The sequence below is a fragment of the Maniola jurtina genome, chromosome 1 (assembly GCF_905333055.1).
Source record: "Maniola jurtina chromosome 1, ilManJurt1.1, whole genome shotgun sequence".
Lineage (NCBI taxonomy): Eukaryota > Metazoa > Arthropoda > Insecta > Lepidoptera > Nymphalidae > Maniola > Maniola jurtina.
In genome coordinates, this window is record NC_060029.1 from 8,157,489 (window position 1) to 8,279,724 (window position 122,236).

The 122,236-nt window shown below is 36.8% G+C and overlaps 8 protein-coding genes and 1 non-coding gene across 14 annotated transcripts; 5 read left to right on the forward strand and 4 right to left on the reverse strand.

Moving 5' to 3' along the window:
* The first annotated feature begins 69,598 nt into the window (after positions 1-69,598).
* LOC123868374 (mediator of RNA polymerase II transcription subunit 11) lies at positions 69,599-92,223 on the forward strand. Its single transcript, XM_045910868.1, has 3 exons — positions 69,599-69,627; positions 91,644-91,725; positions 91,816-92,223. The coding sequence occupies exons 2-3, from the start codon at positions 91,650-91,652 to the stop codon at positions 92,142-92,144; spliced, it is 405 nt and encodes a 134-aa protein (XP_045766824.1). The 5' UTR covers positions 69,599-69,627; positions 91,644-91,649; the 3' UTR covers positions 92,145-92,223.
* LOC123867232 lies at positions 71,102-81,807 on the reverse strand. The gene is made up of 8 exons (XM_045909207.1): positions 81,511-81,807; positions 80,870-80,961; positions 80,327-80,405; positions 79,570-79,674; positions 72,685-72,978; positions 72,415-72,607; positions 72,110-72,329; positions 71,102-71,447 (listed from the first exon to the last, which is right to left on the reverse strand). Exons 1-8 carry the CDS (start codon positions 81,529-81,531, stop codon positions 71,360-71,362), a joined length of 1,092 nt encoding a protein of 363 aa, XP_045765163.1. The 5' UTR covers positions 81,532-81,807; the 3' UTR covers positions 71,102-71,359.
* LOC123868353 (probable RNA methyltransferase CG11342) lies at positions 76,900-78,196 on the forward strand. Its single transcript, XM_045910847.1, has one exon. It carries the CDS (start codon positions 77,182-77,184, stop codon positions 77,902-77,904), a length of 723 nt encoding a protein of 240 aa, XP_045766803.1. The 5' UTR covers positions 76,900-77,181; the 3' UTR covers positions 77,905-78,196.
* On the forward strand, positions 81,982-97,604 carry LOC123868324 (nuclear fragile X mental retardation-interacting protein 1). Of its 2 annotated transcripts, XM_045910809.1 has the most exons (4): positions 81,982-82,301; positions 83,573-83,834; positions 84,375-85,260; positions 97,591-97,604. In XM_045910809.1, exons 1-3 carry the CDS (start codon positions 82,101-82,103, stop codon positions 85,250-85,252), a joined length of 1,341 nt encoding a protein of 446 aa, XP_045766765.1. In that variant the 5' UTR covers positions 81,982-82,100; the 3' UTR covers positions 85,253-85,260; positions 97,591-97,604. The 2 variants fall into 2 exon arrangements, with proteins under 2 accessions (XP_045766765.1, XP_045766760.1); XM_045910804.1 differs by lacking the exon at positions 97,591-97,604 and having other exon boundaries at positions 84,375-85,302.
* On the reverse strand, positions 87,135-90,886 carry LOC123868339 (60S ribosomal protein L3). The gene is made up of 7 exons (XM_045910821.1): positions 90,760-90,886; positions 90,280-90,472; positions 89,361-89,529; positions 88,500-88,822; positions 87,833-88,012; positions 87,470-87,648; positions 87,135-87,362 (listed from the first exon to the last, which is right to left on the reverse strand). Exons 1-7 carry the CDS (start codon positions 90,760-90,762, stop codon positions 87,171-87,173), a joined length of 1,239 nt encoding a protein of 412 aa, XP_045766777.1. The 5' UTR covers positions 90,763-90,886; the 3' UTR covers positions 87,135-87,170.
* On the reverse strand, positions 90,540-90,618 carry LOC123869497. Its single transcript, XR_006796906.1, has one exon. It is a non-coding gene; the product is annotated as a small nucleolar RNA U43 (small nucleolar RNA).
* Positions 92,675-95,870, reverse strand: LOC123868365 (protein slowmo). The gene is made up of 4 exons (XM_045910856.1): positions 95,665-95,870; positions 95,419-95,584; positions 95,097-95,291; positions 92,675-94,550 (listed from the first exon to the last, which is right to left on the reverse strand). Exons 1-4 carry the CDS (start codon positions 95,694-95,696, stop codon positions 94,257-94,259), a joined length of 687 nt encoding a protein of 228 aa, XP_045766812.1. The 5' UTR covers positions 95,697-95,870; the 3' UTR covers positions 92,675-94,256.
* Positions 97,605-98,618: 1,014 nt separating the features above from the next.
* On the forward strand, positions 98,619-108,030 carry LOC123868298 (diacylglycerol O-acyltransferase 1). 5 transcript variants are annotated; one of them, XM_045910766.1, is made up of 12 exons: positions 98,619-98,691; positions 98,933-99,085; positions 99,390-99,518; positions 100,238-100,335; positions 100,910-100,962; positions 101,400-101,508; positions 102,835-102,984; positions 103,450-103,476; positions 104,499-104,634; positions 105,231-105,396; positions 105,764-106,036; positions 106,795-108,030. In XM_045910766.1, exons 2-12 carry the CDS (start codon positions 98,970-98,972, stop codon positions 107,005-107,007), a joined length of 1,470 nt encoding a protein of 489 aa, XP_045766722.1. In that variant the 5' UTR covers positions 98,619-98,691; positions 98,933-98,969; the 3' UTR covers positions 107,008-108,030. The 5 variants fall into 5 exon arrangements, with proteins under 5 accessions (XP_045766722.1, XP_045766713.1, XP_045766748.1 ...); XM_045910757.1 differs by having other exon boundaries at positions 98,629-98,777; XM_045910775.1 differs by having other exon boundaries at positions 98,641-98,685; positions 98,930-99,085.
* Positions 108,031-114,316: 6,286 nt separating this feature from the next.
* On the forward strand, positions 114,317-115,775 carry LOC123868346 (neural retina-specific leucine zipper protein-like). Its single transcript, XM_045910836.1, has one exon. The coding sequence runs from the start codon at positions 114,428-114,430 to the stop codon at positions 115,337-115,339; it is 912 nt and encodes a 303-aa protein (XP_045766792.1). The 5' UTR covers positions 114,317-114,427; the 3' UTR covers positions 115,340-115,775.
* Positions 115,776-122,236: the final 6,461 nt, after the last annotated feature.

Sequence of the window (122,236 nt, forward strand, 5' to 3'; positions counted from 1 at the left end):
GTCAGGGACACGTTAGTGTTACAATTTCGTTAAATCGGCGACGCGATAACTCGGCAAACAAGGATGCGCAAACAAAATAGCGAATGATATTCTCTCCCCTTACTTGATTTCATCTACGCAGTTGTTTTAAGGTATGAATATACAACGCACTCTGCCATCAATGCGTGAGGAAACGTATCCAACACAGCTCCTAATAGTTATACCTAAAACGGCACGGGCAAAGATATTATAAAACTCTGTAGTATAATCAAATATCAAACATTTTTTCTGGTTAATGAAATCATACCCTGTATTTTTAGGTTTAGGTATTTGATGTTATTTCTTGAAAACTACAGCTAAATACTTTGTTGTTAAATAAAATAGGTGACTTCAAAGTTTTTCAAATTTTTACTATAGTAGGTAATTAAGGACTTAGACTAGACTTCAAATAAGATCATAAAATAAGAAAAATCCGTAAAAAATCTTAACCGTTTGCTTTGACTTAGTATCGCATGGTTCCGATTGTTCGATAAGGTCAAATTGACATTGTTACCAAAATTCGGCAGTTCGCAAAACCCAAGTTGGTTCATTGCTATTCGGTTTGACTATAGACCGGCCTATTTAATTATGTGCCCCGGCCAGACCAACAAGACAGGCTCCAATATTTGAGTACGTCTTAAATCACATTACCCCCATGTAACAAGGTATGTTTGTCAACTGATAAAATTTAGTTTGGTCTGATCACATTCAAGTCATGTGTCTCCTACGAACAACGGCAACCACAACGGATCATACATTATATTGTCTATACTAGTTGCTAATCCACGTGAAATAGTAACAAATCCAAATTGAGCATATTGTAGGTAATAGGGGTTTTCTGTTTAAGAGTTTAATAATTGAATCAGTTTCTCTAGCGGGTAGTAAACTGAAAAATTTACTTATTAAAATTTAATAATGTAATGGAAAACAAATAACTAAGTCAAGTAAATAAAACATAGCATTAGAATGCTATGCTTTATTACATTTGGTTCCGAAAGAGAGATTCATAAATGACTTAGTATACTTAACAATAGGTAGAGTCGTGACAGCTTAGTAGTCAAGACGTCCGCCTTCTATTTGGGAGTTCGATCCCGGAAGTAGGTGAATACTTAGATCATGCATAAGCAAAACATTAACTCAGGTGACATAATACATATAATACCTATAATATTTTATGTTTACAAAACAATAGTATAGGTAGGTGTATCTTATACTGCTATGGAAATTGTAATTATTAATACATAAATAACTTCCAAACCGCAAGCATCTTAATGATAAACTGGAAGCTAAGGTCTCAATCTGCAAACACAAATATAAAGCTAATTAAAAAGTTTCAAACTGAGTTATGAGAGGGGCTTCGATGGACTTCGTACCAAGATTGTAGCGAAAATTTAATCACAGTGGGTGTCATCGCCAACCCCGGAATGTTATACCGGCAAGCTAAGCGAAGTGACTCCCTCGGCTACGAGTAAGCGTTAGTATAACGTGACAAAGTTTCGTGGTACGATGGCAAATGTTTGCTTGAGACAGTTGCGACAAACATTGCCCGCACTTGGAGAATTCTAAATTTAGATTACATATTCATAACAGGCGCCAAGGATCTGCTCATTTCGTAAATCCCAGCGGAGACCGTTATTTGGTAAGAGAATGTAGAGATGTTGTGTCAACTTAATGCTCATTTTGAGTTTAAATTTTAAAGACCGATGACTGTTATTAATTCCCACCTGTATTCACGTGGTTAGTCGAAGTAAGCCCGGCTAGTTGCGAACCTATCCGGGGTCCTTTTTCATAGGGACTCGACTTGCGACGCGGCGTGGTCGAGACTACGCGCTGTTCGGATTTTTAATGGAAATCACTCACGATAGTTTAAACGCTAAAATAACTGACTCATTTCATGTTGAAGTTACTTTCAATTGAAAAACCCCTTGAAGAACAAGTTGTGTGGAAGCAACCAGCTGTGTTTTTAGTTGCCCACAAGATATAATAGTAAATTGTTACATTGATAAAGTTACTATCGTACCTATATTGTGACTTGTGATGATTTGAAAAGAGAAATTGCTGAGTTTTACTAGCTCATCTCAGTAGAATCTCCTTTCCGGACCAGTTATAAAGTTCCAGGCGTAAACGAAGTTCTGCTCAATGAAATAAATAAATTTTAATTTCGAATTTTATTTTTTGCTTAATAAATAATTTATTTCCATTACATTGGTTAGGTAAATAGACAAATAAATTTTTATTGTTTAAAAACATAGGCATAAGTAACTAAAACTGTACATCTCATAACATACTTAGGTAGGTATACCGAAATCAACCGTCCTTAAGCTAAGTAAAACTTTGTAATAAATGACAGCGCCCTCTTTAACTATATGGCTCATTTTATATAAAACAAAAGAGGAGAAAACTAAGGTAGGTAGATAATAAGCCATCAACCTCAAGAAAATATAAGTTTTCGATACTAAAACTTATTTACAGGATACTGATTTTGAAACATAATATACCTTCGCTTCCCATGGGACTATTAATCCAAGTCAAAGCTTAGGCGACAAAGGCGAGTCAGCTCATAAAATTTATAGGCGATCGAATGAGATAATATGGTCGACGTTAAGAGCAGCTTAGACAGTTTGAAAATTTAAATGTGAAGTAAGTTTTGCGAGATTGTGCGGTATAAATCAGTGGAAGACGCGGATGGCGGCACGGTGCGGCGCGGGCGCGGCCTCTGCGTCAGCTGACGCCCATAAATCCGAGACTCCCTCGGGCTTCTTCACCTCGCTCCGTCTTCATGTACACGCCTCTCTCTACTCAACTTCAGTTTTGAGCCTCCATCCTTGACTTCTAGTTATTGCACACTCGCATTAATATTTCCCACATGGCACTATTAATGTCAAAGTTATCATAATCGACACCTGGTCCCGACTCACGACAGATTTCCAAATTATTTGCACTGTATGCATGGACGTATAAAAACTAATCTGTATGTTAAACATTTTTTTACTATGTAATCAAAAGACATTAAAATTACATAAAAATTAAAAATGATAAATTTTTAAATCGTTTTCGTCCATCTGTCAACTTGTAGCGTTCGAGGTATTTCCCGCTCACTCCGCCCAATTCTTTTTCACGCTACATTTCAAGAATCTTATTTTTGTAATTACAAAAATGTCTAGTACGCCGACGTTATCCTTAATTGCTGGACATAAAAATTCCATTTAAATTTCCCTTTTAACGATCAAGGAGTCTGTCTAATTGTTATAATACACTCGTTTACGTATTTTTATTGCCGGTACAATAATTAGAACATAACGGTACGTCGCCTTTTTAAGTAAGGCCGTAATTAAACTTTTCTTGCAGAAAGTAAAACAATATTGCAGGATGCGAGGGTGTCCGTCGGTGGGGGGGTAGGGTGTGAGTCGGTTATTTAAGAAATGGAAAGAAAAGCAATTTACTGCTTATCAGGAAAAGTAGCGAGCCGTTGCCTGGGGTCACTACGTATAAAAAAGTTAATAAAAAGCGAACGAGCCACTCGAACAACTTTGGCTATGGGACCCATCTTTTTAAATTTTTATTTACTCCATTGAAGTGACATCTTTTGAGTAATGAATAACATATCTGATTAAATAAATTGTTTCATTTATAAACATTGTCTTAGTCAGTTTTTGTAGTTAATAGGTTGTTGAATTCCTAGAGTGTGGACCCACATCTCTATAGATAATAAAATTAACAAGTCAAAATCGAACTTTATTTACCTATTTCATGTAGGACAATTTAGTGTCTCTTATGCTACGTCTGTAACTCTACAACCGCGCGTTTCGAAATGCAAATGCTTAGTACTATGGAGGAAAACCGGTAAGAAACTATACTAAAAACTAATTAGAGACTAAATTCGAAAAGTTTGAAATGAGAATCAGAACAGTTCTATAAATATCAGAATGTCAGTAAAATTGTTTCAAAACAAAATCTCAGAGTACCCACTTTAAGTTTCGAGATGTTGCTTATTTGAGGTTTTCAACCCAAAAATAGATTAATCTGCAAAGTTACTCTATTATAAGTTGTTAGGCGAGTTAAAGTGAAATTGGTTTAAGTCGACAAATTCCGCCGTAGTTCGACGACGCGAGCTTCAGCTAACTTCAGTAAAGACAGTTTTCCATGACAGCTGCGAGACTGGTCGTAAATAATATATTAGGTTTATGTTCGTATACTAGCGTAAATGAAGCACTATTAACATTAATTACCTTCACTACTACAACCTAGCTAAAGCTTCTATTGCAGGTTTTGAAATTATAAACTTTAAGGATGCATTATGTTGTCCAAATAATTTAAAAGCAATTATATATATGCTCAACAAAAATAATGGTGACTTTTTATTTTCAGTCTCGTAAATATCTATGGTATTAGTACGACACGCCAGGTATTTACGAAATTAAGTCGAGTATTTACGAATGTTCTAGCGAGTCAGTCAGTTATTTCCATTAAGTCCATTAAGTGAAAATTAAAGTTTTTAACTTTAATAAAAAAAAGCTAGTCTAATTTAAAAGTGACGTGAACTCCACAATAGTAAGTATCTCACGTAGCACAAAAGAGCATATGAGCTTATTAGCTTCACACATAATTCCACACTTGTATTGACGTCGACGATAAACTGCGTGGCGAAAAATTGCAATGATGAGATGGGGTGCATTCTGTCACAGCTGGGGCGATAGGGTCGCGACCCGGGGTCAAATATTTGGGTGTAAGCCCTACTATCTATGTATAACAATAGTATGTATTAACTGCATTTATGCGTTTCGTTAAATTTCTTAAGTGAATATATCTCTTTTATCTTCTTCACTTAATAAAACTCTCACAATGCATCTCTTGCATTCCATTAAGTGATTTAGATTGTAATTAATTAGGTCACGATGGGGCTAAAAAAAGTTCTATAAAAATTAAAATTATCATGGATGAGATCTATTATAATTATAGATCTCATCCATGATAATTTTAATTTTTAAAATCAATTTATTAATAAATATTGATATCAATAAATTGAAGATATTAGATTGAATAGTAATATAATCTATATTAAATATTTTCACTACACAATCTACACATACTGGCTAGCTATAATCCATCCGCCTACGAATAATCCACGGATCGAAGCTTAATGTTTATGAATTGTATAAATTACCGCCCAAAATTTACGCTCAATCATTTGTAGCTAATAAAAATTCCACCAGTGTTCCTCGTAACGCTGCGTCAACCTATCAATCAGTTTAAAAATTCCCTGTTGATCCCCTTAATTTAATCAAAAGATCGCTTTAGCTGGTCATGGGTAAGAAAAACCGGATGACGTCACTGACGGTAATATAAAATTTTCAACGGCAGGGCGGGCGGCCGGAGGGCGGATCGCACCGTAATATCCTAGTCGAGCTAGTAGCCAATAGATTAGATATTAACATAAAAACCCAATGCGTGCTGTGTTATATCATATAAAATATAGTATATCCGTTATACAGTGCGTGCTCTAAAAATATAAAAATATGTTTGCGTGTAATTTTTTTTTTCAGAGATGTAATTTTCATCAGCACCGGAATAAAAATACATGGCAAATATCTATCACACCTCAGATTTGCGGATGATATTGTGCTGCTCTCCGAAACTGCGGATGATCTACAGAATATGCTGATAACACTCAATTCACAAAGTGTTAAAGTGGGACTCCGAATAAACCGTGAAAAAACAAAAGTGATGACCAACTCAGAAAGAAAATGCATACAGATAGAGAAGGTCGAAATAGAGTATGTCGACGAGTACATATATCTTGGACAACTTATTTCTCTCGAAAACTCCTCCATCGATAGAGAGATCGAAAGACGTGTCACAAATACGTGGAAGAAATATTGGAGTATGAGGGAGATTTTCAAGGGAAACCTTCCAACAAAAATTAAAACTAAAGCTTTAGAGACTTGTTTACTTCCATGTCTTACTTACGCATGCCAGTCTTGGCCTCTCTCCATCAAAACGATTAAAAAAATAAGAACATGTCAGAGAGGATTAGAGCGAAGCTTAGTTGGGTTAAAACTGAAGGACCGTGTGAAATGCTCTGAAATAAGGCGACAAACTAGAGCAAGAGATGCCATCAAACAAATTCTAAGACTTAAATGGAGATGGGCAGGCCATATTCAAAGGTGCAAGGATGAAAGGTGGACGAAAACCGTGACTAACTGGTATTCTTTGAATTGGAAACGAAGGCCTGGAAGGCCAATAAAAAGATGGGATGATGACATCGCAAAAATTGCGGGAAGGACATGGAGTACTTTAGCTAGAGTAGAGATAGATGCACATGGAAAGAAATGGAGGAGGCTTACACCGCTACAGGCGGTCCTTACATGTAAACATATAATATATAATAAAGAGCAAGCATGTTTATTAATAGAAATAAATGTAAATATCATACGATTAGTTAGGTTTAGAAAAATAAATGTAAGAAAAAATAATACTTTTTTAAGCATAGTTATAATAGTTTTATAGAGTTAAGAAATAATTAATGTAAGGAATCAAATAAAGCTTTTATTATTATTATTATTATTATATAATTTTCATAATTACAAATGCCTATAAAACATCTGCTCTATCTTCGAATGTGCGTGATAGATTACAAATTGAGCAAAGATTAAAATATATTTCACAGGTAAAGAAGCAGGGATGTTGTAAAATGCCAACGACATTAATTGTAAGTATAGGTAAGACGAAATTCTACAACTTAGCTCCTAGTGCATGGATCTACTGAAAAAAAAATCAGATATAATAATATGTGCGCTACGTCACGCACAGCTCTTATATAGTCATAAAGCCTTACAATACTGCTGAAAGTAGGTATATCTTGTCCAAATATTAATTACTAGCTGATGCCCGCGACTTCGTTCGCGTGGATGTAGGTTTTTTTAAATTCTCGTGGGAACTCTTTGATTTTCCGGGATAAAAAGTAGCCTATGTGCTAATCCAGGGTATAATCTATCTCCATTTTAAATTTCAGCCCAATCCGTCCAGTAGTTTTTGCGTGAAGGAGTAACAAACATACACACACACACACACACACATACAAACTTTCTCCTTTATAATATTATAGTGTGATTGCCAATCTGCATAAAACACGAACTATCTCATCAAGATCGCAGATTGATAATGCTAAATTGAACATCTTAATGTTCAATTTACCATTATCCTGCTTACATACATAGCTTGGCAGTACGTCGTTATAAACTCTTCTCTTACAAAATTGTTCTCGTTTACAACGAATGTGTAGAATAAGTAAAGATTGATACTAATTACATTACAGATACGAGTTCAATTGACCCCAATCGGGTGTACGTATCCCCCTAGGTCCGCTCCCCGTGGGATGTAATAAAATTTGCATACTTTTAATCAAGGGCCGTGTCGCGGAGAAGTTTGCCAATAACGGACCGCCGTGATCGATCTCGTGCCGGCTTGTCCTCGCATTACAATGCTGTTTGTTGTGCAAACGCCGCACCGGCCTGATAATGTCCTATCATAAAAACAACGGACGCTTTCCGTGAAAATATACTGGGACCAGGCTGGGGCGTCTTATATTGCAAATAAATTATCTTTTATCTTTTACTATCACTATATTGTAAATGCGAAAGTGTGTTTGTCTATCTATCTGTCTGTCTGCTAGCTGTTCACGGCCCATCCATTTGACCAATTTTGAATAAAGGACATCATTCACGTTTCATACATGTTTGGACCAAAAAATGAAAGTGCCGGCCAGAAAAAAAAAGTACGATATTCGGATAGAATACATAATTTCTATCATTTTTTACTATGACGTCCAATCTGTGCGCACAATGGTTACGTCGCAATAACATAAAAAATAAAATATTTTTTTTTAATTCTTAGGTGATAAAAAAGGTTGGAGTGTCATTATAATATAAAAAATATTGTATTAAAAGTAACTTACATGACCGCAAAATACTCAAGGTCAAATCCTAGTGGTCAAAATAATATAAAAACGTACTATTTAACACATTCATTTTCTTTATCATAAAGAATGTTGTCTTTTTAGAGTCAATCATTACTGGTTACTCTCTCTCTCTCAAAACTTCAAATGGAATTCCGAGAAATAATGAAAAGGGACGGCTACCTGGTTGCGTGAACGCATTGTTATTGGTTGCCGACCGCCCGCGCCACGCCAGCGTCACCAGCCTGCAGCCAGTCAGTTCTCCATGCGACTTTGGTTACATCGGACGGCTATCGTGACATTACTCTCTTGTTCTTAAAGTGATACAATATCAAGTGTATTTAGCGAAGCTTTTACGCAGCTCTGTGGCTTATTAACTGACATTATGAACGTACAATTGTGTATTTCGTGTCGTGTGCCTATTGGTGATCGCCGAAGTTATAGTTGGACATCCCGTGAATCACAACACATCGAAATCGCACAGTTTGTTATTGAAGATCTACTGGATCATCAGGTAAGGATTGTATTATCACTATATCGAATGAATATGCCTAAGATATTTACTACGAACAAACATCATAATAAATATAGTAGTAAATATCTTAGGCATATTCGTTCGATATAGTGATAATACAATCCTTACCTGATGATCCAGTAGATCTTCAATAACAAACTGTGCGATTTCGATGTGTTGTGATTCACGGGATGTCCAACTATAACTTCGGCGATCACCAATAGGCACACGACACGAAATACACAATTGTACGTTCATAATGTCAGTTAATAAGCCACAGAGCTGCGTAAAAGCTTCGCTAAATACACTTGATATTGTATCACTTTAAGAACAAGAGAGTAATGTCACGATAGCCGTCCGATGTAACCAAAGTCGCATGGAGAACTGACTGGCTGCAGGCTGGTGACGCTGGCGTGGCGCGGGCGGTCGGCAACCAATAACAATGCGTTCACGCAACCAGGTAGCCGTCCCTTTTCATTATTTCTCGGAATTCCATTTGAAGTTTTGAGAGAGAGAGAGTAACCAGTAATGATTGACTCTAAAAAGACAACATTCTTTATGATAAAGAAAATGAATGTGTTAAATAGTACGTTTTTATATTATTTTGACCACTAGGATTTGACCTTGAGTATTTTGCGGTCATGTAAGTTACTTTTAATACAATATTTTTTATATTATAATGACACTCCAACCTTTTTTATCACCTAAGAATTAAAAAAAAATATTTTATTTTTTATGTTATTGCGACGTAACCATTGTGCGCACAGATTGGACGTCATAGTAAAAAATGATAGAAATTATGTATTCTATCCGAATATCGTACTTTTTTTTTCTGGCCGGCACTTTCATTTTTTGGTCCAAAATGAATGATGTCCGATACACAGTATAGCTTGCATCCCAAGGAAGGATATATAGGCTGGAATATGAATGAGTTATTTAGACGGACATAGACTAGTTTTTATCTCGGAAGAGTTCTCACAAGATTTTTAAAAATCTAAATTAACGCGAACAAAGTCGCACAGCTGATAAAGTACGAGTATGTGTTTCATGTAGGTATGTACTCGTATCTATACCTAATAAAAAATTATAATAGATATTAGTTTGCTCCTGTATCCTCCTTAAAACTGCTAGAAGAACTTAAAGAGTGTAACATAATGGAGTAGTAAAGTAGCTTTAAAGGTGCGGTGTATGTACTGAAATTCCTTCCAAACCACGAAATAGAGGCAGACCAATGAGAGAGGTCCAATGACTAAAGTTGAGAAGGACGTGAAACGCCAACCTCTTGCCAGTGACAGGATAGACAAAGATACTGTGCCTGGTACCTTTGTATAGGTACAAGGATACCCAATATTGCTTGAAATCACAATAGGTGAAGAAGAAGAAAAATTTCTTTTAAACAACTTGACACGTGTATCTGGTAGCACCCACAATTCATTCAGTCTAATCTATGTATAATAATAAGTTTATGTAGGTAGTTACAGTAAAGTAGCAGAAAAGAAAAACATAAATATTGCAGAAGGAATCCTGCGGTGCTATAAATTAGCTGGCATCTAATATAAAACGACAAAACGGCTAGAGAGCAGCATCACGGCCCCGCCCGCCCGCCCTCGCCCGCCTGTCCATCTCCGCTCCGCATTAATCGTGTTTAGTTAGCGGATATTGGCGGCGGAAATTCAAATGCAATCAAATGAAAATAGAATTTATAAAAAAGCAAAGACAACAAACCGACAGGCGTCAGTCTAGCGAGTAGCGAGCGAGCGCTTCCCGCCGGCCCTCCGCGCCGCACGCTGACCGTACTTACACGATTTTAAATTGTACATATCTGAAATTCCGATCTGTCGCGCACCCACCCTGCGCTATGAAATGAAACGAAATAAAACTAGGACGACACGGCGCGCTCGGAAAAAATCAAAATCGAAATTAAAAATAAAAGGATTTCCCGACGCGAGTGAGGGAGGCGGATGTTGCAATGTTTGCGGCCGTCATTCAATACAGTCCGCAATAAAAACATGCACTGAGCGTCTACATATAAATATGTGCGGCGGGATTGATTGGAATTGAATATGTGGGGTGGGGGTGGTGCAGGAATCGAAGGTGAACGCTAAGACTGTAATCGGTTTTGCCCGGGGCCGGCCGCACCGCACCGCTCACAATTAAACTTTGTTTGTACATGTGTCGCTGGAGATTAGCCACAATGCTCTTTTTAAGTGGACCGGCTACCGGTCCCACATGCAATTTAAGAATCTGGAACACAATTTTAACTATAAACTGAACGTTGTTTTAAAGATTTTACATAGCTGCTTTTGTTATTAGAAAATGTTCCTTATTTATACTTAAAAACTATAGTAAGTACTTATAAACTATATCACGTATAACTATACTATAAAATTTAAAACTTTATTAAGTACTTATAAGTAAAATCATTCTAATTCCATATTAATTATGACACTTATCCATACTTCCATACTCGTAGCTCAACTACTGAGTTGATCTTAGTTTGAGCGGAATACAGCACTAAGAAACATCCAATTTTTTTTTCGGTATAGCTATCAGTATCTATGGATTTTTTATGAATAAATACCCGAGTGAAGTCGCAGGCAAAAGCTGGGAATATAAAATTTACTTAGCATGTCAAAGAAAAGCTAAGGCTAAAGAAGCTAAAGAAGCTAAAGAAGAACGAAGATACTAAATAACTCATGAGTCATGACGAGCATATAACTTGAGTGCAGCACATAATCTCTCCATAAATAAAATGAATAATCCCTAAAATCCGCAAATCTGTACAGATAGCGATGGGAGGCACGGTTAAAGATGTAAATGTAGGCAGCCGGGTAACGGCGCACGTCCATAAATCATCGGGAGGGGGCGCTGATTGCCTGCAATTATGGCATTAGCTTCCATGCCTAATTTTATATAATTGCAGTTACTTCCCCTAAGTGATCCAGTGTGTGGTCAAGCGAACAACTAACTTTGTGTCAGATGTGCAAAGAATTGTCATATTAGAAGAACTGACAGAGATGCAAGACTGTTATATCCTGATTAATGTACAAAAATTGTGAGCAAAGGGACCAGTCATGTTTTGGCAATTAATGTCGCTTAGACAGTTTTATTCCCGAAAATCAAAGAATTGCCACGGGATTTTTAAAAACCTAAATCAATGCAAACGAAGTCGCGGGCATCACCCAGCAGGTATGTAGGTATAGATACCTAATGCTGAATATTTCAAAAACCCGCGCCATGGCGCTCTAAAATTACATCTATGAAAAAACGATACTCATTTGTTCAAATCACTAAAGTGTACTTTTATTTTTCTACGAACGAACCAATTTTCAGTAGCCGTATACCTTACGCACGTTAACCAATCCATCACCCCTGGCATAACAACTACAAGCATGAAATCTTCGAGGGCAAAGGAACAAAGATAAGTCCCGTTTAACTTCCGTTTCCAACTTATCGAATAATTTAACTGAACATTTATTTTTGCGCGCTCATCAATCAAGCGAACTCGCTCCACCGATAAGCCTCGCCTCGACGCCGAGAAATGACTAGGCATTACATAAATCCCCTCGGATGATGAAAAGTGAAGTCTAACAGATAAGAACCGACAAAAAGTTACGATGAGAAATGAATCGCGATTTATATTCGCGGGTAAGGCGCTCTCGACGCTCGCTCCTCAGCGAACCCAGCCGTCGCAACTACCTCGATAGCAAATCGTTGTTGCTGAAATAAAAGCAAAAGTATTTTTAGAAAACATTATAAAACAATAACTAATTCCTTAATTGCTTTTCAAATATCTACAAAAATAATAATTTATGATTAATATCACACAAAAAAATTAAATGCAGCGACAAAAAAATTATCTCCAAAATTAAAACAACAGCGTATACGGCATCCGTACTATTATTAAAAATACGAATTGTGTCTGTCTGTTTGTCTGTCTATCTATTGCCTTTTCGCGGTCCATCCGCTTAGTCAATTTAGACGAGCTTGTATCCCGAAGACGGGTCTTGGACATAGGCCACTTTGGGCGGAAAACTAAAGAGTTCCTTTTTATTCCAAGTAACGAGTGTAGAAAAATATTAAGCATTTAAATTGATAAATATAATGCTTAAATACGATAAAAACTTATTTCATATAATTTCTGGACAGCTTTATTAAGTGATAATTTTATCTGTGAGATCCCACGCAATAAACATAAGCGTTACTTACATGCCTACTAAAGTTGTTTCGTATTTTTGTTAAAAAGCGTAACAAAAACGGTGTTTAATCGAAACTTTTCTCCCGGCAGCCATTATTAAGATAAAGAGTACAATACATAAGCCTATCTCGACATTTATTTTATCACGGGTTCACATCACGCGCCTCTATTCCCTGTTATGATACGGCCCGTACCTGAAGCTGAAAGAAAAGCTATAAACCTGTTCGAAGCGTTTCTTCCGGCGCGCCGGAGCGTCGCGTACGCGCGCCGACTGGCAAGCAGCCGCTCGCCCCGCGCACCCCCCGCCCGCCCTTCCCCTCGGGCACCCCCACATCTGCCGACCATATTTTCCACTTTATGTGTGACAGTTGAGGTAATATCGAGACTCTCTCCGCTCTCTGATTGGACGAAAAATACACATTAAAGGAACCTGCCGGTCGTGTGCGAGCGATTCGAAACTGTATTCCCGTGGAAAATGTCGGAAAATATTGTATTATGGGGGTGGAAAATTGCCACCCTCCCGCCCGCTCGCTCGACTCGGCAAAAACTGTCGAGTATTTGTTTTTGATGAAAACGATTTATTATTCTACGTGGGTTGGAGGCAATAAAGATAAGCCAGCGAGGTGGCGGAGCCTTATTACGGCTAACCCTCGCCTTTGTTTCCTTATAAAGAATAATAAATGAGGCCGCCATGCTTATATACCAGTTTCTTAATTATTTATTTATGTGAAAGCACTGTTAATATTTGTTACACGAGTAAAGGTTTCGCTAAATTGATTTTCTAAATTATACAGAGAGCTGACTTGACGAGCATCCTTAGTTACGAGTACCTATTTGTTTTATTCAATTTCTTGTTTTGATAAACGAGCACATGCTTTAAAGGTATACCTAGTACCAACCTACCAACACACATTTTATTCTTGTGGAGCCGGTAGTAATCCAATATGAAATAAGAATAGCACTTTATTTACCGTAGCGGTGTTTACAATGGCAATATAATATTGCCTTATAAATGAGTCGTATAGTATCAAAAACGGCAATCTCCACATTTCGAAAAAAAAAAGTTATCTATGCCAAAATATTGTCTATTATCTTATCCTCTATCTTGACTATTAGGAGTTTTACAGAAACGGCATTCTCCCTATCAAAACCCACGTGGAAATTTATAGTTACTTTCAACACCGGCATTCTCCTAGAGTGGTCATTTTAAACTTGGCAGTCTCCACTTCAACCAATCAGAGCGCAGTATTTAGTATGGAATTGGCGTCGACTCACAGCAAAGCTGCTCGTGGTTTTTTAAAGATTTTATTGAGTTAATCTAAGTAAATAAAGTAAAACTTGTGTTTATTTTAAACTATGGAGCATAGGGTAACACCTTGTCTACCTAGACAGTCAAGAAAACGGCAGAGGGATCCAGATAATTGGACTGTAAACATGAAGAAACGGGCAAGGTTTGTATGCAGCGTTCACACACTTTTGATACTTGTAATTAATAATTTTAAGTTTGAATATCAAAGTAACATAGTTATACTGGTTGGCATTTGTTTTTTTTTAAAGTGTACGTAAATTTGATTTATTTAGTCACTTTATTTTCATATACAAAATAAATAAATATGTTGCTAGGAGAAGTTAATTGACTTAAAACATTCAATGTTTTAAGGCGTCATAATTCTTCCTTACTTTTCACTTTTCACTCAAAAGACTTATTATTGAGTTGCAATTTTTAGTATTTGAAATATAACTATCTTTTTTTGTATGTTTTATCAAATTTTGTTATTTTGTAGGTATTCTTCCAAGGGTTTACCAGAGCGTCCAGTCTGTGGACACAATACAAATGCTTTCAAATGCGGTTCGTTATCTATGGGGGACATAAAATATTTTCACGAGATATTTTATGAAAAAGCCAACAAAAGGAGTCAAGATGCATTTATTTTAAAATACTGTAAGCCAAAAAAAATAAAAAGACGCAGAGGGCAACCGAACTCGAATAAAAGAAAATTGCTACAAACTAAATTTAAGATATTTAGTTTAAGTCAAAAGTGTATTGTTCCTGTTTGTCAAATAGCATTTCTAAATATATTGCAAATAACAAAGCATAGAGTGCAGACAATAATGAAACATTTTTTTAAAACTGGTTCTTTAATGACTGAACGGCGCGGTGGTAATCGCAAAGAATTGCTGTTTAGAGAAAAGCTTGCTGCTATAAGGACATTTATAAGTAGCTTCAATTGCGATGAACCTCATTATTGTCGCGGTAAGACAAAAAGATTTTATCTACCAGCGGAACTCAACATTAACAAAATGTGGCGTATGTATGACGCTCAAACACAGAATAATAATTTAAAAGTGAAGAAGGCATATTTCCGAAAAATATTTAATACTCATTTTAATTTGGGCTTCGGCTCTCCTCGAACAGACGTCTGCTCGACGTGTTTGCAGCATGATGAGTTATTAAAAGTTGAGAAAGATACATCTATACGAAACCGAATTATGACAGAAAGAAGAGTTCACAAATTGCGAGCCAAGGCATTTTTTGATTTAGTTCGCGAAGAAAAAGATGACATGATTTCATTTTGTTTTGATTGTCAAAAAAATTGTCCAATGCCTAAACTTCCTGATCAAACAACTTATTATTCTAGGCAGATATATCTTTATAACTGTACTGTTATCCAAGGTAGTTCCAAGACCAAACTTTCAAAGGAAAATACCTTTGCCTACTGCTGGACTGAAGACACTTTCGCAAAGGGCTCCAATGAAATAGCTTCAATTGTATTTCACCGACTTTGCTCAACTGATTTTACGGGGATCAAAACAGTACGTTTAATAGCGGATGGTTGCGGTGGGCAAAACAAAAACTCGTCAATGATAACAATGGTAGCTAAGTGGCTTACAAATTATGCCCCGGAAACAGTAAAAATCGTTGAAATAGTGTTCCCTGTGGTAGGACACTCATTTATACCGCCAGATCGCGTGTTTGGAATGATTGAAAAAGACTTACGAAAACAAGAGATAATCAAAAATCCCAAAGAATATTTGAACATAATAAAAAATTACAGTACTGTTATTAAATTAGGAGTAGACTTCAAAGTTTATGATTGGAAAAGCGCTATGAAAACTTGTGTTAGAGACGTCGGTCAGTGGCATTTTCAATTTCAAAAATGTAAAAGGTTTTATATAAAGAGAACTAAGAGTAGAGTCGATATTGTGTTGAAGGGAGATATGTTTTATAAAGTGAGTGAGGGAATTTATAAAGGGATAACAAAAAAAAATAAAAACTTTCATTCGATGACTGTTGAAGAAATTAGTTCGTCTGGGCTTGTAAATACAAATAAAATAAAAGATGTAAAACATTTATTAATAAAACATTACGGCGAAAATTGGTCTGAAGATGAGGAACTGGGATTCTACAAATCTTTAATTGTTGCGACTGCAAATATAGAAGATGGAACTTTAGATTCTAATGAAACTCATGAAAATGTAAATGAGGTTTTATGTGAATTTCAGAACGAGGAGCCAATTTTACGAGTTTGATAATTTTAGTTATTAAAGGTACGAAATTAATCTTGTTGTTTTAATATAAAATTACCTAGCTCTGCGGCTTCATCCGGATGTTTTTAAATGCCTACTTCCCCACAGTTATAAAGTTGCTGCTTGAAAAAAGGACAAACTAACAAACTGTATTTCGAATCCATAAAATTGGTAACTTTGTCGGGATAAAAAGTATCCTGTGATTCCAAGTTAAGTAAGTTATTTATGCAAGTATTCCAAGATAAGGTCTTAGACTACTTGTTATTTCACAAAATACGTTTATAGTTCATCAAAATCATTTAGCTATTTTCGCATGAAAAGGTAATAAATAACTAATAACAGATTACACTTTCGGTCTTTACCGTAGCAACCATGCAATTTTCTGGGTTAAAAAGTAGCCGATGTCACTTTTCAGCTCATAACTAGTTACAAATCATGCCAATCCACTGCTCGTTTGCTGCTTGAAATAACAGACAATCTTTGGCATTTATAATTTTTATATAAGTAGCCACTATACGTACTATTTCATGCATTTCCTTAATATTCCTAGATATTATTCTAGTTTCTTTCTAAAGTATCAAGATTAAACTTGCTCATTCATTGCTTGGTTTCAAGATGGCGTTAACTGTATTAAAACGGGCAGTCTCCAACATAGTTATTTTCAAACCAGGCAGTTTCCAAAAGTGCGTAACATAATGAGCTTTCTCCTTTTGATTTTTAGCGTTATCTATAAATATTTCCACTGTACCTCTATTTAAACTGCTTCAAACCAGTCATAAATGTAGCTATGAAGTATATTCTACTAAATGTTCAGTATTTTGCCTAAATAATAATTCAAAAAAAGTTTTTCATGTTTTTTTCAAATGTTAGTAAAATGGAGAATGCCATTTTTGATATTATATGACTCAAATATAACAGTTATTTGTATAATTACAGACCCCATGAGGCGTTATATTCGGGGCCCCCTGCGGAGCGCACGCGTCGCTTATTTCGCCTCATAATATTTAAGATGCGGACATTGTTGGCAGGTTTTTTGGATGTTTTCATCATCTGCCGCGGTTGATTAACGGTTTGTTGCGCGAATAAAAACCAATTATAAGTAATCAATCATTTTTTTGTATAGAAAAAAATTAAATAATACTGCGTGACAGTGTGCGTGTTCTTGTACCACAGCGAGGTACTTAAGTACGTAAAATACTGCGTACTTGAAAAACGAGGATTCCGTTTGCTACGAACTAATAATTTATTATTGCGAAAGTATGTTTGTTTGTTGGTGTGTCATTCAATCACGTCGCGATGAACGGATCGGCTCATTTTTTGTGAAGATATAGTTACAGACCTAGAGAGTGACATTTAATTTATTCCGGAATATCAAAGTTTCCACAGGATTTTAAAAACTTACTTGTGTGATGTCGCGGACCTCTTTAAAATTGCTAGTTGCATACATTCACAAAAAAAAAAAAAACAGCTAAGCCTAAGGAGTATCATTAGATGGCAATCACAATATTAAGAACCAACGGTAAATGTAACGGTAGTGGCTCTTCGATTCACGAAAAGATAAATTAGGCGTTGAAGGGCTATCTCTAAATAACACATTAATCATTGCTAATAGTACGTTTATGCATCAAACATTAATGTCTGCATAAATATAGGTACGAGTATCATTAACATTAATAATTCACAGTGAATAAATAGGCGTCGCAATCAATTGCAACTTACAGTTTTGTCTGACAAATTTGTACAAACAAATTGGTTGCAGCGCTCCCGTCTCCCTGTCTGGGCGACGTTTAAAAATTTAAATATCGACAGTCAACCCCTACTAAATTAAAACGAGTGCGCATCTGAAAAATGTTCACGCGGCTTTCTACACGAAATTACTTTTTTCAAAAATCACTTGCTACTTAGTTAAGACAACTTCTGTTGTAATTTAAAACAACAATCGGAACAAGTGTAAATTAATAACACCCCCGACAAGTGAAGGTTACAATAACTAGAAAAGAGCTGATAACTTTCAAACGGCTGAACCAATTTTCTTGGATTATAGCTAAGAACACTCTTGATAAAGTTACCTTTCAAACAAAAAGAAACTAAATTAAAATCGGTTCATTAGTTTAGGAGCTACGATGCCACAGACAGATACACAGATACACACGTCAAACTCATAACACCCCTCTTTTTGGGTCGGGGGTTAAAAATGACACCACCACTTTGAAAGCTATAGTTTAAGAGGCCTGATCCAAGACAAAAATGTAAGAAGGATAGATTGATTGACTGTAGCGTACCGTGAAAGAGTTGGCAATATAGCAATGTCAGCCACCAAGGAAAATTTGACTTTGATTTCAAAATTATAAAAATACATTGTAAAAAAATGATTTAAAAAAGATCTCTTGACCAGATTTACGAGTATGCGAGGTGCTCTAGTGCAGCTTTGAATATAATATTTAGATTTATTTTACCCAATTTTTTGTTTTAATTTAGATTTAATGTTGTTGTTAGATTTCCTTATGTTGATGTCAATAAAATTAAAACATATTCGTTTTACCCAACAGTTTTTCACATAACAATAGTCAAGAAATAAAGATATTTCACACCTAACCTTACTCAGGGCGTCCTAATCTGGATATGTAGCAAATATTGGTCTACAAAGTTCGGACCAAGGATGCACAGCTGATGGGGTATAAGTTAACTCATACTATTTAATCAACCGTTCGTGCACCCGCGAGGAAACAACACCCTCGCTATACCAATCTGAGAGAGACACCCAACCACCAACAATACAGAGCAAAAGGGTGGCAAGATACTCAACAGGGCATAACTCATAAATAAAATACAATATGGTGAGCAAAACATTGAATTATGCCGGTATTATGTCACATTTGGCCTTTGTGAATTAGTCAAAGCATATCGAGGGGAGATAATATTCGGGTGTTTGTCGCTGGTAGTTAGAGAGCGATACGGAACACTGATTTATTACTGATATATTAGTTGCAATAAATGTTTGCATGAATATTCGCGTTTATTTGTTTTATTTAAAAAATATAGTTAACCACTTCTTTAAGAAGCTTCTATATTGTATATACAGTATATATTAAAGATTAAATATTATTAAAGATTTGTGCGACTTTTGGTAGGTAGCCAATTATAAATTATTTAAATTATACTAGATAATGGCCGCGACTTCATTCGCGTGGGTTTAGGTTTTTTTTAAATCCCGTGGGAACTCTATGCTTTTCCGGGATAAAAAGTTGCTCAAGTCAATTTCCGGTGCGTAAGCTACCTGCACCAAATTTCATATAAATCGGTTAAGCGGATAGATCCTTAAGAATCCTGTAGGAACTCTTTGATTTTCCGGGATAAAAAGTAACCTATGTCCGTCCCCGAGACGTACCTAAACTAACGCTGTACCCATTAAAATCGGTTCAGCGGTTGAGCGGTAAAAACGTAGCAGACAGACAGACAGACAGATAGACAGACACACTTTTGCGTTTATAATATAAGTATGGATAGTGTGGATTTATTCATGCCCAGCTCATATTTCTTTAGGAAATTAATTCTTTCCCATTCAATTTTATTCGCGCTTCCCATCCGTAAATGTGTCGGTGGCGATAATTTTATTCCGAGAGTATATCTCCTTACTGCTGATATATTCAACAGAATATTCCCATATGTGCGTAATTCTGCGGAATGGCAAAAAAGGTCTGTTTGAGGGGTGAAATATGTAAATTTATTGTCTTGGGCGGCTCCGGCGGCGGCAGCGAGCGCCCCCGTCATACGCCGACACGTAGGATAAAGGAAATGTTAATGCGCGCCAATTTATGTGCTTTTCTATGATTTCGCTGAATCGGGCTCGTCGATTTCCCCTTTACGGCAAACCAGCGTGAGCGTTTTGTTTATAAACTGAAATGTTTTCAATATAATCGACGTTCGAGTAAGATACTAATGCACGTAGATATAAGGTATCGTGTATCGGGTTACTCTCTATCTAGTGATTTGAAATTCGCAATTCTGAACATACTTATTTTTTGTCACTGAAACAATTGCAAAACAACCAATTGTTCGTAAAGCAAAGGGTGTCAGGTAGTCTAGTGCTAATGGGTCTGATCTGTACCAGAGTGTAGGTCTATACTACATAGGAACAGTTTTTCTGTTCACTGGGACTCATATTATCTTTTGATTTTTTTCGAGGAATGAAATTTATTTTTCGCAAAAATATGACATGAATAGATTTATTCACTTTAGAGTTTTGAGAAAAAACATTATAACGTTTTAAAAGTAAACTATTAAAATAAACAAACAATACGATATTATGTAAATTGTATTTATAAATATTAAACTAAACGTTTCCAATTAAACCTAAAAAAATGTTATTTTTGGAACGATTTTTTGGAATTCTTTTTCCAATCGTGTTTCTAGTTCATAGTGTAAGTCTTGAAACTTAAAACACATAAGTACCTAAATTTCAATATCTTTGAAGTTTTTAAATTACTCTGCCTACACAGAATGGCAGTGTTACTTTCTAACTAACCTCTTAAGTTTTATACAAGCTGTGTACCTTCTGGTTCTGTAAAACGTAAACATTCATAAAACAGTAAATACCAATAGAATTTTAGATTGAAAGATTAAATTAATTATGAAGTAAGAGACACTTTGTAATTAGTATTCTATTCATATAATATACATGAGCAAATATACAGATGGAAATGTAATTTTGCGGTAGAAGCGAGGGTGCTTCAAAGGGTCAAATCAAAATCATTTTCACAGCCCAGTGGAGCGGTGTACCTACGTACAGTCAGACGCACAGTACCTTATGTCGGATGAATACCGTGGTCGCCTCTCTGATCGTTTGAAAAACAAAGGTACTTTATAACTGGAAAATATAAGACCTATATGTTATACCTAAACTAGATGATTCCCACGACTTCGTCCGTGTGAATATACGTTTTTGAAACTCCCGTGGGGCTCTGATCTTCTGGGATAAAATAACATTCACTAATCGCAGTAAAGTAAGTTCGTGGATCCCCAATGCTACTGGATAAGTTGAATAAAAGATTGTCTTGACAGACAGAAAGACAGACAGACAACAAAGTGCAAGACAAATAAAGATATGGTTTTTTTCTTTTGGGATAGGTAAAGGTGTTGAACGGACTGTTTAATGTCTATTCTCTCCAAGACGAATAAAACAGTGTCCTCTTATAATTCGAGTAATATATCAATGAAACATATTCTCATTTGAAACAGAATAGGTGAACAGAATCAGCAGCACTAGAGAGCTGAACGGACACTAATACTCATTAGAATTACAAGCCGAAACGAAGCGGTTTCAGTCCACAGTCCACCATACCATGCGTCCTGCACGTACTATGGATTTACTAGAATTCTAATACAACGACTGTGCATTTTCGTCTCAAAATTTTGCACTACTGCTATGTCTAGATTGTTTGTCTGTTGGTTTATTTTAACTATACCTAACGTTACATTTATATAAACGGACGAATATTTCAATGTAATAAAAATTGCCCATGTAAGCGCACCATTATGCATTAAAAGTCTGTTTTGAATAATTATCGTCAGTCCCAATGAAGTAGGTACATCAAAACTAGGTACCTACAAGCTTTTCACGGCCCATCTTTTTAACCAAATTCGATGAAATTATTTCGCGGTTTCAGATTTATTCCTGTACTTGTGCTATAAGACCTACCTACCTGCCAAATTTCATGATTCTAGGTCAACGGGAAGTAACCTATAGGTTTCTTGACAGACACGACGGACGGACGGCCGGACAGACAGACAGACAGACAGACAACGAAGTGATCCTATAAGGGTTCCGTTTTTCCTTTTGAGGTACGGACCCTAAAAAACAATAATATGAAAGCAAACCAGTGCACAAAACAAAGCGTATGCATTTTATATTGTAAAGTGCACTTCAAAAGCGCCTGATGCCAGCTCAATGGCTGCGGTCGGAGGCGATGTAGATGAGTTTACGCTAGGCGCTCGCTACCATGTCGCTAATCTTTCACCGGCCCGATATAGCTGTTCGTTTCAAATTCTCTTCTTGCTACGAGTACATTTTCCAAATCGGGAAACTTACGACAAAAAATACATCATATTTTACATTTCCATGTTACAATTTTGGCAGATTTAAAATGCTTCAAAATATAACATTCAGGACTACTTATAAAATGTTTTTTTAAAATTTCATAAGCTCTTTCATATTTTTTTATAAAAGGACCTACAGCTCAAACCGTTGATTGCCTACATAATTTCTTTTCAATGATGTAACGTAGATCCTTTCGTTTAGACGATTTTTAAAAATATAATTTGTAATTTTTAAATAAATTATTGCATCTGATTTGATTTGAAAAAACTGTTAAGTTTCTTTTTCGCTCTTCTCATGGTCACGTAGCATATTATGAGACACTAGTTGAGTATGAGATTTTTGAGCAGTATTAGTAACAGAATCCACGTGGACGACGAAGCCGCGGATAAAAACGAATTCTGAAATAAATTCTTTACTAAGAAAATTCATTTACTAAGAAACTGTTTCTGTGGTTTTTCTTATCCCTACGATAGAACGTCTGAACATAAAGCGAAAAGTATGTCCAATAATATTATTTTCTCCGATTGTATCTTGGCGTGTAGCGAATGCTGGGAAATATCGCATTCTCTGCACGAATTCCACCACAATCGATAAGAGAGATGACCACTAGCCGCGGGAGCGAGGGGGGGCAGCGGACGATGGGGAGACTGTTATTTGATTAGTCTTACTGAGAATGAGCTCGCCTTCACTTAATAGGGTGAGGGCTTGTAACCGGACCATGTATAATTTTCCAAATACACTAAACATACACCCGGAAACAAAAGAATAGAATTATCCTTTAGCGGTACTAACTTCTAGCATACGCAAAGCTTTAATTTTATCTCAGGTAGTTACCTATTTTGGTTAATGGCTCGAAAGCCCTCGCAAAAATAATAATGAAGAGAGACTTTGGAGGTCTGGTTTACTAACATCGGGCAACGTACTTGATTATTGTTCTCTTTCGGTACTGCAGTTTTTATCAATTCACACATCGTCGCTTCAAGCAATAGACTTCTTACATCTAAAGCACTCCGTTCAGAACCTCCGGGAGTTTGTGGCTTCGCGCTTCACAAAACACTCTAGAGGTAGAACAGACAAGGCTGTGTGACAATTTCGTTTTGGGCTTCAATAGATAGATATATCCTTACCTTGTACTTAACTTATAAAATGTTATATGGGTACGCTACAGTTTTCATGTAGCTATTGTGGGCCAAATCGACAATCGTTGAAAATAACAATATGCCCATTGTTGCCCAATAGAGTTGGCCGTATCATGGAGTCAATGAAATGTTCGACTACTTAATGATAATATCAATAATTCTATGATCTAGCCACGACATCGATATCGCGTATCGATTTTCAGCGCACTTATTTATTTAGATCCAATGGAAGAAAGTAAGAAGGCCTATATTTAATTCATACGTAGAAGCAATAAGGACGATCACCATCACTTAAGAACGCGCATTCGCATTCCTATATAAATGAAGATGAGTTTCGTTTTCAAATTAATTAGTTGCACGTTTTCCATTATAAGGACAAATGTAAAAGCGACCGCTTAATAGTGCGGTGGAGAACTCGCTAGTTTTAGCTCGCGAGAACAGGGCCGACGAGAAATTGCGGATAGACATAATCAGTCTTCTGGCTTTGAGGCCGCCGCCCTAATGTGCCACACGCCTCTTCACCTGATGAATACACACACATTACGATCCGCTGATAGAATTCAATATCAACGTTTCATTTACGCGTAATTGAAATGTTCAATTTTCCGCGTTTGTTTTCCTCCTGTAGCTAAAACTTTTTGTATTGTAGGAGAAAATCTTGAAATTCGCCTTTAAATATTGACTAACGATGATAGCTGAATGTTTGTAGGTAAGCACATACTTGTCCTTTCTTTATGAAAAACGTGAAAAGATCTTTAAAAATAGTCATTTAGATCTGCTTTTGATAAGTTATACACGGTTTTTGTAGATCATTTATAATAGGGTTTAAAACTTCATATTACCACTTTTCAAAATGTGAAATGTCCATTTCTGCTTCCATTTAGAATACAGATGAAAATTTCAGTATAATAAAAGGTCAGGGCTCGAGGGTGGCCCGTAATGACTTCGCTCCGATCTTACAAAAGGCAATTACAATAAAGTTCCATTCGCACACGCTCGTTAACTAGACAATATATCTCGAAGTCCTCAGGTTGCTTGCTTCGTGGGCCTCGGACCGTCTCGCCGCATGAAATCATGTTGTATTTATGTTAGAAAAAAAAATCCGCCGTCTGTATGAATTTCCCGGGAAAATGTATGAATTAGATATGTAAAAGTTTTCATCAGTATTAAATGCAGACCGATGAAAAGAATTATTATTTTTAAAGTGGAGTAGGTTCTCAATAACGTTCAAAATCGGTTAAACGAATGAGCGGTGGAAAGCTAGCAGACAGACGGACACATTTTTACATTTATAATAGTAATTATGGATTAACCTGAGCAAATACGTTCATTTAATGATTTATGTACTAACTTAATTAAGAAGAAATATCTACTCTCGTATGCTCGTAGTCATTAGATTGGTGCGAGCAAAATGTTATATAGGATATAACACATTAACTGGAGTTTGATTCGTTTTCTCCTACTGAACTTGGTGGTTTTTCTCTAATAATATTATGGTGAGATTTCAATTACAAATACCATAATGAATCATGTGTGAAAACAAAGCATCTCGCGAGTAGGTAGACGTGTGGCGGGGACCACCCCGCGCACCTTAACTACCTCCAAGCGCACGCTTTACGACCGGGGGATTAACCCATGTAACGAGATTCATTAATTCTTGTCGTTAAAATTTGTCGTTCTCGATTAATAAGGAAGTCCGGGGCGGTACAACGTTATTATCACTCGACCGCAGCGAGCGTCGCCGGCGGAGTCCTGGGACTAAGAAACTTCCCACTCCGGCTGCTTTATTTACACTATCGAGTAAATTAAACTCGCGCTCGAGTGTCGGAGAAAACTTTAACAGAACTTTGTGTGTAATAAGTGGTACAACAACACGAGTAGAAGAGCAAACGTTGGACGCGGTTTACGCTTCGCACTTCTCTCCCACTTAACTCTTTGGGACATATTTATTCGACCCTCCGGCGACCGCTGCGACGCTCGCCCCGTGCCTCTACAGAATTAACCTAACGAATCAAAGGCGATATTAAATGTTCCGTACCGCATTTACGTAATAACATAGCTACACCGTAGGTCTATTGATTGACAATTCCATACATTTTTTATTTGTCTCGGAAACGAATGAAACAAAGAAAGCACGTACTTCGTTTGGAAATCCACCTTTCCTCTATCTATTTGTATGTAATTTTTAATGTGGGGTCAATCAGGGAGCTATACCGTATATCTCCGTCGGCCGTGGCCGTAACGATAATGAATCGTCGGTGTAAGTGCGCCGGACCGCACTCACGAATTATTAACCGATGTGCTTCCGTAATAACAGCCCTCTTGCTTAGGTACTGAACTCTATGTCTATTAATAAATTACTGCTAAATGCTTTTGTGGCAGTCTTGAAAATTAGTTTTATCGAAGGATAATCAAAATAGGTTTTCAATGAAAATAATGTAACGCTCTATAGGTATGGATTGGTGACATCTGTATACGGGTGCGATAGTTGTGATGTTTACTCATGATATCAAAAAATGCATATCTTACCTACTGCAGGGAATAATGTGAAACTTTCACAAACTAGCAAATATGTTTTATTGATTTGTGATTTACTAAATATGAAAAACTTTATTTTATACGTGTTGTTCTTAATAATATTGTCGAATTTGATGATTTTTAAATCTTAATTAAGTCTGATCCTGAATATAAAATTAGAGACAATCGCTTTGAATGTATAATTATTTAAGGTAGCGGGCATCGTTTTAGTCCAGTTTCAATTAGATTGCATTAGTAATGCATAAAGAACACCTTGTGTCGACCGCAGGTTTCCTTGTCCTTTAAGAAGACCCTCCCTTGCGGAGCCTTGTGGAGACTCACCGATCTTGTCTTCTGTTTGTTTTACCTACCTGTGACCCTCGTACAATTGTCCACTAAGTGTTGATTGCTTGTAAACACAGCCTTCTCTTAAAATATTTGCTTATAGCGAAACTGTATTTATGTAACCTTGCCATAGCTCTTGAAGGAAGCTTCTTTGTTGTCTAAACGAAAATTCTCAGAAGTTCACTAGTTTGCTACCTAATAATTATTTTAACTTTTACAAATGTAATGACCTATTTGTGTTCTACTATAGATGATGACTGTAACTTCGCATGTATTTTGGTTTCTTAAAAATCCCGTGGAAGCTTTTTGATTGTCCGAGATAATAAGAGGCTCATATCCGTCTACAGGATTCGATGAATGGATAGACCGCGAAAAGGTAACACATAGACAGACAGACATACTTTCGCATTTATAATATTAGTATGGATCATTTTTAAGTTAACAGGGCTCTCTCCGTCACTCGTTTCCACTCGTTTCATACAATCGTAGTTCCAATTTCATTTGAATACTAAGCAAGCAAAGTCCATGAAATTTTGCAGACATATTCTAGAAACTAATATCTGTGTCTGTGGTGTTTTAAATTTTTCTAAAAATATGCAGTTTTAAAATTACAGGGGCTCAAAGATTTGTATGAAAATTTTAAGACCGCGTAAGTTTGAAACCGAATATTTTAACAGAAATCTGGAAAACCACAGACATAGATATTAGTTTCTAGAATATGTCTGCAAAATTTCATGGACTTAGGTTGCTTAATATTCAAATGAAATAGGAACTACGATTGTATGAAACGAGTGGCAGCACATATATTATGATTTGCATAATAACTAAACGTTGCGTCATCCTAAAACCTAAGGTAGAGTTCATAGTAGAATCGGCGGCGTTGACACCGCATAGATTTGAGACCGTAAAATCACTTTTAATATGTTCTATAGTCTAGTATAGTAGTATTTAATAATACCTACATATGTATGTGTCTGTGGCCTTGCCCTAGTAAAGAAAAGATGTAAATGCATGTCTATGACTTGCGGATGTTGAACAATGTATATTACGTATGAACTTAATAAAGAGAATTTTAATTAGATACTTACTTAATGTTTATTATTAAATCACAAATTCGTATAAAAGGCGCAGCGAATGTGGCACAAGAGGAGACGTGGAACAAACATGGCACTTTACAATTATCATCTTTCTCTTTATGGATCTTTAATATTAAAGACATATTATATTACATGGTATGTGAAGATATGTGGTGTGGGTACGCCGTCATAACTAGCATCACAGGCTATAGCACCACCGTCATAACTAAGAGAGAAACGCCTGCGCTACGCCCGAGCCACATCGTAGACATATTATTCCCGCCCTCCAGTTCTATATAAACCGCGCCTAAAGTAAAAGTTGCGTCACGAGTTTATTGTCAGATTTAACGTCCTATGCGTGGTAGGAATTGATAAGACACACTTGAACCTTTTCGTCTATTGCTCGAAATTTATTACTGTTTTGGGTTTTTATTGTTCCGCTTTACGACCTCCCCGTGTATAAATCGTATAGATAAAAGATGAATTTCGCGACCGCTATCACTTTATATTTATTTACGTTTATTTACTTAACTTGGATTAAGAAAAGTTTGCTTTATTCCGACAAGAAAGGATAAGTATGAAATTAGGCCTGACTGGACTTCACTATTTTGCAACAGGTTTGTAACAAATTACAGTAAATGATTACTCTTTGTAGCTGCTATACAATGTAGAACTTTTAAAAATATTTTTATCTCCCATAGTAAATTAAAAACAAATGAATTTAAAAAAATATCACATGCGAATTAACAGTTTTCATTCCTTAATTGAACTTGACTTTTGAACCCCCAAACAACTCATAATCTTAAAAAACTTGTAATAAAACCCCCTTTTTTACCTACCCCAAATAGTAAGACTAACCCTACAAAATAACGTATACTATTTTCAACATCTTTGAACCACAATCTGCATTCCCATTCTTCATCTCCTTTGTATTTTTTTGTTTGTTGAAAAGCCTAGAATAATGGAGTGGAGACGCAGAATACATTGATAGGTCTTAATAATATCAAAAGGCTTGACAAAATTTCTGTGTTAATGAAATGCTTTAGTGAAAATATTATACCTACCCTAGTACCGCCCATAGAGAAAATTTACGAACGTAAAATATTTCTCATATACAAGACCGGACACAGTGACCCTCTATACGATACATCACGGAAAATTATTCTTGGATAAGGTTGCATAAGCGCGACAGAGACGGCGCGAGGCGCTGACCCTTAGCTCATAATGTACGGTCCGGTTAGGTACACGACTTACGGAAAATGGTACCTACGTAACACCCGCGCCCGCACCCCGTGCATGAAATGCTTATTATACGCGGCACGTACACTGCCACCCCGCGTTTTCCGCCACCGTGTCTCATCTCACTCGCACCCACTTACTGACCGACCCGACTAACAAGGAGAGAAGATTGATATTATAGCAAATCGAGGATTGTTATGTCCGGTCCGGCAGAGGTCGGTGTAATATATGACCACGGTATTCCGGGCACATATATTAACAGGGAACTCGCCTCATACGAAAAGATCTTGCGCGATGGAAACAAATGGCAAGGAAAATTTTGTCGGTGAAATTCATTGAGATGGAAGAAACAAAAACGGGACGAAAAATTACCGTCATTTTTCTGGTTCATCTGACTTAAGTATTATCCATTTATTCTATAGTTTTCACAACATCATTAAGTTAAAATGATGACACTAGAATATAATTGAAAAAATTGGTTACGCTATTATTTCTGTATTAGTTAGTATGAAATTTTCTATTTTTCAGTTTACTTGTTTGTGTGCACGTCAAGCAAAGAACACTGCACCACACTGATTCAATTTAGGTGGGAGTTGAGACTCAACTGCGCCTTAACTGCGTCCGCAGAGAAGAAATCCAAATTTTAGGCAAGGAAACCATAGGCAAAAGCTAGTAAACAAAATTAATAAGAAAATTAATTCCTACAAAATCCTACAAAAAACGTCTTCTACAAGCGGAAAATGATGTTCTATGTTGTTTGTTGGTTTTTTCCTTTAATAACGCTGCAACAAAGCAACAGACCGACGTGATTTTTCGCATCAATATAGTTAAGGACCTGGAAGATGAAATATACTACTTTTTATCCCGGAAAATTAAAGAGTTCTCATGGGATTTTAAAAAACTGAATCCACGCGGACGAAGTCGCGGGCATCAGCTAGTTATTTATATATCTGCCAATTTAATTTAGATAGAAATTATAGAGCTTATATCCCGGGGGCGGTCATATTATCCTATTTTTTATCCCGGAAAATCAAAGAATCCCCACGGGATTTCTAAAGACCTATCCGCTTAGGTAGCTTGCGTCCCTGTAATTGACATAGGCAACGTTTTATCCCGGAAAATCAAATAGTTACCACAGGATCTGCAAAAACCTAAATCCACGCGAACTAAGTCGCGGGCATCCTCTAGTCCAAGATGTAAAGTAATACCATAATCTAACTACAGGGTATCATCACCGGTCACACGAACAGCGTCGCGTCGGGTACAAAATGAAGAATGATCACCGCAGTGGAAAGCACTCGTTGTGAGGGGAGCTTGCACCGGTATGACACGTCGAGGTAAGTGAATGATCACTTGCATATATCTCCTATGTAGATAGTTGGGCAGTTTGAAAGACATCGATCTTGAGGTGATAAGTGGGTAGTGACCATAATTTATTTTCTGTTAAAAAGATACGTCATTTTTAAAAGTTACTCATTAAACACGATCTATTATCACTACTACTACTAACTAAGCTACTTTTTATACCAGAAAATTAAAGAATTTTCGCGGGATATTAAGAACCTAAATCCATACGGATGAAGTCGCGAGCATCAGTTAATTCACGTGTATTCACGTATGCTTAACCAAATATTAAGTATGCATTTAATTCCTTGGAATTCATAACCTTTTCTGTTTAAAAATACAATCACACCCCGCAATAAATGTCTGAAACGAATTTAAATAAAATCGGGTATTAAAATCTCCAGGCGATTTCGGAAAAATATACCTACCTATGTCAGAAAAGATTTGTACGAAATAAAAATTCCTCAGGCTCGGAGCATTATCGAGGGGCGGGGACTCCTGTTTTCTTTTATAGCTGTCGTACGGTATAATCTTCAAGAAAAATGCGATATTTAAATGAAGTGAATTCCACGATGGGGATTCGCTTGATACGTAAATGTTCGGTTGCTATTCTATTTATTAAGTCAATATGGCGTGAATAATCCCCTCGAGAGCATCAAAAACACATCGTGTTAAGTCAAGCCCGCATTAAAGAAATTTATAAATTAAATCAACGCATGCAAATGAGCAAAGCTCGTTCGATCAAAAAGTTTATTATTTTCAGTACTTAATTATTATTAAAACCCTGTGCACATGTAGGGCAAACTTAATAATTATTATAAAACTCCAAATTGGACTTTAAAAAGCAAAGACAAATTGAATGCTTGTGTGTGTGATACACACGCGTATTGACACAGACTACTTAGATATTGGCACGGTGTCTTTTGACACCTTCGAGCGTGCTTCAAACAAATGGCGGCCCGTTAACAGGGTTGATGTAGAGAGCATTCGTATCGATACATATGAACTTGAGTTGCCGCAGGATATTTTTTATTTAACATATCGCTATCGGAGCGTCACCTCGTGTTACGCACAGTATAAACATTGGTTGTAATGAGGGTAGTATGACAGCGCGGGCTGCGCTGCAGGATCTACGGCACGCGACCGCCACGCGCGACACGTCTCTAATTGCCCTTCCATAGGGCTTGTGACAATATTGCACAATCCACTGAAAATAACACCGGACTATTTTGTGTACATTTGAGCCGACTATAATCTCTCATTTTAATAGATAAGTGGAGGCGGAGTCGGGTGATTTGTTTCGTAGGGAGAAATGATATCGCCACTTTATTGTCTCTGAGATTACATTTCGTAAAATATACGTACCCTATACATTTCGAGTGTTTAACGTTGATGTTAAAAAAGCATTTATTTTACAAAGAAATTAAGGCCGAAACAAACTGCCACCAAGAGAAATAAAAAGAGCGAAACAAATGAGAAGAACTCATTTAGGCGACCGCTGAATTGTATTCGGGAGGATAATAAAAAGGGAAGTCATCAGTGACACGCACAATAAGCATCAACCTCAAGAATATCATAGATAACGGCCCGGAGCCGCCTCCGCAGAGACCTCATTAGGAGGCCGTAGGGAAATTAAAAAGAAAGCAAGATCTCGGACTCAATTGCGAGCGGAGAAAAACGACGGCCTTCCTCTCATAACATTACATACAGCTTTGGTCGATTTTCCGGACAATTATTACTTTGTGGTGCGTAAGACAGACCGGGAAAAGTAGTTAATGGCAGAAATAGGGCCAGTTCCAGAGAACCATAAATCTGTCTCAAACAGAATACGAATAATATTATACAAAATCATTTTTGTGGTTTCAAACTAAAATATTGTTAAACCATCAAACCGTAAGCATATGATTTGGATCATATGCATTCTGCCATATTTTGAAGCTTACTATCCAGCCTGTCTACAGAAACAACTATGGACTCTATGGACTATGGTTAAAAATCAAGTAAGTATTTTTTTTTACTTTTTGACTGCTAGCTATTGAAAGCAAATACATGGTAGGTAAGTAAGTATATGAAACTAATGTTGGTATATTTGTTTATTTACTTTTTATTGCTTTCAAGACTGAATTCTTTTAGATAAAAGAATTGAAACTGAAGGAAGACAAGAAGCAATTAATTGCCTTATCCAAGAACAAATTTCGAGACTTCGAACTTACTCGATTTGCTAGAAAGAACCTATAGAAATCTTGCATTTATGCAAAACAAAGGCAATCAAGGCCCGGACGAACAGAAGAAATGAGCTTCATTAAGCGACGGAATGAAAACTTTAATAATGTAAGATGCAAAAAAGTCGACAAAAAATGCTCAAGAAAATCTGACAACATAAAGGCTGTTGTAACCGGGGACCCGCCGTAAAATCATTAAGATGCTAATAAAAACTTCCTTTTGTCGCACCGAGACGAAATCGGGGGACGGTGAAAAAAATATTCAAATAAAAACTCAATCGAGAGAGTGGAATAGGAAACGGCATCCATGATTATTCTCCAAAACATAATGAAGAGAATTAATGTAAATATTCTTTTTACTCAGAACTTTCCGCCCTCCGAAAAGTTTTATTTTACAGCGTGTCGTTTAACAACCGACCCCACTTATTGACATTCAATTCGGGGGGAAATTGATTTATGAAGATTGTTGCCTTAATTGAGAATAGATTTTTACGCGATGGATAAAAATATTCACCGTCTTGACAATTTGATTAATTTTTGTATGTACTCTTTTGTATTGAGCTATGAACCCAATGTTACCGGGAGAGCATAATGATTCTAATATTATAAAATATATAAATTGTGAAAGTGCTTGTTTGTTTGCCCTTCTTTCACGCCCTAACTAAGCAACCAATTGACTTGATTTTTGGTTTAGAGTTAGTTGAAAGGATGGAGAATAACATAGGCTACTTTTTATCCCGGAAAATCAAAGAGTTCTCACGGGATTCTTAATGATCTATATCTACACGGATGAAGTCGCGGGCATCAGCTAGTAACTACATAAATCTGTTGAAATTAAAAATAAACTTACTAAGTTAAGTTATAGATAGGTTTTCCTTGCAATGGTTAATAGCGAAAATTAACCTTGAAAAATACACTTAGGTATCTACTAGGTTAAGTTATGTAAAGTTTAATAGGAAGCGTTGAAAACTAATTCGCAAAAGTTGATCGATAATTATTAATTTTAGTTTTACTTTAATTTGTGGCATAATATATATTTCAGTAGGTGTCAAGTAGCACAGAACAACTGGGTGCATTATTGAGCAGCTCTTGACGTGCAGCTGCATATCATGCAGACTAGCGGAACAAATGACAGACATGTAAGTACATTTTTAATAATATTCGGAAGCGGGGACGATGGCGATTAATTAGCATGACTTTTTTTAATGTCCCAATACCATACATGGCTGATATTACTACCCATATTATAAACTAGCTGATGCTCGCGACTTTGCCTGAGTGAAGGGATCCAAGTTTTCAGGATAAAAAGTAACTTATGTTACTCTTACTACAAACTTTAGCATTCATAATATAGGTAGTGATGTAAAAGTGTATTTGTTTGTTCGTTTATTCCCAGTCACACGACAACAGAGCAAAGGATCGATGTAACTTTTTGCATGAATATAGTCAAAGGCCTGGAGATAAGCTATTGATATTTATCCTGGAAGATCAAAGAGTACCCATTGGATTTTTGAAGACCTAAGGTCACGCGGACGAAGTCGAAAATAATAAAATTGTTGTCTGATTTTGCTTCAAATAGCTACTAAACATTTCTTCACAAATCGAACCTGTAAATAAGTAAAAGCTTTTAAATTGCCATTGCATATATAGTATCGACACCGATTGGAATTAACGGAGACAACGCAAACAGACATTAGGCCAAATTATACACATTAAGAGGCCCCGAATCGACTCCTAATATGCAATCACATACTTTATACAAAATTTATCGTACCTATTACAAGATTCGCATTAAACTACCCAGAAAATCTTTAACCTAAGCTTTAAGCTTATAAAAGCTCGGCGCTAATGGCCGGATACCGGAAATTGCGCTCTCATATATCTCCCGACAGATTTATGAAAGTACCCACACATGTGTGCCCGTCGCACTCACACGACTCTACAGACACACACACACACGAGCGGTACTGTCCCGATCGTAGCTAAACTTTGACACTTATTAATTTAAGAGGAAAACCTATGCGAATGACATTGACGATTTCACCTTCAAACTAGCAATTTTGACATGTCATGACCCTCTATTGACAATTAATCAAGCAGACATTTCAATCTGCGAAATTTACGCGGACTTTTAGTATTTTGACGTAGGAGGGTAAAAGATCCAGTACATGAACGAATAAGGACTACCCTGACTTTGACCTAAAATTAAGATATATGTATGAGAATCGTTCTATATATAATTTTTATATTTTTTTTTATCTGTGTCTATACACAGTAGGTATACACTCTTAAATTATTTAAATATCAAAAACGCAAAAAAATGCGTGGTATTAATTATTATAAATTATTTTATTTAACAAAAGGATAAATTGCCAGTAAATGAACTGGGAATTTCAGTGAATGAACGAACTCTATCTAGTGCATAAACTCTCGATTCCTATTAATAAATTCTTAAGTATATTTTCGCCTTGGAATTTTAAAAAAAATGTCAGATTTTCAGTTTTTGACTTATTGTATATTTTTTTCTACATTTTGCGCGATAAATCAAAAACTATTTTACATAATAATAATAAATAAAACCTGTTTTAGAAGACTGCAAGTTACAATAGAGCCGCTTGGAACAATTTTTTTTGCTGTTTCTTCTGGTAATATTCACAATGCAGAAATAATAATCATCATGGTGTTTAGATGGTTTGCGCCAAATTATAAAATTTTTTTTTAGTAAAAGTAGTTAACTATTCTTATTTGCTCATAAACGCAACGAGGAAATACAGCTTCCACATATAAAAATTTGAGTCCAGGCCTTGCTGTTAGCTGCTAATGGGTTCTCAAAGTAGCCCGAGTATGCTTGTTTTACTGGGCACAAAAGGAAAGAATGAAAGGAGCTTACCCAGTACATCTTAAAAGATCCGTTATAGATACATGCATCCTGCCATGCCTTACCTATGCCAGCCAAACATGGGTCCAGACAAAGAATATAAAAAGAAATAGTGACTTGCTAAAGGGCGATGGCAAGGTGCATAAATTAAGCAAAAAATATTCAAAGTGAGAATTGAAGACATAAGAAAAAAGACAAAGCCTACAGACACCTTGAGACATGCCCTAAAACTGAAATGCAAATGGTCATATTGTATCGATTTTTACAGATGAAAGAAAGACAGGTAGGTAGACCGAAGACGCGTTGGTCTAATGCTATTGTGCAAATCGCGAGAGAAAATTAGCTTGATAGTACCAAAGACAGAGAGAAATGGGGATACCCAAGAGGGATCCATATCCAAGAAAGCAGAATACCAGAATAAATATAAAAAAAATTCAAAAGAAAAATAGAACCGACTTCAAAATCACAAACACTAAAAAGTAAAAAATAATTTAAATTATTGTGGTTTTTGAAGTCGGTTTTATTTTTATTTTGAAAATTTTTTATTTCAAAATTTTTAGTGGCCCCACTGTACTATAATAATATGCCATGCCCAGCTAAAACCCTACTGTTTACTAAGCAATTACACTGATCGCGAGCAATTTGCTCTTATCCATTGAGGAGTTCTGTTCTCCATCTCAGAAGATATTCATCAGAACTTCATCAAATTTATATGGGACCACCTGCAAAGTATACCTAGCTTTCCAAAAAAAAAAAAATCCAGATCGGTCCAGGCGTCTTTGAGCAATCGGTGAACATACATTAAAAAAAAAATTGAATTTGCTCTTATCCATTGAGGAGTTCTGTTCTCCATCTTCAAAGATATTCATCAGATCTTTACCAAATTTATATGGGACCACTTGCAAAGTATACCCTATCAAACAAAAAAAAAATCCAAATCGGTCCAGGCGTCTTTGAGTAATCGGGGAACATACATAAAAAAAAAGATACCAACGAATTCAGAACCTCTTCCTTTTTTTAAAGTCGGTTAAAAATATACTAAGATTTACTAACATGGTGTTATACCATAGAGTAGCAAACAGAGGCAAAGCTTCTAAGAAGCGAGCAAAATTTATAACTATTTTGGTAGGGCTGGCACTGGAGGATACAATTTAATTAACAATAGTTATTTGTTCAACAAGATGGTAAAGTTTGTTTTTGTTGTGATTGCCTAGTTTAAATATCGATCTTTAAATATCGATCGATAGATCTAAATATCGATTTTGAACGAAATCAGTCAATTTAGAAAGAATTATAAATGGTGCCAACTTTTTTAAATTTTGGTTACAGGTTCCTATTTTGTGATCCCAGGGAGCTCTAAATATCGATTTTGAACAAAATCGGTCAATTAACAAAGAATTTCAAAATGGCGTCGACTTTTTTAAATTTTGGTAACAGTTTCTTATTTTGTGATCCCAGGGAGCTCTAAATATCGATTTTGAACGAAATCGGTCAATTAACAAAGAATTTCAAAATGGCGTCGACTTTTTTAAATTTTGGTAACAGTTTCTTATTTTGTGATCGCAGGGAGCTCTAAATATCGATTTTGAACGAAATCGGTCAATTAACAAAGAATTTCAAAATGGCGTCGACTTTTTTAAATTTTGGTAACAGTTTCTTATTTCGTGATCCCAGGGAGCTCTAAATATCGATTTTGAACGAAATCGGTCAATTAACAAAGAATTTCAAAATGGCGTCGACTTTTTTAAATTTTGGTAACAGTTTCTTATTTTGTGATCGCAGGGAGCTCTAAATATCGATTTTGAACGAAATCGGTCAATTAACAAAGAATTTCAAAATGGCGTCGACTTTTTTAAATTTTGGTAACAGTTTCTTATTTCGTGATCCCAGGGAGCTCTAAATATCGATTTTGAACGAAATCGGTCAATTAACAAAGAATTTCAAAATGGCGTCGACTTTTTTAAATTTTGGTAACAGTTTCTTATTTCGTGATCCCAGGGAGCTCTAAATATCGATTTTGAACGAAATCGGTCAATTAACAAAGAATTTCAAAATGGCGTCGACTTTTTTAAATTTTGGTAACAGTTTCTTATTTCGTGATCCCAGGGAGCTCTAAATATCGATTTTGAACGAAATCGGTCAATTTACAAAGAATTTCAAAATGGCGTCGACTTTTTTAAATTTTGGTAACAGTTTCTTATTTCGTGATCCCAGGGAGCTCTAAATATCGATTTTGAACGAAATCGGTCAATTAACAAAGAATTTCAAAATGGCGTCGACTTTTTTAAATTTTGGTAACAGTTTCTTATTTCGTGATCCCAGGGAGCTCTAAATATCGATTTTGAACGAAATCGGTCAATTTACAAAGAATTTCAAAATGGCGTCGACTTTTTTAAATTTTGGTAACAGTTTCTTATTTTGTGATCCCAGGGAGCTCTAAATATCGATTTTGAACGAAATCGGTCAATTAACAAAGAATTTCAAAATGGCGTCGATTTTTTTAAATTTGGTAACAATATCCTGTTTTGTGATCCTAGGGATCCTCAGATATTGATTTTGAACAAAATCTATGACAGTTCAAGAAAATAGATTTTAAACACTATTTAAATTATTATCATTAACATTAAATTAAATGAAAACACGACGCGCGACGTGTACTGCAGCCCCTGAGCTTGAGCACAGGCCGAGCCGGTATAAACCGATTTCTCTCCGTACGCGACGTAGCGCCTGTGCTCACGCACACACGCGCCTCAAGCTTGTAGTAGTGTACCTATCGTAGCGCGCTTGTATGAAGCTTTGACTCTGTTCGCTACACATGTGGTTATACAACGCAATACCACACTAACAAACACTCGTACAAACATACAGACAAGTATATACTCACACACACTCACACACACACATGGACGCACGCACACGCACTTTTGAACGGTTTGAACGGAACACGGTTTTGAAATTGAAATTGAAAAAAGTGTAAGAATTTGTAAGAAAATATTTAAAAAAGGTATATCAGCCGGTTTTTTATTCCAGCTCTTAATACATGTAAAAACGTCCAATCTGTTCATTTACTTGAGCCTTTACCCTAGTACCTAATTATATCGACCGCCCCATATCAAAACAAAGTAAATGTCATTTTTCCGAAAATCGTTTTATGTCATAAGCCTAACTTTCATAGTATGTCCCGTTGTATTGTAAGGACACCCACATTAAAGTAAAATTAAAAGCTAGTAAGTCGCTTTGACCATTTTAAAACATAGTAAGTCTATGAACTGGCTAGGTTTTTTATAGATTAATGCGCCTTACTAAGTTTTTCAAAGGAATTAGATAAAATAAAATAAATATCACCCATTATCTAAATACCATGTCAAAACAGTAAATACTTAATGATGCATTAAAACTTAAAAGTAAGATAGGAAAAGTCAATGACCTCTACATGTCAACTGTTAAATATGGCTTGCAAGGGAAATACTTTGCATACTTACATAATGTTTTTAAGGTTCCATATCTCAAAAGGAAACACGGGACCCTTATAGGATCACTTTGTTGTCTGTCTTTCTGTCCGTCTGTCCGTCTGTCGTGTCTGTCAAGAAAACCGATAGGGTATTTCCCGTTAACCTAGAATTATGGGCAGGTAGATAGGTCTCAACTCTCATAGCCCAAGTAAAGGAATAAATCCGAGAACAAATTTCGTGATTCTAGATCAACGGGAAGTACTGTATAGGTTTTCTTGACGGACGGACGGACAAATGGACAGACAACGAAGTGATCCTTTAAGAGCTCCGTTTTTCATTTTGAGGTACGGAACCCTAAAAAAGAAAGTGATGCACATCTAATGAATAAATGTGTAGGCCAGTCTTCACACTAAAATATTTAAACCCCTTTAATTTAAAAACTGTCATAGCCTAGTGGTTAGAACGTCCGCCTCCTAATCGAAGGTCGGGGGTTCGATCCTGGAATCACGCACTACTAACTTTTCAGTTATGTGCGTTTTAAGCAATTTAATATTGTATATCAAATCTTTGAAAAGAGCAACCGCCGAGTTTCTTGTTGAAGACTACGGCCTAAACTTCTCTTGAATTTAAACCACTTACTAGGTTTTGATCTGAGAAAGAAATTTGACATTAATTGACAAAATTGAGAGACCTAAGCTTGTATAAGAACACAGAAGTGTCATAATTCGTGTTCACTTTGCCTAACGTCTCTCGGAGAGCAGAGAGAGATTTAAACTGTTTCTTATAATCACTGGCCATATTTCAAATGCGAAAGTGTGTTTGTTGGTTTATTATTCAATCACGCTGCAACGGAGCAACCAGTCGACGTGGTTTTTTGCATGGATACATTTAAAGACCTTGAGAGTGACATCTCTCTCCGCATCGTATTCTTTATTGCTGAGGGTTATGACCTCTTTCCATTATTCCTACATCTAATGGTAGGTTTTCTTGGGATAATAATGCGGTGGGTTCAAAGAGCCTACGGAACTCGACTAGAAAAACGAGATTTTGACTCTTAGTTTTAACGGTTATGAATTAGTTATTATTATCAGTGATAAAATTGATTAGGGCTGCCAGGTAAAATGACATTTATCTCGGAAAATCAAAGAGTTTCCTCGAGATTTTTTCCAAGTTTGCGCTACTAAGTACATATATTATGAAGAGGAAAGGTTTGTTTGTTTGTTATCGATAAACTCTGAAACTACTGAACTACTTGCACTAAAGACATAATCATCAACATCAACCGACAGACGTCCACAGTGAACATAGGTCTTTAATAGGGTCTTCCACATGCTACGGGTTTGCGCCGCCTGAATCTTTGCGCTTGCGCTTGACGACAATCATGCTTTAAAGAAAGCAATGATGAGGTCCAAGTTGGAGCACGCTTACCTGGAAGATGCCTATTCACTCTTGGCTTGCAGGTATCTATGGTATATATGGCAGGAAACACGGCCGCCGAAATGGCGTTCCAACCTTTAGGCTCTCCCCATTGCCCGCAGCATGAATCTGAGCTTCCTTATGATGGTTATATTATGTACATATAATATCTCATAAGAAATCTCTAACACACAATCCAGCTAAGTAAGTCCAATTTCGAAAAAAGCTAGCTAGCCGACAAATCTAACTCAGGCAGCCTTCGGGAACCTTCGAGATGTCTCTGTCCAAAATTCCTCAATGCTTGAAGAACAGTCTTTGAATAGTGCATATTGTCAGTGATGAAATATGGATCCGAAATATAGGTCTTTTTTTTGTACACAGGAAATGCCTGACGCATACCCCTCCGTCATGTGGGGCTTGCACCAAACTTGCACTACTACGAAATCCATTTCGGAACACGGCACCCGGAACGAGGCGCGCTATCTCCTAACATAGGTATAATACCTATTTAGAACACTTACTATCTGTCATCATAATCTATGACAACCTCCGAGTATTTACCTGGTAAAACCGTAACTTTAGAATAAAATTTAGTATATAAGCAGGCTTCATTTAGAAATGAAAAAATCCCTATTTTATTTTTCAACGATTATAAACACAACTTTCATTCAAAAATAATAAGCTTATATTCATTTTAAATAATATTTTGCGACGAAATGACGCGCACAGTCCTTCCGCCATGACAGTCCAGTGGACACTGAATTCCATAGAGCGCCTGCAAGAAAATAAATAGCACAGGAAGTTTTTTGGTTAGTTTTAGATTATTTAAGAAACGAAAAACATTTAGTATAAAACTAACAGTTAAAATTGATTGCTAAACCTAAACATATCATTTTCTGGAGGTTGGCTTCAAAGTATCAAGATGTTAAAGAAAACTTTTACAGAACAAGTTGCGAACAGCAATGTTTTCAACTTGGTTTTTTTTTATTATTGGGATAATGTATACTAAATTAAAAAAGGCCCTTATAATCTTCACAAACTGAAGTTTTTAATTGCATGTATTTAATAGCTGTTAATGCTTTAGAAAAATAAACAATTTACTTCAAAGTACAGCATTTTTGCGATTTGTCAAATAGCAATTACCTTAAAGGGTCATTAATTTTAGAGTATCGACTAGCGATAAATTTAAGCGAGCACTATTAAAGCAAAGTTACACGAAACGTTTTCATGTGTTAGCCACATTCATTACCTGTGCGGTTTAACTGTTATATTATTATTAACGGTTATTCAAACATCAAAAAGGTAATCGAGAAACCAAATATTTGTGAAATTACTACAGCCCAAGCTCAATTAGTGCGACATTAGATCTCTTGCGGCTTTCTCATTGCTTTGTCGATGAAAAATCCCAAGAATGAGTCGTCTTACATTGCGAGCTGGGTTATAAACAATAGTAGAGGAAGCTGTCTAATTTAAGTTATAACCTAACCTACTACATTAGACAGGACTGCAAAATAACCTTAAATTAATAAGGATAATAAGATAATTTCATAATTCCAAACCCCCTTCAAGATTAGGATCTGTGTAAATGCTACGCGCGTAGACGCTGCAAGGGCTACGGGCTGCCGCTACGGCGTAGCTGATAATCCGCTAGCGGCGCTCTCTCACGCCTCCCGTAGCCGCGATATGACTCTGATGGTCTTTCCCTGTCATGTTTAATGCAACTGTCAGCTCTGCATACAATAATGATGCAGATTTGCACCCCTATCCTGCTTTGTTTTGTTTTGATTTCGATCGCCAAATACTCTAAGCTTGTGAACTAAAACGTTTTTCTTGCTTGAACGTATGTTACTTTGATGTACGACTAAGTTTTTTTTCGATTTAAAATATTTGAGGAAAAATACAGTTTACTAGAGATGGTTGTTGATGGTTATATTACATGAATAAAATAGGTTGATGGCTCCGATTTTTTGATATATTATAATATACAAAATATAATGGATATCATAACAGTTTCATATTGCATCTTAAGTTTGTTACTTCTTCAGAGAATTGAATTTCAGAGTGGCATATACTCGAGTGGACGATGTTTTTTTAGGATCGTAATCTTTTCCGGCTATCCCGCCTTAGTCCCGGCCGACACGTAGCGGCCATTGTGACGTCGAATACGCCTTCCGTGGCGCTTCTTATATGAGCGTTACAAGTGCTTTCTAAATAATCTAAGTCCAGCTGAAGAGAGCGTATTGTATTGACATAGTAGAGTGGTGGCCGGCCGTATAATACCGTGTGGATGTGTGCGCCCGTCGCTGCAGGCGTGCATGTGTGTGTTCACGCTTGATAGAATAAGCAAGTCGTCCGGCGCCGCGGGGGAGGAGAGGGGGAGGGGGGACGCCTCGCAAGTATCTTCAAGACTGGACCTCCACCTCCCCAGTCCACTACACGTCTTCTCTGGCACTTCCGTGGCCACACCGCTCTTTAAAGGTCCTTTATGTTGTCTTATGAGGCACTTTGATGTAATTTTAAAGCCGCTATTGTCCAACTTAATTATGTTTTGCAGGTTTTCTTATTTAAGTTTTTTTTTTTTCTTATTAAATGACCGTTTTTTATTTAAGAAAGGATGATATAATAGAAATGTTTTTTATTTAAATAAACCTTTACAAGTACTTTTGAACCGTCAAATGCATCTACCGCTACCGCCTTTCGAAACCAGGGTTATAAACAGCTTAGCTAAGCGAGTACATTGCTACACATTTTGAATAAAAGGTCTTGATACTTAAGTAATTTTGGCTTTAAAATCTTGCAACAAGCAGTGTATACTAAGCTGGAACGTACCTACGAGGGAAGGCGACAGATGTAAATCATATTAACGAGAACATTACGCTCGCAACTAATCCTGCTTCGCTATTGTGCTGGCCATTTTCGACCTCGCTCTTGCTTAATAGAATTTTTATTTATTTTACTGCGATACAAGTTAGCCCTTGACTGCGATCTTACTTGATGGTAAGTGATGATGTAGTCTAAATCGAAAACGAGTTAACTTGGAAGTTTATGGTAGTTTCATTAAACCCGTCTTTCCCCGGTCGGTTTCTAGACGGCATCGTACAGGAATATCAAATCGCTTATTGGCAAGGCTTTGACAGTAGGGTTGTTGTAATGTTTTGATGAGCCTTCTTTCTTTAAAATCGACTGGCGTAGTACGCGCCAAAATGCACTGTGATTTGAAGCAGCCGTAGCAAGGCCGCCCACCATTCACTCCAAGTTAAGTACTCAGTACTTATGTGAAATGTAGAATATAGCTTATATCCATTGATATTGTAACTTGTGTATATGAAAAACTAGATGATGTCCGCGGCTTCGCTTGCGTGGATTTTTGTTTTTATTTAGTATGGGTATTTGTTGATTTACCCGGACAAAAGTAGCCTATGTCCATTCCCGCGTTGCAATCTATCTCTGTACCAAACGTCATAATCAACTGAATGGATAGGCCGTGGAAACTGAACAGACAGACAATCAAACACATTTACCTATAATACTAGGTAATCACTACTCATATTATAGATGCGAAAGTGTGTTTGTCTGTTCGTGTATTGGTTTGTTGGTTTGTCCTTCAATCAGGTTACAATGGAGCAACGGATTGACATAATTTTTTGTATGAATATAGTTAAAAAATCTGGAGAGTGAAATAAATAGGCCCGGAAAATCAGTTTCCACAAGATTTTCAAAAACCTATAGGTATACAATATACATGCAGATGAAGTCGCGGGCATCAGCTAGTAAAGTATAATATACTAGAGTATACACTTGTTTTAGATCAAAACGGAAATAAAACAAGCGGCTCTATTAAGTTGGCATCACACACGTACAGACGGAAGCAAATCATATTAACGAGTACGTCGCTCTCGGATCTAACCCTGCCTCACTATTGCACTGCCAATTTTCCACCTCGCACTTGTTAAAACGTGTACAGAAATAAAGCAGAAGGAATATCGGTCAACTGTTAGTGTTTTGCCGTCTGGGATGCGATACTTTTGTTAGGTTTTTTATCAGGTATTTTTAGTTGCCCAAGCTGTTCCTGAAGAGAACGAATTGGTTCCTTTTCAAAATTGTACTATAAGCTATTGATTAATAATATAAATAATTGTACTTAATTAATATAAATATATGTACCTAATATATCGTCGATTATCTAACAATACCGCACAACAAGTAATATTTTGCTACTTTTCAGGAAAGACGAAAAACTGTTTTGATTTTGGCAAACTTTTAAATTTCGCATCTTCGAGTACGCTAGAATAACGATTTGTGCGGTATTGTTGACAATGTTGTGGTATATTTTTTTAATAGGTAATGGCTACTAATCATCATCCTCATGATTAACCCTTCATCATCAAGGCGGTCTCAGTATGAGAGGAGACCTGTACTCATTACTGGGCCGGCGATGGGTTTCTGATGATGATGATGATAAGTCTACCTCAATGATTCTGCTATTCAATTATTTTGGTTATCTGACGCTGACTGAATGATGAAGCTGACGCTTCGATGACTCTGCGATCCAATCATTTTAGTGAACTATGCGGTTTTTTAGTAAAAGATACTACAAAAGCCACATGATGCTAATTCACAAAGCACGCTTGTAAAAAGAATTAACGCAAATTTCATTGCAGAACATTTTAAGCATAGCTTACATAAGTCCCGTACATAAAATCACATTAATTTTAACAATGCTAGCCGCAGACGGTACATGGTGCTTGGGGCAAAAGTTATGTTCGAATACTTCTAACGGGCGGGCGCAGGCGGTATGAGTAGATTTACAATAAATACACCAAACAAAGAAAAGAAATCGCTGCGGGAAAACTTCTGCTTTGAGCGCACTTACACTGCTGTGCAGCCCGCGTGTGTGTGTGGCTTCTTTTGAACTTAAAGTCAAACATAATAAAGGAGATCATTCTAGCTCCATACATTTTTGGGCCTTTTCTGAAAGTGCCGGCCAACGAAAAAAAATGGTACGGATCGTTAGAACTAGCCATTTGGAGTAATAGTTAATATGGCAGAAAAGTTGTAAGATTGTTCTGAACCAAGTTATACAAGGTCGAAGATTCGTCATTTTCATACATTTTTTTGATTTCTAAAAGTGCTGGGAAACATAAAATAATGTTAGATATTGCTAGAACTAATGATTTGAAGCAATTGTCATTATGACACGAAGGCTGTGGGGCCATTATATGTCGTGTTATACAAGTCATACAAAAAATGAATATACTTTGTATAATTAATTGTAACCGATTTTATGATTTTGTACCTGTTCTGATTGTTTTATACGAATTTGAATACACATACAATTATTTTGACTCCCACGAAGTGCTGGATCAGCTGCAATGTGGACAAAATTCGTTTATACATACCTGGATTGTACGCGGCCTTGTAATACTAGGTGATCTCATCCAGCCATCTCCCAAACTTCTGCCACTGGGAATTGGGATATCGCCGGCGAGCTCTGTGATGAATGCACCATTTGGTTATACGTACTGTTCACCATAGTAACTACGGGCTTGCTTCAGTCGATAGCTGCCCAAAGCAACCTGCGTCAATTCTTCTGGAACGTGAATCTAGGAAAGTCATTGAACGGAGGATGTCGGCTTCCATGGCCTGGAAATGAGCTCTTCTTCTATTATAATTACATATTGTTTGTGATAACAAGTTCTGCTGAACTGTTTTGCTCATTGATCAGTTCATGGATTTTGTCAAGGAAATCACGTCTGTAGTACACGTTATTGTCTATCAGAACATGGCAGCTGTTTAGCGACGTTACCGCGATCCTGAAATAATCGATCACGTTACTTAAAATGCCCGGTCACTCTGATCAATCCTGAGCAAACGAAAATCTCTTTTAAAGCAATTGTTCATTACTTCCACCATCCAGCGGCAAATGGTAAAAAGCTTAGATTTATTGATTTGGTCAGTAATTAGCTGGGTTTCATTTAAATGTTTTGTTTCTAGCATTTGTGTCACATAACCACATGCCTCAAGAAAGAAAGGCTATCTATAAAGAGCATGTACAGACAGATACAGGCATGTACACATATCTTCAGAAAAGCACTATTTTCTTTTTTCAGTGAAAATCATACCCTAACCACAAGTTCCGAAACCTCTAAAAGCCTTTATATTTGTTGCGATGGAACAATAATCTACACGCTGCAGCAACTTCTAATGCCCAGATTTAAAATGATACCTTAAATGATATAGAAGATTTTTACTGGATGGTTTTAGAGATACCATAAACAATCTTGAGGTAATCTTTCTTTCTTGAGGTGTGCGGTTATGTGGCACAAATGCCAGTAACAAAACCCAGCTAATACTGACCAAACCAATAAATCTAAGCTTGTTACCATTTGCCGCTGGATTGTGGAAGTAATGAACAATTGCTTTAAAAGAGATTTTCGTTTGCTCAGGATTGATCAGAGTGACCGGGCATTAGGTAACGTGATCGATTATTTCAGGATCGCGGTAACGTCGCTAAACAGCTACCATGTTCTGATAGACAATAACGTGTACTACAGACGTGATTTCCTTGACAAAATCCATGAACTGGTCAATGAGCAAAACAGTTCAGCAGAACTTGTTATCACAAACAATATGTAATTATAATAGAAGAAGAGCTCATTTCCAGGATATGGAAGCCGACATCCTCCGTTCAATGACTTTCCTAGATTCACGTTCCAGAAGAATTGACGCAGGTTGCTTTGGGCAGCTATCGACTGAAGCAAGCCCGTAGTTATTATGGTGAACAGTACGTATAACCAAATGGTGCATTCATCACAGAGCTCGCCGGAGATATCCCAATTCCCAGTGGCAGAAGTTTGGGAGATGGCTGGATGAGATCACCTAGTATTACAAGGCCGCATACAATCCAGGTATGTATAAACGAATTTTGTCCACATTGCAGCTGATCCAGCACTTCATGGGAGTCAAAATAATTGTACGTGTATTCAAATTCGTATAAAACAATCAGAACAGTAACAAAATCATAAAATCGGTTACAATTAATTATACAAAGTATATTCATTTTTTGTATAACTTGTATAACACGACATATAATGGCCCCACAGCCTTCGCGTCATAATGACAATTGCTTCAAATCATTAGTTCTAGCAATATCTAACATTATTTTATGTTTCCCAACACTTTTAGAAATCAAAAAAATGTATGAAAATGACGAATCTTCGACCTTGTATAACTTGGTTCAGAACAATCCTACAACTTTTCTGCCATATTAACTATTACTCCAAATGGCTAGTTCTAACGATCCGTACCATTTTTTTTCGTTGGCCGGCACTTTCAGAAAAGGCCCAAAAATAATGATCTCCTTTGCTGTTTTTGTTCTTAATAAACATGAATTACTAGTAGTTTATGAAGTAGAATTTAGCATACCTACCTATGTATGCTAAATTATTTCGCTCTGCAAATGCCGAAGTTCTGTGTAAGACTCTACAACGTACCTACCAGACCTTTACTAGATACAAACGTAACTCGACATGACAACTTTCTCTCCATTTGGTCACTTTATTACACGTTAGCGTTAGCTTCTTATTGTGAGCATGGGCTTAGAAAAATAATTATGAGTAAATATGAACCAAGAAAAATAAGGGCTACTATAGGGCCATAATCATGCGTTGATTTTTAAATCGCCAAATAAACGAATAGGATTATACTGATTTTGATGCTTTGATAAGTATATAGGTATAAACTGTCAAAATGTAAATTTTATTAAAATTGTATTCTTTACTTAGTTATGCATTATTTGCCTATAAAAAAATCAGTCCTCATCATAAATGTAAATATTTTAAGTACTGTATGGCGAAAATCCGTTTGCGTCGGAAGTGTTCGAGGCAGACATGTGGACGTGGCGCCGCGGGCTCACCTGCCGGAGTCTGAGCCACCTGATATAATTGGACTTCAAAACTACGCTCGCAGATCCCCAATCCTTCCGCCTCGCTTCGCACTCCGCCCTCCTATTTATTTTGTCTGCCTTGTCTTCCATTGCTGCTGTCAGCCTGCCTTTTGAACGCTTTCCTATCCGCGAGACGCATTATAGACGGTATCAATTCCTTTCAGATATAGGTTCCGATTTGTGAGCGCCTTACTTTGATCTCATGCAACTGTCGTAAACGTAATTGATTCCTGATCGATTTTATGGAACGAAATGTTTTATTATTTTTAAACTTACACCTAACTATATATCCTCTTATTTAAAAACTAGATGAAGCCTGCGACTTGGGCATCCGCATGGGTTTACAAGTTTTAAAAATCTCTTTGATTTCTCGAATAAAAAAGTAGCTTAGGTATATCCGTCCCCAGGATGCAAGCCACCTTAGTATTCATCAAAACCGGTGTAACAATAATAATAATTTGATTGTGTAATTCTGTAGGTGGTTCTTTGAACAAATAAAATAAAAATAAAATAAACAAATAGGCTACAAATATTTGAGGTTCTCCCGTTAAACGTTCCCATATTTGGCCTTTGGAAAAAGCTTCACATCTAGCTTTTAAATCTATATTATTTCTTAAAAGACAACATCAAATGTTTAGTCTAACAGACAACACCAAATGAAAGTAAACCTTAACAGTCTTGAGTGGAATCCCCAAATACAGTTCATGCAAATAGAAGTGTCGTTTTCGGCCACTTGAGAAGCAAATCAAGAAAGAAACTCGGAGCCGCGGTCGAGCGTCGTTCACGCCTCAATCAACTGCCAGTTACGTTCCTTTGTACAACGAGTGCCTTCACTAGCCTCGAATCTTAAACGATTTCGGTACTACGATATTTTATAACTTACGAGACAAATCTTTTCTCGTCTCAGAGATGACTATAAAAACGCTAACGTTATAATAACTCCATATTTATTTATATTAATAGGACGTATCAATTTAAAATTCCTAATATTCTACTACTTACTACATAATAATCATCGTCATCATTACCATTATCATCATCAACCTATCACCGGCTCTGTCAGGGTGAACTGGGGTTCTGTACTGAACAGGGGTCTCCCCTCCGAATGATGGGTTTGGCCATAGTCCACCATGCTATTTCTAGTGCGGATTGGCAGACTAGATACACCTTTGAGAACATTATGGAGAACTCTCGGGCATGCAGATTATCTCACGATGTTTCCTTCACCGTTAAAGCACGTGATATTTGATTGCTTAGATCTCACGTAACTCCGAAAAGTTAGAAGCGCATGCCTGGAATCGAACCGCAGGCCTCCTCTACAACTAGGAGGCCGACGTTTTAACCACTAGACCACCTTCTCTTAATAATACCACTCAATAACTTTATACTTACTCTTATAGAGAAGTTTTGGAACGGTGTGCTAATTTCTTCTCTACCAAAAGGATACAATAACGGTTCACGCGAAGTTTTTCTCACATCTCCCAGACTATTTATAAAGATTCATGTTTTTGGTTAAAATAGACCTCCAAGTTCGAGTAAATAAGCGAAGGTGAACGACTTAAGGGTCATATTGCAAATATGAAAATAAAGAAAATAAGCTCGCCGTGACCGCTCCTCCAATCGCGCAACTCGCTTTTATTACATCCATAAATTCATCATATCGCAACGGCACCGCGGGTCGCCATTGGCCGCGGGAGGGAGAAAGCTAAGGCTTCTCACTCGCACCTCCTTCATATTAATATTGAATTTTTCTCGACCCCCGCCCGCCACCCTCGCGGGAGGCTCTACACTCGCTCGCCCCCGTATTGTTGTTATCTTTAATGTTGTGGAAAACGCGTTTTCTTGTGTCGTTAACTTTTATATTGCACGAGTGATACTTTTACGAGTTTGATACATAACTTATGCCAAGTAGACAGATGTAGGTACTTATCCCATTAGAACACACTTGGCAATGTTTAAGACAGGATCCTCTTAGGTCCAAAATTCCGAGGCTCCCATCAAACCAGAGGCATTGGGCTCGTGCCCCACGTAGGGCATACCCTTGTGGTACCTACAGACGGAATTAAACATAATATAAGGAATGAAAATTGAAAAATCTAACGCGTTAACGCAATTTACCTCCACAAAAATACTATAACGATGCCTGTTAAGCCCTATACGGATATACCTATACATGTCTCTACTAGACAGTATTACTAAACTTGAACATTAAAGTCTAGGTATAGTAAAAACAAAGCTGTTTTACCAGACACTCGTGAAGTTAATGAGAAATACGTCAAACTTCGATGAAGGATTTGAAATCGAATTTGTTATTTTTAAGGATGGACGGCCAACGCCGATAATTCGCAATTCAGTGCCCTAAAGAGCACAAGAAATCACTAGGTGAAATATAGTAGAGAATAAATTAAATTGTAGAAAATAGAAATACTTATAATATTATATACATGTACATATTACCTGTCACTACCAAACTAAAGCGAACATACTCAGCATCGTTTAATTATTTACGCATGAATTATAATGCTCCATTATTGTTTTCGTGAAGCCAAATCAAAATAGAAACAAAGAGCATAATAAATTAATCACTCCCGAAAGGGGTCTGTCTCCCCTTTAATGTTTTCCTTTACGTTTTCCTTAAATGCATTGTCTGCCGATGAAATTAAAAAGAGAGGAAATAACCCGACTTCGGCTTAAAACGACATTGACCTTTCGCGAGCTTTTACATTACTATACTTACTCGCTGCTAAGTTTCAAACTACATATTTATTACATCTTCCCTTATATTTATCAGTTATCATATTTAAATCTTTGGTTTTTATTCATCAACAATTTACACCCTATTTTCCAAAAAATTAGTGTAGGTATGTATTGATAAAATAATTCTACATTTTAATTTAATTCTTAATATACATTGGTACAAATATTTTCAGTGTTGTAAATTAATTTTAATGAAAATTTATTAGAAAATGTGTACCTGATGTGTAGCTTAATGCATTTAAATCACTTAATTAGAGGCCATTAAATAAAATAGCAACAAAACCTAATATTTACCTGAAGTTTACGTTAATCTTTCAGTGAAAATTCAAACAAACCTTGTTATAAAGAAAACACACAAAATTCTGAAGATTTCCCCTTATATTTCAAAGCTCAAAAGAAATCGCTAGCAATATCTGTCTGAAAAATATATCGGATTGCTTTGTCGCAGCTTTCGAAATCCAAATCTATTTTCCTTCAAATCTAAGTGAATCCCGTGCGGATTGGAAATGTACCCTTTACCTACCGCCGGGCGAGGCAATTGATATTCCAACAATACAATGTATGAATAAAATATAAACTGAGTTCCTATCAGGCGTGTTCGGTGCAATCGCCGCTTGGATTTAGGAAATCTCTTGTTATTTCGGGCTTACGTGTAATGCATAGCTTTAAATAATGTTTCTCATCAAAAGCACTTTTTTGATTTATTCCTTTTTAGAATATTTTTGGCTGTCGGCAGTTTACACTTTACAGGTCATAGCTAATAAATTGAATATTACATACGTATCTAAAATAAGACTTAAAATTACGACACTTGGGTCACAATAATTGTGGATCACTGTCTCTTCTACTCTCGTGCGTTTTGTATCTTCTATTTGGCTCATAAGTGAGCACGAATTTTATAATCCATATCCATCCATCCTATATGAACCAATTATGTTTGTATGTATGTCATATTAAGCAGAGTGTAAATTTTCATTATTAAGAGCCTTATTACTGTATCCAAATTATCCGATGACGCTAATTAAACTACTAGAAATGAAAAAATATTAATTGTTATCGATTTTTTAACATCCGGATGAATAGAAGGGGAAACAATTGCAGAAGATAGCTTCAATACAGAATTTTCAATATTTGCTAACTAACAGAAATTTTCTTTCTAAATACGATAATGTGGTTGGACTAGTCATTTAGTCCAAAAATACATACTTACTTCGTAAATGAACATCGTCCGAACTTTCTCATAAAACTACTTACGTGTAATAGGTAGCTATAACTGAGAAAGCCACGTTGTCCGCGTCCCCTACTCATTTAGATATCGGACTCGGAGAGATATTTAATACTCCGAGTGACCCCGGTTTTCCGTAAATGTATTGAACACATCTGCCGGACACCCGTGGTATAATTTTGCCGTAATAAATTTAACAGTTTAACGAAATGTCAGCGTGATTCGTAAGTAATATTTTTAACGATTTGTTTATTTAATGCATAGTTCATACTTACATAAATATACATAGTCTATCTGCGTCAAAATTTAATCCATTATTTGATTTAAAAAATGTTTTTTTTTTAATTAAAAAAAAGTCAATTTGTAACTTTTACAATATGACGTCTCTGGCTTTGCTCTACACCTGATAACAATATTTTATGGTTATATTATATTTCTATCTTAGAATTAGAAATATTATGACTACAAAGTGGTTGGGTGAGATACTTGTTTCAAATGTCACTTTCATTTATTTTCGCTTTTTATTATTCTTTTACGTGTTGGAACTCTGCACCATAGCTACGCACCGTCCGTAATCTTCTGCGTCTTAAATAAAATAGTGTAGCGTAAGTACTATATGGCCGGTATCTTATGAATTAAATATGAGCGCTTTATTTGATTCCGTAGTCCCTCGATATCTGATAATAAAAAAGAAATTTATCGCACACATCCAAGCGGGAAGGAGATGTGGAGGCTCATAGTCCGCTATTTTTTACGGCCGTCCGTCGACAATCACTTCATAGCGACCCCTGTCCGAGCGTTCGATGACAGAATTATTTATCAGTTTGAAAAATGACGGGAAATTGAATGTAGTCGCAATGTTTACATCGCATTTTCTGTCCGGCGTCCTCGGGGGCTCCTTCCCCCGCGTTCCGATGTCCACTTTTCAAAGAGGCCGCTCGGACGAGGGTCGAAAAAGTGTCCCCAGAGTAAAAAATAAAAAATAAGTATTCGTATTGTATCTACATTCGGCGATGTAACGCGTACGGTGAATGACAAAGAAAAAGCAGCGCCGAATGGAAGAGGCACCGAGGCGAGACGGGTGATGCTTTATTCATTTAGTGGGTATAATTGTTTCTGCTCTGGGTTGGCATTACGCTATGACGCAATCTATCTGAGTGACCGGAGCCATGTGTCCGCCCGTGCCTGCCAGCGCCGAGGGACGTAATATATATCCACTGCTTCCGACTTCAGATCTCTATTGAATTATCTAACTCTGATAAAGGAAACTTTGAAGGATAACTCGGAATACTGTTGCGCTTTACGGGCCAGATGTCTTTGAAACTAAAAATAATTTAGGTATAGAGTTTATTTTGTACTACCTACCTACTTATAAGTGGAGTATACAGTTTTTATTAGAAAAAGAAAGTTTTATTCAAATAAACTTTTACAAGTAAGTAGGTGTTTTTGAATAGTGAAATACAATCAGTCCCTCAATCAGTGTCAAATCCACTGACTTTTGTCTTACATGACCAGCAAGTAGGTAAATGTAAAACTTGTGGTGAGACCACCGACAATAGTGCAGACTGCAGAGTGATCATCCAATACTTATGAATTACAATAGGAGTAGGTACTTATACACCTAGATCCATATTGTATAGTTTTTTTTTTAAATAATAGATAAATAAGTGGAATAATAATATACATAGGTACCTACATAATTCAAAAGGGCAGATAAGCTAAGATGAAAATCTGAGCTGAAAATAAAATAAAATAGGAAAACTCCCATAGATAAGTACACTACAGACACAAATAAGCATGTACCTAAGTGTACATGTGAAAGCAGTTTATATACTTTATTACCTGTACTGTAATACATAACAATATAGGCAGGTACCTACGTGTCCTATTATAACAGCCATGGCCGCTCGTAAAAATGTTTTATTCACCCCATACGGCGTCGTAAAAGGCGTAATAACGCGAGGAGGCATCGTGGAAGCAATTACCGATCTGTTATAGTTTGTTACAAAGGCGCTGTTTATTATCCTTTTATTATCAGCTCATTTGCCGAAAAAGGATATCGTTTAATTCTATACGCTTTAATGTCGCCCAAGATCGTTATTTTTCAGAATTAAATACAAGTATCGATTACTTCTTAGGGTTCCGTACACAAAGGGTGCCAATAGGATCCTATTAAGTACCTACTAAGCCTCTGCTGAGTGTCCGTCTGTCCATCCGTCTGTCTGTCAGTGGGCTGTTTCTCATGAACCGTAAAGATAGAGATTGAAATTTTCAAAATATTTCTCTTGCCGCTAGAACAACAAATAATAACAAACCAAGATGATGAATTTCAGAATAGCCACTATGCAAATTTCAAAAATGAGAAAGTGCATATAGTATGACTAATAGCTATTATATCTGGTACGATGGTACGAAACCCGTCGTGTGCGAGTCTGACTCGCATTTGCCCGGTTTTTTGTAATATAATTTGGTCGATTAATTTTCCCAGGATGGAGTTAGGGATCCCATTAAGTGTTACTTGACCATTGATTTCCCGATAAGTAGACGGTTAATTAGTTACTGTTTTTTAAATAGGCTCTAAAATAGCCCTAAACAATGTATTATATTAATGCCATGGCTTCTAATAATTACCTACTTATTCAAGGTACGCTGGTTCAAACCGTTAGTTTTCGCTATTTGATGGATCAGTGATATTGCAAAATAGTATAATATTTAAAAAAAAACTAGAATATGATAGCTACCCACATCTTGTTCGCGTAAATTAAGATTCTACAAAAAATTCGAAGAAAACCATTTATTTTCGCAGAATATCAAGAAACTTAATAAGTACATAGATCACTTCTTGTATCTTTCAGAGTCTCTACCTCTCTTCTTCTCAATTTAGTATTTCTCAGACAACTACTCATCAAAGACTTGCCCAAATTGGTCCAGCCGTTTGATGATAAGCCCAAACTAACAAACAACAGAACAGAAAAAAAAAAAAAAATTGGCGCCTAGGTTTTGCTAACCTGTAAATAATAATATGAGCTTAGTAAAATATTTGTTTCGAAATTAATACTATTTGTTTATTAAAGGATATACATATTGAGTACCTATCTGAAATCCCTTTTTATTCTAAAATTAATAGCCTATTCAGTTGTATTTACTTACTATCATTTATTTTTTCATATTATTAAATCATAGATGTTATAATAATACCTACATCTAAATGGTATGTAATTAACTAATTACATTCGCTTGTAACCTAATATACGTAACATCACCGTAGTGTATATGTTTATAAAATCATAATCCAATGAAATATCTTGCGCAAAACAGCTTATGATTGGAGAAGATAACTCAAACAAACTTCGCACCCTATTATAATCATAACGAAATATCATAAACCCGCCCGCCCTACGAGGAAAAACTGAAGCTTGCATTCGCCTTCGCCCGCCTACAATATCATAACGGGCCGCTATTGGTCGTTATAAGTTGATATAATATCATAACGGATCAGGATTGGGTGAAGGCAAGGCGCGTCCCCCGCGCCCGTCTCATTAAAGGTTAGTGCACTGCGAGCTGGCCTGTGTTATAATAACGCACACACACTAAGTAACAAAGTGGCCTAACTCAAAAACAATGTTTTCCGAGCGTAAGAATTTAAATTTCGTAGTGCTTTGCTTACAGAATATTTCAGTACATAGCATTGTAACTACGTAATAATTACAAGAACTATTTATTTTTTGTAGCAGTGCGCGATACTGCAATAAACCTAAGTAAATGTTATAGTAATTTTTTTAAAGGATATTGTCGAGTTTTCGACTGGTTGTTCCCTGTAAAAAGGGCATTTTAAAGCGAAAAAATTGTCAATTTACAAAACACTTGTATTTAAATTTAGTAAAAAGTTTCTATTGGTGCTATTCTTATTCTTTTAAGGCATCGTAAAAGCCTTAAAAAATTACTTTTACTATGCCAACTTCATAACGGGTTAAATCTACTTACCGTTTGTTTAATTCTAATCAAAGATAGAGTGCATGTGATAATTAACTGTAGCATAATCGCTTAATCGCAAAAATATGTATTTTTACGAAGTTTCAAATTACTTACCTTTAGTTTCTAGACTATATTTTTCTGCAAACCGTTGATGCATGTTTGATCAGATATTGCACCTCGAGGTCAAAACTCAAAAAAAAAATACTTTTATCACAATCTAAGAAAAATGATTTTTGATAGTCTTCTGTAGATTAAAAAGACATTCTGTAGATAAAAAAGAATGTTTAGAAGGAAAAGTATTTTGCTTTGAATACATAAAATATGCTTAGTTACTAATATATTTTTATTCCCGTAGGTATATTATGATCCATCTTCGTCCCATAATCGAGCCAAGGGTGAAAACATGAGGTCAGCTATAAAACAGTTTAGATCTAAAGGCCGATTCACACCAAGCACGTACACGAGACAAGCGCGTAGTGACGCGTCTGAATTCATAGACATAATAGCACGCATTACGTCTACACGAACGTTTACGTCACGCAAGCGTTATGCCATATCTCATACAGTTCCATACATTACAACGTCATGGTACGCGCTACATCTACGCTTACGTGCTGCATACGCGTTTGGTGTGTCCCAACTTTTAGGGTGCGATGTTATATGAAAAATCAAAAAATTGTTATCTTTTGAGTTGTGCCACTTTTATAATATTCCTGCGATAACTTGTACGGTCATACGTTCCCGCATCGTTCCCTTCCCGCGCGCCTCAATAAATATGTCGGGAGTGGGCCCGCGCCCCCGCCCGCCCGAGTATGAGCGGTAGGAAATGCCGACCGCCGACCGCCCGAGCCGGATCAATAATAATACTCGCCCATATCTGCAGTGGACTGGATCTGCTTGAGAAAGCGACCGGCCGCGCCACCCGCGCCTCCCACCGCCGCCGCTACACAAACAATATAAATCATTTTCCCAATCCTGAAGCCGCGGCCACACGCTCCGCCGAACCGCTACACGTCGTCGTAGCAGACCGCACGAAAAACGCTCCGCTTTCATGAAGTAAAACTTATTTCCAAGAAAATATACTGAAGACTATATGAATATATGATGCCCGCTATCCAGCTAATTCCGTGGGAAATGTTTAATTTTCCGGGATAAAACCAATATCACTCTCCAGATCTTTAGCTATATCCACGCAAAAACACCCTGATCTGTTGCTCCGTTGCAGCATGACTGAAGGACAGCAACCAATCAACAAACAAACACACTTTTGCATTTATACTAGTAGAAGGCAAGATGTAACGGAACTGGATGTAAAAAAGTGTAACATTTAATTTCAGAGAAGCTTTAAATATTACACTTTTTCTCGAAAAGGAGTCGATTGAAGAAAATCCCTGACAAGGCGAATTAGTGACGCGGCCGCCGGCTTCACATCGTTTAAAAACCGCCAAACTTCAATAACTAGGTATGCGGTAACTATTAGGTAGATAAATATTTGAAATACATTTATTATTCAATAGAGCTATTATAGAGTTACCTATCATTTAATATGATACTGGGACGGGGTTTAAATTTTGTCTATGTGAAACAGGCCTTATGTTGTTTTGCTCTTTTATTTCTGCTTCATCTTCCGTTGTAACATAACAGTATTGTAAAAAATCTTATCGAAATTACTTTACAGTAGTTACCCACTTATATGGAGTTTAGCTAGAGTATAATTTTTGAGAAAAGCTACTTTTTGAAGTAGTGTTTCTACCTAAGTTAAGTAAGTTCTACCTAAGTTAAAGTTCGATCACACGTTAGATCAAAGTTTATCAGATATTATTTTAATAAGGTCTGCTAAACAATAATAATTTTATACACCTACGTAGTTCACTTTGTTTTCTTCTGTTGATTTCGCAGAAACTCATAAGCTAAATAAGTACCTATTGTAAAATGTAGCAAGACCGATCCCATGTATGTAATCATTATGACAATTTGACTTTTTTTTTTGATATGGACGGCATGGAATAGAAAGATGGTACAACCTGATACAATATAAATAAGTACCTACCTATCGTATATACATCGCATGCATCCAACTAATGTCCAGATCGGCTTATGAAGGCTGATGAGATATCCATACGTTTTCTTCGCGTAAGATCCTCCTAAGATCCCAAACATACGAGTAGCAAGTCAGAATCCAATACATTCGTTTATTCGTTATGGTTATGAAATAAAATAGAAAGATTTTTTATTCAATTAAAATTTTACAAGTGCATTTCAATCGTCAAAATAATCTACCACTGATTTGGAATGCCTATTCTACGAACAAGAACCAGCAAGAATCTCAGCGATTGTTCTTTTAAAATATTCAATTGACAACAATATAATACCATACCTACTGTACTGTGCAAAGCTTATTAGTAAAATTCCATTCCCGCATATTGTTACACCATACGTTGTGTATACCGAAATCGACACATGAAAGTTACATATCTACATTTGTTTACGGAGATCAATCAGTCTTCACTTTAATTCAGAATTCCTGTACAATTTCATATAAAGCACTGCTACGAAAGGCAATTTTTTACGTAAAGTGGTTTTTCGATTTTAGTAGTAACAATCGAGGTCCATAATATTTCATAGGCGCTGATAATATTTCACAGATGGTTTTTCATGGAAATTTAATTTCCGTGAAACATTGTTTGTTAAAACGATTGTTATGATAACGATTTTAATTTCATGGTTTGCTGCATTAATATAAATGAGTCTTTCTAAAGTCTAACACGCAGCAATGCGAGTGTTCTCGCTCGCGCGATCTTAGCTCGAGTCGATGATCGTACGCGCACGGAATCAAAACAATACCTAATACGGAATTAATTAATACTTGGGTATCATCTTCAAATTTGAGATTGTGTTTTTCACGTGATTTTTCACATGCTACCCGTGAAATGAAATGGTTTTTAGTATCCAGTAACTCTGGTAACGGGCCGGCATTTTTTGAAGCACGCTCGTAGGTGACAAAAGTTGCGTAAAACCGCACGTCAACATTTATGTATATTATGTCTATATGTCGACTGTAAAGCTATACGTATGTGTTACACACACACACACACAAGCGTACCTACGTGTTTGTCTTCGCTTTTAGAATAAAATTGTATGAGTTTTTTAAATGTTTTAAAATAATTATTTTTAGTATCTTGCTGCAAAAGTTTTTACAAGAATAATTTATACAACACAATTTGATTCTTGGTAGAGAGGCACCTATTTATTTTCATTGCAAATTTACTGTTACATTGTAATAAATTAAATGTTACTTGTAAGTTTTAAATAATGTTTCCTTAATTGCATTAATTATATAAAAGAAGCACGTAATTTAAGCGACACGATCACATTTTTTGTGGCTCGTTAAGTCGACTACACCTAAGTAGTAGAAGTTATAAATATTTTTTTAATTTAATTAATTGCTATTCCAAAGAATGCTGTTTTTATATGTACGTATAGTGGGCATGCAATGCCTACATGCCTATCTTTTATTGGCCAAAGAAAATGTTTTAATAAAAATCAATCCATATTATTAGAGCGAAAGTGTGCATGTCTGGCTGTCTGCCTGCTAGATTTTCACGGCCCAATTTTAATCAAATTTGGTACAGAGTTAAAGCTTAGGTACATCTCGAGGAAGGACATAGGTTACTTTTAATCCCGGAAAATCAAAGATTTCCTAATTTTAAAAAACCTAAATCTACGCGGACGAAGTCGCGGGCATCATCTAGTATTAATTATGATTTTGTTTATTCTACCATAAACTATAGTAAACCTAGACCTTCTTTGTAGGCATAGCGCTAAATATAATAAATAAGAGCATACAAGTAAATTTAATTACATTTAGATGTAGGTATGTCGATCGACTCATGGCAATACAGAACAGGCGAACTTTGCACAATTTATCAAATTGAGTTACTGAGGGGCAATATCGCAGAGCGAACGCAATATTGCAGCGCGTGACCGCGTCTGCAATACGCGCTCAATACATCGGCCGGCGCCGGGCCCGGCACGTCCGCCGCCCCGCCCGGCGCCCGTCTTCGGCCGCCCGACCCCCGTCCGCCCAACTGACCACCTAGATATTTAGCTAACAATGCCTCGCCGCGAACGCTGGCCACCTAGCCTGCTCCGTCCCGCTCCCGCCGCCGCGCCGCGCCGCCGTCCGACAGGGACCGCCGCGCTCGCCTCCGGTCATTGCTATATTTATTGGCGACGCTCATAAGTACGCGGGTCAGGTTATAAGTTCTACGAAATGAATGGCCGGGCCACGTAGGAGGCGAGTGCCCGTCGCGCTTAACAAGAAAGCACCTCCACAGAACTCGGAAGGGGGCCCGCCCCACCCTCGGTAGCATTATAATTAAAAAACAAAAGAATACAGAGGCACTCAGCCTCTTGGCTGCCGCTCGTTCGACTTTCATGCGAAAAGTGCAGTCACTAAAGAAATGGGTATTGATTTTTATTTCCCTTTATCAAGAAAATGTTTTACGTCCGAGACGTAGACGTAGGTAAACAACTGAAAAAGTCTGAAAGCTGAAGAACTTTTAAATATGTAAGAAACTTTTTTTCGGAAACGAAATAACAAACATGACCTTCATACTATAGAGAAAAAGGATATATCGGTATAAATGCAATAGAGTATAAGATAACATTAACATATAGGTAGGTATGCGTGCCAATAGGGAACCTATTTAATTTAAATTGAAGAAAAATGAGTAATAAAACACAAAATACAAAACGGGACCCATGTGTGGGACGCTTACGATTCATCTGAGCGGTTCCTATTACGAACACAATTACGGAGTTCGCAGATGACCGCACGGTTTTATAATGCGAAGGCACCGTCGTCCAGCCTCCCGCCATCCCTCACCGCTCCCTTGACCATCGACCGACAATTGTAAATGGCACATAAAATAAATGAATGTGCAGCGGGACTCGCCTCTGCAACAGACAATATAAATTACAAACGGACGATTATATTCCGGCGGGAATGAAGCGTTTTCCTTCAGATACACTTTGCATTATGCGCCGATCCGGTGCCGCTCGGGCCCCTTTCTCACGGAAGAATTACTTAAATTAAACGTTTACTTCAAAATGAACATTTTTAGATATTTTTTCACCTGTACCGACTTCATTAAATACCAGGACCTTGTCTTGGATGCAGTTCAACCTCGTTATTATCAATGCCATGTATGTCGCAGAACCCATGGCTACTTGGACAGATGTGTGGAGACGACCTCCAAACCACTGGACTGATCACCTTAAGAAAATAGCGGAAAGTGGGTGGCAGACGGAAGACCGTTTGTGGTGGTGCGCACTCGGGAAGGCCTATATCCAGCATACAGGCTGATTGATTGATATCATAATAAATCCATAAGCATAGTATTCTAAAAGCACTATAACAAATTTCCAATATCACGTCACTTTTATTACAAAGAGTACCTAATTTATGAGATAATTAGGCGAGGGAGATGCTCGCCGCGCACACAAGACGGTGCCGCGCCGTCAATTTGTCTGCCTCCACAAGATACTCACCTTGCTAGTTGCTAGAGATATTAACCTCAGTTCAATAAAAATAATGTATAGAAAGGTATGTATATTAATTGGTCGATATTCATTTTCCGTATAAGTACTAAAAGTTTAAATTTAAAAAATCCGGCCAAGTGCGAGTTGAACTCATCGAGGGCTCCGTACTCGAGTATTTTTTCCGACATTTTGCACGATAAATCAAAAACTATTATGCATAAAAATAAATAAAAATCTATTTTAGAATGTACAGGTAAAGCCCTTTCATATGATATAATCCCACTTGGTATAGTTATCTTCCTTTGAAAATTGAAAACACTAATTAATTATTATTTGTTTATGGACACATTTTAATTTTTTTTAGTGATGACTAATTGTGCTATGAGACCGACCTACCTGCCCATAATTCTAGGTCAACGGAAAGTACGCTATAGCCATAGGTTTTTTGACAGACACGACACACAGACAGACAGCCAAACCAACAGACAACAAAGTGATCCTAAAAGGGTTCCGTTTTTCCTTTTCAGGTACGGAACCCTATTAAAGGTTTTTATTTGCTCCAATAGTGTACGCATTAAGCGATATTCCGCTCATTTTTCATATTTTTAAATCGATACATCTCTTTTGCAAATTATCTAAAAACTGTCGTACAGCTACCGTTTTAACCTACATGGCTACGTAGTTTAGTCAGAAATTACTTTTGTGCATTTAGAAAATCACAGAGACTAATCACGAACGGAATGAGTCATTCGATATCACAGACCAGTCATTTGGTCAACGTCGCAAAACTAATGACACATAATGACGGCCGTACTAACGTTCAGAGGGTGGTGACCAACCAAAATTACTCTGCAACCCAGCTAAACAATTTTAAACCTTATGATTATTACTTAAGGCTTTAAGATGGGTCATGCATCAGTCAAGGTCTGTTAGCTAGCCTCCCAGGGAGGTCTTCGGGGTCCAGTCGCGACCGACGACGGCCACCTGAACACCCTAGCCACAGCTAATTGAAGCTCCCCACGGTAATCCAGCAAAATATTCTGAAACGCGTGATCAAATTCGTCTAAATGTTGATCCAATCTAATCGAAAGTCCTCCTTTAGGTATACGAAAAGTAAAAACCGAATAAAAAAACCGGCCAAGTGCAAGTCAGACTCGCGCACTGAGGGTTTCGAACTCGGGTATTTTTTCCGACATTTTGCACGATAAATCAAAGACGCATAAAAATCAATAAAAATTTATTTTGGAATGTACAGAATCAAGAAAGTCAAAGAATTTTCAAAGTAAGATAATTCTTACTTTGAAAATACTAACTATTTGTTCATGATTCATGGTTTTCTTGACAGGCACGACATACGGACAGACGCACAGACGGACAGACAGTCAGACCGACAGACAAACAGACAAATAAAGTGATCCTATAAGGGTTGAGTTTTTCCTTTTGAGGTACGGAACCCTAAAAATTCGTGTAGATTTATTTAAAGTACTTAGCTACTCAACAGTATCAATAACTACACCTAAGTAATTGTAGATAAGCTCTCTTGCTTATTTTGCACGCGGGTCTTCACCCAGCACCACCACCACATCGCCTCCTCAAGATATTTTATACCTACCACTTAATAATATAATTATTGCGCATTCAAAACGTGTTAGTGCAGTGACTGTGATGCATATTATAAAAAGAAATCGTAACATTTAGTAGGTAATTTAAAGCAAAAACCAACATTATCACGTCTCATTATCGGTCTTGTGTTTCGAAGCAGCTAAGTCGCTTATTGATGTTATCTACTATTTTACTTACTGTGTGAAAACTCAATGTTTGCATGTGATAGAAAGTTTTGTATTACTTAGTAACGTTTGAAAATCACACCCGATTTCCCGGTTTTTTTTTTTTGTATATTATATTTTATTGGCTAACCAAAAAAATACCTACTGAATTCTCCTCTGATCATAAGGTTTTTCTCGAGATAAGGCCGCCTATTGTACAGCTTCTCTTTTTTTAATTTTAAACACAAGTTATGTGCTATAATTAGATACATTAAAGTATATTTTAATTCCATTTTCATTTTTGATGTAATGCTATTTTATTGTTCATTTTAGACTTCATTTTAATACTTACTCAAAATTAAGATGTCTTGCTGTTAAAAACTACATAATATTATCTTGGAAAAGGAGATACCGAAATAAGGTTATTGAGAAGAGTAGTTTTTCATTCTTCTCGCATGATTGCATATGAGACGTTGGTCGAGTGCCCCACTGATCATGATACCGTGCGTCCGCGCTGCGCGTGCGCTCATAGAGAGGAAAGGCTTGGGTAGAACATAACGCGCGACGAAAACATGTCAAACTGGTTCCTAGCAGTTGTAATACAAGAAACTGTATGAAGATGCAGCGGGTGAGAAGCCACTGAAGGTTGCGTGCTTATGTGACTAATTCTGTTGTCCCTAAACTAAAATAAATTAAGCAATATTATGTAAGGGATATTTAGTCCCGACAATTTAATTTAGTTGAGAGATTGTATACCACAGAATTAGCTACTACTCACGCCGTTGTCATGCTTCATACATACGTCTCATTGGACGTAATCATATAAAGTGACATGTACATTAATTTACCAACGCACTCGGCCAATGCTCTTGGCGAACCTGTATCTACCTAACGTACAGCATCACTTGGTAGGTAGTATATTTTCCATGCGCATGCTGGCTTGCCTAGCTTAGTACAACGATCAATATTAGAGATCTTGGCACGGTTCATAAACAATGTTTACACATGGGACAGCACTTTCCGAACGGTGGTCATCACTATCCATATTATAAATTCGAAAGTATGTTTGTTTGTTAGTTTATCCTTCAATCACACTCAATGGAGCAACAGATCAACGTGATTTTTGCATGGATGCAGTTAAAAACCTGGAAAGTGGCATAGGTATGCTATTTTTATCCTTGAAATATTTTTTTAAAGATAGATTGACATATTTAAGTATAAACAAAGAGTCCCCACGAGGTTTTAACGCCTAAACCCACGCGGACGATGTTGCAAGCATCAGTTAGTCTAAATATAAAAAGAAAAGTCCTGACTCACTCACTGACTGACTCATCAATACGTAGCCCAACCCATTGGAAATTAGAAGGATGAAGTTTTGAACAGACCCTTTTTTAATATTGACAAGGAATAAAGCTGGATTTTCGGATTGTCTACGAGATAGAGAATAAAGAGATAGAATAGAGAGTTCCTCCTCTTTGCATTTGCAAAGAGGAGGAATATTTGCCGAGTGAAACTGCGGGTGGTCACTAGTTGTATAACACACGTGTTCAGTGCGAACTTCTGTCATACCTATTGCTGCTGTCGCGCGTTATCTGTCCAGGCCTTCACTCCCACCCGCGCCATCGAAACCGTTAGGATAATATTGTACTTACTTGTTAATCACCGCCCGTTACAATCAATAAACTGCAATAATTATATACATTAAACATTTCTTTTGTTAATATTAAAACAAATTTTACCTATTAGCAACTGAGTAGAAAATAAAAAGTCGATCAAGTCATAAGTGCGAGTTGGAGTCAAACAGGAAAGAAAGAAATAACACTTTTATTATTTTAAATTTTCGTGGTGGCAATTAGTGTTTGTCGTTATAGCGGCATTAGAAATACAAAATCTGTGACAGGTCTCTATACCTATTACGAGATACAGCCCGCGATACAGGACGGATGGACAGCGTAGTCTTAGTAATACCTATTTAGGGTCCCGTTGCCACCTTTCGGGAACCCTGAAAAGTCAGCCTTTTTAGGCAAGCATTGTTTTCTTTTCATATATACTCTACTGTTCACTTCAGCCTATATCTAGGTAAGTATAAGCAAATGCGCTTTATCAAATAAACTAGCTTATGTTCGCGACTTTGTCCGCGTGGACTACACACATTTTAAGCCCCTATTTTACCCCCTAAGGGGATGAATTTTCATAAATCTTACCTTAATGGATGGATATACCTAGGTACGTCATTTTAATAACTATATTTGCATGCTGAATTTCAGCCCGAATTTGAACTGTGCGTTGATAGAGCAGTCAGTCAGTTACATTTTCCCTTTATATATAACTAGCAACACCCCCCTCCCCCCTGGCTTCACACGGGTAGCTTATTACAATTTTCGTAGGGATCTCCATTTTTTTGAAAATAAAACATAGCTTGTCACTCAGGAATAATGTAGCTTGTTCCTGGTGAAAGTATTTTCAAAATCGGTTCAGTACCTAGTTCCAGAGGTTACTTCCTTCAAACAGCAAACTTTACCTCTTTCTAAAGTCATATTTATATTCATTATTCAAAAAACTAACATCCCCGGTATCATACTGATAAATGTATGAAACGCAAACCACAAAAATATATCCCTCATTACCTAATCTGGCAATCAACTAGTTGGACCACGTTTTACCTGCATCCTAATTTCGGTACACAAACCGCAGTGGCCTCCGCTGAAAATCAGGAAAATCAGCACAAATTATATGATTATGCTATTTTCGCTTTACCTTTGACAATCGCTTGTTTTAGACGTCACTCATTACCATGTTATGTAACACTAGAGACAAAAATTACTGTGTACAAAATAATAATAATTAGATTATTTTATGCAAGTATTATATACATATAAGTAATAAATTGTTGGTAGGTATATTATGAAGGCTCGTTGATCTAGTGGTTGGTATTTTCGCCTGCAGATGACGAGGTCCTGGGTCAATTCTCAGTTAGGTACCTAAAGCCTAAAAGTAGCCTATACCCTTCCCCGGGATGCAAGCTATAATCCCGTTGTCCCTGTTAACGGGGGCACGGTTAGCGGGGCCAACGGGTCTACACCGCTAACTCTGTACCCTTTCGCCAAAATCGTTAAACGGATAAGCCGGACAGACGGACAAACTTTCGCATTTATAATATTAGTAGGTATGGATTTTGCACATTTTCAAAAATTATACCTAGGTACCTAAGTAGGTAGGTATATCTACTTACGTTCTCTAATTAATAATAATATATAATATCTTTATCCTATCTTTATCGCCATCAAATATTTTCAGCATTCCGATTTTTCTCTGAAGTGAAAATTAGAAAGTAATCACTTGTTATTCAATTTGAAATGCACTTTGCAGTAATCCCATTTCCATAGACGAGCGTGTATATGTTCAGTTACTTTCACTGCGTTCTTTTCCAGCAGGAAAACTTGCAGTGATGAGATGATAAATCAAATGACGACATTCTAACGATTTAATTAGTCATAGTTTATTTAACTTAATAGCTAAATAGTAGTTTTTAACTTAGTAAAACGGCAAGCGGCGCAAGTATGCCTCTCTTATTGAGAATTATATCTTTGTTCCGTTTGCCGTGGAGACCCTGGGGCCATGGAGTCTTAGTGCTAAAAAAAAATTACGAGACATTTCACCGCGTTTAAAAGCCTCATCGCGTGACAGAAGGGCTGGTTCATTTTTTGCGCAACGGATCAGCCTAGTTGTCCAGCGCGGAAATGCAGCCAGTATTCTTGGCACCATTCCACGCGGGCATGATTTGTATAGTAATTAGATAAGGCTAGCTTTAAGTTTTATTGTAATATTTTAATACTTAGTATATTATATTACCCTAAATAGATGATGCCCGCGACTTCATACGGATTTAGGGTTTTTAAAAATCCCGTGGGATCTCTTTAATTTTTCAGGGACAAAAAGTCCCAGGGGTAGGTACAAGTTGTATAGTGTGTAGCAAGTGTATTAAATTTCGTCAAAATCGGTTAAAGAGATGGGGTAAGTAAAGGAAAAGCTAGCAGAAAACTCAGTGACAAAGAGACACACTTTTGCATTTTATAATATTAGTATGGGTTTTTAATTTTAGTATGTCTACACCTATGTGTATAAATGTACCTAAAATTATTATTTGTTACTACTAATTTATTGATTATTTTACGGGGCATTATAAGTAGATGTTAACTTCTAATGTCCATCTTTTCATTGAAGTAACTTAGTTGAAAGGAGCTCGATTTTCGTTGACTTACATCCAAGTCAACTAATTGTAAGTATGTACCTACATACAAATCTTTACGAGTAAGAGTCTACTGCTAACTGAAAATAGTGGTTAGAATGAAATTACACTAGAAGTAATATAACTAAAGACAATTTTATTTACGAAACATCGTGGTAGAGTACCTAAAAGGTACATATCAAGTTAGTAATATGTAACGCGGGGAGCGAGCGCTGGACGTGTGCGGAGATAGAAATGAAATTGATGAACTTTTCTCGCAGCAATAATGGCTTTGGCACGTACCAACATAATTCCCAACAAAACTTCCTCACGGCCCGCCCAAACGTAGGGCTGAACACACTTACGGCTCAAATTAATATAATTATAATCAATCCAATATATAATCAATGTAATGATAGAGATAATTAATCATTCATTTCGATTTCATTGTATTTTGGTTATTTGTCAACAACTGTATGGTATTTTTGATAGAATACTATAATAACCACGTTACCAGGAATTTTAGCGGCCGATATTTAATATTGATTTATTAATTTCGGTCGATAGCCTGACTCATGATAGTAGGTAATAATTACAGCCGAGTCTAATTTTTTTTTTAATGGTGGAGTTACAGTTTGTTAAAACTGTCTTCATTCTCACACATTAGAATACACACATTTGTGTAGCGAGTTTCCACTTAGTAAATATAGGCCTTAGAATTATCTTGCTGTAACCTACTTTCTTTTTTCAAACGGTCTCGTTACAAGAACTAAGAAAATAAATGGAAAGTCCATATTCGTTCACATATACCTAGTTATTTTAAACCTAAGATATATTCGTACCTTACTTCCCTATACTTACTTTAATTTAAATGCAACTGTATGAGAATATACACTCGTCTTTATAATAAAATTATAAAGTGTAATTTACTTACTAGATTTTCTATTTAGACTATACCAAGTGGGATATCATATGAAAGGGCTTTACCTGTACCTACATTCATAATCAGATTTTTATTTATTTTCATGCACAATAGTTTTTGATTTATCGTGTCGGAAAAATATCCAAATACGGAACCCTCGGTGCGCGAGTCTGAGTCGCCCTTGGACGGTTTTTGATATTTCTTTCAAGCGAACAAGAAACATCGTTGTTTCTTGTTATGTCTTGCAACAATAATCATACATAGAAAGTTTAATCTGTATATGAGATAAACTGAAAACAATAACTAATGCTCTTTTTATTTTTCAGGCAGCCCTGAGTCAAAGGACAACGGTCGACGGCGCGGCGGCTGAAGAAGGGAGCGCACATCCAATATAAGAAGAGAACAAAATAGGTTTATGTCGGATACTTTGACCATTCGCCCGTAAAGTAACTTCTCTCTACGACTGACGCCCGCAGCCTCATATATTGCTACGTCCATATAATATGTATCTAATAATATTAAAACTCAGATCTTCTTCCGGCAATACCGGTATTCAATTCTTAAAAGATTACCAAAAGCTTTTAGGTTCTTTATCTATAGTCCATACCTATGTAAGTTTCGGTTCTGATATATCTATATTATTGCTCGTAATTTTTCTATAATTAGGTAAGCCACATCTTTTCGCGAGTCGTGAGCTTTATAGGGAAAAGATTAATTTCTAACCTCCAATAGTCGGCTACCCATCCAATTACTGACTTAGATCATTAATTATTTAGAATATATTTTAAATTCTATAATATAATCCTTCCAATATATATCCACCTACCTATATGATTCTGAATATATGTTCCCATAGGTAGGTATAATTTATTATTATGTTTAAGTAGATATCTATATCCATACTTACTAATATTTTTATAAATTACTTTTTATCCCGGAAAATCAAAGAGTTCCTACGGATTGTGAAGTAAGCTCTCTACCTATACTTGGTACAGGATAGCTTGCATCTGGGACCGTCATAAATTACTTTATATCAAAAATATCAGAATTTTCAAAAACCTAAACCCAGTGGACGAATTCGCGTGCATCATTTAGTAGGTATCTAATAAGTATAGCAATCTAATTTGAGACGAACTTACCAGCATCAAATATTGAAGGTGGCAGTTGACGGACAACTGAATAGAGCACACAGGTATATAATCGGCTAATGCACCGACTGCAGCTCCCGCGAGACCTGACTGACACCTACAGCAACGCATCTAAGGACATAATTAATTCCTAACATAAATCATTATAATCATTATAAAAGTACCTATAATTATAAAGCTAAGTAATAGATGATACCCGCGACTTCGTCCACGTGGATTTAGGTTTTTGAAAGTCCCGTAGGAACTCTTTGTTTTTCCGGGATAAAAATTGCCTATGCCAACTTTAAAAAGGTGGAGGATCTGTTTTTAATATTTTATTTTTATCTATGTTTCAAATTAAATATATTTTTTTACAACTTATGAATTATTATTAAATATCATACAACTTCCTGGCGCATATCAGTAGGTACCTGTAGGTATTCTATGTTACGTAGCTTTGGTTTGAGAGTGAAATACAAGTAGATGGATAGGTATAGTTATCAACAGAATATTGAACTACTTTGATAAAGCTCTACCTAATTAATTTGATTATGACTTGTGCCACAACTGCAAGTTATAAGCATTCGGATTAAAACAAAAAGTTTGTAAAATGTAAAGAATTTTAACTTGCCTACGCAGATACGAGTAAGCACTAAGCAGGCTGCAGGTATATAAGCTAAATACTGATTAAACAGTAAATGCTTTGCTGAATTTACTACAAAATTCCGTGAAAGTAATCAAGTGTAACGTAGCTCCTAAAACAGAAATGAAGCCAACATCACCGCCAGCGTACCGCTTAATCAGAGCTGGACCGCCCGCCCTATATTTGCGTATGCAAAGAGACTGGAGCCGCATTAACTATGCCATATAGCCAACGTACCGTGCAGCGATTGGGCAAACACATATCTGCATTATAAACAGCGTTCGGGCGCACAAACGTGCAATGTGGTCGGCCTTTACCGGGGCCCGACTAATCAACGGGCTGACCTTCCGAAGCCTAGCACACGCCGAACCACACTAGGCTGCATTAACACTGTCGTCCTACACAGATCACAGATGGCCAGTAATCCACTTCTTTATACCTACGTAGAATCAATTCATAATAATAAACTAAGTACCTAGGTAGCTTGTTCCATAAAATTAGAAAAACACAGGTGCCTGATAATATTTTTTTCAGATTTACTCTCCCAGAATACTCTCGCTATTCGGTGAACATTCCTAAACCTAATAAACCATGAGTAGGAATTTTATCTGACAAACGGACTACATCCGTGCTAAAAATCTTTAGTTTCATGCGATAACGAGGTCTAGAAGAAAATTGTAATAAAAATGTTTAGTAAAGTGGAAAAGAAAAACCTAGACATTCAAGCAATATCTGTGCATGCATGTGCAGTGAATCGATTAAAACTTTCTACTTTCCACGTTCATAGCCACTGCACCCACGTTAATGGAAAATCTCAACATATTTCTTGACTCTTCTCTATTAGAGCGTGTAAAGAAAGCGGATCAGTGCAGTTAATTAATTTTTCTCATTAATAAATAGTCAATGCTGATGTTTTACTGTCCTCACATCGTCATAAATAAATGATAAGGTTTGCAAAAAACAAACTGGTGGTGTGTGAAATATCATGCCAGATATGCGGCCATAAGAAATAAATAAGACTACACGGTTTATAATTATTTTTATTTTCTCTTAAAATAATTTATTTTACAATTAAATATACCTACAACCGTAGTCACGAATAAATAAATTACATTAAATTATTAACTGACGTAGATTCGAGTACGAAGGTGGACATCGGGTTGTTTTAAATATAATGTCCATTAGGTGGACGGCACTTTGGTTTGAGGTTATTTTGTATGGGTTTCAGCGCAGGGTCGAATGGAGCAGCGAGGCAGGTGTGCGTGTGAGGTAGGCGGAGGGCACCGACGGCTACGCACTTGTGTCTTCGAGCTCCGCGTAGTAGCGGTAAGGATCAACCGCGCCCGACCTTGCTGGCCTCACCACGTATAAGTTTCGCCTTCGAATTAAAGACTAGAATTAAAATATTAGGCATTAAAAACAGAACAATGTGCACACTATGGCGATGTAAAGTTATGTGTGTATATCTTGCGGCGAAATTATAATAATATCATCTACCTATCTGTAATAATAATCGGTCGATTTTAAGTAGGTAGTTACTTTGCAACATTATTTGTGGAAAAATAGTGTAAGTAGATAGTATTTTTAACTAGTTTGCTAACGGCTGCAATTAATGCAAATGGGTAGTCAATGTATCTGTAAGTCGATAAGTTACTTACCAACGTTGTTATTTGCCAAAAATTGAATGGTAGGTATGTAAGTCTTGTGAGTCTTGTATGGTATTTTTGGGCAAAATACTTTCGTTTCTAAGTAACTTAACGACAGATCATAGATAGATTGAATAGTTATTCGGCAATTACTTACCTAACGATTATTAGGAAATGAAGTAATGTCCAAATTACTTAATTTCCTAATAATCGTAAAGGTAGCTTTTGTTTATTTCATAGGATCAAAGATTTTTTAATGAGAGTTTAAAATACAGATTTATCTACTACAATGAAATCATAAACATCTTCACAGATGTACCTACTCAGAAAGAATCTTACTGCTTTAGTCATATTATTTATTCGATTGATGTACTTGAACATAAAATTAATTTACCTATGGTGGCCATCTGCGTGAACTTGGAACGTAGTTTCGCCTGTGGCTCCATCGTGGCTGAACAGTTTTTTCAGGGCAATGATACCCGCGATCGTCAATGCCACTTTACTTGCGATTAGAGCTTTGCCGGCAATGGCAGCTAAAGTCTTCAGAGCTAATCCTCCAAAAATGCTCATAGTTGTGAAAATACCGAGAAGCATATAAGGCATGACCTTTTTCCCTGTACGACAAAATTGTTTTTTATTAATTATTTTGTATAAAATTAATCATTTACTTAATTGGATTGAAAAACTCTAACCACTCACCTCTACCTCTACCTTCGGAAGTAAGATCCATCGAAATAGTGTGCGTGTTCAATAATTGCTCGAATCGTGTTCGTAGCATTGTGTCGAGCTTGTCCTCAGTCGACATTCCAGTGAAGAAGCGAGGCTCTGCTACTGCACTCGGCGAATCAGCTTGTTTGACCAACGTCAGACCATCAGCGAGCGGCACACTCTCCTGCGCAACAACAAAACATTAAAATACACAACCTTTTTCACTTCACAACGATCACATCACTACCACGCCTAATTCACCTGTTCCACTGCCTTCGTCAATGCCGACAGAGCTTTGCCCTTGAGGCACATCGTTACATGTTTTTGCGAACTGCAATCGTCGTAAACTTTCTGTAAAATGGCGAACTCTGCTGAAGGCCACCAAGAGCTTTCATCTGCTCTACCACTGTCGATTTCATTGTGTGAGTAATCATCCACATCCATTCGCCGGGATCTTCGGGGTCCACGAACATTAGCGGAGGCGACGACCACACAGAGCACAGATACGACGGCTATCCGAAATGAGGTGCACATGTCTGTTATAATTTTATCACACTAACTAAAAAATTAAATTAACGTATGTGAGGGTGGCCTAACATCGACTGTCGGTCGAGGGAGCCGATCCGAGCTTATAACGGCGAGTCGCTTCACCGACGAGCACCACCAAACATCCGCTATTCCGCACCAATTCTCGTGCACGCGCACTTACGTAACTGAACTTGAAATGATTGAGAACAATTTTCCAAGCCAATTTCTCCGATAAAATGTACTAGAAAAAGAGAGACGTTATTCTACCATTTTTAATGTGTATTTTAGCTTTACGCGTGAGTATGAAAAATTATAATTGTCGACGACTTTGCGTGCATTGTGAGGACAGTGCGGTCCCACGTTTCACTCACGGACGACCGGTTTCAGTCTATTAGTAATAGTTCCAGCGAATACAACTGTAGTAATTTTGTCTCTAACGACAGTTGTACAGGGTGCAAGGTCGGTTTGCGCGCGAGTTGCTGATGGTCCACGCAAACGCGTGGCGTGGATGAGGATGCGCAACATAAGGAACTACGGATATTTACGATTAAAGGAAAGTAAGTCTCATCGAACCGTGTCGAAAGTATCCGTAACCGTTTAATATTATTACTTACAGTGATACATTTTAATATTAAAAACCGGCCAAGTGCGAGTCAAACTCGCGCACCGAGGCTTCCGTACTCGGCTATCTTTTTCGACATTTTGCACCATAAATCAAAAACCATTATGCATAAAAATAAATAAAAAATCTATTTTCGAATTTACAGGTAAAGCCCTATCATATGACACTTGTGATGTAACCACAAATTAACGGTTTTCGGATTGTTTCCTTTACTTGTGCTAGAACCTACCTACCTGCCAAAGTTTATGATTATAAGTCAACGGGAAGTACCCTATAGGTTTTCTTGACAGATACGACAGACGGACAGACGGATAGACGGACAGACGGACAGATAGACAACAAAGTGATCCTATAGGGGTTCCGTTTTGCTGTTCCGTTGTCTGGTATGGAAACCTAAAAAGCATCACATTTTCTTCCGGTTTAGTTACTCATAGGTAAGTTTATAAGATGGTAACCAGTAATCACCTAACAATAAAAGTAGATCTCATGAGCTAAACGCACCTACTCGTATGTGCGTAGAAGAGCATGAATCACACACCGACCGATCGTAGATTGTACTTACTCATAATATTTATGTTCGAAACTAAACAATAGAACCTTTAGGTACCTGCCGGAACTGGATTGATCTAATAGTTGGCAAAGATGTCTGATGAGCAAACCTAAACACAGCCTACTTTAACTTAAAATATGCATCGTGAAAATTGGTGACTTATAAGTAATCTACAGTATAAAATATGACGCTTAGGATACCGGTAGGTACCTACCTACCTAGGTAGGATAATAAGTAGCTTTTGACGATTCAAAAGAACTTGTAAAAGTCTAATTGAATAAAAATATTTGAATTTGAATTTCAATAAGATCCTCCGTATTTATTTATTTAGCACTATTATACACCCGATCCTCGGCCTTGAATCCCGCCACCGCGCCTGACGCCTTTCCACCAGAGATGTACTTAGGTATAACTACGTCGCTAAGCTACGGATCTGCAATGCTTAGCCATCTCTGGTGGAAAGGGATTCAACAAAGCTAAGTTTTTACCTAGATACTAGTTGAAGTGGATACGAGCTAAGGATGTGACGTAAGGATGCGAGCCTAAGGACACGAGCTAATGATGCGAGCTAAGGATGCACGAATGGTGCAGCTACCATATCACTATATAGCAATGCATCGCTTAGCTCACTGTGCTCACGGCGTACATTTTTCTCGTGCTGATAAATAGCACAAAGCGCATCTTCATGGCACATCTTACCCGCTCCGCTACATCACTTTGGTGGAAAGAGACATAGATTCGTAGCTTTGTTAGTTAACCTCACTCACGCTTAGCTGCACATCGCACATCTCAATGCAATGGTGCAATGGCAGCCTAAGGGTGGCGGGAAGTGGTTGTTTGAAGGATAGGAATTGTAGGATTGCCGATGGCCATCAATATTTTTAGAGATACCTATTATATGTATCCATGAACACTACGCTAGTCAAGCCTATTAAACATGGCAGTCCTAGAATTGATCGCCCTGGTGACGCTGCTTTTCAACGCCGTCCTTTGGCAATTTTGTTCAAGTATATACTTACCTGTCATCATTATCATGATCAACCCATTGTCGGCTCACCACTGAGCACGTCTCCTCTCAGTATTAGAAGGGTTTATTCCATAGTCCACCATACTGGCCCAGTGCGAATTGGCAGAGTTCACACACCATTGAGAACATTCTAAAGAACTTTCAGGGTGCCGGTTTCTTCACGATGTTCCTTCACCGTTAAAGAAGTGATATGTAATTGCTTAAAACACACATAACTCCTAAAAATTACAGGTGCGTGCTCGATGTCGAACCCCTGACCTTCCGAACAGGTGATCGACGTCGAAGCCGGGGCGGATCCACTAAATAAGTACATACTTACCTCACAGGATTGGTATGTACACCAATCTATAGATCTATACTAATATTATAAAGAGGAAACTTTTGTATTTTTGTATTTTTGTATGTTTGTATTGAATAGGCTCAAAAACTACTGGACCGATTTCAAAATTTCTTTTACCATTACTTAGAGGGATTCTTCCGAATCCGTATAGGCTATATTTTATCCCGGAAAATAGATAGGATTTTTCGTGGTAGTGAAAATTGTGGAGTAAGGCGTCGAAAAACTGCCGTACGTTAACGATTCTCGCGAACGCTGCCTAAATGGTTAGAGATGTATGGTTGACTTCTATAGAAAAGTTGTAGAACTCAATAATGCCTACAAAAAAGTCCGCGATAGTATAAACCAAACATTTATATTTTAGCCATTATAACCACTTTTCCATAGAATAAAAGTAAATGTCCACCCGTGCGAAGCCGGGGCGGGTCACTAGTACTAGATAATATTATAAATAATATAAATGCGATATATTATTTTTATTATAAATGCGAAAATGTTTGTTTGTGGGTTTATTGGTTTGTCCTTCAATCACGTCGCAACAGAGCAACATATAACACACAGTAATTTTTTCATGGGTATAGTTAAAGACCTGGAAAGTGACTTAGGCTATGTGACAAAGAGTTCCCGCGGGATTTTTAAAAAACCGTAATAGGTATGTATACTTATAATGTAGTTGAATTTCTTAAACTGGACACTTTCTAGTAAAGATTTTTATATAAACCTGTGGAGATAATACTGCCATTTGCGCTATTGCCATAAGCCTACTTTGTCGTATAACAGTCGTGCTCGTGAAATGATAATTAAAGTGGACAATTATTTTGTAAAAGAGAAAGAAGACTCTAAGTTAGTTATCCAAAATATAAACCGTGCCTTAAAAAGTGCTTCGAACACTACTGAGGACATTAATTAATTAACATAGATTATTAATATAATTAATAAACATAGATTTTTTTTACATAACAACCTGGTTTAAATACAAATAAACCCATAACCCTAGCTTATTTACTTTTTATTAAAATTCGCGGGCTAACCTATGCCCCAAAATAACATCTGTCAGGATTCCACCGGATTAAAAATCAGCATATAAATTATAATATTATAAAATAATTTATAACCATACCATCTCCATTCTCCATAACCATAGAAATTATTCTAGGCGGACCTGACAAAAATTTAATGCCTATCTTTCGTGGTCGCCAGGCGGCGGGACTCGGATATTTCTCAGATATTTTGTCCGAATAAGTCTCGCGTCGCGCGGTAACGAACAAAATGTATCTTGCGTTTTGTGATTTGCCCTGCAGGAGTTCTAAAGGTTAGAATCCAGAGCCGTAAGTTGGCTAGGTTGGCCAAACTGTTGACTTATGTCAAATGACTTAGTTGTCATTGTCAATGTCAATAAGTCAACAGTTACCTACCTATAACCTACTCTACTGTCAATCTCCTCTTCTCAAAGTTTGTGGTTTGGGCTAAGGCCTAAGCCCTAAGGTCTGAGCAATCCATTTTACTGGAAAATTCGAAATAAAGAAAACACAACATTTAAATCCATTTATTTCAACATTCAAGTCCATCCATAGATTGACAAAGAATTTTAGTTTCAAAATTATTACTTTCCTGCACTAATTTGTTAGATACCTACTCTCGGCTTACATCTAGGAGCACTAGATTCTAGAAGATTAACGGGTCAATCAAACATCATGCCAGCACAAAACGAAGAACTGTCATTCAGTGGCAGTGACCCTGGCGCAGTTAAATATGGTAACTTCATAAATTATTACTCCTTTCACAGTTCAAAGAACAGAACAAATAATTTAGATCCAAAAATGTTTCCTACTGCAGTGAATGATATCATCATTTGTTTAGATGTAGGTTGCAATACAGGAGAACTTACTAAGGATATGTATTTATATTTAAAAAACATCTATAACGATTTAAGTGTAAAAATGTTGGCTATCGATATTGACCCAACTTTAATAGAGAGAGCCAAAGAAGGAAATGATATCTGTGATATAACTTTCATAACCTGCGACATAGTATCAGACGCAGGTCGCAAACTAGTTCAAGACTATAAAGAAACACAAAAGAAACAAATGTTTGATGTAATTTTCTGTTTTTCCATTACAATGTGGATACATATAAATAATGGAGATGAGAAACTGATAGAACTTTTAAACTTTCTTAAAGGTAACACGAGGTCATTAATCATAGAGCCGCAACCATGGAAATGTTATAAAAATGCTCAGAGAAGAATGAAAAGGTCAGGCAAAGATTTTGAATTGTTTGAATCATTAAAAATTCGGGACAATGTGGACAAAAAGATAGAAGAGATCTTAAACAAAAACAATCACACTAAAGTTTATGAATCTCCATTATCTTCATGGAACAGAAAGATACTGAGCTATCATCTAAAAATGAATTAAACTAACGAATAGTAAATATTGCTACTAGAATCATATTTTATAATAATGACAAATCCAATTAATTTTAATTATTTAAGACTGGATGTTTAGTGGACATGATTTTTGTACAGTAATTAGATAAGGCTAGCTTTAAATTTGTATTGTAACACTAGCGGCCCACTCCAGCTATCATAAGTAGATGCATAATGAAATGTATTTATTTTTGAATTATGTAGAATATTTTGAATTATGTAGAAATAGCATGTGCTACTTATGATATGTGGAGTAATTTACCTTTCAAATAGTAAAATAATATTTTTTCAAAAAGATACTAACAAAGCTAGGTTTGCACTTGCCACTGTAAGCACCTATGGACAGGTGCAACCCTAGCTTTTGTCACTGACTCCAAAGTGGTTCCGGATATTATCCTTCATATTTACACAAACATAAAAATTTGGACTTATTATTATATATTAATTTATATATTTTTATATATTAATAGTAGCACAGATTTTCAATAAAAAAAAAAATGATTAAAAAACTTAATAGGATAGTCTAGGTGTAAATTTTTAGTAACTTCTAACATAAGCAATATTTTTTGTTTAATTAAAACATATGGGCATAGTTCTCCATTATATCTACATCATTTCTAAAAATTATGAAAATTGGGCTACATTATTTTACAGGTTACAACTTTTTGTATGAAAATTTACAACTGGCAATCCTCTTAATTAATTACTTACTACAAAATAGATGATTTAAGTACTTTTACTCCACAACTCTTTTACACAAGTTTTGAATAATAAAAATACTTTTCATCTATAGTAAATTTTATTTTATTATTATTTATTTAATTGTACTAACTTAATAATAACAACACTGTTAAATTAATTTTAGACTTTAGTTAAATTAATTAGAACTCTTAAATTAATTTACTTTCAACTTTGAAACTTTGCTTTAAAAAACACAAATATCACTTGCTTTAACGATGAAAGAAAACATTGTGAGGAAACCTGCAGGCCTGAGACCCCTGAGAGTTCTCCATAATTTTCTCAAAGGTGTGTGAAGTCTGTCAATCTGCACTAGGCCAGGGTGATGGCCAAACCCTTCTATTTCTGAGAAGAGACCTGTGCTCAGTAGTGACCCGGTGAGGGGTTGATCATGATGATTGGAAATTCAAGGGCAATCATTATTAAAAACTATTTTAATCCTAAATAAGTCACTAATACTAGAAGTTACTGAAATAAGCAGCTATGACATAGACTTATTTGCACCTTTAGGGCGTTTGTGCACTCATTCGTATTCAATTAGTTTTCATAAAACCATTCAAAGTGGCCGCCATTCAAAACGTACCTACCGCATACGCACCTACGTTTTATATGGCGGCTCATTCGTATTTGACGGATTTTTGACATAAAAATACGTATCTTTACGAAAATGAATATGAATGAGTGCACAAACGCCCTAAGGGCTCCTTCTTTACCAATTTGGTATGGAATCCTAAAAAGGGCTATCACAATCACAATTTAACAGGTCACCTTTTTCCCTAAATATATTTAGGCTTTGGGTCAAACTATCAATGGTTATTTTAAAAAACCATTGCTCTGAGGACCACAGTCCCCTTGTTTTGTTTTTTTACTTAAAAAAATTGCGCTCAGTGCACTTGAATAGCACATTAGTAATTTAAGTTGTTACTTCTTCTGTGCTTGATTCAAATTCTAGTTTCACATCATTACCAAGTCCTTCCACATCCATTTCAGTTTCAGAAGCGTTCAGCATGTTAAGAGTTACCTAATAGAAAGAAATATTTAGATTATCATTTACTTAGGTATTATAATCACACTAATATTATAAAGGCGAAAGTTTGTATGTGTGTGTGTGTGTGTGTGTGTGTGTATGTTTGTTACTCCTTCACGCAAAAACTACTAGACGGATTTGGCTGAAATTGAGAATGGAGATAGATAATATTCTGGATTAGCACATAGGCTACTTTTTATCCCGGAAAATCAAAGAGTTCCCGCGGGATTTTAAAAAACATAAATCCACGCGGGCGAAGTCGCGGGCATCGGCTAGTACTTAATATTATTGTCATAAGAAGTGGTTACAGCCTAGACGTGTGCCTCCTTTTTAGGGGTCTGGCATTAGATCCCAGTATATTAACCTCTCATTTCTCAAACTTATATAATGCATTTTAAGTAATGACCTAATATATAACTTGCTTTACCAGTGATGCGGGAATATCACTATGAGATATCAATTGAATTACTTACATAATATTAGATAGGTACCTAAATAACATAAGGCATCTATCTGACAAAGCTCTATATCAAGTCTTTATCAAGTCTCTGAGAAAATATTCCTATATTTATTTATACATGGGTAGGTATATTTTAATTTTTAATATCTGGTCTCAGCTAGTTTACACAATAATTATACAACTAACCTGGCCTGAACTACTGCTGCTTATAGGTACTATTCGTTCCTCTTGGACTTTCCTTTTAACTGGTGTTTTTGACTGGGAACTGAAATATTTATATATCAAAACATTACAAAGGCAGTAGTAGTATAAAGCTTTATTGCAACAAAACAAATAATTCTTAGGAAAACAATTTGAAACTTCTAGGGTGCAAAGGTGTCTTTATCACTAAAGTGATCTTTTAAAGGATTCCTGAGCTTATGAGAGGTATGCATAAAGTTTTCTTATGACACAAAAACTTTGGTGGTAGTTTTAAAAAGATTATCTTGCCCAAATAATTGTATAATCTCTCTCATTACATTAAATTGTTTGTTGGTTTGCCCATTACAATGAAGCAACATAATGGCGTTTTTCACATAGATATAGTTAAAAACCTAGGCTACTTTTTATCTTTAAAAATCCAAGAATCTCCTGGGATTTTTAAATTTCTATTTTCATCTGGATAGTCGCCAGCAAAGACATTTATTTTGTACTGTAAGTAAATCTATTTTAAAATGAAGGAATAGCTACCTAAGTTGGTGTTCCGCCATTGGATGGAGCATCATTGTCATTTCCGCCAATTTATTAAAAGCTGCACCTGCCTCAGTAAATATTTCACCAACCTGAAAAATTAATCATAGTATTAATATTTAATTAATAATCCTACTAATATTATTAACGCGCAAGTTTGCACGTATGAATGGATGTATGTTTGTTACTCTTTCACCTAATGAGTTCTGTATCTATATCCACGGGAATGAAGTCGCGGGCATCAGCTAGTTATAATATAAAATAAACATTTGAGTTTAGTCTGAAAGCAAGTAACTGAAAATCATCATCATCGTCATCGACCGATAGACGTCCACATTGGGTCATAGGACTCGTGCAGAGAATTCCACATGCCACCGTCTTGCGCCGCCTGAATCCAGCGGTCGTACTTGTCCTTGTCCACCTAGTGGGGAGGAGTCTTCCAACGCTGTGCTTTCATAGGTTGCCATGCCAGCACTTTAGGACCCCAACGTCTATCAGTTTTTCGAACTATGTGCCTTTCCCGTTGCCACTTCAGCTTCACCACCCACTGAGCTATGTCAGTTACTCTAGTTTTCCTGCGGAGAACGGACTAAACTGAAAAACAAGGACATCAAATAATAATTTATTATGTACCTACTAACCTTTGCAGCAGAATTATTCATTTTATTTGTTGAAAAAGTACTTACTGCCTTTTGATTTTGGCTTATTGCTTTTTATTTTATAAACTTGTTTTTAAAATTAGTGATTACTGATTAGAATGTTTGTTCTGTAACCACAGATAACTATTATGCTATATTTTTTTTTCTTCCTCTTTTTTTACGGCTCTGAGTTCTAGCTTTTTCGAAATCGAGTCCTCGCTCCAATATTTTTTCTTCTGGGTATCCAATGACGGACCTAAATCCTCCTAATCCATGTTAGCGGAATATATGCTTTGAGCATGCTTTTCAATGAGTATGCTTTTCACGAACAAATGTATACCTACTATACTGCCAATTAATCCATCAATGACCAACCAATCAAACCCATCAACTTTCAAACCATAGACCAATGTACTCTGTTGATACGACAGACCACAGGTACCTACCTAAATCCAAAGAATATATGTACTTAATAAACACAAACACTAACCTAAATCCTGCATTGTGGCAAAAGTTGTGGTCTGGTGGTATAAGGCACAGGTATAAGGTATAATTTCTAGTGATAGTAGTTCTTCAACGAATTAAATACAAATATGCAAGGACCGCCTGGAAACTGGAATTTCAGAAGACCTGGAGCTACCTGTACAGAAAATATGCAATGGAATCAAAACTTCCGACCTCGAGGACCACACGGAGGCAATATTCAAAATTGTGACTACCAGCATTGGTGTGAAACATGCGACAAAGGATTTGCTACAGCAACTTTTCTTGAAAACCATAAACTCCAGCATCAGGTGCCTCTTTGTGTTTAAGTACTATCTAATGTAGTTTAAAAAGCAGTAGGTATTTAAATGTTTATATATAGCCCTTGGGGCAGAGATATATTATAAGGCTATCGACTCGACATCATCTTTTTTTATCACTGGCAAATGCTTTTACGAATCTCCCAGTGATAAAAAAGCGCGGAAGTTCCGTTGGGAGGCGCACCGATGAAATGCGCTATCCGAGTCCCGACCAACCGCCCAGAGCCCCCGCCAGGGTGGCAGGCGGCAATCCCACCCACGTCGCCTGCGTCCCGTCTTTCACTTTCATCCACTGTTCCCTCTGCTAGTCAGAGGGACACGCGGGGAAACTTCCCTCTTCTCTTCTCTCTGGGCTGGTTTCCGCACTTAAACCTTTCCGTCTGTTGTGCGTGCCCCTGTCAGGTCACTAGCCATAGCCAACAATATTTTTGAAAATAAATTTTATTAGCCATGTTACTGGGGCACTGGCCTGAAGACTGCTCTTCCCCTCGGACAACTCCAAAGGGACTAGCAACACCCAGGCACGCTGGGAGGTTACCTGGCTGGCACCCTTGTACTGGACATCATCTAAACAGGGATCGCCAACCATTCATTCGCAGCTAGAAGTCTGATCGATTGTGACAACGCAAAAACATTAAGTATCTAATAATAATATATACATTATATTATGTATTTTATCTAAAACATGTGAAACAAAATTTTCCTACAAATCTGGCACAAGATGCTCAGACACAATGTTCACACTGATATAAATAAGTAGGTTGTTACTAAAAATAATTTTCAATTTTATGTTTTTCCTCTTAATAAAATAAAAATACTACTTAATAATTAAAAATTATATTATACAATTATTGTATACTGAACGATACTGTTTCATTAAAAATTTCTAGGAGAACTTATAATATAATTGATAGATTGCACAGTATTTATTCAGTAAACAGTATGTCTTGGGTCTAATCTAGTTGGCTACCCCTGATATAGACATTAGGTGAACTATTAAAATCTGCCGTAAAACTAGCCACATCTACTTAAACTTATAGGTTATAAAGAAAATCTGCCAAGTGCTAATTCTGGTGTAGACAATCACTTAACTAAAATGACAGAAGCACAACTAAATGTATTACTATCTCTTTAAAAATGACCCCTCCAGAAAAATATAGCACTAGATTTAGTTGAGAGAGTACAACAGCCCTTTCCTTTAGAATTTATTCCTTGATCTTGGATCTAACTTAATTATAAAGTCCATGGTCACTTCTTTTCAGAAATGCAACATAGATGGATGCCAATTTGTTGCTCATCCGAAAATAATTACAAAACATATTCAAATGCAACATTCAACTGGTATCTTTAAAAGAATAGCTAAGCTAAATAATCCTGAAGACATTGAAAAATGGAGAGAAGAAAGAAAAAGTAAATATCCTACAATAGAAAATATTAAGAAAAAAGAAGCTGCAATTAAAGAAAAAATAAATAGAGGTGAAAAGATGGGAATGAAAAACAACAGGAACAGAAATGATAAAACAGGTACTTAAGGAAAATTATTTAATTAGCTGAAATTTTAGTGTTTTGTAAAGTATTAGTAACTAACCCATGCTGGCTTTGCACATTTGGGCTTACCTATTCCATAGACAAAATATGAATGTTTTAACAATACACATAAACCTTCTTCATGAAATATTATGAATGATAGTGAAACCTGCATTGAGTTACACTGAGAAAAGATAGGTACCTTTATTTAAACTAAATCAAACCTAGAAATAAGAAGGAATGAAAATGTGTGTTCTTTAGTTAAGTCTACTTTTTACCAAGTTATTGACTGATAATAAAAACTGACCTTTATAATATATAACTTGAAATATTAGCTATAAATATGGCAAATTGTGTTTAAAACAATTTATTTGTGTCAGTGTGAAAAAACACAAAAAAAAAAGTACCTACTGTACTGTTTTGGGCTTCCTTCGAATAGTAGATATCATCTACATCTAACAGCATCTGTGTTGCTTGCTAGGCAAACAATTGAATCTGTTTCTGAAAACTAGAATTTTATATTTTTTTATATTCCAGAATTCCATCATAAAACCAATCAAAGGCTTTCACAAACAGGCAGAGCAAATTTCCCAGAAGGAAAACATAATAGAAATATTGCAAACAACAGAAAAAGAGATGCAATTGATGTAACAAAAAAATCTAACATGTCTAAGAAAATATGTAAAGCAAGTCCTCTTGTAGAAGAGAACAGAACCTTAAAACCCTTTGCAGGCATCGAATCATTGCAAATTGATGATGATTTAGATGAAGAAATTGAACCTGAAACTCATTGCAGTGTTCCTATAGAAGACGATGAGGATATACATAATGCGTCAGACAGAGTACAAAATGAAACATCTGTTTCAGAACCAACCGTTTGTAGTGCATTGACATCTTTAATGTGTTGCTATGAATCATCTGATGAGGAGGATGTTAAAACAAATACACAAAAAGAACTAAAGGAACTATTAAATGGTAAGGCTGAATATAAAGATGAAATGAAATGCTTTAAAAATAGTGATAAAATTAGCACTCCAGTTAATGAAACTAAAAGCAGAGAAAAAACGAATGAAAAAGTACCTGTAAACAACAATGTTGAGTTAAAAGATTCTGAAAGTAAAGTTACAAACTGTCAAGGGGCTAGTGATGATGAGAGTGGCCCTGAAGAAGTCAAAATCAACAAAGAAGGTACCAATTTGCCTGTTGATGATACTAAAATCCTTAAGACAAGGCCAATAAAAGAGTTGTCTGCTAAGAAAATAAACAGACCAGCAGTTAAAAAACATGAATATAGAAAAAGAAATAAATTACCATCCACTCTTTTGGAGAAATTATTGCACAAAGAAATACAACATGAAAGAAATGTAATTCTGCAGTGTGTGCGATATGTTGTAAAAAATAAATATTTTGACTAGCTAAATCTGTATCTGATTAATAAGTATTCTAGTCTATAAAAATAAGAAATAGTGACCAATCGATCTATATTTTTTTTACTTTGCCCTTGACTCGTCCACTAGGGAGTAGTCACTATTTATTTATTTATTTTATTTTCACTCGTCCACTAGGGAGTAGTCACTAGCCGGCTTCAAGAGTGTTGCGACGTCAACAAAGCTTCACCAGCGCGCGGCAGCCACAAATTCAAATTATTTTTATTCAATTAGACTTTACAAGTTCTTTTGAATCGTCAAAAGCATCTACCACTGGTTCGGAATGCCTTTCCTACCGAGAAGAACCAGCAAGAAACTCGGCGGTTGCTCTTTTCAAAGACACAAGTGACAACCTTCATAGCAGTAGGTACTTAGTGTACACATGCATGGAATTAGGAAGGTAGTTAGCATCTATCACACTTGATTTAGTGTTGTACTGAAATGACCAAATATTCCCAGTTCATATATCAGCACATTAGTGTAGTGACCTTTTCTCAAAATGTCCTTTTTGTCTATTCTTAGAATGTCTTAATCCCCACTGCTTAGGAGTTCAGTACCTTGCAGCATCAGGATTGAGTTGGGACTTGGAATTCAAAAATGGAGACTTTGATCAGCCTTCACAATATTATTGCACCATTAGGAGTTTCTGAAACATTGTTTAGAAGTTCGTGAAGTCGTTGCTTGGTACCTATTATAGTACCAACAGGTCGAGATGGCAATCGCGAGGCGGTGGAACGGCCTGCACGCCCGCGCTATCCTGCACCGCGTTAGCGCGACGGCTGTGCGGGGCGTTCCCGCCCCAATTGCCATCTCGATCTGTCGCGCCCTATTCACTATGAATATTAAGTTCCTAAATCGTTATGGATTACCTATAATTCGGGAATTTTTGATGGTGAATTGATATTTTAGCTACCAAGTAACTGCTTCATGAGTTAACCCAAATCCCAACCCTTTTTTTCCGCTGGTAAAAATGCAATTACGCATGCCGCTCAAAAGCGGGTATGTGGGGCTCACTATACTGCGTTTCATCGAATAGTACCTATGGCGTTATGTTGGCTCCCCTGTCTGTTGGATGGTCATTGGCACCATATTGGCATGAGAAGACGCAGATTTTGTTTATTTTCATTTCATTATTCAGGAAAATCGGATGTGAAAATCAAATGAAAATAAACAAAATCTGCGTCTTCTTATGCAAATATGGTGCCAATGACCATCCAACAGACAGGGGAGCCAACATAACGCCATAGGTACCTACTATTCGATGAAACGCACTATAGCAATGCATTTGATGCTGCATTCATATAGCATACCCACTAAAAAACCCAGCGGTGCCATCCACGTCAGGTTAGAGGAGTCTCAGGATCCCGGGTGTCGTATGCGACTGAGACAAACTCCTCAACTCTGGATGATGCAGGGTTCGCCACTCCTAAACCATAGAATCAGGAACTGTTCATGGTGTAAATACAAAGCAGTCTTCCTTATCGAATTCTAAGTCTGAGGATTAAAGGGCATTTTGAGAAAAGGACATTATGCGGAGAGGCGTTTTTGCGACCTGTTCCACCTATCCCTACTGAAGTATCCCTGACGGGTAAGTGCAACAGGCCCTAGCATAGCCCAGCCCCTGAATCATATTTTTCTGGACTTGCACTGTCGAGACCAGGTGAGATAATCTCAAGCTTAGGAGTCACAACTCTACTGCCAGATATAGAAGAGTACCTACATGGGACAATGGGTTGAAATCGTAGGTATCTCAGTTCTGAGCGAAGTCAAAGTGCGCTCTATAGATTTCAGCCTAAGTCCTAACTAATCGGGAATCGAATACGGGAATGTGATAACATATCGTAAGGGAATCTAAACAATAAGACAAAAATAAGATTTTACATCAATTTATTCAAGCACTGATAGCTTAGGATTGAGTTGCAGCTGGTGCAGCTGTAGCTGCTGCCTCTTCCCGAATACGATCTTTCTTGAGAACTCCCATGAATGCAGCCTTGTCAGCTGGTGTCTGGAAGCGACCATGTCCGAATTTGGACGCTGTGTCAATAAACTTCAGATTGATTTTCTCGAGAGCAGCCCTCTTCGTGTGCACTCGCAGGGACTAAAATACGAAAAAATAAGGTTAAAAATGAAGACTTATTACATAGATAATATTGGTTGCATAATATGTGAAAAATGTAATGTAGATTTACAAATTTAAGAACTTACTTTTCTCAAAGTGATGACACGCTTTTTGGGTCCCATGCAGCAACCCTTGATCATGATAAAGTCATTGTTGACTTCTCCATAATGAGGGAAGCCTCCCATGGGTGTAATGGACTTCTCAGACAAGTCATACTCAGTGGAAGCATTGTTTTTGATGACCTTTCCATCTTTAGTGTGGATTCCTAGAATATAAATTGAAAGAATATTACTCTTCTGAACATAAATCCTAATTTTGGATTGTTTTGATAGACTTCTTCAAAAGGAGGCAGGCAGAATTCTTGAAACTCTGACTCTTGGATTGACACCTAGTTTCACAAGTTTTAACTCTATGAGTAAAATTAATAAAAAAAGGAAATAATTAAACACCTTGTCCAATTCTGTAGATTTTCTTATTCATTTCAGTTCGGTGATGGTAGCCCTTTTGACCAGCACGGGCCACAGCAAAGGAAACTCTTGAAGGATGCCATGCTCCAATACAAGCAACTTTGCGTAGACCTTTATGTGTCTTACGGGGAAGTTTCTTCGTATGCCAACGGGATGTCACACCTGAAAATTAAATTAATTTTGTCAGGCTAAGAGATACTTGATTGAAAATAAGCAAATTGATAAATTGCAGATAAATAAAATTAATCTCTCTGCTGAGGGTTGTCACACCTTTTCTTTAATTCACATAATGGTAATTCTTCACACTAATATTATAAAGGCGAAAGTTTGTGTATGTGTGTGTGTGTGTGTGTGTGTGTGTGTGTGTGTGTGTGTGTGTGTGTGTGTGTGTGTGTGTGTGTGTATGTTTGTTACTCCTTCACGCAAAAACTACTGCACGGATTTGGCTGAAATTCGGAATGGAGATAGATAATATCCTGGATTAGCACATAGGCTACTTTTTATCCCGGAAAACCAAAGAGTTCCCACGGGATTTCAAAAAACCTAAATCCACGCGGACGAAGTCGCGGGCGTCAGCTAGTCTTAAATATAATTAATAAATAATCTGTACGTAATAATAAAACGTCAATAATCCAATATGATAGGTTACCTTTGTATCCTTTGCCCTTGGTAACACCAATGCAATCAATCATTTCATCCTGAGCAAAGACAGAGTCAATAGGGATGGGCTTCTCAAGATGTTCTCTTGCCCATTTCACCTTGTCCTCAATAGAACCCCCATTAACTTGGATTTCCATGATATGGGCCTTCTTCTGGCGTTGCTTAAGTAGCTTCATTTGAGTGTGAGCAATAATCCTGATGACAGTGCAGTAGCGGACCATCTTTTTGAAGTCTTTTTCAATGGACTTGCGGCCAAGCTCATCCTGCCACTTCTTGCTAGTCTTAGTAAAGGCCTTCTTCTTGCACTTATACCTAATTGGATGACATAGTTAAGCCGCTGTAAGAAAGAACCTAGCAGCCTCATCGTTGAGCGGAGACCACTTGGTAGCAATATGCATGTACAGCATATTTCAAACAAACTCTCATCCTTGGAGAGGAGAGCTTTATAAACATTTATTAGTATTTAAGAAACAATAGAGATTAAAGAACATAGCATTAAACTATTTTATTGAAAACAACCTTGAATGCAAAAAATTTTAATAATCCATACAAATATTATAAATGCAAATGTTTGTCTATCTGTGTACTAGTTTTTCATAACTGTTAAACCATTTTTGATGAAATTTGGTACAAAGATAGTATGCATCACTACCTCAAATCATAGCATATGCTACTTTTTATCCCAGAAAATCTAAAAGCTTCACAGGATTTTAAAAAAACTAGACCCCATCGGACAAAGTCGTAGGGCATCATCTAGTTGATAAAATGCAATCAAGATAAAGATGACAATGAATATAAAATTGTTTAAATGCTACAAAAAAGGTTTAGAATGTTCGATGTATTTTCTCACCAGTTCTTGTAGAAACGACGACGGCAGTCTTCAGACATGTGTTCAGCCCAGACAGTCAGTAAGGCACGCAGACCATGTGGAGTCTCGATGTACCCAACCACACCAACACAAACCATTGGTGGGGTTTCTATGATAGTCACAGCCTCTACAATTTCCTTCTTGTTGATCTCTGTGTAACAACGTTATTTGAAGATCAAGATTAATCATCACACACATTTAAAAACTATGAAATTCATTATTTTTTTTGTTGCATGTTGCATGGCATTTATATAGGTATTAGGATTTACTTATTAGGTCATCAACTAGATGGTTGATGCTTTCACAGATGAGTAAGATTTAAGTAGGTAGATACCTAAATGACTGAAAAATATCACAAGTCAAGACAAATAGGAGTTCATTTGATATCTATACTAATAAATAAAATTGGAGTGTCTGTCTGTAATTTCGAAATAACTACCTCATATTAAGCTCATATGGTTATTTGAACGATACCAACACTGAATCACACGTTTTTAAAATTTTTGTCTGTCTGTCTGTCTGTTTGAAAAGGCTAATCTTTGGAACGGCTGAACCGATTTTGACGGGATTTTCACAGACAAGTAGAGGATTGACCAGGGCGTAAAATAGGCTACTTTTTTAACCGACTTTCGAAAAGGGAGTTGTGTTTTTCTACCTAGGTACACCGAAATCTCCGAGATTTCTGAACCGATTTGCGTAATTTTTTTTTAATCGATAGAGGAACTTTGTGACATTGTTTCATTAAAAAATTGGATTCCAACTCCTCAATCCTGATGCTGCAGGGGATCTGGCCAATCCACGCGGGCGAAGCTGCGGGCATCAGCTAGTTAAAAATAAATATACAAAAAAATGAGGGCTCCAACAGTAGGTATAAACTATTTAATCAAAATTAGACACTCACTTGAACCAGGACGGTCAGGTTCACGAACCACGTGGGTCATGCCAGCTTTGTATCCAATGAAGGCTGTGAGATGTACAGGCTTGCTCGCGTCATCTTTCGGGAACGCCTTCACCTTACCACGGTGACGACGGGACCTCTTCTTGGGGTAGAATCCCATAGACCCATGGCGAGGCGCCGAAAATTTTCTATGCGACTGAAATGAAATTATTTCTTGTGTAACATATGCTCTTAAACGACAAATTATTATCGCTTAAAAGGGATAAATCAGTCCGCCCTAGTATAAATCTTCACTTACATTCAGGTTCTAACCTTTTATAAAATGATACTTTTTCTCATCATGTTAATTTCATAGACAAAATAATGTAGCTTTTATCAAATAAAAGTAAAATTTTCAAAAATTAATGAACATGTAGAGTAATAATGATAGAGATGTTAAAAATATTAGAAGATTTAAATTACGAGAACAATTTTCACACTTACCATGTCGGATGACTATCGCAACAAAAATGGCCGATAATCGATTTCAATGTTACCACTTAACATCTTTGGTTGCCATCACAAAAATAAAATCTGCCTGCTTGCCATACACTAACTGAAAATTTGCCGAAATCTGTCGAAAGTCTGCCACGCTGGCCCAATGCGGATTGGCAGACTTGACACACCTTTGAGAACATAGAGAATTCTCAGGCATGCAGGTTTCCTTACGATGTTTTCGTTCACCGATAAAGCAAGACGTGATATTTAATTGCTTAAAACGCACATAACTGAAAAGTTAGTGGTGCGTGCCCGGGATCGAACTCCCGACCTCCGATTATGAGGCGGACGTTCTATTGTTTTCTGATTTTTCAAATTTCTGTCAAAACTGGAAGTAGGTTAAGTAGGTTTTTAGGGTTCGGTAGCTTAAAAGGAAAACGGAACGGATTTTTATTCTGATTTCAGCGACTTCTGCATCAACCAAGACAAACTATCGATAAACGGTTTTATGTTTTAATAGCCCAAGTTTTAAATGATTTTAAAGAATTGGCAATAATGCATAGCCCTGGCCCTCTTGGATGAAATACCTACTATCTCTATGCTGGCCCACCACCCAAAGACTAGAGTTGTTCATTCAAATAACAAATCCCCGTGTTTTCAATGTACAGACTATCAAAGTACAAGGCTTAAAAGGCCTAAAGGACCCAGAGCCGTAAAATAATACCAGCATCGTCAATAAAATAAATAATTTTCATTTTCAGACTGGTATTGATCTGTGATTTTCAATACGAATCACAGACCAATAACATATTGATATTATTGATACGAATTGAATAGATAATATTATAACAGCTAATTACCGACCTTTAATTAAATTTAAGTTGTAACTCGTAGTCATGGCGGGTCCCATGGAAAGAATTCAAGTACTAGATGACATAGAAAAGGATATAATAACATGTTTACAATGTGCAGGTTAGTACTTAGCTGATCACTGATAATACTAATAAATCCCTTACTGTTGTTTTATTCAACTCAGTATCTTAAAAATTCGTATTGCTACAGCTCAAGCATTGTTGGAGTTGGGAAAGGAAAAATCTAGCCAGAAACAAGCCGAAAGTAATACATCGCAATTCCTTAGAACCCTGAGTCAAGTTGAATCAAAATTGAGTGATCAAATAAATTATTTAACTCAAGTTTCTACTGGTCAGCCCCATGAGGGGTCAGGATACGCATCCCAGAAAGTCTTACAAATGGCATGGCATAGATTAGAACATGTAAGATCTTGGGTGAATGAGTTAGATAGACTCAAAGCTTCCCATTTGGCAACTGCAAATCGAACAGCAGGTGTTTCAAATGGTAATATGACATCCTCTGGTACTAGTACTCAATAATATTTAAGAAATGTCTACATTTATAATTCTGTGCTCTTTGATTTTTATTAAATGTACAAATATAATAGTATTATTTTTACCTGTTTTTTATTATACTCAGAACTAATAATCCTATTTTAAAATATAGCTGTGATAACTGATAGCCTAGTTGTTAGGACCGCTGCCTAATCGGAGGTCAGGGGTTTGATCCCGGGCACGTGGTTATGTGCGGTTTAAGCAATTAAATATTTCTTGCTTTAATAGTGAAGGAAAACATTGAGTAACCTGCATGCCTGCGAGTTCTCCATAATGTTCTTAAAGGTGTATGGTCTGTCAATCTGCACTTGGCCAGCATGGTTGACCATGTCCAAAACCCTTCTCACTCTGAAGGAGACCCATGCTCTGTAGTGTAGTGATGGATCGATTATAAATAGGTATATTATCCCAGAGTACTTACTAGAAAATAATATCAGTAGGAGCAGATCTAGTGTAATCTTTGTTATGTATGATAGATGAGGCATCCCTAGCTTGGATTCAATGAAAGACATTTGGCAGCCAGTAACAGAAATTTATTAAATGAAAATATACTTTACAATGAATGTGAGTAATGTAAATGGAAATTTATCATTGAAATTGGCTTTTTACATTAATATTATTACACATGATGCAAACATCACACATTTTTCTAATACAGTGTAAACTCTTTATAATGCAACTCAAGGAACCAAGTCTTTTCTGCTATATATAGCAAGTTTTCGTTATGCAGGATAATAAAGAAAAGTAAATTATATTTCACTAATCACAATAATTTTAATGTTCAATTATAGGCATGTGAATTTTCTTTTACTATCCATGAATTTCAAAGTTGGTTTATGACTGATAATATTATATTATATGATACCTACCTACTCTATTTGTTGGTGACAAACCAAACTTTGGCAATGTAATCCCAGAGTACATGTGGTAGGCAATTAACAATTTTTTTATTTTTATTTTTTAAACAAAGAATATTAGCCATGTTAAATGACTAATATTCCCCTTTCCTCTCCAACTAAGCGTCAGGCTAGTGCTAGGAGTAGGTACGACAATAGTGCAACGGGCGGGGTTTGAACCGTCGACCTTTCGGTTTTCAGTCCACTCCTTTACCGGTTGAGCTATTGAGGCTCTAAAATAATAAACAATTAAAAACTAAGATAGCTATTTCTCAACCTGAGGTCTATAGAGCGGACTTTGACTTTGCTCTGACTTAAACAAGACAAATGTATGACTTTCACATAAATCTCTTGTGTTAACTTTTAAGTCTGAGCAAAGTCAAAGTACGCTCTGTAGATCTCTGCTGTAGTTTTAGTAGGTATTTTAAAGATTTAGCTGACTTAAATTTTTAAGTCTTGTATGCTGATAACAAAGACAATAATACCGATAGTAAATAATATATTATATTGATGACTAAATAAAAACATGTTAAAAAGAGTATCAATGTAGGTATAGTTTAAAGTAAATCATCCCAATGGAACGAAATATCTATGTGATGTCAGAGATTTTCGTTAGGTACAATGAAAGACTTCGTAGAGTTATACACGGTATGCTAAGTTGTGCTTTACAACACTTTTTATATTTTTAAGGATAAAACTATTATTATATCTGAGAAATTAACAAGTCACTCATTTTTGTGTTTTATACAAAAACAAATTACATGACATTTCATTCAATTTTATATTTTAGTGACAATATACACCACATGGAAGAAGGAAAACACATGAAATGCAACTTTAGAGAAAACTATGTTTTCTTCGATTAATGCTGTAACATCACTATACAGAAGAAAATAATTAAATAACATACTTGCTATACATATTTATGTACATTACAAATAATTAACTATTTAAAAATTAAATACATTTCTCACTTGTAAATACTAATCTTGATATACTAGTTTGATCAATGGTTTAATGCAACTAATGTTTATCAAATATTTTTTTATGTAATAACCAAAAATAAAAATACAATAGTTGGTTTTATACTCCAGGCCATGATAGACTAGTTAACATAAGAGTACAATATGTTCAATAGTCAATAATCAAGTAAACAAATTTATTTCACCTCTAATAGCAAGAGTTTACATTATTCCTCCTTTCAGCTTCGTTGATTAGCATTTGCCTTTCTGAATTTTTCTATATCATCCAATGACCGTTTAGCTTTAGATGATATATCGTCCATTGATCTTCGGGCAGTGGTTGTGATATCATCTATAGACTTTTTCGTCTGTGATAGAAGCTCATCTGTGCTTTTGCAAGCTGAATTGGCTAATTCCTTTATTTCAGAGTCTAGTTTACCTATAACCCATTCAATCGCTTGGCGCCCTTTGCCTGCATTTAGTGATATTTTATTTGCTAATAAATCTTCCATGTAGCTGCTTAGTGGCACTCCCTGTAAAATTATAAATAATAAGTTAATATTAAGGACTTATTCTTAAAAAATAAGTCAAGTGCGAGTCGGACCTGCACACGAAGGGTTCCGGAAGGGTTCCGTACAAGAAATATTATTTTTAGGAAAATAACCCTAAAAAATATATATAGCGCCATCTAATGGCAAGATGTATAACTAATAAAGGCATGGTGAGAGTTGAAATTTTTGTAACTCAAACCCTTTTCTTGTTCAATTAGCAACAGCTATTTGTCAATAGATGGCGCTTTAAAATATTTTATTTTCTCAAATTTTTATTATTTTACAATTTTTTCATTTCCTTTTCAAATTTTAATTATTTATTGTTATAGTGACAATGGAAATACACATTCTGTGAAAATTTCAACTCTACATTCACGCAACAAACAATTTCATACATACAGTCCATGAGATACAACTCAAGATTACAAGATACCTTCGTCGTGAGACAGACAGACAGCAGAGGCTTAGTAATAGGGTCAAATTATATGAATATAAATATTCCTATATTTGAAATTATGAAATCCTTACTTGAACAGTAACCACAGCCTCCTGGGTCAGCAGAGTTTTTGAAGGATCAACAGGATCTGGAGTGTATTTAACAGTTTCATCTACTGCAATATATCGACAAAATGTTAGATTTGTTGTTTTCAGTGTCATTTGACGTTCATTTGGGTTCACTTCAGACTTTTCACTGGCATAGCATATTTTGGCTGTGCCAATAAGCTGTAAATGGAGAGGACATTATTGATAGTTTATTTTTGGCTATAGAATAATTTAAATATACAATGTAATTATGTAGATATTAATAACATAACAAAGACTGCATTCTTGATAAAAAGTTGGTACTTACTGCTTGCGCCCAGCGAGGAAAAAACCACTTCGAACTGACGAGTCTATGGGTGTGCAAAACTCCATTCACGACTTTTCTATCAACGACATCGATCCCGACGACGGCTGGGTTCATCGGATTAGGATATTTTCTCCATGCTGCTTGAGCAACAGTCTCCCAAGGATGGCTACGATAAAAACATACATTATCATCAATAAGATCGTTTTACGATTGTAAATTAAGGTTTGTTGCGTCATAAACACTTACTTAAATGTATGTTCAGAGGTCCAAATCTTCATATTTAACAAATTCTTTTTCACTATATATAGATATGGATGTAATTAGGCTTATCTAATTATTTCTGGAATTTGAACTATTCATTAGGTACATTACGTTCGTAAAAACATTATTTCTCTTCAACACTTCCGCCTCGCACGCAACACTCACACAAGAAAGAAAAAGGGATCATTCAAGAGGAACCTTGAAAGACGAAAGAGGTGGCTAGTTGACATTGACAACACAGCTGGCGTCTTTACTCTATGACCACCACAGATTTGTTTTTTTCTCTCGTCTGGCTTTACAAAGATTAGCCAATGTCAAGTTTGTAGTTATTTTTATTTGTAACAAGTTAAGGAATCTATACAAGTATGGACCCCGTCTGTGCCGGCGCTCGCCTACACACGCACGGCACCCCCTTAGAACGATTTCCAGTCAGTTTTGTCAAAAAAAATCTAAACCTAGGAGTCGGCGGCGGGGGAGAGTGGTATAGAGGGACACGTCTCCCTCCTCCTACTTCTCCCCTTCACCACGCCCCGTAATTCCTGCGGTTGGTTTCTAAAGCAACCGCATAAAATAATAAAATCCTGTATTATAATGAAACAATTTACGAGCAAGTGGGAGTATGATACAATACGACGTCCGACGTCTGACTGTGTCTGACTGTGCCTGTGGCTGATAAGGTCTGACAATGACATTCCCTTTTTCTATGACCAGACCACAGTCTATGACCTATTGAGCTTTGCTCATAGCTATTGAGTACCTATTATTTCCAAATGCAACCATTCCCGCCGGTTGAATTCTCAGTGGCTCTGTCTAGTGTCTGTGGTACTCAGCGTTGCCAGAATGTTACTTTTGTAACATTTTACGTTACTTTTGACCCCCTCATGTTTCCTCCATGTTACACGACTCAAAATGTTACTTTACGTTACTTTTAGGACTTCATAAAAATATTCAAATTTTTCCCAGCAAACCAAAAATAATCGTGAAACGGAACGCATCCAAAACAGTTTTTGTTTGTCGTAATTGACCCATTTGTTAGTTTATTTCACTTTCTCTAAGTTATTGGTCTAAGTTCACTTTGTTTTGTAATTATACTCTGTGATTAAGAAAGTGTTTTGTTTGTTTTTCTCTGTGACTGAACTTTGTTTTGGATAATAAAGTTATTCGTGGACTTTGTCTGTGGTGGCGTTTGTTGGCGCGCGTGTTGTGACTTTTTGGAGTGTTTTTTTGTTAGAAGTGGCTGGTTTTTGTGTCCCGCTGGTGTTTATTGGTGGTGGAACTGACCGAGGAACTGACTGAGAAGCGCTCTAGAGGGGCGCCGCGTGTATGTCGGCGGGCGCCAGCACAGGCGAAGTCCATACTTATACATATAGTTTTCCTAACTTGTAAATAACTACACACTTGACATTGGCTAATCAGAGTAAAGCCAGACGAGAGAAGAAAAGTTATTCGTTGCGGGGTAGTGATATTGTAGTTATGTATCTAAGTACAAAAAAAAATTGTATCTTTATTTCGTCAAAATTCGAAAGTGATTGGTTTGTTCGTTATCCTTATCGACTGTGTATATGTGTTGCTAACACTACTTGCTTGGTAAGTAAATGTTGTATACAATGTAGTTTTAAGTAAATAGGTAAGTAGTTAACTAACTAATTAGGGAATCAGTAATGCAAAAACAAAGTCATAATATTTGCAACTGAAAGCAGTTCGTTTTTGTATTGACTGTCATCTTATTATTAAGTCACATTAGTTTCCAGAAGTTCATTTAGCTATTTACTACTTAGTTATTGTTGTAGGTAACTTCGGTTTTCTTTACAGGAATGAGAGTGAGCTGAGTAGATACCAGCCGGCGTAACTTAAAATTTGAGTTTTGCTATCGAATCTATCGATCTATTTGCTGAGACCAAAGTAAGTTAGGTACCTACCTAGTATTGTTCAGTTAACAAAACGAATTTGAAATTCCCGCGTAATTTTCTTCACTGCGTACCTACCTAGTGCGTTTTTTTTTATTCTCTCGTCTGGCTTTACAAAGATTAGCCAATGTCAAGTTTGTAGATATTTTCAAGTTAGGGAAACTATAAAGTTACCTAAGTAAGGACTTCGTCTGTACCGGTGCTCGCCGACATACGCACGGCGCCCCTATATAGCGCTTCCCAGTTAGTTCCAGCATGGTTCTAGCACCAAAAACGCCAGTGAAACACAAAAACCAGCCACTTTAAACAAAAAAAAAAACGCTCCAAAAAGGCACCACACGCGCGCCATGAAACGCTACACAGACAAAGTCCACCTAGCGCGTAGCCCTCAAACTCAAACAGTCCTGTGTTGCCAGATCGCCCGATATAAGACGATTTTAATCTTTTTAACCCCCGATCCAAAAAGAGGGGTGTTATAAGTTTGACGTGTGTATCTGTGTATCTGTCTATGGCATCGTAGCTCTCAAACTAATGAACCGATTTTAATTTAGTTTTTTTGTTTGAAAGGTGGCTTGATGGAGAGTGTTCTTAGCTATAATCAAAGAAAATCGGTTCAGCCGTTTGAAAGTTATCAGCTCTTTTCTAGTTAATGTAACCTTCACTTGTTGGGGTGATATAAATTTTTAATTTACACTTGTAATAAAAATTGTTACCTAACAAAATAAGTTATAGCTATTTAAAGACATTTTTAGATCCGTTGGTATATTATTATTTTACATATTGATTTGTTTTTCTTTTTCAGGATCAGCAGTCAATTTATTCAATCAACAATTATTATTACGATTCTTTTTAAGCTTAACTAATGGGACAAGAAAACTGTTTAAATTTTTGTATAATAAAGTGCCATATTAACCTGTGTACCTTATTACTTTTATTTTCCACGAAAAATAAGGAAATGTTACTTTTCTCGTGAAAATGTTACATTTTGAGATGTCTCGTGTTACAATTGACTATCTGCCACTGGCAACACTGGTGGTACTTCACTATCACTAATCGTAATCGTTCAATTCAACCCCGCCGATTGCAGATTTATTTTAATTGCATGGTATTTAATTAATGTAATTTTACAATTTGAATTTACCTTATTTCTTTCTGGCGAATGCTATAAATTCTGCTGCCCCACTGTAGCCCGTAAGTCAGTAGTTCAAGGTTCAATTTTAAAGGTTGCAATTGAAATGGGCAACCATTGCACTTGGCTAAGCTGCGATAAGACAATTTAAGGCTGGTAATTTTAATTGTTTTTAAATATTTTTATCGTCTTATTAAAGTCTTATTTTTGTCAACAGTTCTGGCATAAAAGTATTAAGTATATGAAACTAGAAGATGTCTACCAAGAATGACGAAAATGCATTGCGATATAGGAGAGCTCAAAGTGTAACAACAGCTGAAGAAATTACAGAAAAAGAGAAGAAAGCTCGCAAGTCTCAGTTAGATAAACCGTAAGTTATCCCTGAAATAAAAAAATGTTCTAAAATATATATTATTTATTTACATACATAACTACACAGAAATCCAAAATCTGTGCTTACCTACTTATTATATTATTAAGTCCAGCTGTGGACGTCCATTATATAATATTAATAATATGAAAGTGCGTCTGTGCGATTTAACTTTATCCAGATACATAATATGTACCAGGGACAAAGGCACAGGCAAAAGCTCGGGAATTATGCAAGCTATAATATTATATTGAATATCAAAATTGTATCAAAGCTATTGCAAGATAATTTTATATGTTTTCAGAATACATAAACCTCGGGATTCATTATTTTCATGGAGCTCAGAATTTACAAACTTTACTGGATTAGTAAACTGGGGCTTCCTTATGCTGACAGTCGGAGGACTTCGCTTGTGCCTTGAAAATTTCATAAAGTTAGTGATCACATTAATTAAGGAGCTTGTGAACGAAATTGTGTTATTACAATAACAATACTTATTAAATATGAACTAATTTCTGACCAAAATGGCTTAGAACTATGCCAAAACTGAGTCCCAAGTTCGTGATTTCAATCAAAACAGTATACTCGTAATTGCAATGCAGTTTCAACAGCTTTAATTCAGTTTTTTTGCTCTTCCTTTATACCTTCCTGTATATTTTTATACATATTTCCACAATACTAGAAATTAAGGTTGTGGAATGGAATAGAAACTTTATTACCTTCTTCACTCATGAGTTATTGGGTGATGCAATATGCCATTTTACTGTAATCGCCCAGCTCTCATAATACTAAGTTTTAACTTGTGATTTGTGGGTTCAAACTTGGTTGTTCAAAAACTATGTCCAATAAATTAAAATGGTGATATTTTAAAATTACAATTATGTAAACTTTTAAAACTATGAGTGTTCCAAACGCACTGTCTGAGAAGAAGATTATAATAAACTGGGTTTAAAAAAAACCTTTACGTTGTATGACAGGATCAAATTCATTAAATCGATTCAGGATCATATATCAATTAATAGTATTTTTAATTACTATAATTAATTTATTGTTATGTTTTATGGGTATGATCCCTTCAGGCGATGAAGTTTTCTTGTAATAATAACACAAATCTAATATTGTATATTCCTAACATGCTTTTATATATTTTAGATATGGAATCCGCGTGAATCCTTTTGAATGGATTATTGTATTAACTGGCTACGACAAAGGAGACAACCAGCAGTACCCCTCTGTTATATTACTGACTTGTAAGTACATAATTACTTTACCACCTATTTTATGAAGCATCATTATACTGCTTGCCTACTTTCTAGAATAACAACTCTTTTCTACAAGAATATCCATTACCTAATACTTCTGGTCCCTATAATACAGGCTGTTCTAGCTTAGGGGCCAGGACTCCATGAAACGCATGTACTTAATAAATTTAATAAATAAATTTTCATTTCATTTAGATAGTCTAATTTTTTTTCACTAATAGTTTAAGTTACAAATCTTTAGTATTAAAAAACCATTCAAGTGCGAGTCAGACTCGCACACAAAGGGGTCCATACCATCATAGACAAATAAAACTAACATTTTTGCGATAAAACCATCAATTTACGGTTTTCGGAGTTTTCCCTTTACTTGTGCTATAAGACACTGCTATCTGCCAAATTATGTAATTCTAAGTCAACAGGAAACAACCAATAGGCTTTGATTACCTTGACGGGTTTTGACAGGCAGTCAGAGAATGAAGTGATCCAATAAGAGGTTTTTTATCAGGTGATATGGAAATACAGAACCCTAAAATATATTCTAAGCGTTTCTTTTTTATTCCAGTTAGTGTGGTGCCTGCAGTTGTCTGTTTATTAATTGAAAAGGCTATAGCTGTGGTGAGTTACATACTTTTTGGGTCAAACTTTGTGTAGTAAAATTAATAATGCAGTTAGACGTATAGATTGAGTTTAGCTAAAACTTTATTTCTCACTAATTTGTTATTTTAGCACTCTTTCTTTTAGAAAAACAAAGATTCCGACGAATTGAGAACCTCCTCCTTTTTTCGAAGTCAGTTAAAAATATAGGGATTACATTATTACTGATAGGTACTAGATTGGTTGAAAATTGTGTTCATGTAAATACACTAGACAGGGCTTTTAAACAAAAAAAATAATAATTGTGAAATGGAGCCCGCTTTTGCTTATAACTTATGGCCAGTGCCATCTTGACACCTTCATAGAATATGATTTTTCTCAGGATGGCTCATCTAGGTACACTCTATTATTATTGTTATAAGTAAGTAATTAAACAATTTTAACACTTGTATTTCCAGGATATCATAACACCAAAAACTGGCATTGGCCTCCAAGTGTTCAATATAGTAGCGGAGATAAGTCTTCCAGTGATAGTATTGTATTTTAAAGGACCAGAATTCAGTTTTGGTATGTATCAAAATATTACTGACTAGATAATGCCCGCGAATTCGTCCCTGGATTGAGATTTTTTTAAATCCCGTGAGAATCCTCTGACCTGGCGCAATGGTAAGCACTGTGGTCTAATTATTGAGAAGTCTCGGTTTCCACTCCCGACAGGGGTTTGGGATGTTATAATTCTCTGGTCTGGTCTGGTCTGGGAGGCTTGGCCGTGGCTAGTTACCACCCTACTGGCAAAGCGGTGCCGCCAAGCGATTTAGCGTACCGGTATGATGCCGCGTATAAAAAAGGGGTATGGTTTTAATTAAAACTGCCATACCCCTTCCAGGTTAGCCCGCTTCCATCTTAGACTGCATCATCAGTCATCACTTACCACCAGTTTAGATTATAGTCGAGGGCTAACTTGTATCTGAATAAATTAAAATAAAAGTATTTTTGATTTTCCAAGACAAGAGTAGCCGTTTTGTAGCGAGATGCAAGTTATTTCTTTTCCAATGGAGGACCGTCAAATAGTAACAGACAGACAGACAGACTTTTGCAGTTATAAAACTTTCTGATTCGAATTAAGGACCTCTAGTTTTTTGAAAATAAAATATAGCCATGTTAGAAAGGAATAATGTAGCATTTTACTGGTGAAAGAATTTTCAAAATTGGTTCAGTAGTTCTAGAGACTACCCACTACAAACAAACATACATACTTTACCTCTTTATAATATTAGTATAATAGATACCTACGTATAATGTGATTGTACGCTTTGTACAAACGTGATGCCATATTATGAGACAATTCTAGACTATGATTTGTTACAGAAATAGAAAAATTTCTTGTAAATAATGCATTTAGTTTTATGCTTGTCATTCATCAATACCTACCTAGTTTTATACATTTATTTTGTATTAGTTTGTAATAATGTTGACCCTTAGTAGTGGCAAGGGCAAAACTTAAATGCGTACTATGTTAGTCTATGATTAACAATATGCATACTCATTACTCGTACCTATTATTTTCTTTTGTATTCATGGTCACAGGAAACATGATAAATTAGTCATATATAAACGAAAACGGTGACTGACTGACTGATCTGATCTGTCAACGCACAGCTCAAACAACTACATGGATCAGGCTGAAATTTAGCATGCAGATAGCTATTAAGACGTAGACATTTGCTAAAAAAGGATTTTTGAAAATTCGACTCCTAAGAAGGCAAAAATATAGGGGTATGAAAGGGGTATATATAGGGGTTTGAAATTTGTGAAGTACACGCGGATGAAGTTGGATAAGCTAGTATCTAATGTTCGGCCATCCCTAGATTATAGTTCAGCTTTTCTTTTCAGTGGGAAAAACAACCGTATGCATGATATATTTGGTGCTATTCTTAAAATTGTGGAGTTACGTTCAAACTAACCATTGGTGCAGACAGGGGAAGAAAACACAACAATATAAAAACACTTTACGTCGACAAAGTTTATCAGAGCCTAATTGGAGTAAGTTTTATTTCAATACTTGATGCTGACGTATGGCATCCATCATCGTGGATTTTTTTTAAAGATTACGGTTGTCAGTCTCCAGAATGCGAACTGCTTCTGTGCCGAATTTTATCAAAATTGGTTGAGTAGCTGAGAAAATATGTATAACAAACAAATTGACATTTTGAACTTATAACATGTATATGGAAGATAGTATGGTAAGAAAATAAATATTAAATAGATATCTAGAAGTAATCTACTAGTATACTATAATACACTTCTAAAAAAATATTTGCGAATCTGTCCAGAAACTTCGAAAACCACTTTTTTTGTCATTTTTTATAAAAATTCATAGGCTATACATAATTTGAGGGTGTAAATCCCCACTACCAAAGGTTTACAGGAAGAGAATATTTCTAAGTATTAAGTTTGCCTATGTGCATTCTATTTTCACATGCAATAAAGAATATAAAACATTTGCAGATAACCTAGTTAACGCGGAACAAGAGAGTAAGTAGAATTAAACATGATATCACATACAGCACTTTTTATCTATCTTTTGCACTTTGAATTTCTGTATATTTTTTGTGGCTTTGCCATATTATGTATATAAGTATGTATATTATTAGGTTTTTCTTTATATTTATATTATTATAGTATATGCTTTGTAACTAAACTAATAATACATATTTTTGTGTGGTTAATAGTTTTAGGTGTGATTAAAATTGTGTAAAGATATGCATAATATAGTAGAAGCATTGTAACTCATATTATTATAATTTCAAAGCTATGAATATTAATTTGAATAACTAGTCGCAAAGCTGTCTATGCTTTAGCTTAGTGTGTCAAGAAGATTATTTTAAGTAACGTTAAAGGCCGAGTTATATGTAACGTGCACGGGTCGGGACGGGAAGATCTCTTGAACTACTATTGGATAACTCGAAAACGGACTAGACGGGACGTTCTAGTTATCCAATAGAGGTTCAAGAAACACCCTCGTTCCGTCCCGTGCACGTGCTACGTATAACTCGACCTTAAAGCTAGAACCGCACTATGTCGCACTAGCAAGAGGCTAAGGTACCAAAATATTCTCCGGGTTCAACTCTGCCGCATCGCGCCTCGCCGCTCCGCTGCCGCGTCGTTGTAATGCGGTTGGTTTCATATGAATCAATAGAAATAATATTATTGTTGTCGCGCCGCTGGAAAAAGTAAAGTTTACTTTTCTCAGTAGTTGTCTTTGTTGCTAAAATAATGACTAATTTAATAAAGAATTGATCAATGATAATGATTTTATTATCATTGATCAATTCTTTATTAAATTAGTTGTGTGAATGATTTTATTATCAAGTTGTACTGGTCACCCAAAATTCACAACGCTGCCGCGGTGCGGGTGTGGCAATCATAATTAAACGTCATTTTATGACAATGTTATTTAAAGCCATTTCCTAACGGACTTGCGTTGGTGTGTTGATTTTATTTTTTATTTTTATCACGAGCTTCTTTAGTGTTCATTCGCATGTCGTTGTCTGCAGAGCCCTTAGAAGACGAGAAAGCAGATGGGAAATCCGGTTTGGTGAAATACCCTGATAATTTGAACCTCAAAGACCTTTTCTACTTCATTTTGGCACCCACCCTTTGCTACGAATTGAATTTCCCGCGCACGACACGGTGAGACCTGCATGTATGAACCCTAGCACACACCTGTGTAGTCTTACGTAGTCTATTATACTCATTTTGAATATATTAGTGTATTAATATGTTAATATAGTATTATATGGTTTAGTGGTTGCACGTGTTTGTATGTATTTAGCAGGCGAATATGGTCGAGTGTGGTAATTATAGCGAGCGCGGACCTCTAGTGTAGCTTCTGGATCGGATATGGTCTCTCAAACTATTCTTCGATTCTCGCTTCGCTTCACTCGGCCTCGTAGGCTGGCTTCATTCAACCTTCGCGAGCTTCTGGCTTCGCGCTTTACAAAAACAATAAGTGTAGGAAAGACTACGTGATATAGCTGCACCAAATTCAGCCTAATAAATAATGCATAAACATTATTTATTGAATATGATTATTTATTCCAGCGATAAACCTTAATCTCTTAACAAATATATTAGGTGACACTAAGCGTCTGAACGCGTCATGGCTTTTCTCCATTACCACAACACGTGGGCTGTTTTTTCGCCCAATGAGCGTTGTCGGTTATTGTACCTAGCATTTTTCACTTAGATACTTTCGATAAGTTTTCATAATTATTGTAATGTTTCAGTATCAGGAAGAGGTTCTTAATAAAGAGGATTATTGAAGTTGTTTTTGGCGTGAACTTAGTCCTTGCACTGTTCCAACAATGGATGATCCCATCCGTCACAAATGCGGTGGATCCGTTCTCACAGATGAGTGTCATCAAGATAACTGAACGACTACTAAAACTTGCCGTGAGTTGTATGATTTTAATACTAAGTCTACTGCAGTTTCATAAAAGTTTCCACGTTACATTTATAATAAACTATCGACCCGCCCTGGCGCACGAGACATTTTAAACAATTATCGTCATATTCAAAGCAATATTATAAACTACACGTAAGTATAAACCTTCATCTTGAATCACTATCTACATATTGGAAAAAACCGCATTAAAATCCGCTTAGATATTTTAAACTACGCAACGTTTAAAAGTTCCGAGTTTAAAAATGTATAAATGAAACATTAAATTACATCCAATTACATTGCATCCAATACTGATCTTTTATCATTGAAATACTGCAACCCATTTGAAACAACACTATTAATTTTCTATTACAGGTGCCAAATCACTTGATTTGGCTGTGTTTTTTCTACCTCAGCTTCCACTCATTCCTCAACCTAATGGGCGAGTTGTTGCACTTCGCGGACCGCAACTTCTACAATGATTGGTGGAACGCGAACAACATCGCCGAGTTCTGGAGCTCGTGGAACATGCCAGTGCACGTGTGGGCTGTGCGCCACGTGTACATCCCCATCACGGGGCTGGGCTTCAGCAAGGCCGCGGCTAGCATTGTGGTCTTCTTTATATCCGCCTTCTTCCACGAATACTTGGTGAGTGATGTTGTCTTATTGTGGAGTTCTGGAGCTCGTGGAGCATGCCAGTGTACGTGTGGGCGTGCGCCACGTGTCCATCCCCATCTCTCTTTAGGTCTTCTTTATCCACCTTACTCTTTACCTTACTCTTTAGGCCTTTTTCCACGAATACTTGGTGAATGATATTTTTGTAATTAAGCATTGAGATAATTTGCAAATGTAATAAGATTTGCACATAGAGCGCAGAGGGATTCCTAGCTTTGTATTGGATTTTACGATACGTCCTTAACGACCCTAACGATCAAATCACGGCAACTCTTCCGCTCTTGTAGGCCAATATACTCAAACTGTATATGTAATATGTGCACTGGAACCTCGTTTTCACTGGCGAAGATGAGGTCACCCGAACATAGACTCACGCTACGGCCTCGCGGGCGTCCAAAAAACCCATACACCCCAACATCATCCATAAGATATCTCATCACTTATTCTGACGGCCGTATTCACAAACGTTACTATGAGGTCTCACAGTAAGCTCGAACGCATAGTGTAGGTTCCACCAATCAGATCATTGTAAATTGACGTGACACAGTCATCTGATTGGTGGAACGGACACTGTGCGTTCGAGCGCACTATGAGACCTCATAGTAACGTTTGTGAATACGGGTGTGAGATCATTTCGAGTAACGGCGTACTCGATCCGCAAAAAAAGATACCTGCATTATTTTCACTGCATTTCATTTTAAATTATTGCACTGTTTTCCTATCTCTTACAGGTAAGCGTACCGCTGCATATGTTCCGCATATGGGCATTCCTCGGTATGATGGCTCAGCCGCCGCTGTCGGTGATCTCCAAGCTGGTGCAGGCGCGGCTGGGCGCGCGCTGGGGCAACATCCTCGTGTGGAGCTCGCTCATCCTCGGCCAGCCGCTCGCCATCATGATGTACTATCACGATTACGCAATCTTGCATTTCACGCCCAAGCAATAATGCATTGGCATCACGAACAAAAGAGCTCTTGAACCTGCGCAGTGAGTGATTTTTCGATCTACTTGGTGGTATGAGCCTCGCGATTAGTTCACCCGTCAACCTATCGTTTTGTCGTCAACCAAAGAGCAGTCCAGGGTGCTTAATATAACATTCTGTATATCACTAACATTGATAAAATTCTAGCATCGAAAACACAATAACATCAGAGTAAAATGACCCTAAAATTTCCTTAATTTTGAAGTGAATAATTCAGTATCATCGATTGTTATTTCGAAACGTTTCCGTTTGTCGCTCCTGTTATAGATGTTTGGACGAATTTGAGCGTTAAAAAAAGGCAAGTAAGGCTTATTTTACTGTAAAGCAGTGTTTTGATGCTCGAATTCTATCAACGTGGTTGAGATGTAAAAACTAAAATCTCATACAGAGCTCTTTACTTAAAAACAACTGTAGCATTTATTTTATCGGTTTCTATTCTATGGCATGATAGCAAATAATATATAAATAGGGGTAACATTAAATAAAATGCACTTGCAAACGGTTTTTATAGTTTTTGAAAATGGGAAATGAATAATTTTAAAGCTAGTATTACGCTTTTAAGGTTATCTTATCTTACTAATCGAGACTGAAATAACCTCAAAAGCGTAGTATAACCATAATACCATATAACCATGTTAATATACGTATTATAGAGAAAATTGTCGTCTACGCGAGAATTCTATATTTTCCTGTATTTTGGATTTGTTGCATTTTAAAATTGGCTACTAATATAATATCTTGTCTTCCTAACTTAATTTTAGATAAGTATAATCGGATGGTATTTGAATTCCAAAGAGATTACATGACAAATATATGTGGCCATAATTTGTTTATACCTTAATACTTTTTTTAAGTAAAAGTAAAGGTGTCGTTTTTTATGATGATGATTATTATTATTACAGTAGTGAATTAAAAAAAGTTGTCATCTGTTATTTTTTACTTAGGTTTAAGAATTTAATGTTATTTAAATGTTTACAAACTTTGAGGTGTCTATGTAGAAAGTTATAATCTTAAGTTAAGATTATAGTTATAATCTTCTATAACAAAATTCCTCAGTCAATTTTGGACTTGCCTTTACACAGGTTCAAAAAATCTATTAAAAATATGCTCTTGAGAAAAGCATATTATACTATCGAAGATTATGTAAATGATAAAAAAGCGTGGATTTGAACTTCGATTCGCTCCAGCAATGCGCAGGACTTCAATTGCTTTTATACATGGCATAATATTGTATATCAAATCTTTGAAAAGAGCAACCGCCGAGTTTCTTGCTGGTTCTTCTCGGTAGGAAAGGCATTCCGAACCAGTGGTAGATGCTTTTGACGATTCGAAAGAACTTGTAAAAGTCTAATTGAATAAAAACATTTTGAATTTTGAATTTTGAATTTTTGAAAGACTGAAGATAAACGATTTAAAGCTAGAATTTGCGAACGGTTATCTGTGTGCTTAGAATATTATTAGATTTTCACTTATTGCGGTTTCACCCTTCGAAGTGTATACACTTAGCTATAAATGCATACATTTTGAGAACTCACTCGCCATATTTGCTCTATGTGTCAACTCTTATGTCATAAATACAGTTCACTATTAAATCAAGGACTAAAATCGTACTTTTGACATGACAGTTAACAGAGCAAATATGGCGAGTGAGTTCTCAAAATGTACACATCACATTATTTACTGTCTATTAAACCGCGTCCACACCAATAAAACGTTGGGTTCGGTATCGGGTTTCGAATTCCGATTTATGCGCAATTTTCTAAAATATATTTATTCTTTTACATTAAACGCGTGGCAGAATATGGCTCAAACCCTTCTCACTCTGAGAAGAGACCTGTGCTCAGTATTGGGCCGGCAATGGGTTGATCATGTCACATTAAACGCACGTGCTCTGCTATCGGTCGGTTTTGACGAACATTTTAGGAAATTATGCCGCATCGTGTTTTCTTGCGGTTATCCTCATTTTAAAACCCAAACGTTGTCGCATTCCGAAGCCTTCGCGTTCACCTACAACACAAAACACTACTCAAACTTTTATTAGTATGAACGAGGATTTATGTCATTGTAGATCTTGCTTTTTCCAAAGCAATAAAGCAATAAATATGCAATAATGACCCAGAACTCAACTTTTCATAGTCTGTAGTAAAAAGTCTCGAAGCTCGCAAACCATCAAACTGAATATTATTTTGAAAGAAAGTGCCTATTTTCTAATTCTATACATTCCTGTTCTTAAATATCTATTGAAAATATTGTAATATTATTCTTTATCATTTGTACTTTGTTGTTGTGTTTATTACTCATTTTTGGTCGACAACATGAAGAAATAATACAAAGCCTGCTTAAGATTTGGAATAATATTATTATGTATATAAATAATTTTTTTACACAATATATATAACTCAAATAAATAAAATCACTGATGTACCTATTTGTAAATTTTAGCCAGAATATTTTAACAGAATTTACTATTTGTAAGCCATTAATTAAGTTTTACTTTCATTACTATGGAGTTAATATTTATTAAAGAAAATAGTATTTTATAAGGTTTTTGAAAAAGTATATGGGTGTTATATCAAATGCAATATAATAATATTTTGGGTATTAGAATTTAAGCATTTTAACAGTTTTTATATTAATTCCTTGTTTTTAATAATATGAATAATTTACATTCTAAATATTTGGTATAATACTTATAATTTATGCCAAAACATACGAATTTATGGTTCAAAGTGCAAAATACTGTGATATGCATTTTAATATTCAATGTTTTATGTATTTATTGTAAACTAATCCTGCAATAATTAATTATATAATATTTCAACTGTTACTTTTTTCAATAAAAGCATGGTATAATTAACAATCTTTTCATTACTTTTGTACCCAGTTTAACTGTAGCTATTTAATGTAATGACATGAGAAGCAACTTGAAAATAGTAGGTATATGCGAAAGTTATTTGAAAAACCTGATGGTCTGGGTCCAACCGGCTAGGTCCCAATAGAAAACGGTTTAGTATTTGAATCTAGAATTGATTTTCCTTAACTGAATTAAAGACGAACAAATCGCTGAAATCATTGAAAACTGCGAAACTCCTTAAGGAAAATATGTAAGCGTCGCTACACAAAAAAGTATCGCTACACAGTAGGTAAACATAACCTTTAGGACATTATTATCACATCGCATCGCATCGCCTACGCATTGCATCTGTGAGAAGTGTTTTATCTATTTTTAAATCTGCCAAGAAAATTGTTGACGAAAAAGTGGCCTCTAAGACCTAAGGCCTAAGGCCTAGGACCTAATACAGACGGCCTTTCGTGAGTTCAAAATTCAGCAGTTAATTTTTAACCCCCAACCCAAAAAGAGGGGTGTTATAAGTTTGACGTATGTATCTGTGTATCTGGCTGTGGCATCATAGCTCCTAAACTAATGAACCAATTTTAATTTTGTTTTTTTTTTTTGTTTGAAAGGTGGCTTGATCGAGAGTGTTCTTAGCTATAATCCAAGAAAATCGGTTCAGCCGTTTGAAAGTTATTAGTTCTTTTCTAGTTACTGTAACTTGTCGGGGGTGTTATAAATTTGTAATTTACACTAATTGTTAGTATTATGTATCAGGCAAAGATCTATCTATTTATAAGTTGTTAATACTCTTAAGTTAGCCTGATCAAGTGGTGTTAGTAAACATTTAATTGCTTAAGCGTGCAACCTCTGACTTGGCAATATGACATGTGCACAAGCCAATGAACGATAATCTGATTGAATCGAAGGTCGGTGCATATCACTACAAGATTTCGCTAGCTAATACAATGTAAGCGCAAGTGGATTATAAATATTATAATTTTCCTTACCTACTCTTAAATTTAAGTAATCTTGGACAACAGAATTCATCCTTACTGAATTCAATTGTATCCCATTTTTACCCGAGTGCGGCAAAACCAAAAGGAAGGGTATGATTTTAGCAGTCTATGTATGTATCTATGTTTGTATCCAGATTCTGTGTGTTCCACCGTATCGCCTCAACTACTGGGTCGATTTTGATGAATGAGGTGTCAATTGATTCGTTGTAAAGGTCCGGGTGATATAGGCTACATTTTATACGAAATAATTGACCTAACAGATGTTACATCAAAAAAAGTGGAGTCTCCAAAAATTTTTTTTTGCTGTTGTATCGAGTGGGATGTCAAATGAAAGAGGAGACCATGAATATAAGTGTACTACAACATTGAAATATACCAAGTGACAGAAAAACAATTTTACCTACTATAATATTTCAACGTTTATTAAGACGATCGCAGTCGGGTTTTAGTTTTCAACTTTGTTAAAAGACAGGCATAGTGTCCGGGTAGGAAGTGAGGGAGGCAGATCAATTGATGAAGAGGCTTCGATAGAGCGGTACGTGTCCCGCCGCCGGGAGCCGCCACTCGACGCGCTATCGCTCTACCTGTGACGCTTGAGCTTTATTGTTTGACATCAAGAGATACAACGAAAAAAACTCATTTGGGATTCTAATTTTCACTCGAGGGGAGGGCATTTTTAAAATTATTTTTGCTATTGTCGACCGGCTCTGATGAGTTGCATCCGTTATTTGCGGCTGGAGTTAAAAATGGTTAAGTATCTATTCGTAATGGATGTTGGCCTTTATTGAATACCTAAGTACTACATGCAGATGCCCCAGTAAGTTTCGGTTTCTTTTAAAATATCGTAGGAATTCTTTGATCTTCCGGAATTAAAAGAACCTACTATTTGTTTGTGGGATGCAAGCTATTTCTGCGTCAAATAAATAGATGATGCCCGCGGATTTCTTCTGTGTGGACTAAGGTTTTTAAAATCCCGTGGGATTATTTTCCGAGACAAAAGCAGCCTATGTCCCTTCTCAGGGATGCCCCAATTTATTTATCGCATCGATGTATTTATCGGCTTAATACGAGATAATACTATACCAGAAAGAATAACGTGTTGGATTTTATCTCACTGTTAGACCTTCAAATATCAAATCGTATGATAATATAATTAGGCAACGAATTCTAAGAAAATGTTGAATTATTCTTTTCTTTTTCAGAATTTAGAAATGAAAATGTCAATGAAAATAGATTTTTCTTTGCTAGGCCCCTGCCTAATTAACAGAATGCGGAAACCGAGAACAAATAGAGAGCTATTCTGTGTCAGTACCTACCTACTTGTTAGTTGTTCGGGAGGTGAGAAGGGCACGCCGCCCGGTAGGTAATCATGTAATAACATTTGCGGCAGCGCCCCGCTAACAATGTTGACCGTGGCGAGCAAACAGCGCCGTCAGCCCACGGTTCGCTGCACTCGCACTCCGTGCCGCTGCCAACTGCCGCAGCGCTAACGAAACCTCGTCTAGGTACGTACCTAGGTATAAACTAGGTAAATATTAATCGATATGTTTTATCGGAAAATTGTAAGAAAAGTCTTACTTTTAGGGTTCTGTACCTTAAAAGGAAAAACGGAACCCTTATAGGATCACTTTGTTGTCTGTCTGTCTGTTTGTCTGTCCGTCCGTCCGTCCGTCGTGTCTGTCAAGAAAACCTATAAGGTACTTCCCGTTGACCTAGAATCATGAAATTTGGCAGGTAGGTAGGTCTTATAGCACAAGTACAGGAATAAATATGAAAACCGCGAATTTGTGGTTACATCATTAAAAAAAAATTAAAATGTGTTTCAATTTTCAAAGTAAGATAACTGTACCATGTGGGGTATCATATGAAAGGGCTTTACTTGTACGTTCTAAATCAGACTTTTATTTATTTTTATGCATAATAGTTTTTGATTTATCGAGCAAAATGTCGGAAAAAATACCCGAGTACGGAAACCTCGGTGCGCGAGTCTGACTCGCACTTGGCCGGGGTTTTTTAGTGGAAAAAAGAAAAGCCGTGATACTAGAACACGTCGATCGTCGTTCGTCACCGCAAGATTAGAGAATCGCCGGATGCACGTTTTAATCCCGGCCTAGTAGGCACCTCTGGCACAGAATGTTGTTGTAGTTGTTATAATATATAGTGGTTCGACGAAGAAAATAGACGAAGGTCTACACAGAAAAATCGTGCTGTAACCGGTCATGAGCCACCCGGGATCTCTATTATAGTAATGCTGGGACATTTACCACGAGATTAAAGGCGTCGCATCGGGCTACTGTGTCTTCTTATAAGTACAGCGGCTCTGGGTTTGATTTTTCAAGGTCTCGACTTTTATTTGCTATCGAGGTACAGATACGTGGGTAGGTACTAGGTACCTAGGTAGGCAGTATAGGTAGGTACCTCTATATCATAATCGTCATCATCATCATCATCATATACCGATAGACGTCCACAGCTGGACACCGGTCTTTTGTTGGGACTTTTGCACGCCACGATCTTGCGCCCCCTGAATGCGACTTTAGGTACTCTGTATGATTTTCAGGAAAAATTAACCTACCTACAGACCTACCCCATTCTAACGAAATCAGTAATGCGATGTGTAAAGCCTTAAAGGCTAAAGACATCTATCGTCATTTTAATCTACGTACTAAGTGGGTACCACTAATCATTATATTTTCGTTCAGATTTTGGCTTTAATTAACTACAGTTCATATAGGCTTTTAATTATATCGGTTGTGGTTACAATAATGGGCGCATCGCTTCAATTATTTGCGGATAATAAGGAAGGGTTAAATGTTTAGAGTGCGCGCAGGTCGGTGATTAGGTAAATGTGATTCGGGATTACGCTGACTTGTTAACCCCTCCGGCTTCAGCCACGCGTGAAATCACTTTGTTCTAATGTTAGCCACCTATCTGCCACGGACCACGGTTTATTATTATGAATCGTTATTTATTAGAGAGACTATATTATTCTACAAATCGATTATTATTATTTTGCCATAATAAACAATGTTTCTTGCAATCAACTGGTTTTTAATATTGCTACTTATCTACCATTTTTTGTTGTGTATTAGATCTTGTTTCTTATAAGGGAGATATACGTACCTAGGTATTCCTGTAAGTATTAGGTACATGATAGTTACCTAGCAGGAACCTATGGCGTGGAAGGTATTATTTTGCTGGTAAGAACTCCTCGAGATGTTGCCTTCCATGTTGCGATATTCACAGGTACAAGGCAGGTAGGCAGGTAATTACCTAAATGTAAGTATGTATTGCTATTATTACACACTAAATGTAGGTTGTCTCATATAGGTAATAATATGCTGAGTTGTAAATGTGTGCCGTGTTTGTATTGTGATGTCTTGATGTTAGCGAACTTATGGTAGTAATGATAAAGGCTGTAGCGAGTGTTGCGCGCGTCGCATAACGTTATTGGAGTGGAGGGCGGAGTCTCGCGCCGCCCTGCGTCGTGGCGGCAGTCAGTTTCCGGCCGGCGCGCGCCCCGTACGGCTCCATGGTAGAACACACGCTCGTGGACGGCTCTCAGCCTGGTGCCATGCAAACTCTAACGCCTCAGCCGCATCGCGACACTGACGATGATCAACTCGCCGACGAGTACGTTCAAAATTTTGAGCTGGATCATCTCGAAGATCACAATCTCGTGAAACGCGAGCCGCTAAAGAGCGGTTGGCGCGATCTCGTAGAGTCCTTACCCGCCTGTGCCCGCGCTTACCGCCAATGGCCCGACACCGGCCCGTATCCGCAGCCTCACGTAGCGATCGCAGTAGATCCCAGTACGCCGCCAGAAACGCCGCCCGCGCTCGTAGGACGCAGCCCTTGTCGCGCTCCGCCCGTCGACGATATCGTTTGGCTGCCTCATATGCGAGAACCCCTCGACATGCGCACCGTTCCTTGTGGCAGCTACGAAGACTGGGACAGACGCGAGTGGAGGGAACAAGACCATCATGTCCAACAAGTCGGCATGCGCCCGCCCAGCTCGTGCTCCGCCATATCGCCGCGCGGCGGTCCGCACCCCTCGTACCAGCCCTCGTCCTGCGGAGACGACCTCATCAGTGACGACTTGCTTATGACCTTGAGCGTCCGCGAGCTCAACAAGAGATTGCACGGGTTCCCCCGAGACGACGTGACACGGCTCAAACAAAAACGGCGAACATTAAAAAACCGAGGGTACGCTCAAAATTGTCGAAGTAAAAGGCTCCTGCAGCGTCAAGAGCTCGAGTTGGCGAACCGCTCCCTCCAGAACGAGGTGCACCTGCTGCAGCTGAAGGTGGCGCGCGTGACGCACGAGTGCGACGTGCTCAAGCAGCGGCTGTCGCTGGTGGAGCGCGAGCACGCCGTGCCGCAGCACGCGGGGCACGCGCCGCCCACGCCGCACTCGTCGCCGGAGTTCTTCTCGGAGCTGTGACGGCAGGGCGCGGCGCCGCGCTCCGCCGCCGCCTCCGCCGCCGCTGCCTCCGCCGCCTCCTCCGCCGCGTGCGCCTGGCAGCGCTATTGAGCGACTGCGATGACGGACTGCTCGTGCTTTTGTTAAGTTTGAAAATTAATTAATTATTATCATCAGTTCCAGTTTTATAGTTTTTTTAATGGTGGAACATTGAAGCCGTGTCTTCTAAACGAGAAGGCTATTCAAACACCGTGTTAAATGTATGGTTGTGTCGTATATTCATAGCTTCGTTAAAGTATATTATGTATTATTAAAATTTATACATAAGTTAAAATGATGCAACTCATTAATCGATAAATTGTAAATAGTTACATAATATAATATCTAACGAATAATATTAACTACCTACCTAACTTTAGGATTTTTGTTTTCCTAATAAAATATTCTCAAACATTTTGTTATTCTTTTTATTTTGTCTCAATTAATAGGCCCCTGGTTATATTAATATATTTTACCGACTTATAAAAAGAAGGTTTTGTATTCGACACGTAAGCTAGTTTTGCTACGTTTCTCTAAACTAGAAAACCTATATTTATATAACATATAATTTTGATTTACAATTCAAAGCTATATTTAATTTTGATAATTGTTGGGGATCCCTACCCAAAGAGCTGGGTTGACACTATTAGATACAAAACCTCCTCCGCTGTCTGTCCGTCTGTCCGTCGTAGGACCTAATAGTTTCAATCATAATAGGTAGCCAGTTGGAGTTTTCAAAAAATAAGTAGTTACGTGCAACTAAGTAATATAGCCTCTACTTATAACAGCAAATAATAAAAATTAAAAAAATAGACGTACCTAAGAGAGTCTCCGTACAAAAACCTTTAAAAACAACCTTTTTTTAACTTCCAAAGTACGAAACACTCGGTGAGTTATACTTAGTCTGACTCGAACTTGAACTGGAACTCTGACCGATTTTTTATTTAGGTAGGTACTTTAAGGTAATGCTTTTATTTTCCGGGATAATTATACTTTATTATCCCGGAAATTTGTTGTTTGTCCCCGGGATGCAAGCCTTCGCCCACGTGGATTTAAGGGTTTAAAAACCCAGTGGGAAATCTTTGTTTATAAATAATAGACTTTGCCCTTCCCCTGCATGCAAGCTATATCTGTACCTACCACATCAAAATCGATTAAACGGATGGGCTGTTAAAAGCCAGCATACAGACAGACAGATTGGCTGACTGAACTTGACTGAGCTAAACCAAATATTTACTTTGTAAGTACTTACTTAACTCAAAGTGAGTCAAAGCCTACTTACCTAATAGGAAGAATGTAGAACTAAAAAAAATGTTGTACTCCACTACAACTTTATTATTTTAGAGATCCGTACCCAAAGGGACCCTAACCTAACGCAAACTGGACCCTATTACTAAGCCTCCGCTGTCCGTCCATCTGCCTGTCAGCGGGCTGTACCTACCTATCAACCTACGCGACAAGTCGAGGCGGCAATTAGAGGATGGGGACAGGGTATGTGACAAGCGAGAGTGTGGGGGACACCCCACACATCATCATCATCATTATCAACCGACAGACTTTCACTGCAGGTCATAGGTATCTATTAGCCACTTCAACATACCACGGTCGCACGCCTCCTGAATCCAGCAGCTCCCTCTGATTCGTTTGATGTCATCTGCCCCCTAGTGGGGATCTTTCAACGCTGCACTTGCCGATGCGAGGGCACCACTCTAGCACCTGGGACTCCAACGTCTAGCGGTTTTTCGAACTATGTGCCCTGCTCATTATCACTTTAGCTTCTATACCTCTTTAGCTTCCCGACGCTATGTCGGTTACTCTGATTCTTCTACGGATCTCCCTACTCACCCATGTTGAAATAGCTCAATGCTAATTTTTATTATGACAGTCAGTAAATAGGTAGATAAGTAGATAACTAATCTAACTTATGCTCACCATAGCTTCGAATGTGCATGCCACTGGACAGTGGATCTCCTCATTATAAAACCAAATTACAAAGTTCCATTTTATATGTAGAAGGTATTACATAGCTGATTTAAAGTATGATACAAATATTACCTACCTACGTAAATACAGTGGCAAGAAAATGAGACCAATGACTTTTATTGGAGGTGATTGAGCAATATTGCAAGTTGGCGACAAACAGTGATTGCCCAACAGTGCAATTTTAATGAGGTCGTGAGTATCGTGTATTGGTAATTGTACATACCAACAGAGTATTGTTTAGAGTACCTACTTATAACGTACAATTTTGAGTGGCCAGCTTTTTTCAGATTTAATTTCAGCCGACATAGCACTTCTAACAGCTGCTCTACTTCTAAGCAAAGACCACTTTTCTAGATAAAATATTGATTGAATGTATCAGTAATAATATAAGATCTTTTTATTTGAGTACTACTCGAGTTCAACAGGCACCAAAACGTTTCTTGAAAAATGCGAAAATCGTCAGGAGTGTTGCAGTTGGTACTGTCGATCTCCCTGGCGTAATGGTAAGCGCTGTGGTCTTCTTAGTGGGATGTCCCGGGTTCGATTCCCGGCACGGGTTTGGAATTTTATATGTTTTAAATCTCTGATCTGGTCTGGTGGGAGCCTTCGACCGTGGCTAGTTGTCACCCTACGGGCGAAGCCGTGCCGTCAAGCGATTTAGCATTCCGGTACGATGCCGTGTAGAAACTAAAGGGGTATAGGTTTAATGAAAACTTTCATACCGCTTCCAGTTTAGCCCACTTCCATCTTAGTCTGCATCATCACTTTGCACCAGGTGAGATTGCAGTCAAGGGCTAACTTGTATCTGAATAAAAAGATAGTCACAGCTAGTAGGTACCTACCTACCTACGTGGATGAACTGTTATGGTTCATCACGTAGTATAATCGCCATGTCAGCCTTTGGACGTCCACTGCTAAACATAGGCCTTTCCCGATGAGCTCCACCTCACCCGGTCCTCAGCCTTCTTCATCCAGCCGCTTCCGCCACCCTTTTTAGGTAGGTGCATATATCATCGGTTCATCTTGCTGGGGGCGCCCCACATTATGATTACCTACCTACTTGTTCACGGTGTCGACTCTAGACTTTGACTGTTTTGGTTGCTGGTAAGTACCTACATAGTAAGTAGGTACCTAAATAATACAAAATATGGTACTTAGCGGCCCACCAAGATCTACCTACTTAAAGATTTGTAGGCTGAAGACGGATATAATATAACTGAAGCCTTACTTTTTCTCTGAGTCGTTACTTCAGTGCTGAGGATATTGATCACTTTCCATTAATCTAAAGGTTTTCTTGGAATAGTAATGCGGTGGCACCATCGTTTCAGTTACGAATTCACTCTGAGTCGGGGAATAGTTACCTACTTGGGATGCAATAAACTAAAACAACGTTATAAATCGAAACTAAAAGGACTTTGACCTTCAAACTCAACCACCTACTTACTTGGATTAACGTTGCTTACCCAGCGTAATCAACAGATTTATTTGCTCTTGCAACTAGATATCTCTTGAGATAAGTTTTTAGACCCTGTGGTCTGTAGCATAAGTAAGGCATGTAAAAAAAAGAATTTTCATGAATTAAAAACTTATTAGGTATGACACGGTAACATATGTATTAAAAATGAGCCCCAAATATTCAATATTAGCTTGTATTACCCATTTCGAGTCGTCTTACATCATTATTACAATAATAGGTATTAAAACATGGATGTAATGATAAACAAGTAGGTAGGTATTATGAATCGAGATATCAAATTATAATATACTTACCCATTGCATGTGAAAATAAACAGGAAACCAACATTGTTGCCGCAATACGATTGCAAGCAAGTTTCTAACGAATTGTAATCTAATACTGCTTGTTATTAAGAATTACGAGGCGTCAAGTTCTCCGATAATAATATTGCAGATGACATTGTAATGCTTTAAAGCTACCTCTACACGTTGAGACAATAGAGGTCTAGATCTATGTTATGTGGCTTAATTTCATTGTGCACAATCTCTAAACTAAATTAAATCGACAGATCTAAGGTTGAAATCTACAAAGCGCAATTTGACTTTGCTTAGACTTTAGTTTCAGTTAAAACGAGAGAGATCTATGCCAGCGGTATAACGCTGTCTTGTTTTAAAAAGTTAAAGTTCTCTCTATATTAGGTAGATCTCAGTCTAACTGCAGTGCACTTTTCTGCAGGGAACATTGTGAAAGTGATAGTATTAGATTTAGTCCTGCCATTTTAGTTTAGTTTGTATGGTGCACAACAGAATTAGCCACAATCTGTGTACTGTGTAGAGATAGATAAACGCCAGAATAGCACCACTTTGCTATTCTGGCGTTTATCTCTGTCAACAACACTTTGTTCTGACGTAAAATCATCACACTAATATTATAAAGCGAAAGTTTGTATGTGTGTGTGTGTGTGTGTGTGTGTGTGTGTGTGTGTATGTTTGTTTGTTACTCCTTCACGCAAAAACTACTGGACGGATTTGGTTGAAATTTGGAATGGAGATAGATAATATCCTGGATTAGCACATAGGCTACTTTTTATCCTGGAAAATCAAAGAGTTCCCACGGGATTTCGAAAAACCTAAATCCACGCGGGCGAAGTCGTGGGCATCGGCTAGTCGAAATATAAAATACTTAGATAGGAACACTGCCGCATATTAATGTTTCCATTTACTTATAGCATGCGGCGTTGTCACATGTCGCTCCTATGTAAAACAACCTTTAGTTGATGGCCTATTTTTACCCCGAGACGACCCGCAAGAGGCGCAAGAGTTGCAACTAGGACCACGACGCAGTGGTGACGACGGTGGGACCTAAGTACTGAAAATGCGAGTGGCATCGGCTTCAGGCGCCGGAAAATGTATGAGCACAGGACGTACCGTCAGCGCTGAACTTTGTTGTGATGCGTATGGATGCATAGAGACTTGTTTGAACTATAATTGACGTCAGTCATAAGTTGAAGGTAGGTATATTTATGTTTTGAAAACTACTTATAGTTTTTATGAGTTCAGTCTAGCCGCCGCCCGTTTTGTTTAGACTCATGAGCTGTCGTGACGTTGCACAGGTTTGTAAACAGCGGCATTGTCTTTGTGATATAGTTACTTGGGTACATTACAACTAGGTAAGTAAGTACAATCCATGTGACATCACAGACGGAATTTATCATGGCGGCTACAGTTTCGTGCGTTTCGAATATTTGTAGAATAGATAACAAAAGTAAAAACTTATACATTTTTCTCGCTTGATAGAAATATCCTTTTGTAAGTAGGTTCCCACTATTTAATGAAAATATTATTTAAATCTTACACAAAAAATACGGGACTAGTGTATTTTTTTAAAAGATATTTAGTAAGTATTCCAACTTCCTTGGAGTACCTACTTAGGCAATAGGAAAAAGCGTGTGTCACCAAAAAACGAAAGCTCGAAGCCCTTGTGCGCTTTTCAATAACTACGATATTATCTTTAATTCACCGAAGCTTACAGCCTCTATAATGTAGTATGGTATGTCAGTTACATACATTTGTATGTACCAGTCTATTCATAGCAATCTTGTAGAGAAAGGCTGCGGTGGGGGCGACGGGGCGTGTCCTCGAGCGCCACGCCCCGCCAGAGCGAGAGGAACTCTACGCCGCCTATTAAATTCTGAACGCAATCAGCTTTTCAGTCTGAAAGAAAATGCGTGTACCGTAACTGCTTTGTTTTAAAGTCTAAATTTCCATTTACTTATATCGAGTGGGTGCATTTTTTGTAAAGCCTTTCGGTTCATGTCCATGCTCTCTTCTTATCTACAGAACGCTAAGCTGTAGTTGTACGTAAGTCAGGCTGTCATGGAAATGGAAGGCTGTTAATGAAGTCGAGGAGAATTATGGGCGTTGTTACTGCGGTCCGGCGGCGGAATGGCCCATTTTGTTGCTATACATCATTTTAATAAATGACACAATTATTCAATTTTATTGGGCTGCAATGAATGGACATAAAAATATCTTATAATCTTTATTAATTATAATCATACCATTGTACAAAGTTAGCCTGGTTTCCTGGGATACCTATGGTTTAGAAAAGAGTGTGCCAGACGTAACACATTAAACCAAAAAAATAGTAGATATCTACTTACTTAGGTAGATAATATGATTAGGTATTTGTAGAACATATAATACGTCTAAATTATTATTATTTTTCCTATAGGTACTTTTCTGTTCAGGTTAATTTTTAGGCCAAGTAGGAGGATACCGCCGTACCTACCTATCTACCTATAGGTAGTTAAGTACAGATAAAAAAGTTTAGACAGTCAGTAAGTAGGTTCCCAGGTTGGTACTACTTACCTACTTCTACATGCTTAATGATGATCTCACTTAGGGCAAGTTAGCTAGGTAGGTACCTACTAGGTATAAAACCTGTAGGTATAAGTAGTCTGTTTCAGTTCTAGATACAATTATGAAATAAAATGTATTTATTTCGGGATTTCATGTAGGTACCTAGGACAATTTCACGTATGCTGTTTGTGCACCTCCTCATATTATGTCAAGACTATTTACCACAACTCAGAAAGCATTCATAAAAATTTGAGAAATTCTGTTGAGATTGTTGTTTCTTGCCCGGATATACAGCTAGGTATCAGATTTTGTTTGAGAAATGTATGAAAAAAAAAAACCAAAATGAATACTAATATCTATATAACTAAGTACGATAAAAGCAATATTAATAAACAATTTATGAGCGCTCCGAATGCTAAGTGACTATAATAATTGTCTAGTCAAAAGTTTTATTAATTAAATGACATCCCTAATATGCAGGTTCAGTGTTTGGCTGTAGTTGTCTGTAAATATCTATAGGAAAGTTCAAAAAAGTAGCAAGCTCAGATCGTGGTGAGTCGACAGTCGCCGTGGAGTGGA

What these genes read in the sequence shown, in the direction of transcription:
- LOC123868324 (XM_045910809.1), top strand. Translation starts at nt 82,101, where the DNA reads ATGCAAGGACCGCCTGGAAACTGGAATTTCAGAAGACCTGGAGCTACC. An exon ending in ACCATAAACTCCAGCATCAG is followed by an intron (nt 82,302 to 83,572) that starts GTGCCTCTTTGT and finishes ACTTCTTTTCAG; the next exon opens with AAATGCAACATAGATGGATG. An exon ending in GAACAGAAATGATAAAACAG is followed by an intron (nt 83,835 to 84,374) that starts GTACTTAAGGAA and finishes TTTATATTCCAG; the next exon opens with AATTCCATCATAAAACCAAT.
- LOC123868353 (XM_045910847.1), top strand. Translation starts at nt 77,182, where the DNA reads ATGCCAGCACAAAACGAAGAACTGTCATTCAGTGGCAGTGACCCTGGC.
- LOC123868339 (XM_045910821.1), bottom strand. An exon ending in CGTCGTTTCTACAAGAACTG is followed by an intron (nt 88,823 to 89,360) that starts GTGAGAAAATAC and finishes TCATCCAATTAG; the next exon opens with GTATAAGTGCAAGAAGAAGG. An exon ending in CAAGGGCAAAGGATACAAAG is followed by an intron (nt 88,013 to 88,499) that starts GTAACCTATCAT and finishes TTTAATTTTCAG; the next exon opens with GTGTGACATCCCGTTGGCAT.
- LOC123868365 (XM_045910856.1), bottom strand. Translation starts at nt 95,696, where the DNA reads ATGAAGATTTGGACCTCTGAACATACATTTAA. An exon ending in ACCTCTGAACATACATTTAA is followed by an intron (nt 95,585 to 95,664) that starts GTAAGTGTTTAT and finishes TTTTTATCGTAG; the next exon opens with CCATCCTTGGGAGACTGTTG. An exon ending in TTCCTCGCTGGGCGCAAGCA is followed by an intron (nt 95,292 to 95,418) that starts GTAAGTACCAAC and finishes CTCCATTTACAG; the next exon opens with CTTATTGGCACAGCCAAAAT.
- LOC123868346 (XM_045910836.1), top strand. Translation starts at nt 114,428, where the DNA reads ATGGTAGAACACACGCTCGTGGACGGCTCTCAGCCTGGTGCCATGCAA.
- LOC123867232 (XM_045909207.1), bottom strand. Translation starts at nt 81,531, where the DNA reads ATGAATAATTCTGCTGCAAAG. An exon ending in TGACGAAGGCAGTGGAACAG is followed by an intron (nt 72,608 to 72,684) that starts GTGAATTAGGCG and finishes GTTGTTGCGCAG; the next exon opens with GAGAGTGTGCCGCTCGCTGA. An exon ending in TTCCGAAGGTAGAGGTAGAG is followed by an intron (nt 72,330 to 72,414) that starts GTGAGTGGTTAG and finishes TTTGTCGTACAG; the next exon opens with GGAAAAAGGTCATGCCTTAT.
- LOC123868374 (XM_045910868.1), top strand. Translation starts at nt 91,650, where the DNA reads ATGGCGGGTCCCATGGAAAGAATTCAAGTACTAGATGACATAGAAAAG. An exon ending in AACATGTTTACAATGTGCAG is followed by an intron (nt 91,726 to 91,815) that starts GTTAGTACTTAG and finishes GTATTGCTACAG; the next exon opens with CTCAAGCATTGTTGGAGTTG.
- LOC123868298 (XM_045910766.1), top strand. Translation starts at nt 98,970, where the DNA reads ATGTCTACCAAGAATGACGAAAATGCATTGCGATATAGGAGAGCTCAA. An exon ending in AAGTCTCAGTTAGATAAACC is followed by an intron (nt 99,086 to 99,389) that starts GTAAGTTATCCC and finishes ATATGTTTTCAG; the next exon opens with AATACATAAACCTCGGGATT. An exon ending in TTGAAAAGGCTATAGCTGTG is followed by an intron (nt 100,963 to 101,399) that starts GTGAGTTACATA and finishes TTGTATTTCCAG; the next exon opens with GATATCATAACACCAAAAAC.